This window comes from Peromyscus eremicus, chromosome 3 (assembly GCF_949786415.1).
Source record: "Peromyscus eremicus chromosome 3, PerEre_H2_v1, whole genome shotgun sequence".
In the NCBI taxonomy this organism is placed as follows: domain Eukaryota; kingdom Metazoa; phylum Chordata; class Mammalia; order Rodentia; family Cricetidae; genus Peromyscus; species Peromyscus eremicus.
This window is the reverse complement of record NC_081418.1, coordinates 1,546,918-1,691,096: the sequence shown is the minus strand read 5'-3', so window position 1 is coordinate 1,691,096 and position 144,179 is coordinate 1,546,918. Positions and strand designations below refer to the sequence as shown.

At 39.0% G+C, this 144,179-nt stretch overlaps 1 protein-coding gene across 2 annotated transcripts; it reads right to left on the bottom strand.

Annotated features, from left to right (window-relative positions):
- Positions 1–69,495: 69,495 nt before the first annotated feature.
- Positions 69,496–134,358, bottom strand: Orc5 (origin recognition complex subunit 5). Of its 2 annotated transcripts, XM_059257210.1 has the most exons (14): positions 134,166–134,358; positions 131,177–131,269; positions 128,640–128,840; positions 123,621–123,695; positions 116,565–116,676; positions 112,502–112,632; positions 104,297–104,345; positions 104,125–104,215; positions 101,638–101,690; positions 100,372–100,484; positions 99,021–99,068; positions 94,159–94,269; positions 79,179–79,291; positions 69,496–70,306 (listed from the first exon to the last, which is right to left on the bottom strand). In XM_059257210.1, the coding sequence occupies exons 1-14, from the start codon at positions 134,235–134,237 to the stop codon at positions 70,261–70,263; spliced, it is 1,308 nt and encodes a 435-aa protein (XP_059113193.1). In that variant the 5' UTR covers positions 134,238–134,358; the 3' UTR covers positions 69,496–70,260. The 2 variants fall into 2 exon arrangements, with proteins under 2 accessions (XP_059113193.1, XP_059113194.1); XM_059257211.1 differs by lacking the exon at positions 79,179–79,291.
- Positions 134,359–144,179: the final 9,821 nt, after the last annotated feature.

The window sequence follows — 144,179 nt, the reverse complement described above, 5'->3', positions numbered from 1 at the left end:
CTTCTCTCCAATTTCACAGGCAGTATCTAACAATGAAACTGTATATTTGAGAAAATAAGACTAAACTGGAATCCAAGATAAGAAAACTTAGGCTAGATGTTTGTTTATTGTCTCATTGTATCAATCAACTTTTCTTTTTTAAGTTTTGAGACCAAGTCTCTATGTAGTCCCAGTTGACCTGGAACTTTCTATATAGACCAGGCTAGCCTAGAACCTGGAGATTTGCTGGCTTCTGCCTCTCAAGTGTGCACCCTCACACCTGGTGCAGTGACCTTTTCTCGTTACTGTGATGGTGCACTTGACAGAAGCAGCTCAAGGTTCGGGGGATTTCGGTTCATTAGAGAGGAGAAGGCACAGCTCCAGAAATGACTACATCAAGGGGCTTGTGCAACTGCTTTTCCTTACATCATGGCCATTAGGGAATAGAAAACCAGAGCAGAAGCTGGGCCTGGCTATAGCCCTCAAAAGCCCACCCTCAGGAGTTCACCTCCACCAGCAAGTCCCACAACCTCCCACAACAGTGTGGTCATCTGAGAAGCAGGTATTCAAACACAGACTGTGGGACACTTCAGACCTCAGCCATGCTGATCATGGTTCTCAGCTATAACCTTAAATCATTAAAGGGACTAAATGAACAAAGGGCAAACGTGAGCAGAAAAACAAAAATTTACAAGAATAAAACAGATAGTCTAGGCTGGTAAATCCTCATCATAAAAAGTGGTACTAAATATTCAGTGAAGAACACGAGTGGCCTGGTTGTCATATGTACAGCACCCCACCCTACATAACTGAGACATCACATGTCCATATGCTGCTTTAACAAACTTCGTATGGTCAAAATTAGAGAGCACGTTCTCTGACTACAGTGGGATTAACTAGACGTCAACAGCAGTACTCTGTAGCTACAGTTTTCCTGCCTGGCCCACAGTCAGGACAATTCTCTGTCACCCGCCAGTCCCACAGCTGCTCAAACTCAACCAAGTAAACACAGAGACTTATATTGCTTACAAACTGTATGGCCTAATGGCTTCTTGCTAAATGTTCTTATATCTTAAATTAATCCATTTCTATAAATCTATACCTTGCCACATGGCTCATGGCTTACCGGCATCTTCACATGCTGCTTCTCATGGTGGCAGCTGGCAATGTCTCTCTCAGCCTTCCACTTCCCAGAATTCTCCTCTCTCCTTGTCCCGCCTATACTTCCTGCCTGGCCACTGGCCAATCAGTGTTTTATTTATACAGAACGATATCCACAGCAGTACTCCCTCTCAAATAACTAGAAAATTCCCATCTGTTTGCACATCTCTTTAAAATACTTATAGTCCAGAAGAAATGATAGTGGAAATTAGAAGACACTGAACTGAATAATAATGGAAATATAATGCATAATACATTTTATGTCATGAAAATAAAGTAGTACTTAAAGAGAAATACAAGTAATCCATTGTCTCAAGAAAAACAAAAGCTACTATCACAGATCTTATTGACAGTAAAAAAAAAGATGAAAAAGAAAAAAGATGAGGGTATCCGAACTATGAAAATAGATTTGAAATTTTAGGTAAAATGGAAAACTTCTAGAACATATTTATTACAATTGATATGAAAAGGCACAAATTAATCAACTGATGCTAAATTTATGGAAATAAAAAGGGTTTGTGAGAGTTGAGATAACCTTGGAGAAAGGGATAGGGTTGGAAGAGTCATGGCTGACTATCAAAGCTTGCTCTAAAGTCAACACAATCACACAGGTACTGTTGACACAAGACCTGACCAATAGAGAGAAAGAAAAGAATAGGATACAGCACAGGACCTACCCACACGAAGACATTTGATTTGAGTGAAAGGTGGGTCAGTTGGCTATTCACATGAGAGAAAACTGAAACATTGGACTAATATTTCACTGCTCCCAGATAGGAGTAGTGAGTGTATTAGGCATTGTGGACCCCTGAAGTGAATGCACATTTATTATTTTAGACTATTAATTCAAGCTGACCTGGCATGTATGCCTAATTTAAAACAAATTAGATTTCCTTGTACAAATAATATCTTTGTTTAAAGATTTTAAAGAATTGTTGTTCTTTTAAGAAAATTGCTGAGCCCATTTACATCTAGATTCTGTACTTGGAGCAAAGTTTTTAGATTATGCAAAACTGTGCCATAATTTGCATATGTATACATTTTAAACTCTTATAATAACATAGATAATGTTTATGAAGATTTTTGTTCCAGGCACTGAACTAAATTTTTTATAAAATACAGATCTTGTTATTATCTCCTTTTATAGAATATGATAGCTTACCCAAAATTAGGCAACCAGACAATGTTGCAGCCACAAACCAGCTCAGGATTTTTATTTCAAACTCTATGCTCACAACAATTGCAATGAAAAACCAAATTAGAAACAAGAAAAAATTATTTAAATATTGTAAAATAACAAAATGAAAAAAATCCAAAACTTTCTTTTCTCAATAAGGTTTAAAAAATAAATCAATCTCTCTGTCTTTCTGTCTCTTTCTTTTGGAAAGGAGTAAAAATTTTGCAAGTGGGATTTTTTTTTTCATGATAACCCTCTTCTGTCAGGTAAGCAATGACCTTAAAAGTCAATATTTACTATCATTGATTGAAATCAGAACATACAGCAAGTCCAACTGAGAAAGGAAGTTCTCCTATATCAAAGAACTTTGATGCAGATAAAGAAGAAAATGATTAATCCTGACAGAAGCAGAACTTTGGTCCCATGATTACCCTCTGACAAACAAGCTGAGACTCCAGGAGTCCTGTCCATCCATCCACAGTTCTCCCTGTGCTTACAAAACCTCGTTGGTCTCTGTGGACTGGATGGCTTCTGCTCAGATGTCTCACAGTTCCCCACATTTTCTGTTCACTAAATCCACAAAAGCCAAGCTCCATGTAGTTTTAGCCAGAAAATATTATCTCATCTCCAAAACATGTATTTTGATTAACTTCCCCTAAAAACAGCAGGAGAGTTTATGGATAAATACACCAGATACTATTACAAAAGAGAAGGGATGATTTTTCACTACTTAAGAAATGTACACTACTTTCCTTTTGCCTCTCCTAGAAGCATTTGCTCATTTCCTAAAAGCACTATTAAAGAAATCTGAGCTAATGAACTCTACATGAATAAAAATGATGTCAATTTTCTATAATGAACATTTAGGGTTGATGACCACCAGTTTCATTTATTGGTGGTATGACATGAGCTACTGTAAGATCTGATTTTGTAGAAACAATGAGAAATGATAAACAAGGTCTTCTTCCAAGAGGTATGATATCCATCAACCCATAAACAGATTTAATCTAACCTCATCTTGTAGTGTCTCAGAGGGAAGTGGAAATAGGAATACATATAGTTAGACCCACATGTCCTGGATCTGAGTCCTGACACAAGCACCTATTAGCTGTGCAATCTTGGACCACCTTGAGTTTTACTTTCCTGTCTGCAATGTATGAATAAAAACAATACCTATTCCTCAGAACTGCTGAGAGGATGAGTTTTGCACTTTTTAAAAATCTAGTTATTATTTAATTATTCTCATGGTGATTAGATAGATTAATTATCCCAGATATATGTCACTGTTGTTTAAAACAGGATAAAAAGTATCTTGTAGATAAGAAATCCCAACAGTAACGTTTGCAATATGTCTTAGTTAATTCCATTCAACCTCAAGGCCTTTTACAAGTACTTCCTACGTATAGGATCTATAATTGCCAGAATTTATCAAAAGGACATCTAGTATATTGCCCCAAATTTTCTAACATACTGTAATTGCTGTGTGGTTCTTCCTTGTGTTTACTTTCTCATTTTTCTTTTTAGTTATCACTTAAAGTTTGAGCAAGACAGTGAGTTACTTCAGCATAGACAATTCATACAACAGTTCCTTGAGTCCTTCCTTATAATGACTTTTTCTTTTATTGTTTCAGCTAAGGCTGAAACCTTTCCATGCACACACTTATAGACTAGTAGCCAAAAGCTGTCAAAGGGCAACAATCTCCTAGTGGCTACATTAGAATGTTCACTGGAATGCTGAAGTATGAAGTAGGTCTAAGCTGAGAAGGTAGCCGCAAACCTTCCTGAATGCAGACAGAAAAAATCCAGATAGTGATTTTTTCTTAGGGAAGACAGACTGAATGACTTCTGAGAGTTGACCTTGTTCATTATCAGTCCATTAAACAACGGCAGTTAGGAGGATGTCCTGGGCAAATAATTGTTGTCAGTGCTAACCAAAGATAAATATTTGTTGAGCAACCATGTTTAATTACAGAACCAAGCAATCCTACTCATGCTTTTCTTTGCCTAACCAAGTGTCAGACAAGCTGAAGAAGAGCTCAGAACTGGCTTCATACCTTAATAATTTTTGTAATAAACTCTTTGAGAAGAAGTGACTATCTTTGGAATAGGGCAGGTGAAGAACTATGTTTTCAGGTTGTAAATGAGGATAGGCTGGTAGGACAACTTCTAGTTCTGTTATCTTCCCAGCATTGTCCTCAGCATAGCACTGCCTCCTCTCTTCCTGCTGCAGGACTTGTAGGCTATATCCTGGAAACTCGTGAAGAGCAGAGGTAAAGAGCAGCTGGAAGTGCAGGTGGACTAACATGCACTTGGGCATCTTGCTCCTCTTTAGACTCTTCCATAGCTGAATACTGACAACATCCTGCATCTGTCTCATCCTAGCTTCTTCTGGAGAGAGCGGCTGAACTCCAGAATATAGAAGGGGATGAAGGAGTATCTGAGTTCCTTGATACAAGGGACTCTTCATCATGAGGCATTTCCCCAAAACATGTAGTATAGCTTTCCTCATCTCTAACCTCACTTGGGGAAGCACCAGCCTGAGCCTGACAATCTTTTGCTCTTCTCTCCAAGAAGATCTTATTAACTGAATCTACTAGTCAGGATCCCAGTGGGAATCAGTGCAATATTGAAATGGACAATTTGAGGAAGTGAATTATAAGACTATTTTCAGATTTGTGGCTAGCATGTTACAATATCTAAAATGGGATGAAAGTGGTATCAACATCACAAGGATAAAGCCCTTGCAGAAAGCTGTCTGGATGGTGATGCTGATCTAGAGACAAGGGCACATCTGATAGCACAGGAGGAGGAGCAAGGGACAGGTGCTCCTGATCTCACCCACTTCCTGGTTGACAGTCTCTGCCTAGGGCTTCCTAGTGGCTGAGCCCAGTAGGAAGACTAAGGGCAAAGAAACCTGTGATGGTGCATGTAGAGGTCAGCCTTCAAGCACTGAGCAGGTACAAGAGGTTACAGAGAGCTTCTGGGGGGCATCCAGAAGGCTTCCCAACTATCAAGTCAGAAGATGATCCCAACCATGAATAATGATGATCTTGTGAGCTAAAACACTACAAAATAAAGATAAACAGAGAATATTCATAAAAAATATGATTAGAGAAATATATTAAAACGTTAAATCAACAGACAAGTAAATGAATTTCAAAGTTACAAGAAGGAATATTTGAAATGTGAGGCAGAAAAAGGCTATTCTGAAAACCAAGCCAATAGGACATTTACAAGATAGAATAATAGAACTCAATGGGCCACATAGCAGAATTGAGCATGCCCAAGAACACATTAGTGAGCTTGAAGAACACATCCTGGGACCCTTGTATTGAAAGATTTCCTGTGTCCTACCAGGTCCACAGCTGCTCAGACCCAAGTAAACACACAGAGGCTTATATTAATTAAAACTGCTTGGCCATTAGCTCAGGCTTACTACTGACTAGCTCTTACAATTAAATTCAGCCCATTTCTGCTAATCTATATGTTGCCACATGTTCCATGGCTTTACCTGTGTGTCATTACATGCTGCTCCCTGGATGGTGGACTGGCATCTACTCACTCAGCCTTCTTCTTCCCAGAATTCTCCTTGTCTCCTTATCCTGCCTATACTTCCTGCCTGGCTACTGGCCAACCAGCATTTTATTTATCAACCAATCAGAAGAACATATTTGCAGCATACAGAGCACCATCACCCATCATTTCTCCTTTTCTTTCTATTTAAAAGGAAGGTTTTAACTTCAACATAGTAAAATTACATATAATAGAGCAGTTTTCAAGCAAGAATTACAGTTACAATATCTAGTCTATTTGTATTTTGTAAAATTAAAGAAAATATTTTATCTATCCTATATTTGTGAGTCTAAAGTTTTATATCTACCTTTTCTCTTATCATAACCAAGGAAAACCATAACTATCTAGTCTTCAACTACATCAAAGACCCCAGAAGGATATAACATTATCCAAGTAAACAGGAAGAGCATTGTAAGCAACTTCCAAAAAATCTAGAATGACAGAGACAGCTGGATGCCTGGACAGTCACCTAAAGTTCTTTTGTAATGTTGGGGCATCCATGTTCAGCCCATAGGCCTAGAGTCTCTCAGTCACTTCTCTCTGTGTCCTGTAGAATGTCTGGCAGTTTCTTCTGAGAAGCAGGAACTTGAAGGACCATTTTGCCTTGCAAAGTTCAATGGTCCCTTTCATATGGTTCCTGCATGTTCAGTCAATACAACATTTTGTCAAGCAGTCTGGGCAAGAACAGTTTCTTGCCCAAGTGGCTATTTTTGCCAAGAAGAAGATAAACTCCATATAGAGTGTCTTTGATGCCCATCTTTCTCTTTGAAGTAAGTTGGTGCTGCCAAGAGCAGATGTGTCTCATTGTCCAGAAAGTCTAAGTTTCTAAAACATTTTAAATGCCATATTCTGTAGGTCTTTGAAGTATTTGAAGATTACCTACCTAATTGAATTATATCTATGTATACCTAGAAAACTTAACATGACTATAAATTTGACTATCATAGAAGACTAATTATTAACCTGTATTTCTTAATTATCCCTTACAATTTCAAATGAGTTGCACAAACATAATACCTTAAACAAGAGTAGAAATATACATACATAATAACAAAATTAACTTTAAATTTGTATCAATAAACTAAAATCTATACCATTGTAAAACACTTTAAACAAGTTGCTCTTTAAAAGTAGGTTCAACAATCTGCCGTTTTATCCTATCATATCTATATCCTACATTTCCATATCATATCCCCTTTTCTTCTTTTAGAAAGGTATTGACTATGACCAATAACAATTTGTAACCAACAATCTAAACAAAGACAAACATCCATAATCCATTTTTGGGAATGTGGGCATAGTTTTTTAGGCTACTTCCTGCTGATAAAGAGCACTGGTAGTCTTATGGGGACATAAAGAAAATTTTAGGATTATGGTCAAGTTGTGACTGGAGTAGTCTGTGAGGCTCTATTCTCTGAGACAGTTGCCTTGTAGCTGTTCTGAATGTTGGATTATCTGGAGAGCTCTCAGGGGGTCTTGGCTGGTCAAACCATATTAGCCTGGAAGCAATCCACAGGCTCTCATCTTCTGTGGAAACAAAAGGAGAATCTCTTTTCCAAAGCAACATAGCCATAGGAATAAATTTTGAAATCAAGATCCCTTTAATATATACATATTGATTTAACTCAACAGTTTTTACAATTAAATGTCTCTCTGCAGTTAAAAATCCCAAAGACAATATGATCCAAACTGTGTGATTGCCATCTTTACATGGCTTATTTTTTATATTACTTTTACTTTCTCTTTAAAGACTTTATTTTTAAAAACTTTTCATTTCTTTATATAACTGTCTATATTCCTTTTCCTCTCTCTTCCAAGCCTACGTACATTTTTATATACATTGTAAATTATTTAGGGTTTATCATATCTGAATCTGTCTTACTTTGAATCTATAATCCTTTTCTGGCCAAGAGAGACTTTGGTAAACTGTGTGGCTAGAACCAAGGCAGTAGCCTGGCTGCTGGCTCTGCCCATCTAAGCATTCCAACATGGCAGTGGTAAGTTTACTGCCAGCTTTGGAGGAACCACGCTCTGCCGACTCTGGGAGGCATTGGGTCTATGCTTCCATCCAGCAGGTTGTAGCCCAGAAACCTCTTTTATATCTACCATGCACCATGATGCACGGCTTGCAGAAACCTCTGTGTAATTCGGTGGGAATCCGCCATGCTATAGATCAAGCCAGAACACTAGGAACCCGCCATAGAGTAGCTCAAGCCCGCATGTTGCAGTGTCTCACCGCCCACATGAGACAGGAACCTGTTTTGGCTCCATTTAGAATTGATTATTAAGTATTTTCAGGTTTTAGGTGGAAACTTGAGCCATTGGATGCCAAATGTAGATGAATTTCTACAATGGTCTTATTAAATAAAAAACACGGAGCCAAATATAGGGCTGAAAGCCTTAGATCAGGCAGATAGGGAAAGCCACCAGCCAACCTTACCTCACCAACTCAGCAGCTTCCAAATTTGAGTTACTTCCTGTCTACCCACACCTTTATTGCCTTGCTGTTCTGCCCTCTCATTGGCTATCTTAGCCCAGCTACCTCACTTCCTCTTCCTACACAGTTCTATCACTTTCTGTCTGTCTGTACAGGCCTCCAGGCCTCTATGGTTGGTACTGGGATTAAAGGCATGTGTCACCACAGTTGGCTCTGTTCCCTAGTGTGGCCTTGAACTCACAGAGCCCCTGCCTGCTAAGTGATAGGATTAAGGGCGTGTGCTGCCTGACTTTTGTGTTTACTTAAAACAGCTTGCTGTTTCCTCTGATCTCCAGGCAAGCTTTATTAAAGCACAAATAAAATATCATCACATTTCAGCACAAACAAAATATCACCACAGACCCTCCTTGAAGATTCCACGAAAGGACAAAGGGGCCAAGAGTAAACAGCATCTAGCTGTGAGAGAAAGGTGAGAACCATCTGGTAGGAGCCATAGATTCAGATAAAGATGAAATAGAACAAGAGAAAAGATTAAGACTTTCTAGAACTGAAGACATTCATGGAAAAGATTTATTGTGCTGAATACAACACAAAAGAATAATGCAAAGAAGAAGGAGAAGGAGAAAAAGAAAAAAAGGCAGCGGCAGCACTCTAAATGTAATCTGGTGAAAATTTCAGACATCAAAAGAAAGGAAAATCAGATTTTGTGAAGAGTAAAACTAAAAAGAAGACAGATACACACTTTCTTTAAAGAACTGAAAGGAAACAAGGTTTGACTTTGAATTTGATAACCAAATAATCAATCATTTAAATGTAACAATGTATCAAATGGTCTTGTGCCTGTACCTCTCAGAGACACTGGCAGTCTGTCCTCCAACAGAAAGCCAAACAAATAGAGGGAGATGTGACAAGAACACAGGAAAGTTGACTTTTGTTTAGTTAGACTGGATCATGACAAAGGACAAAATTATGTCACGATTATCCAGGGGTAACATAGTAGTGAGGAAAGGTCATCTGAGGAGTCATCAAGGGGAAGGTATTGATAGTGCATCTTCTTAGTTCTTAGGGAGGAAATGTAATCTATGTCATCTTTAGATATCAATATAAGCATGACTAAGGATTTACTAAATTAGCATTAACTATTGTAAGACCAGAAAAAGACATTCATGATTCACACACAAAGAGAAAATAATAATTTACCCCATAGATGATAGGAAGCCAATTACCAAAAAAAAAGCCACATTAAAAAATTTGGGCATCAGGGCGCCAGTTCTATGTGATCCAGTCACATCACTTCTAGGTATATGCCCCCAAGAGCCTGAGTCAGCTTTCTAAGGACACATTTGTATCCCTGAGGTTAATTTTTCTGTGTGTGTGTGCCTAGATATGCACTTGTTCACTGTACAGAGGACAGATGACAGCCTTGGGTGTCATTGCACAGAGCTATTTTTTGGGGACAAGATCTCTTACTGACCAAGGCTAACTAGCCACTTTGGTTAGAATAGCTGGTGAGCAAGCCCCAGGGACCCTGTTGTTTCTCCCCTTAGAGCTGGAGTTACAAGTATGCACCACTGTCACCAGCATTGTATGCAGGCTGTGGAGGTGGAACTGGAGTCTTCATGCTTGTAAGGCATGCACTTTATCAGCTGTGTTGTAGCTCTCTAGCTATTATACCCAACTGTCTTATAGGCTGTTCACAATAGCCAAATTTTGGAATCAGCCTATCAATAGATGAAGGGATATGGTGGATACACACAATGATGTTCTACTCAACCATAAGGGAGAATGATGTGTCTTTTTGCAGGAAAGTGGGTAGAACTAGAGATGTCATATTCCAAGAAATAAGCCAGACTTAGAAGAAAAAAATCAGATTTTTTCTCTCATATATGGAATCTAGTGGAGGGAAAAGAAGCTAAATTATTTGGGAGGGGTACTTAGAATGTGGAAAGGGAAGGAAGAGAGAAAGAAAAGAGAAAAGGTGATAAGAAAAATAATAGAGTAAATATGAGCAAAGTGCATTACGTGCATACATGGGAATGCCAAAGGTTTTATTTATCTTTACTCTGGATAATTAATATTGGCTTTAATAAAAAGATATAAAATAGGAGAAACTCATTATAGATATTTAGATTAAACTTTAGAGTAAAATCTAGCAAGAAATTTTATAACTGATGTATTTAAAGTGACCTTACATGTATAGTTAAATGAGAAAAAAAAGATCACTTTGATAAGTACAGAAAAAAGCATTTAATAAAATTCACATGTTTTCTGATGTAGAAGTAATATAAAACAAAACACTATTGCAGAATTATCAGCAATAGATTCACAAATATGTAAGAATTTGACACATATTGGAGTTAATGTCACAATTAATAGGAAAAGGTGGAATTGTGGGCCCTTTCTGCTCTGCCATTCTCTGAATGGCCCAAGAAGGCTGCCAATCAAAAAGTCTGTACATAATTTCTAGGTTTATAATAGAAAAAACTCAAGCGAAGAAAGGTGGTATATTTTACATTTTAAAGACTCTATCCAGGTACTTCATACATATTTTTTTTTTGTGTTCCTTGATGACCCAACCTAACTGTATGGGAACGTGGTCTTTATTAGAAGTGGCAATATGTTCATTTAAACTGGAGATAAATACCTAAAAAACAATAGAATGAGTACTTACAGCTAACTCACTAATACTGATTACAGAAAAAGCTATTTCCAAATTGATTAAAGATCTAAAATTAAGCCGGGCGGTGGTGGCGCACACCTTTAATCCCAGCACTCGGGAGGCAGAGCCAGGTGGATCTCTGTGAGTTCGAGGCCAGCCTGGGCTACCAAGTGAGTTCCAGGAAAGGCGCAAAGCTACACGGAGAAACCCTGTCTCGAAAAACCAAAAAAAAAAAAAAAAAAAAAAAAAAAAAAAAAAAATCTAAAAGTAAGAAGTATAACTATAAGACTAATAAAATGATGTGAAGCTAAGAGATGAAATATGGATGAATGTTTGTGGTATATGAGGGACTGAATTTCACAAACAGACCATAAAAAAAGAAAATCCCAAAAGGAAGATGGGTATATTACAGTCAGATACTGACACTGAATTCAGGAGGTGACAGATGAGAGCAGAAACTTATGTTTAGTTTAGGACACTATGTGTTGAGTTTTCTAGGATGGAGTACACCAGACAGGATTTTTCCCTGAGATCTTAATCTAGCAAAGTATCAATATCTAGACTGAAATCAAGACAAATTTTGCCACATTTGTCAATAAAGACATAGAAGAGGTTACCAAGACAGCCACTGCGAGGCTCAGCAAAGCAATGTTCTTGGTCAGAAATAAGGTCTCCCTAAGAAGTCTGTGGGAGCACCTAGTTCACTCACAAAGTCCGGATAAAGTCAGAAGCAAGCGACTAGCCTGATATACAGAAACCCAGCATTTGACTTCTGAGGCAAGGGCTCAGCTTACATGAAACATCAAAACTGAACCATTCCAGACCCTGTAAGCCTCTTCTATGCCTGTCACTTTGTCCCCTATCCCCACACTTTACCTCTTAGTCCTCCATAATGCTGTCTCAGTCACATAAGGGGAAACTTTCTCAACACCCCCAAAAGAAAATCCCAGACACTGAAGCCTGGCAACGAAAGAATACAGGCTGTACTCAGATCCTTGACCCCATTCTGAGTTGTTGTGAAACTAAATGAACTACAGTGTACTCAGTGGCACACAAATTTGAAGTCAGAAACCAGGGTGTAGCTAGAGTTTTCCTGCCTGGCCCACAGTCAGGACAAATCTCTCTCACCTGCCAGTCCCACAACCACTCAGACCCAACACTAAGTAAGCACAGAGACTTATATTGGTTACAAACTGTATGGCCGTGGCAGGCTTCTTGCTAACTGTTCTTACAGCTTAAATTTCCATAAAGCTATACCTTGTCACATGGCTCGTGGCTTACCAGGATCTTCACATGCGGCTTGTCATGGTGGCGGCTGGCAGTGTCTCTCTCACTCAGCCTTCCACTTCCCAGCTTTATTCTCCTCCTTGTCCCGCCTACACTTCCTGCCTAGCCAATGGCCAATCAGTGTTTTATTTAATGACTAATTAGCAACACATTTGACATACAGAACATCCCACAGCACCAGGGCATCTGTAAAAAGATTAATTGTTGGCGCCTCATGTACTACCTGACTATAAACCCAATTAGTCATCCATTGAACAGCTACTTTTGAGAACCTGTAATGTACAGGCCTGGTGCTATACTCTGGGGATTCATAGATGAATCAATCAGGGATTGGCCCTGATATTCAGTCTAGTGGTAGAAATGAACAAGCTCTCCCACCCCCTTTTTCTTCACAGATGCCCAGAAAGAACTTTAAATGGGAGCTTCTTTCTCAGTGTTTAAGTTGTATTTTATTGTAATCTCTTCAGGGAGTCATGTCTTATCAATTATCTCTAACCACAGAGTGTTGCTCCTTTCTTCCACAGTAAATATTACTGTCCCTGTGTGTTTATTGATTTGTTTTGATCAATTTGTAAAGTTTTCAAATGAGAAACTGAAGTGCAAGGCATAGCTGAGCATTACAGAAGTCATCATCAAAATTAAAACTCAAGCTATGTAAGTAATGAAAGCCTTTAGCTATTGTCCATAGTTTACCTATGTATAAAATGTGGTCAATAATCTTTCCTGATATAGAGATTAGACAAGAAAAAGAAAAAAAGAACATCCAGACCAAGAAACTATCTCTATTTTATAATGTACAGATACCATATTATATACACAAAGTCCTAGGGGATCTATATACAGAAATAAAAACAAATCGATTATAGATAACAAGGTCAGTAAGATTTCAGGATCCAAGGTTAGCTTTCAGAAATTAGCTGTATTTCTATCCACCAATGAATACTTTGAAAAACAAGTCAATGAAATAATCCCACTTACATTAGTATCAGATAAAATAAAATACTTGAGCTCTTATAAGCTAGAAAATACTGTTGATGCAACTTAAAGGAAAGACATTTTGTGTTCATGTATCTCAATACTTGATACTACTAAGAAGGCGAATTGAAGATTCAATTATTTACAAATTCAATACAATGCTTACCAAAACATTAGCTGACTCTAAAGACAATATTGAGGACAAAGTTGGAGAAGGTCCACTTCCCATCTCACACCTTCTAAAACCACATCATGAGGGTAAGTTTAGGCACATAGATGAATAGCATAGGGTTGAAAGAATGACAGACATTCAAGGGGAGGAAAGACTCATCCCCACCCAGCCCGTCTCCTTGCTGCCATGCAGACAGCTCCAGTGTAGTCTACCCTCTCAGACTCACCTCCTGGGTTGCTCCCCTCAGCACCAGCTCCAGCAGCATTCTGCTCTTCCTTTCTCCTGGAAAGATGTTCCTTTTTGCTGGTTCATTATTTTTCAATATTCATTAGTTATACATTTTTAAGCTTTGATTTTAATACAATTTTAACTGTTCATTCATAAAAACAGTGACAGGACAACTGGATAATCACATGTAAAATAATGAAGCTGGGTCCTAACAACATACCATACAGAAAAATTCACACTAAATAGAACTTAAATATTTTAGCTAAAACTATAAAGTTCTTAGAAGAAAATAGAGACTCATTGTGACCTTAAATAAAGCAATAGTCTTTTAGATAGGCCACTAAAGGAATAAATCACAAAAGCAAAAACTTGTTGATTGAATATTATCCAAACTAAAAACTCTACTTTGTGTTTCAAAAGATAACTTCAATGAAGTGAAAATAGAAACCAGGTATCATGATATATATCTGCATTTCCCAACACTTGTGGAAGTGTAAAGTGGGAGGGTCATGAGTTCAATGCCAACCCAAGCCACTTAGAAAGACCCTGACTCAAAATAAAAGTGTGTGTGTTAGAACAGGAGAAAGTTTTCACATCATATCTCTAAAAAGAATCTGATATCCAGAATATATGGAGATATACAAACCACCAATAACATGAAAATTCCCAGCTTCATTAGTCATCAAGGAAATACGAGACCCATGCAACATACTACCACATACATTAGGTTGAATCTGAGGGGAAAAGTTGATAGCTACAATAATTGGTGAAGATGTGGAGAAATTTGAACTAGTTGATATGTAAAGTGCTCAATTGTTTCAGAAAACACTTCAGCAGTTTGTCAAAATTAAGCGTAGCTACCATACATCCCAACAATTCCATTCTTAGGTTCATATTTAAAAATTGAAAGCTTAGATCTATAAAAAACATTGCATGTGAATGTTCATAGTAGAATTATTAATACAAGTCAAAACTGAAATCAACTCAAACATCCAACAGCTGCTCCATGAGTAAGCAAAATGCAGTAGATCCAGTCAATGAAGTATTATGTAGCTACTCAAAGTAAAGAAGTCCTGATCTTACTTATTACAATAGAGATGGTCCTTTAAACTGCTAGGCTAAGCTAAGGAAGCTATACACAAAAGGCTGCATATGATTTTTTTCCCTGTGTGTGGAGTATCTGGAATATGTGTATGCATGGAAATGGAAAGCTGTTTTGTAGGGCTCATAGAGGGAAGAACAGCAAGTAACTTCTAAAAGGTTTGTTTAGGGAGTGGTAAGGTGATCTAGAATGAGCAGTTTGATGTTTTCCTAATGTTACGGATACACTAGAATCCATTGAATTACATAACAGGGTGGATTTTCTGACATGTGAAAAGAAAGAAACATCCTTCCTGCTGTGGTAAATACCAACTTTTCACTCCAGTAGCTCTTGAACTTCATCTATTCTTCCTCTCTCATTCTCCACCATCATGGTGGAGTATAAAACTCTACTATTTGGCAGTATTGGTCAATTTTCTCATCCTTGTGACCAAATATAGAACAAGCAGTGAGGAAAGAAGCATGGGAAGACTGATTGGCTCTCTGAAGGGAATCAGTCCATCATGGCAGGTTGGCATGGGAACACACATGGTCAGAGAAGCTTGTTACCGCTGCTCTCAGCAGACAAGAGAGCAGAGACAGAGAATGCAAGTAGGACCAGAGGTAAATATGGTTTGCCCTGCACAGTGTGTAAGACGAATTGCTAAACGATCTTATTAACAAAAAACCCGGAGCCAGATACTGGGCTGAAAACTGAGCAATCAGGGAAGCAGAAAGAAGCCCGCCACATTCTTACCACTAGGAAATCCTCAGCCAAAGAAAGAGCTACTTCCTGCACCTATATTCTTTCTGTGCCCTGCCATCATCTCACTTCCTCTCTCCACCCAGCTACATCACTTCCTCTTTCTGCCCAGCTCTTTCACTTCCTGCCTGTCTGTACAGACCTCCAGACCTCTATGGTAAACTGGGAATTAAAGGTGTGTGCCACCATACCTGGCTCTGTTCCCAGTGTGGCCTTGAACTTACAGAGATCCACATGAATCTCTGACTCCTGAATGCTAGGATTAAAGGTGTGTGCCATCATTGCCTGACTTCTATGTTTAATATAGTGGCTGGCCATTTCCTCTGATCTCCAGATAAGCTTTGTTGGGGTGCACAAATGAAATATCACCACAACAGTGACTCAATTCACCCAGCCAGGACCCACTTGCCAAAGGTTCCACAACTGCCTCAAACAGCCCCCTCAGCCTGAGGCCAAGAATTCAAATACAGGCAACTATGGTGGACTTTTTACAGTGAGAATGTTAACACCACCCTCTCTCTCCTGTTCCTTATGCATTTCTGCAAGTCAGGGTTCTCTTACCAAAGGCTCCAGCCTGGGAACCAATGAAGCAGACAATTCCTCATGGTGACCCCATCTCCAACTAGACAAATAGGCTGGCTTTAGAAAGGGCAGGGCCAACATTCTTGTACAACAGGGTTTCTGAGTCCTGCTTCCTGAGGTCTGGGATAGCAGTTGCATCCAGGTCTTTTTTTTTTTTTTTTTTTTTTTTTTTTTTTTTTTTTTTTTTTTTTTAATTTTTATTTTGCAATACAATTCAGTTCTACATATCAGCCACAGATTCCCTTGTTCTCCCCCCTCCCGCCCCCCCTCACCTTCCCCCCAGCCCGCCCCCCATTCCAATCTCCTCCAGGGCAAAGCCTTCCCCACAGACTGAGATCAACCTGGTGGACTCAGTCCAGGTAGGTCCAGTCCCCTCCTCCCATGCTGAGCCAAGGGACCCTGCATAGGCCCCAGGTTTCAAACAGCCAACTCATGCAATGAGCACAGGACCCGGTCCCACTGCCTGGATGCCTCCCAAACAGATCAGGCCAATCAACTGTCTCACCCACTCAGAGGGCCTGATCCAGTTGGTGACCCCTCAGCCATTGGTTCATATTTCATGTGTTTCCGTTTGTTTGGCTATTTGTCTCTGTGCTTTATCCGACCTTGGTCTCAACAATTCTCTCTCATATAAACCCTCCTCATTCTCGCTAATTGGACTCCCAGAGATCCACCTGGGGCCTAGTCATGGATCTCTGCCTCCAGGTCCATCAGTAGTTGGATGAGGTTTCTAGCACGACAATTAGGGTGTTTGGCCATCCCATCACCAGAGTAGGTCAGTTCGGATTGTCGCTCGACCATTGCCAGCAGTCTGTTGTGGGGGTATCTTTGTGGATTTCTGTGGGCCTCTCTAGCACTTTGTTTCTTCCTATTCTCATGTGGTCTTCATTTACCATGGTCTCCTATTCCTTGTTCTCCCTCTCTGTTTTTGATCCAGCTGGGATCTCCCACTCACCCAAGCTCTCTTTCCCTCGACCCTCGCCCTTCACTACCCCCACTCCTGTCCAGGCTGTTCATGTAGATCTCATTCCATTTCTCTGTCGTTGGGCGATCCCTGTGTCTTTCTTGGGGTCCTGTTTTCCAGGTAGCCTGCCTGGTGATGTGAGTAGCAGTCCAGTCATCCTTGTTCCACATCTAGTATCCTGTTATGAGTGAGTACATACCATGTTTGTCTTTCTGAGTCTGGGATACCTCACTCAGGATGATTTTTTCTAGATCCATCCATTTGTCTGCAAACCTCATGATGTCATTGTTTTTCTCTGCTGAGTAGTATTCCATTGTGTATATGTACCACATTTTGTTTATCCATTCTTCAGTTGAAGGGCATCTAGGTTGTTTCCATGTTCTGGCTATTACAAACAACGCTGATATGAACATAGCTGAACAAGTGCTCTTGTGGTGTGGTTGAGCATTCCTTGGGTATATGCCCAAGAGTGGTATAGCTGGATCTTGGGGGAGATGGATTCCCAATTTTCTAAGAAATCGCCATATTGATTTCCAAAGTGGTTGTACAAGCTTGCATTCCCACCAGCAGTGGAGGAGAGTTCCCCTAGCTCCACATCCTCTCCAGCATAAGGTGTCTTCAGTGTTTTTGATCTTAGCCATTCTGACAGGCGTAAGGTGGTATCTCAGAGTTGTTTTGATTTGCATTTCCCTGATGATTAGGGATGTTGAGCAATTCCTTAAATGTCTTTCAGCCATTTGAGTTTCCTCTGTTGAGAATTCTCTGTTTAGTTCTATAGCCCATTTCTTAATTGGACTGTTGGGCATTTTGATGTCTAATTTCTTGAGTTCCTTATATATTCTGGATATCAGTCCTCTGTCAGATGTGGGATTGGTGAAGATCTTTTCCCATTCTGTAGGCTGTCGCTTTGCTTTGTTGACCGTTTCCTTTGCCCTACAAAAGCTTCTCAGTTTCAAGAGGTCCCACTGATTGATTGTTTCTCTCAGTGTCTGTGCTACTGGTGTTCTATTTAGAAAGTGGTCTCCTATGCCAATGTGTTCAAGACTACTTCCTACTTTCTCTTCTAGCAGGTTCAGAGTAGCTGGATTTATGTTGAGGTCCTTGATCCACTTGGACTTAAGTTTTGTGCACGGTGATAGATATGGATCTATTTGCAGCCTTCTACATGTTGATATCCAGTTTTGCCAGCACCATTTGTTGAAGATGCTTTCTTTTTTCCATTGTGCACTTTTGGCTTCTTTGTCAAAAATTATTTGTTCATAGGTGTGCGGATTAATATCAGGGTCTTCAATTCGATTCCATTGGTCCACATGTCGGTTTTTATGCCAGTACCAAGCTGTTTTTATTACTGTAGCTCTATAGTACAGCTTGAAGTCAGGGATCGTGATGCCTCCAGAGGTTGTTTTATTGTACAGGATTCTTTTGGCTATCCTGGGTTTTTTGTTTTTCCATATGAAGTTGAGTATTATTCTTTCCAGGTCTGTGAAGAATTGTGTTGGTATTTTGATGGGGATTGCATTGAATCTGTAGATTGCTTTTGGTAAGATTGCCATTTTTACTATGTTAGTTCTGCCTATCCATGAGCATGGGAGATCTTTCCATTTTCTGACATCTTCTTCAATTTCTTTTTTCAGGGACTTAAAGTTCTTGTCATATAGGTCCTTCACTTGCTTGGTTAGTATTACCCCAAGGTATTTTATGTCATTTGTGGCTATAGTAAAGGGTGATGTATCTCTGATTTCCTTCTCCGCTTTTTTGTCCATTGTATATAGGAGGGCTACTGATTTTTTGGAGTTGATCTTGTATCCTGCTATGTTGCTGAAGGTGTTTATAAGCTGTATCAGTTCCTTGGTGGAATCTTTGGGGTTGCTCAAGTATACTATCATGTCATCTGCAAATAGGGAAAGCTTGACTTCTTCCTTTCCAATTTGTATCCCCTTAATCTCCTTATGTTGTCTTATTGCTCTGGCTAGAACTTCAAGTACTATATTGAATAAGTATGGGGAGAGCGGACAGCCTTGCCTCGTTCCTGATTTTAGTGGAATTGCTTTGAGTTTCTCTCCATTTAATTTGATGTTGGCTGTTGGCTTGCTGTAAATTGCCTTTATTATGTTTAGGTATGTTCCCTGTATTCCTGATCGCTCCAAGACCTTTATCATGAAGGGGTGTTGGATTTTGTCAAATGCCTTTTCAGCATCTAGTGAGATGATCATGTGGTTTTTTTCTTTGAGTTTGTTTATATGGTGTATCACATTGACAGACTTTCGTATGTTGAACCATCCTTGCATCCCTGGAATGAATCCTACTTGATCATGGTGGATAATTGTTTTGATGTGTTCTTGGAGTCTGTTTGCCAGTATTTTATTGAGTATTTTTGCATCAATGTTCATGAGGGAGATCGGTCTGTAGTTCTCTTTCTTTGTTGTATCCTTGTTTGGTTTGGGAATCAGGGTAATTGTAGCCTCATAGAAGGAGTTTGGTAATGTTCCTTCTGTTTCTATTGTATGGAACAATTTAGAGAGTATTGGTATTAACTCTTCTTTGAAGATCTGGTAGAATTCTGCACTGAAACCATCTGGTCCTGGGCTTTTTTTGGTTGGGAGACTTTTAATGACTGTTTCTATTTCGTTAGGGGTTATTGGACTATTTAAATAGTTTATCTGGTCTTGATTTAATTTAGGTATGTGGTACCTATCCAGAAAATTATCCATTTCTTTTAGGTTTTCCAGTTTTGTGGAATAGAGGTTTTTGAAGTATGACCTGATGATTCTCTGGATTTCCTCAATGTCTGTTGTTATGTCCCCCTTTTCATTTCTGATTTTGTTGATTTGGATGCTCTCTCTCCGTCTTTTGGTTAGTTTGGATAAGGGCTTGTCTATCTTGTTGATTTTCTCAAAGAACCAACTCTTTGTTTCATTAATTTTTTGTATTGTTCTCTTTGTTTCTATTTTATTGATTTCAGCTCTCACTTTGATAATTTCCTGGCATCTATTTTTCCTGGGAGACTTTGCTTCTTCCTGTTCTAGAACTTTCAGGTGTGCTGTTAAGTCACTAGTGTGAGATTTCTCCAGCTTATTTATGTGGGCGTTTAGTGCTATGAATTTCCCTCTTAGTACTGCTTTCATAGTGTCCCATAGGTTTGGATATGTGGTGTCTTCATTTTCGTTGATCTCTAGGAAGTCTTTAATTTCTTTCTTTATTTCTTCCTTAACCCATTGGTGATTCAGGTGGGTATTGTTCAGTTTCCATGAGATTGTAGGTTTTCTGTAGTTTTTGTTGTTGTTGAAATCCAACTTTAGACCATGGTGGTCTGATAGAACACAGGAGGTTATTCTAATTGTTTTGTATCTGTTTAGATTTGCTTTGTGACCAAGTATGTGGTCAATTTTAGAGAAGGTTCCATGGGGTGCTGAGAAGAAGGTATATTCTTTTTTGTTAGGATGGAATGTTCTGTAGATGTCGATTAAGTCCATTTGAGTCATGACATCAATTAAGTCCTTTATTTCTCTGTTAAGTTTCGATTTGGGGGATCTGTCCAGTGGTGAAAGTGGGGTGTTGAGGTCTCCCACTATTAATGTGTGGGGTTTTATATGTGATTTAAGCTTTAATAATGTTTCTTTTACATATGTGGGTGCCCTTGTGTTTGGGGCATAAATGTTCAGAATTGAGACTTCATCTTGGTGGATCTTTCCTGTGATGAGTATGTAATGCCCTTCTTGATCTCTTTTGATTGATTTTAGTTTGAAGTCTATTTTGCTGGATATCAGGATGGCTACACCCGCTTGTTTCTTAAGACCGTTTGATTGGAAAGTCTTTTCCCAGCCTTTTATTTTTAGGTAGTGTCTATCTTTGAATTTGAGATGTGTTTCTTGTATGCAGCAGAAAGATGGGTCCTGCTTTCGTATCCATTCTGTAAGCCTATGTCTTTTTATAGGTGAATTAAGTCCATTGATATTGAGGGATATTAATGTCCAGTGATTGTTCATTCCTGTTATTTTTTGGTGGTGATGTGTGTGTACTTTTCTTCGTTGGGGTCTACTGCTGTGGCTTTATCTATTGCCTGTGTTTTCGAGGTTGTATCTGACTTCCTTAGGTTGGAATTTTCCTTCTAGTGCTTTCTGTAGGGCTGGGTTTGTGGATAAATATTGTTTAAATCTGGCTTTGTCATGGAATGTCTTGTTCACTCCATCTATGACGATTGAAAGTTTTGCTGGGTATATTAGTCTAGGCTGACATCCATGGTCTCTTAATGTCTGCATTACATCTGTCCAGGACCTTCTGGCTTTCAAAGTCTCCATTGAGAAATCGGGTGTTATTCTGATAGGTTTGCCTTTATATGTCACTTGGCCTTTTTCCTTTGCTGCTCTTAATATTCTTTCTTTATTCTGTACGTTTAATTGTTTAATTATTATGTGGCGAGGGGACTTTTTCTGGGGGTCTAGTCTGTTTGGTGTTCTATAGGCTTCCTGTATCTTCATAGGCATTTCCTTCTTTAAGTTGGGAAAGTTTTCTTCTATGATCTTGTTGAATATATTTTCTGTGCCCTTGAGTTGGTATTCTTCTCCTTCTTCTACCCCTATTATTCGTAGGTTTGGTCTTTTCATGGTGTCCCAAATTTCTTGGACATTTTGGTTCATGACTTTGTTGACTTTAGTGTTTTCTTTGACTGATGAATCTATTTCTTCTATTGTATCTTCAACGCTAGAGATCCTCTCTTCCATCTCTTGCATTCTGTTGATTATACTTGCATCTGAAGTTCCCAATCGTTTTCTCAGATTTTCTATTTCCAGCATTCCCTCTGTTTGTGTCTTCTTCATTTTTTCTATTTCCTTTTTCAGGTCTTGGACTGTTTCCTTCATTTGTTTCATTGATTTTTCTTGATTTTCTTTCAGTATTTTATTGTTCTCTTCCAGGACTTTATTGATTTCTTCTAATTTGTTTGCCCTTTCCTCTAGTTGTTTACAGCGTTCTTCACATTTTTTTGTCTTTTCCTCTACACGAGCCTCTAGCTTCTTCATGATGACATTCATAAGGCTATTTTCTTCTGCTTCTTCCAATTTCTGATGTTCAGGTCTAGGTGTTGGAGGAGGGCTAGGGCCTGGTGATGGTGTATTACTATTCATTTTGTTGTATGTGTTTCTGCCTTGACGTCTGCCCATCTCCTTGTGGTTCGTTCCTGGCCTTATCCGCACACTTGGTTCAGAGCTGACAGATTCAGGAAGTCTCTCTCTCTTGTCCAGATGGGAGCTCTCTTGTCCAAATTGGAAGTCCGGGGCAGGATGGAAGCTCTTGTTCAGAAGGGAAGTCCGGGGGAGGATGGGTGCTCTCCTCTCTCTCTCTCTCTCTCTCTCTCTCTCTCTCTCTCTCTCTCTCTCCTCCAGATGGGAAATCCACGGCAAGATGGGAGCTGGGGGCCAGCCTCTAAGTCTCAAGAAGAGGCTTGGGGCTCAGGCGGATGGGCGTGGGGGCAGGGCGTGGAGACTGCAGGGTCTGCCAGGGGTCTTGGAGAAGGAGATCCTTCCCGGTGGGGCTAGAAGGGCACCTGCCCGGGGAGCAGAACCTGGGGCCAAGTTGGGCAGGTCTTCCCCGGAGTGGCTGGTGCCCAGGGATGGGGTAGGGGGCAAGCTAGGGCACTCACCTGTGCTTCAGAAGGGAAGTCCTGGGCAAGATGGGAGCTGGGGGGCCTGGCCTCTAAGTCTCAGGCAGAGGCTTGGGGCTCAGGCAGATGGGCGTGGGGGCAGGGCGTGGAGACTGCAGGGTCTGCCAGGGGTCTTGGAGAGGGGGATCCTTCCCAGTGGGGCTAGAAGGGCACCTGCCCGGGGAGCAGAACCTGGGCCCAAGTTGGGCAGGTCTTCCCCGGAGTGGCTGGTGCCCAGGGATGGGGTCGGGGGCAAGCTAGGGCACTCACCTGTGCTTCAGAAGGGAAGTCCTGGGCAAGATGGGAGCTGGGGGCCGGCCTCTAAGTCTCAGGAAGAGGCTTGGGGCTCAGGCAGATGGGCGTGGGGGCAGGGCGTGGAGACTGCAGGGTCTGCCAGGGGTCTTGGAGAAGGGGATCCTTCCCGGTTGGGGTAGAAGGGCACCTGCCCGGGGTTCAGAACCTGGGCCCAAGTTGGGCAGGTCTTCCCCGGAGTGGCTGGTGCCCAGGGATGGGGTGGGGGCAAGCTAGGGCACTCACCTGTGCTTCAGAAGGGAAGTCCTGGGCAAGATGGGAGCTGGGGGCCGGCCTCTAAGTCTCAGGAAGAGGCTTGGGGCTCAGGCAGATGGGCGTGGGGGCAGGGCGTGGAGACTGCAGGGTCTGCCAGGGGTCTTGGAGAAGGGGATCCTTCCCGGTTGGGGTAGAAGGGCACCTGCCCGGGGTCCAGAACCTGGGCCCAAGTTGGGCAGGTCTTCCCCGGAGTGGCTGGTGCCCAGGGATGGGGTCGGGGGCAAGCTCGCATCCAGGTCTTTTTTAGGAGTTGTACTGTTTGGCCTTTCCTTGGGTTCCAGAAGTCAATGAGTTGCCTGTCTTTTTATCACTGGCAAATACACTAATAAACTTTAACCATGCAAAGTTTACTATCAATAACAAATTAAAAAGAAACCAAGATATGGAACCTAGAGCTAATGTTTGTAGTCCTCACTCCTTGTCAGATGCTTCTCTAAGTGTTTTATGTGACTTAACTCACTTACCTCTCAGGCAATCCTATGAGGTGTGTACCATTCTCATTCATACCTTACAAATGAAGAAACTGTAGCACAGAGTGCAGAGAAGCTTATCCAAGACCGCAGAGTTAGTGTGTAACCTTGAGGAAGTTCACCTTGCTAGTATTAGTGGTGTCGCTTTCTGTAATCATTGCACTAGGCTGCCTTGATACATACAGTAAAGCATGGTATATGTGCAAAGCAGCAGTATTTGAAAGGAATTGACCTGGGAAGTTTCTGTTATTGTGATTAAATTTGTATTCTGAGGTATGGGTTTTCTTTAAAAGGCAATATACCACAGAAACTTTCAAGAACTCTCCATTGCATTCAATACTTTTAACTTATGATTTCAGTTTTTTGCCTTTAAATACTTCCATTTATTGCCTGAGTCCAACTCAACTTGTACACTGGCCCCAGTTATCCTGGATGATTGCATTTCAGCTCTCACAGCCACAGAGTTACATACACTGTCTGTTACATTCTCACAGAAGAAATGTTCATATTTTGATGTGTTTACTATCAGAACAGTCAGTAAACAGTCTACACAGAGTTCACACAAAAGCCATTCAGTTTGGCAGAATATGATCACATCATCTCAAGTGCATATAGAGCCAGGTACTGTAGATGTAAATCAGAGAGATATCTATACTGTCTGGTTCTCTTTGCAAGGTACCTCTAAATTCATGCTAAACCCACAAGCTGCTTGCTTGAGATGATTAGAAAACCTGGACTGGCTGAATCTCAATGCTTATTCAATTTATCCCTGGCTGGAAAGTTTTTAAATGTTTTCTTCCTGGTCCTTCCTTCTAGCCTTCCCTGTGGAAAGATGCATCAACATTTTCTTAAAAGAAAACGTCAAAGAATGGGGGTGAACCTCAGTGGTAGTTAGCTTGCATGGCATGAGGAGACCTTGGCTTCAATCCCCAGCAGCACAAACAAACAGCAAGCAACCTCTCTAAGGGAGAAATATTTTCCTCTAGGCTTTTCAGTCCCTTGTGTTTGATTTCCTATAAAGTGCTAATTATTGGTAGAAACCTGAGAGATGAAGCCGATTCACTGGGGATCTTCATACAGCATCAAAAAGTGAAATTACTTGAAAAAAGAAAACTCAAGTAGTCACCAGTAGGGAAGATGTACTTGTAGCCTGAGATATAGACTGGATGCTTGTAAGGAACGTGCTGTCTTTAGATATAAGATAACTGTGTGTTGTGATGGATGAGGATCCAAGGTAGCCAGAAAATACCTAACCTTCATGAAGCCTCTTTTGCCCCTTAGTTCCACTTCCCTAAATGTTGAATTATAATAAACTTAAAGATAGGAGACATTTTTAATCAAGGTACTTGTATCTTATTGTTAATGAATTTAGATAATATCTTGTTAGCTATGTTTTTAATTTAGATATTATCCTGTGAGCTATGTTTTTAAAATGTGCTTCATTGTCAACCTGCCTGGATTTACAATCACCCAGGAAACTAACTCCAGGTGTGCCTGTGAGGGCTTTTCTAGAGAGGTTTACCTAAGGTGGAAAGACTCAGATTGGATGTGGGTGGTGTCATCCCATAGGCTGTGGTCCCAGACAGAATGGAAAGGGGAAAACTGATGCCTGAACTCATCTCCCTGAGTTCCTGGACAGACACAAGGTATGATCAGCCTCATGCCCCTGCCATGATGGACTCTTAGCTGTAGAAACTCTTCGTCAGGTAAGTTGCTCCTGGTCAACTAGCACTGAGTAATGTAAATGATACAGGATGGAAAGAAGAAAGAGAGTGCAATCTTGGAGAGAAGGTTGTCCAGGACCTGCCTTTGGTATTTCTCTGACTCACCAGTCTCTTCTTGGGCTGTTTGTCACCAGAGGCAAAGACGAATCAGAAGGGCCACTAAAGGAGGCACTGGGGAGACTTGTGTCATAGAAAGAAATGGCTGGTATTTCTAATTGTCAAGAGCAACACTTTTGATCAGTCATGGGAAGTCATAGCTTGGGGCACAGGTCTATTTGAAGCTGGTGGAAGAACCTTGAAATGAAGCAGAAACAGAAGGGCTGGCTGTCCTCATCCTTTAACAGTTCAGATTTGATGATACCTTTAGTCCTAGCACTCTGGAGGCAAAGTCAGGTGGGTCTCTGTGAGCTCATAGCTTCGTAGACCAGACTGACTTTGAACTCACAGAGTTCAGCCTGACTTTGCCACCAGAGTGGTAACATTAAAGGTGTATACTTCCACACCTGGCTTCAAGAGTTTTGCATCTTACATTTAAGTCTGTCATCATTTTGGGGTGGATTTTGTATGATGTGTGAAGTGCTGTTCAACTTTTCATTCTTTTGCATATGAATATCCAGAAATCCTAGTACTAAGTTTTTGAAAAGATTATTCTTTCCTCATTGAATTTTCTTGGCACCCTTGCCAAAATCAGTTGAGCATAGATATTTGGGTTTATTCCTGGAGGCCCAACCCTGTTTCATTGATTTATACATCTATATTCATGCCATTTTGTGCTGGTCTTGATTACTGTGGCTTTGTAGCAAGTTTGAAATTCATAAGTATGTGACCTTCAGGTCTGCTCTTCTTTCTCCGAGATCATTTTGTTATTTATTTCCACATGAATTTTTAAGATCACCTTGCCAACTTCTTTTTTAAAAGATTATGATAAGGACTTTTTGCTATTTTTTTTAGATAAGAGCCCATAAGCTCTTCTACACAGTGGCTTTCAAGAAAGCCACTTCTAACTGTTTTAATTGTTCCAAAGGACTGAATTCAGGCTCTCCATTATCATTTTAAAATAACTTCATTCATTTTGCAGAAAAATGACATTAAACAGATGCAAAACTGAATTTCAAAGTGTTCATGAATAAAGATGTGTGCTGTCAAGTAATCCGTAGCATTCTTCCCAAGAATCAGGGCTGTTTATTCAGCAAATTGAGAAAAAAAATCTTTGCAAGGAATTTTTTCTTTTGAAGAAATCTGATTGCTAATTATTAAATAGAGTACTACATAGTGCACCAACTGAGTTAGTGAGGAACAGAATAAAAGGTGAATTTTCAGTGAATGAAATCCAAAAGGCAGCAACCACACTTCAGTCTGTGGGTACCAGCCCTGATGGCCCTCCAGCCCTCCTTTAGAGAGGCCTGATTGCAGAAGGCTTCAGCTAGGATGCTGTCAAGCAAAGCATTTAAAAATGCCTCCCCTTTATGAGTTTTCATGTCTAATGTTTGCAAGTGACCCCCCACACACACACACACACTGTATTGATTTGTCTTCTCATCTCTTGCCCTGTTTCCTTTCAACACATTCCTAAGTTACCTTGAGAAAATGCAGAGACCTGGTTGATGGGTGCATGGATGAGTTCAGATGGGTTACAATATGTCTACCAACTGTATACTTACACAGACTTAGATGTACAATTTTCTAGTAAAAATTGTTTTAGTATTTCTAAGACATTCATTTCCATCAGACTCAAGACTGAAATAGATCAATTAAGTTTCTGTCTATGAGAAATATCATACATCAAAGGAGGTAACCTGTATTATGTGCACCATAAATGTGACTTTTGTCAGCTACCAAACCCCTTATGAATAATACCTACTTTACCTACTTTATGGATTATCTTAAGAAAATTCTAATACAGCACTGACAACCTTCAATTATTTGGGTCCTTCTGGTGCCATACAACTTCCATCACAGAGAATGTGTCCAGAGAAGGACAGCACTCTGATACAGCTGCATACACATTAGGGTGAAATAAGCTTAAGAAGACATTAAGAAACATTTTCTAAAGCAAATATGTGGTGTCTAAAAGCAACAAGTTTAATACATCCAGATTTACTGTATTTGGGCTTTTTGAAAAGGTAACATGTTAAGTCAAATACACCCTCACATAGATGCATTCTGTCTGAGGTGCAGATTCTAGAAGATTCCAGGGATGAGTTACCTTATTGGTTTCCCAATGCAGAATAATTGGCTTTGAAACCATATACACACAAACAACAAAATAGACTCTCTCTCTCTCTCTCTCTCTCTCTCTATATATATATATATATATATATATATATATATATATACATATAGACACATAACAAATATAATCAAAGATAAAGAGGCTATCAGTTTGAGGGGAGCATGGAAGGAGTTGGAAGGGGGTAACTGGAAGAGGCTGGATAGAAGAAAAGAAGGGTGAAGTGATGGGACTCTAGTTCAACTAATATATAATATATATGTCTATATTTTGCCTTGTGACTTAGTGAGCACACTTGTGTATATGTTTATGTATATAATAACAGAAGATTTATGAAATAATACTTTTACTACCTTCATTGCACTCCAGCTGATATTTTCAATTCTGTCTTTCAGTTGTAAAAATGCTGAGTGGTCTACCCAACTGCCTTCATAACTCTGCGATGGTACCCAAGCTGTAGTTAGGCAAGCACTGTTCACACAGGGGAACTAATGCAAGCCAGGCAATCCAGCTGTCACCTAGTGACCCAGCTTGCACTTAGCTCCACCTTGCGTGAACTCTAAGCTTTGTGGTCTTTTGAATTGTCTTTCCTCTGTGACAGCCTCCAATGCCAGCTGCTTCAGGTAAACAGAAGCACACAAAGATAGAACAGCAACTCTGTAGCATGATGTGGGCTTTCCAAACCAAACCAAACCAAACCAAACCAAACCAAACAAACAAAACCAAAACAAAACAAAAAGCATCTTTAAAATTGGTGATGGTACAATCGGCAATCATAAGAAGGGCAAATATTGAAGAAGCAGTTTTACAAAAATAAAACACATCCCGTTACCGTTTTATAACCCCCCTTTCTCTTGACTTTTTTTCCCCTTGTCCTCCCTAATGTCAGATTTTATGCTCAGTGGGTGTAATACGGTTGCCTTCTTTACCCAAATGTCTGCTTTCTTTCCCAGAGAGTGGCTTTTCTTTTAGACTGATGGCAGCCTTCCATGCTGTCTCTCCCATCTTTCTCTAGCTCTCTGAAGAATGGAGGCTCTTTTATTCAACCCCGGGCAGCAACTCTCTTGACTCCTCACCCACCAATCAATCACGAATTGCCCAAGGATTCCCTGTAAACTCTGGCTCCCCTTCCTTCCCAGCCAGCACATCTTTTCAGCTTTCATCAGACCCAGCTTACACAGCCAAGCTGGGCAGCAAGGGCACATAACTAAGCAAGGTTCTTACAAAAATGTCCGTTTCATTTCACATGGCATAGGATCTGTCGGGCAGTATGTCATCGCATCTTCCTAGCATTAAGATAAAGATTGTATTTAACTGGAGGTTAGGGGAAATTAATTTAGCAACAGGGATTCCCCGCCCTGTTCTGACTGGAGGAAAATTAGCTTTAGCGGTCGTAGCCTTTCATCTTCTGTTCAGCTACATCTATGTAGGTTTTACTAGTGAGCTTGTGTCACTTTGAACCCTCAGTCTTAAGGATCATTGTTAACTATCCCTTCCTTTTCTATAATGCATCTTTCTCCATGTTTCTGTTGCTGTAATTCAGATGACTGAACTAAATATGCATTAAATTTGCAGTCCCAGAGAGTAGAACTCCATCACTAGCTTCCTGTCCAGAACATATTCAGCAACTGCCACAGCCTTTTTGTGAAGCTGTATTTTCATCTCATTCCATCTAAAAAAAAAAATTGGCTAAATACTATGTAAAAACAGGCAGACAAAGCTACTAGAACAGTGGTTCTCAACCTTCCTAATGCTAGGATCCTTTAATAAAGTTCCTCATGTTGTGGTGACCCCCAATCATAAAATTATCTTCATTGCTACTTCATAACTGTCATTTTGCTACATTTATGAATTGTAGTACAAATACCTGTATTTTCAGATGACCTTAGATGACCCCCGTGAAAAGACTGTTTGACCTCCAAAAGGCTAATGACCCCCAAGTTGAGAACTGCTGTACTAGAAGGATATCCCATTTGACACTTTTTTGCTTTATGTCTTTTTTTTCAGGATTTTTATTAATGTCAGTATTCAAAATCCATTGGCAATGCTTTGGTACATAACCATGGAGACACTGTGTGTGTTTGTGTGTGTGTGTTTGCACACGCAGGCACACGCCTGCCTGTTTGTAACAAACATGCTTATTAATGCAGTATTTTAAGAAGCCTTACGAACAGCTGCCTAAAGGGGATTTTAGTGAGATTTATGTTTTCATTTTCTTATTTTACCATTGTGTGTGCTACTATGGGCCTGTGGCGGTCAGAGGGCAATGTTTGCAGAACCAGAACTCTCTTTGGCTTCTCTCTTTTGCCATGTCTGTTGTACTGAGTACTCCAGGCTAGCAGGCACACTGCCTCCTGGTGGTGCTGCTCTTTCCATCTCCCACCTCTCCGTAGAAGGCTGGAATTAGAGATGCATGAACCACATCTTGCTGTTTTGCATGGGGTCTAGGAATCAAACTCAGGTCCCCAGGCTTGTACGGGAAGCACTCCTCCTCTCGGGGCCTTGCCTGTTCACCTTCTCCCCATTCCTTTGTATCTTCCTCTACGTTCTATGTTTCAGATAATCATCATGATGGCAAGCCACATTACATGGATGAGGTGCTGGAACATGGGGACAGAAAGGGTAAGGTGGGTGGAGAAGGGTTTTCAGTGGAAAAGCCACAGCTAGTTATGCCTCGTGCACCGCTCCTTTGTTGTTCTCTTAGGACTGCCACATTTGTGAGCACCCTCACAAGCATTTTCAAAAATATATTTATACTGTCCTGGGCTTCACTGAGAGCTGATAAAAAATTGCCTAGGTTTTCCTTTTTGTTTTTTGCCACATCAATAAGTGAAAAATAATTTATAGTGATTTCCTTAACTTGTGCTGCTTGTATCATTATGAAAAATCCCACTCATATCTAGGATGTAGCTCACAGAAAAGATGTTATTATTATCTGAGTTCCTGCCACCAGGCACTGCAGGAAGGAAGTGTGTGTATCTCTGCAGGGTGAGAACTGACTCCCCATAGACCAGTATTTCAGTGCAACTCTATTAAATTACAGGCCTTGGCCAATCCCAGGAAACTCCCCTCTTCCCAACAAAGCATTTATCACCATCTAGACACCAAATCTATGGCCCACCCTCTCCCGCACCTTCACATTCTGGCTATCCATCTCCTCTACCCTTTGTTTTACTTTGGGAGGGAGGCTTGTTATATATTGTTTGTATCATGCTTTAATCATGGACTATGGATCACTTTACAGCTCCCTGAATGCCTTGGCAAGGTCTCTATATAAATAAAATGATTATTATTAAAGTCAATTAATCAGAGGCACGATTCACTTTTCAGTACCTGACATCTTGAGTATTTATTGACTCACAGAAATCTTTTTGTTCCCTCCCAGTGTACATTTTAAGGAATCAATAACACCAAACACGATACTGTAGATTTCTTTAATTAGATTGTAATTTGTACATGCATACAAATGTGTTGATCTGTTGAGGATAAATGATTGATGAAGAGTGCAATAAAATTGCTATGGAGTAACGATGTTTAGGGAATGCTGGTGAGGCTTGTTGCATAATTTGCCAGCAATTTTAATTCATACTCAGCAAAAGAAAAAAGACAGAAGCAACTCCTTGTGTAACTAGAATCTCCTATCCACCTCAGTTTCTTTTGATGGGTCTGGAGTAGCTAACTGTTTCTTTTTCTTTCTTCCCTTTTTTCTCTTAGTAACTTTTTAATCAAATACACACACACACACACACACACACACACACACACACACAAATAGGACTTAGGAAATCCTTGTGTATTTTCAATGATGAGATGGAACTCGGGGGTCACACATACTAGGCAAGGACTCTTCTATGAAGCTACTTCCCCAGCTCCAAAAGACCACTTAGTTCAAGAAATAGCACTTCCACTCCTGAAAGCCTACCTCCTGCCAGGTCCCTGTTATCACTTCTACTCTCCCAGACTTATTTAACCTTTTGTATATATGCAATCACAGAATATATGTTTCTCTATCTGCGCAGTGATTCATTTTATGATGCTGTTTTTTTTTCTTTATTTACTATCTATGAAGTATAGGCCTTGAGGTAGGAATCATATCAAGGGCAGGGAATACAAAGAGCTATTGGAGATGGTTTCAGCCCTTGGTAGTCTTTCAGTCCAGGGGTAAGGGGAGACAGAAAAGTAAACAAATGGGATCTGGTAAATGTTAGGAGTTCTATAAGGGAAGACAATAGACCTGCAAGGAGATGCGGTTTAACCTCACTGAGGATCAACAAAAAGAGTTCCTAGATGACTATCTAGAAGCCTATTATATATCTTTAAATTATTGAAGTACTAAGGACTTGGAAATAGGAGAGGATTAGTTGAACCAAATTATACTGGAGGGTCTTCTTGAATTGCAGCTGAGAGCTCGCACTCTTTACTCCTTTTCTCTCATCTCCACTCCCCCCCTTTTTGAGACAGGGTTTCTCTGTGTAGCTTTGTGCCTTTCCTGGATCTCGCTCTGTAGACCAGGCTGGCCTCGAACTCACCTGCCTGTGCCTCCCAAGTGCTGGGATTAAAGGCATGCGGCACCACTGCCTGGCTCCACCCCCTTTTTGTTTTTGTTTTTGAGATAGGGTTTCTCTGTGTAGCCCTGGCTGTCCTGGGCTTGTCCAGAGAACTTGCTCTGTAAACCAGGCTGGGCTCGAACTCACAGAGATCTGCCTGCCTCTGCCTCCCTGTTGGAGCATATATAGGTTTCCTAGTGGCTTTATCCAGCAGGTCTGCATAAAGAGGATGATTGGACCACGGGCCTGGGTACCAGGTATTTGGAAGGGTCTATACCTGGCTGTATCTAGCAAGGGGGAGGTGCTTTGCTCCTCCCCTTGGATTGTCATGAAAAGCCCTTTGGAATAAAGTTCAAGGCTGGTGGGGTCAGACCCAGGCCCTCCAAAGCTATCCTGTGTTTTCTGTCTTTCCTCTTGTCATCTAGGTATCTCCTTCTATATAATATTTCTCACTTCTCCCTACTCAAGAGTACCCTGGGTAATAAAAAGTGGTGGCTGGTCTGCCACAGATGGTGCCATAGATCAGGGACACCAGAGAATTGGTAGGGTAGAGAGCCCCATGGGAAGTTAGGGCATGTCTGGTTATGTTGTGTAGGCAGGGGTATTCTACTCTCTTCTCAGGAGTGAAAGGGGCTGAAAGAATGCCCAAGTGCTGCAGCAAATGTTTGTCTCTATCTATGTTTCTCTGTCTCTGTTTCTCTCTCTTTCTAGCAAAGTAAGTCATAAGTTTAGTTTAAGATATTGGGGTAGTATAAGCTTTAGGTAGCCTTAGATGAATTTAGAGTAAGGTAGGTTTTCCCAACCTGGGACACAGAAGGTAGTGTCACTAGCGGACTGTGAGCTTGACAGTGCCTTCAGAAGCTCCAAAAGCCAATAACAACAGACTCCAGAGCCAGCTTAAGGCAGCAGCCAGGTGTCAGACGGCTGAGACTTGTGGAGTATCATGGCTTCTCAAGCTGCAGACACCTGAGGGCCTGAAAGTTTTCTGCTGAAAGGAAGCCGTGGTGAGGAGCAGAGTGGAGACACCAAGAACCAGTGAAAGCAGAGCCAGCTCTAGCAGTGAAGTTCTACATGCTAGAGCCATGGTAGGAGAATGCAGTCAGCCAGCCAGAGATGGCAGGCAGGAGCTTGAAGTGCAGAAAGGACTTTGGACCCCAGCAGGTCAGTCTCCCAGAGCCACAGTCCCTGACAACTGGAGCCTGAGATGATGCGGGAAAAGTGAAGAACTGAGCAGGTGGCTCAGCAGAGGCACCATGTGAGAGGCCAAGAGCCAAGCAGGAAGCTGGAGCACTGGAGCCCAGGGAGCTATGGAGGTGAGAACTGTGCTCCAGGCTGAACAGCCAGACTGGGCTCTGTGGGAACTACTGAGATGCAGCCTGAGCTCTCAGCAAAAAGGTTGCAATTTCTGTTTATTGGCTAAAAGAAAGTCTCTTTTGATAGGACTTTGCACTATCCAGCTCTTGTGGAGCTGCCCTGAGGGAAAGACTACCATAAAATGCTGATTGTAATTGAAATACCTCTGTCCCTAAGAATGAAAGTTGCAGAGACACTTGTTTTAACTAAAATTGTTAATTTCAAAAAGGTTTTGGTTGTGAGAAATATTTTTTCATATTTGGAAGTGGGAGTCTAGTACCAGAATTTATTTATTTATTTTGAACTTTTTGAACTTAAAAAAAATCAGATAAAACTGCAAAAAGGTTTTGGCTATGAGTTTCTTCTTATTTGGAAGGCTGGTACCAGAATTTATTATTTGAATTTTGGGACTTAAGAAATGGTTTGGACAGGAGTGATTTTATTGCAATGGGACAATTTTAAACTTACTTATGCATATAGGCTCTATCAACAGTTTTATGGAACTATTTATGCTAAAAATGGAACTGTTTAAATAGAGAAATTTACTTTTCTACCTAGGCTCAAGATGCAGTTTTGTGTATGCATATATGCTTTATTAACTGTGGTGATTCATGAATTGTTTTGTGTTAAAAATGGAACTGTTCATGTAAAAATGGAACTGCTTATGAAATTGGTTTTGTATTACAAATGAAACTGTTTAAATGGAGAAATTTGGGTTTTTTTTTTCTAACTAGGATAGAGATTTAGCTTAAAAAGTTATAAAAGAAAGGGTTAATATTCCTTAGTCTATTTAATTTAAAGAATATTTTCTTGTTATTTGAGTGGATTAATGTTATGTTTTGTTAGTAAGAAATGTAAATGGTTATACTAAGAGATTACTTTAAAGTGTAAAGAGTTTTATTAAAAAATTGCTTTTGGATGTTTTGCTATAGTTTTTAAAGTGTTAATGGCTATATTGAGAATATTGCTTTTGAATGTAGGTTTGTAGGAATTAAAATTGTGTATAATAATACTTATTTTAGTAATTATATTAGCCTAAATTGAGAAGTTTTGGTTTTCTTCTAAGTAGGCTTGAGATTTAATTTTAAAAATTATATAAAAAATTATATTCCTCAGTCTACTTAATTTAAAAAATATTTTCATGTTACTTGAGTGGATTAATGCTATGTTTGTATAGTTCTATTAAGAAATTGCTTTTAAATGTAGATTCGTAGGAATTGTAATTGTGTATGGTAATATTTATGATAGAGTTGTTATGTTAACTTGTTGATATTGATACACCATGGTTCGGTGAAGTTAAGGGAATATTTTGATGTGGATGCATCAGAAGTTTATCCTGTGTTGTGTTAGTAAGAAATGCAAATGGTTGTATTAAGAGATTGCTTTAGAGTGTAAAGAGTTTTATTACAAAGTTGCTTTTGGATTTTTGCTAAAGTTTTTAAAATGTTAATGATTCTATTAAGAGTTTGCTTTTGGATGTAAGTTTGAGAGAACTGTAATTATATATAGGGTTATTTATGTTAGAATTATGTTAATCTGTTAATGTTAATGATGACGCTAAGGGAGTCTTTAAGTTTGATGCATTTGCATCAGGAGTTTATTGATTTGTTTGATTTAGAAAGAGCTTGATGCAGCTAAGACTGCTGTAGTCATCTTAGACCAATTCCAAAAAGGACATTCCATATGTATCATCTTCTACTCCTTCATTGGGAGGTGTGATAGCTATGGAGACTGCTGTAAGCTCTTAATGGGGAGTTTTTTGTTTTTTCCTTTTTTTTAAATATTAAGAAGGGAACACCTGTCGGAGCCTATCTGAGTTTCCTAGTGGCTTCGCCCAGCAGGTCTGCATAAGGAGGATGATTGGACTACTGGTCTGGGTACCAGATGTTCGGAAGAGTCTACATTTGGCTGTATCTAGCAAGGGGGTGGTCTTTTGCTCCTCCCCTTGGCATTGTGATAAAAAGTCCTTTTGAATAAAGTTCTGGGCCAGTGGATAAGAATCCAGGCCCTCCTGAGGCTATTCTGTGTTTCTGTCTTTCCTCTCATTATCTAGGTATCTCCTTCTATCTAATATTTCTCACTACCCTGGGTCATAAAAGTGGTGGCTGGTCCACCACAATTCCCAAGTGCTGGGATTAAAGGCGTGTGCCACCATCACACGGGTCTTTTCCCTTTTTACTATTTCTACCTCTGGCCTTCTCTAAATCTCATGCTTCTCATGTTTCCTCCTTCTTTCTCCCTTTTGATCTCCCCCCTTCTGAAGTTGGAAACCTCCCTGAAATGTGTTCTGGATCCTTTTCTCAGCACTGATTCTTGCTCTTGAGGAGAAGAGATCCCATGTGTGGCATCCACCCCATCCCTCCCTTGGGTTTCCTTAGGGTTGGAGGGTCCATAACATTCCTAGTAGCTAAGAGCTGAACAGGGATGGACAGGTGTAAAGGACAGATAAAAGAACCCGCAGCTGAGGGTGGAGATGAACAGAGGAGACAGACAAAACCATTCCAATTATTTTTGGTTCTCTACTTTGAGCCATACAGTCAATCAAATTGATTTTGGTTGAGTTAATATTTATTGTGCTCCTGGTACTACTGCCAAACCCTATTCAAATTTGGATGTCAAGGTGGAATAGATGCAATTTTGTTCCATTTTGGCTGCAGAAACTCTGTCCTTCTATCTGAAAAACCAAAAGGTGGTTTGTGATGATTGCCTGTCCACTAACCACACTGTTCTGGTGAATTCTGCCAGGAAGATGCTTTTGTTTTGTCAATAGGAGACCACTTAAAATACCAGCAAGGGACCTGGAACCCCTGTTCCATCATTATGCCAAGAATCCCCAGTTGTATTTCATCTGATTCTGACAGGGCAATGTTTGTATCTTACACATTGGCTGTCCAAATGCGAGATTTGGCTGGAAATTAGATGGCTGAAGTTCAATGCAGACAAGATGAAAGCCATGGGTTGGTAAACTATAGAAACTGAGTGAGATAGTCTGTCATCATCTTTCTTTCCATGTGATTTTGCACAAGGGAAGGCAGGAAACTTAGATTAAGAGGCAGAGTAGCAATCTGATGAGCACCCAAAGATGATGAACACCCAACAGTCTGAGATGCAATCCTGGCTCTATCAGCTAGCCTGGATGACTTAGGCCAGTTGCATAAACCCCAAGGGTGTTCACCAGTCCATCATTTGAGTAGTAATTCAGGTAAGGAGGTATTGCATGAGAAGAGTTTTACCTTCACGGCTTCTTAATGGAATTACATTGAAATCAGAGAAGCCTCTAGTGCAAAATGTAAGAGCTTGCTCATATCAGGACTCCAGTGATGAAAGGCATTTTTGAGTTCAGATTTTGGAAAGGTGTAGTTCAAATAAGAAGCATAGCTTTCTTGTGGACTGCTGCTCAGTAGGTATACTTACTCCACTGGCTCTTCAGGTAGTTTCTGCTTGAGAATGTTTGGCATCAATTGCCAGGGTTCACCCATGAATTATGGGTATTTACTGTTAAATAAGGCAGGCTATGTTTATGTTATTGGGATACATCTAAAGAAATAGCTTCTTGAGCTTCTTGGAAGTGGATTTTCTAATAAAGTCACAATTGAGTATAAATAACAATTAAACCAGAATGGCAGCTCAAATTCAAATCCAACTCTGAGGTAAAAACCAATGGCAAATAATATTTTTTTTTCAAATTTTTTAGTTTTTATATGTATTTTTTTAAAGATGTATTTATTATGTACACAGTATGTATGACTGCAGGCCAGAAGAGGGCACCAGATCTCATTATAGATGGTTGTGAGCCACCATGTGGTTGCTGGGAATTGAACTCAGGACCTCTGGAAGAGCAGCCAGTGCTTTTAACCTCTGAGCCATCTCTCCCCCCAATGGCAAATAATATTATTTAGATATAGACATAGATGTCTAACAGATGGTAAATTAGGGTACCAGAGCTATTTGTTCATTAATGTCCAAGACAATGTATGGAAAGATTATATGCACACATCCTGCATGTAAATGAAAGCATACAATCCTTTTGATATTGTGTTTAAAGGTCATCGTGTATGTGGAGTGGTGAGCTGTTCTGAGATTAGACATAGGCCTCTGCTCCAAAGAAGACCACAATTCATTATTAGAATTCTGACTTCTTCGACATAGTGTTCACACATGACAAAAATATTTCTCTGAGAAAACACATCTCTGAAGTTGTCAGGATAGAAAATATGATTCGAGCTTCTTACAGCAGAGGAAATGACTAACAGTGAAATGTAGCTAGAGTTTTCCTGCCTGGCCCACAGTCAGGACAAATCTCTCTCACCTGCCAGTCCCACAGCTGCTAGACCCGACCAAGTAAACACAGACACTTATATTGGTTACAAACTGTATGGCCATGGCAGGCTTCTTGCTAACTGTTCTTACAGCTTAAATTAATCCATTTCCATTAATCTATACCTTGCCACATGGCCCATGGCTTACCGGCATCTTCACATGCTGTTTGTCATTGTGGCGGCTGGCAGTGTCTCTCTCTCAGCCTTCCACTTCCCACCTTTATTCTCCTCCTTGTCCCGCCTATACTTCCTGCCTGGCCACTGGCCAATCAGTGATTTATTTATTGACCAATCCGCAACACACTTGACATACAGACCATCCCACAGCAGTGAAAGAGTAGCCTACAGAAAGGCTATTTGCCAGCTATTCATCTGACAGGGGGCTATTGTCCAGAATGTACAAAGACCTCAGAAATTTAACCACCAAAAGAATTAAGGGAGTAGAAAGTTTGTAAAACAAGAAACACAAATGGCCAATAAATACATGAAAAAAAAGTTCAACCTCTTTAGACAACATGGAAATACAAATCAAACTGCACTGAGATTCCTCATCAACCCTGTCAGATCTCTATCATAACACAAACAAATTCTCCACTAATGCTAGTGAGAGTCCAGGGAAAGTAGAGTACCACAGGCACAAGGAAAACAGCAGGGGTCTCTGAACTGAAAGTATAACCATCATGTCATTATATACCTGCCCGTGTCAAGACATGAAGGAATCAAAGTCAGCATTCCACACTTGCACATCCTTGATTATGGTGCCACTGTTCATGACAGCCAAGTTATGGAATCAGCCCAGATGTTCATCAGCCAATGATAAATGGATGAAGATAACATGGCATATTTATGGGTTATTATTCAGCTGGGAAGGAAAATATGGCAAAATCATTTTCAGGAATGGATGGAACTAGAGATTATCAATTAAGCAAAATTAGCTAGACTCAAAAACAAGAATCACACGATTGATCTCATGCACATAATCAATCAATCAAATCAAAATCATAAATTAAAAGAGGAATTATCAGGGGGTAAATTTGCTCAAAGTACTTTATATGAAAATGTCATAAAAAAGTGTATAAAAATGTAAAAAAAAGTCATAAAACCCACTGTGTAGAACAATGAATATATACTAGGTGTGCATATAAAAGAAAATGAGACATTAGAATAGCTTCCTTTCCCTTTTCCATGTTATATACAATGGGTCCAGAAGTCCATCCTATGAGGTCCACTACGAAAACACACCTACTTCTCACTACCTGACCATGGTAAACCACACCTTATCACTTCTCACTCAGAACTACCTTCTAATTGGGCTCCCACCATGTTATAAACATGACACTCTGAGGGACCATTTTAGAGAGACCACCACCTCTTTACTATGGTGCCCTATTTTACTTGGAATAGAAGCCAAACTCCTTGCCATGGGAAGTTCTAAGACATCAGGGCTATCTTTCATTTTCTAACTTCATCTCCTCTATCTCTTCTTGGCTGTTCTGCTCTACTACACTGGCCTCATTTCTGGTCCTTGGCATCTCACCTTCCTAGATATGCTGCCCCAGGGCCTTTGCATTGGGCTTTACTCTTAGCTTGGACCAATCTTCCTTCATTAAGCTTCATGATCGTCAAACTTTTATTCAAATCTCACTGTTGCTATGAGGCCTACTGCAGGATCTGATAACATGGCTGTGTCTTGACTACAGCACTCTGGTGCTTCTACTGCTCTGGGTTCTTTAATGTGCTCACCACGTTTATTCTTATTCTTGGTCTCCTCTTAGTAGAATGTAAATGTTGATTTTGCTGCTTTAGTTACTGGTCTCTTTTAATCCCCTGAAACATTTAATACTACAAGTTCACTAAATAAAGGAGTGACATAGCAGGATAGGAAGATAATTTAGAAATAATCTGGCCCCCAGTGTAATGTTTCCAAATGCTTCTGCATGACCTGTACACTTGCAAGCTGCATTTCTAGACTCTTTGTCAGTACACCTAATTTGCATAGTTGCTTAATCTAACAAAGAAGTTACTACAGAATTTGCAGTATTTACTCAGTGCTTCCCCCATCTTCTGTAGTCTGCAGTAAGTCAGGGCATTTACACATTTCAGTGGTAAGTAGTTACTATAGAAATATAAAAACAGACATGATGAATTATGAACCCAATAGTGTGCTGTGTTCAACAGAAATGTAACTGCACTGTGAAACTTCTGTGACAATTGGCAACACTAGTTTTTATTTCCTATTCTGTGTCCTGCATGCCCTGGCCTCACTCTCGATGTCCCTCCCAGTTCTGCCTGCTGCTCCAGTTGCCTGGGTTCTTTGCTACCTTGCTGGTCCTGGCATCTTTCTGGGGAAGGCACCCAGACAGCTCCAGCTGTCCAGAGGCCCACTGAACTTTGCAACGAGGGATAAAGCCTTATTTCCTCAAAGTTTTCTTTCTGCTGTTGCACTGGGAACCAGCAAAGACCGTGCTTTTTAGCTTATATCTTAGCTTTCTTAAAATGCCACGTGCCTAATAAAGTTCATGTGTATAATAACCGGGCACATCTGAAACATAACTCTAAAATTGGATCAATATGTATGAACACAGTAGAAATGTTTCCCTTGCTTCATAGTGCTGAAGTCTAGTGCCTGGGTATAGGATCAACAAGTTCCATATCCATAAAGCAGATGCAGACACCTGACACTTTGTGGGAGGAAGTTAAAATATAACTTGAAAAAGAAAAGCAGTAAACTTGTATTTCTCATTAAAAACACAGTGCATGGGACAGCACTCACTTCGGTGTGCTGCAGTTTTCCTCTTTGCAGCATCCTGCCTGAGCTTCTGTAGTGTCCCAGGCAGTTGTCATTTTATGTCTGAGATTCTCCATGGACATGTATCTATAACACGAAGGCAGTTTAATTAATGCTGTGGCAACCACCTGACAGGAACTAGTGAAGCAGAGGCCTCTGTAGGCTCTGCAGGCTACAAGCAGTAAAGAAACTGTCAAGCTGTTCCTAGAGCCAACTTAGCAAAACCCAAGATCCAAGGAGAAGAGGCAACTCAAACTTGGGTTGTTTAGCATAAGGAAAAGACACTGGCCATGGCAAACTCTGGAATAGTCAGTATAAAGAAAGTAATCTGGCCACAGCAAACATTGCAATACTAACTATAAACAAAGGATACTGGACATGGCAAGCACTGGAATAGTTAATGCATCTGAAAATCATAAAAGGTGTTTTCTTCCCTTTAGAGGAAAGCCAGTCTTAGTATCTACCCATGTTATATGTGTTATCAACATTTTAATTACATTGTTTGAAGATTTCAAGAGTCCTTCCCATCTTAATGGTGGTTTATTTTTATTTTTATTTGTGTGGGGGGGGGTTGCTTGTGTGTGTGTGGAGATCAGAGATTGACACTGGGTTTCTTAATTGTTCTCCACCTTATTTTTCTCGAGACAATGTCTCTCACTGAACCCAGAACTCACCATTCAGCTAAACTAGCTTGGCAGTAAGTCCTGGGGATCCTCCTGTCTCTGCCTCCCACTGGGATTACAGGCACACATTGCCGCAGGAGGCTTTTATGTGGGTGCTTGGAATGAAACTCAGGTCCTTGTGCCAGCATGGCAAGTAGTTTATTTGACCGGGTCATCTCCCCAGAGCACTACACCTGTGTATCTTCACTGGCTCTAATGGTGAGCAAGGCAAAGTCCTTGCTGTGTGGAGAAAGCCAAGGAGAAAAACTGTGAGTCTTCAGACTCAGTGTAGACTGGGTGAGAAAACCTGGGGGGAAATGAAATGTTTGAGGCTAGAGAGTGAAGTGGTCATGACAGAGACTGGGGAAGCGTTCTGATACTTGACCTGTGTGAAAGGAAGGAATGAGTCCCACCAGAAAATCAGTGTTCCAGCCAGGGAACAGTGGACAAATGGGACTGAAACAGGAGCTTGTTTAGCAAAAAGCCAGAGGGGAGAGTCAGAGGCAGCAGGTTGAAGATGTCAGCAGGTGTGAGAGGAAGACACCTCTGCACAGGGCCTCATGGGGACTCCCTGTTCAATGGGATAAGGTCCTTTTACACCACAAATATTTTCTAATGGCCCCTTAATTGTCTTGTAATAAAATGCATAGGTGATGTAACCTTCATCAACAGTTTAAATAAAGTAATATAATGCCCTAATTCCAGGAAAAAATAGAAAAGCTATAATATGCATTTTTTCAGCTGTACCAAAAAATATGATTGATTAGTTGGATGCTTGTACCTCCACATAAGATCATTGTTTGTCAATAAACTGATACCTTATTGGTAATTTAAATGTACACCATCACTATGAATGTCAAGATTTCTGCAATAGTGAGTGGCATTGAATTCTGAACAGAAAAAGTACAAGCATCACATAAGGTTAGAAACAGTTGAATGATTCAGTATGCAGTAAAACCCTCTAGCTATCACTTTACATGTGAAACACTTAGGATTTAGTCTGAAGCTACAATGACTAGGTTTCTAGTGATACAATTACTAAATTTCAGGACTTTCAAAAACCTTGTTGAATACAGGGTGATCCTGCATCATGAGAGACTCCTCCACACACAGATCCCATAAGCCTCAGAAGACAGCCATCTTGTGTGGTTTGATAGGGAGTGGCACAATTAGAAGGCGTGACTTTGCTGGAGTGGGTATGGCATTGTTAGAGGAAGTGTGTCACTGTGGGGGCAAGCTTTGAGGTTTCCTATGCTCAGGATACCACCCAGTATCTCAGTGGACTTCCTGTTGTTTGCAAGATGTAGGACTCTCAGCTATTTCTCCAGTACCACACCTTCCTGTCTGCTGCCATGCTCCCTGCTATGATGATAATGGACTCAACCTCTGAAACTGTAAGGGAGCCTCCTCAATGAAATGTTTTCCTTATAAGAGTTGCGAGGGTCATGGTGCCTTTTCACAGTAAACACTAAGACATACCTCTTCACACAGCCAAAGAGACTATGGCCATGAAAGAAACTGGGCTTTAGGAGTGATGCAGCTCTGAGCAGTCAGATCAACCCATTTTGTTCTGTTTATAATGTGATAATGAGAATGTTTGCATATACTCTGTTCAGTGAAGTTGTGGGGTCTCCCTTTTCCTTGTGGTCTGTTGGCCACCAGGCTATGAGGACAAAGGGAGCAGAGGCAGTGTGAAGGGCTTTGTATGACCTATGAGTAAGATGGAAATAGCCTTCCAGGAGTCTGCTTCAGTGAGATAGCTCAGCTCTATTTCAGAGTAATGGGGACAGTGGCTGGGGCATCACCTAATTTGCATTTGGCAGCACAGCATGGTCCTACCATACAGCTGGAGCACAATACCTATTAACCATATGGACAGCTGAGGGAGCATTTGCAGGAACTATGTCAAAGGTCACACTTAAGATAAGTCAGGCATCCAGTCTCAGGGACAGCTTCCAAATAAGGTCAGGCATCCAGGCCTAGAGAAACTATTCAAATATGGTAGGGAGGGTGTCCTGTTGCAAAGGGAGTCCTCCATATTACACCAAGCTCAGAGAGCTATCTGGACAAGGGGAACTGCAACCTTAAATGCAGGGTACTCCAACATGAAGTAGCCACTAGCCATGGCCCACTAGTTAGCACTTCAAATGTAGCTAGTAAAACCAGGGAGGTAAAGGTTTAATTTAATTTTCATTCCCTTAATTTTAAATAACCATAATAGCTAGGACTACATTGGCCATATGACTCCTGAATCCTTTTCTTGTAGCTGCATCTCATACAGCAATATGAGGGGGCATACAGGACGTGAACCTATTCTCCTTACCCTTTCTGAAGGACACCTTGCCTCCTTCCACACATTGCTCACTATTACTGGTTCTGGGGAGATGGCACAATGATTAAGAGTGTGCACTGGTGTTGTCTTAGTCCAAGTCATTGTTTAGGCAGCCATGTTGGTGAGACTTCATGGGTGTAGTGCTGGCAGCTCTAGTAGACACAGTCTCACAGCAAACTCCCTCTTTCTCTGGCTCTTACAATCTTCTCACCCCTTCTTCTGAAATGATCCCTGAGTGTTAGATGCAGGAGTTACATTGTACATGTATTAATCAAAGGGAAGAAATGGAAAATGATGAAACTATATTATAATCTTGAAAATTATTTAAAAATCAACTAAATAAGTATTCTTGGGGCATGAAAACAACAACAAAAGAATACATACTGCTCTAGAAAAAGACCCAAGTTCAGAACCCACCACCCATGTCAGGTGGCTCATAACTGTCTGTGACTCCAGGTCCAGAGGGACCAAACATATTTGGCCTCCTTGAGTGACTACACTCAGGTGCACATACCTACAAACAGAAACAGACACACAGACACACATATGTGCAAGAGAGAGAAAGAGGGGGAGGAAGAAAAGGAGGGAGAGGGAGGGAGTCTTGAAATCTCTTACCAGTTCTTCAGTCCTAGACTGCATGGCACCATCTCCCCATCTCTCCTCCCCTTAGCTCTCTGTATCATAGCATTATCTGCTGTTTTACAGATACCTGTTACCTGCTTTTTCTGCAGTATGGATTTCAATAAGTTCATAAATTTTAACTCCTGTTCCTAGTTTATATCTGTCTCAACAGGTTTCCACTTGGCTGACAGACACATCCAAGCATCATTTGCTGACAACAACCTGCTCCAAATGACTGTGAGCCCTGAACTTGCTGAAAGCTGATATGGACCAATCCAGCTGATATAAATGCCATCTCTTCAGCTGGTCAATAAACCAGATGCTTCTGTGTTCCCTCCTTGCCTTTGACTAACATTCTGGCTTTCCAGGGCCCTGACAACAATGTCCTAATATCAACAGGAAGTAATTATAGAAGCGAAAACATCACACACACACACACACACACACACACACACACACACACACCCCGCACTGGAATGTTAGATCAAAAGGGAATTTCTTGTCATAGGGAACCTGAGATAAAGTAATAACTGGTTCCTATTCTCATTTTCAAGTTCCTTCAGGATAAGAAACTCTATCAGCCATCACAGGGATTTTGGCCCTTGTGCTTCTGCTAATTACTGTTGGCTCTTATGTCATTGATATCTTAACTAAATGATGATTCCTGTCTGGGTACCACTAAGCTGAGGATGCTAGAATCCCAACATCAGCCTCTGAATTCCACCCATGACACATTTGCAGATGGCAACAACCATATAAGGGGAAGCTCACTTTGCCATTGATAATGGGAAAACTTTTATGTCCTGGTCCAATTAGACTCCAAAATAATCTACTACCCTGGTGATAAAGTCTTTTATCAAAAAAAAAAAAAAAAGAATCTCCAAGATTGGAGATGATATACTACTCAAGGGGGGAATGAAAGGACCAAGTAGATGCCATAACAGGCTGCCCTGTCTTTTCTCAGAAATCAAGCTTCAATTTCAGTTTCCTGAGATTTAAGCAAGCAGTTTCTGGGAGGGCTATGACATAGTCCTTGCAGTAGCTAGCTCCCTTTCTGCACATACTCTGACTGCTCAAGGTTCAGCAAGTTTTTTACTGTCTGGGACCCCTCACCAACTTAAAGCTATGTGCATGGGTCAATGTGAACATGCAAAGCCAACCAGCCTCCATGACAGCTCAAGTACAGAGCCTGGGCCATTGAGTCAGCCCCCACAGTCAGTATGTGCTAGACCAGCCAGCCTCCATGGCAGCACAAGGACAAAGCCTGGAACTTGTTCAGGCCTGCCCAAAAATAATAACTGTCACCCCCAACCAATAAATTCAAAGGTTACATACTCTCATCCAATCATATGATGCAAAGGCTTGTACCACCCTGCTTGCAGTTTTTCTCTTTAAAAACTCCTCACCCTGAGAGCTTAGGGCCATCTTCTTCTACCTGCACAGTCAGAGTGTTGGACAGAAACCAAGCCTGGGCTTGCTTGTTATCAATAAGTGCTCTGTGTTTTGCATTGGGTATCAGCTCTGTGGTGGTCTTGCTAGGGGCTCTTGCAACATGGGCATAACAATACAATAGAGATAATAGATTCATCAGTCAAAGAAAACACTAAAGCCAAAAAAATCATAATACAAAACATCCAGGAAATCTGGGATGCCATGAAAAGGCCAAACCTAAGAATAATAGGGATAGAAGAAGGAGAATACCAACCCAAAGCACAGAAAATATATTCAACAAAATCATAGAAGAAAAGTTTTCCAACCTAAAGAAGGAAATGTCTATGAAGATGCAAGAAGCTTACAGAACACCAAATAGACTAGACCCCCCCAAAAGTCTCCTCACCACATAATAATCAAACCATTAAACATACAGAATAAAGAAAGAATATTAAGAGCAGCAAAGGAAAAGTGCCAAGTGACTTATAAATGAAGGCAGACCCATCAGAATAACACCAGACTTCAAAATGGAGACTCTGAAAGCCAGAAGGTCCTGGACAGACATTGTGCAGACACTAAGAGACCAAGGATGCCAGCCCACACTACTATACCAAGCAAAACTTTCAATCACCAAAGATGGAGTACACAAAATATTCCAAGACAAAACAGACAGATTTAAACAATACCTATCCACAAACCCAGCCCTACAGAAAGCACTAGAAGGAAAAAATCCAACCTAAGGAAGTTAGATGCACCTATGAAAACACAGGCAATAAATAATCCCACAGCAGCAAATCCCAAAGAAGGGAAATACACACTACCACCAAAAATAAATAAATAAACAACAGGAATTAACAATCACTGGTCATTAATATCACTCAATATCAATGGACTCAATTTGCCTATAAAAAGACACAGGCTAACAGAATCAATATGAGAACAGGATCCATCCTCCTGCTACATACAAGAAAAATACCTCAACTTCAAAGATAGACATTATCTCAGAGTAAAAGGTTGGGAAAAGACTTTGCAATCAAATGGACTTAAGAAGCAAACTGGAGTAGCTATCCTAATATCTAACAAAATAGACTTCAAACTAAAATCAATCAAAGGAGCTTTAGAAGGACATTACATATTCATCACAGGAAAAATTCATGAAGATGAAGTATTAATTCTGAACATTTATGCTCCAAATACAAGGGCACCCACATATATAAAAGGAACATTACTAAAGTTTAAATCGCACTTCAAACCCCACATAGTAGTAGTGGGAGACTTCAACACCCCACTCTCACCAATGGACAGGTCTGTGATACAGAAATTTAACAGAAAAATAAGGGAACTAACAGATATTATGACTCAAATGGACTTAATAGACATCTGTAGAACATTTCACCCAAACACAAAAGAATATACATTCTTCTCAGTACCTCATGGAACCTTCTCTAAAACTGACCAAATACTCAGTCACAAAGCAAATCTCAACAGATAGAAAAAAAATGGTATAACCCTCTGTATCTTATCAGATCACCACAGCTTAAAGTTAGAATTCAACAACAACACAAATTATAGAAAGCCTACAAACTCATGAAAACTGAACAATTCTCAACTGAAACACCACTGGGTCAAGGAAGAAATTAAGAAAGAAAGACTTCATAGAATTCAATGAAAATGAATGCACAATATGCCCAAACTTATGGAACACTATGAAAGCAGTACTAAGAGGAAAGTTCATAGCGCTAAATGCCTACATAAGGAAGTTGGTGAAATCTCACACTAGCGACTTAACAGCACACCTAGACAAAAAGAAGCAAATTCACCCAGAAGGAGTAGATGGCAGGAAATGAACTGAGGGCTGAAATCAATAAAATACAAATAAAGAGAACAATATAAAGAATCAATGAAACAAAAGAGTTGATTCTTTGAGAAAATCAGCTAGATAGAAAAACCCTTACACAAACTTAGCAAGAAGCAGTGAGAGAGCATCCAAATTAACAAAATCAGAAATGAAAAGGAAGACATGACAACGGATAACGAGGAAATCCAGAGAATCATCAGGTCAAACTTCAAAAACATGTACTCCACAAAATTGGAAAATCTGAAAGAAATGGACAGTTTTTTGGATAACATAACAAAATTGAAGACCAGATAAACAATTTAAATAAACCTGTAATTACTAAGGAAATAGAAATAGTCATTAAAAGTCCCCCAACCAAAAAAAGCCCAGGACCAGATGGTTTCAGGGCAGAATTCCACCAGAATTTCAAGGAAGAGCTAATACTAATACTCTTCAAATTGTTCCACACAATAGAAACTGAAGGAACATGGCCAAACTCTTTTTATGAGGCCAAAGTTACTCTGATATCTAAACCACAACAAAGAAAGAGAATTGTAGACCAATCTCCCTCATGAACATTGATGCAAAAATACTCAATAAAGTACTGGCAAATCGAATCCAAGAACATAACGAAAAAATATCCACCATGATCAAGTAGGCTTCATCTCAGAGATGCATGGATGGCTAAACATATGAAAATCTGTCAATGTAATACACCATATAAACAAACTGAAAGAAAAAACCACATGATCATCTCATTAGATGCTGAAAAAGCCTTTAACAAAACCCAACACCCCTTCATGTTAAAGGTCTTGGAGAGATCAGGAATATAAGGAACATACCTAAACATAATAAAGACAATTTATAACAAGCCAACAGCCAACATCAAATTAAATGGAGAGAAACTCAAAGCAATTCCACTAAAATCAGGAACAAGACCAGGATGTCCACTCTCTCCATATATATATTCAATATAGTACTGTTCTAATTAGAACAATAAGACAACAAAAGGAGATCAAGGGGATACAAATTGGAAAGGAAGAAGTAAGACTTTCACTATTTGCAGATCATTTACTATATGATAGTAAACATAAGTGACCCAAAAAATTCTACCAGGGAACTCCTACAACTGATAAACACCTTCAGTAATATGGTAGGATACAAGATTAACTGAAAAAAAATCAGTATCCCTCCTGTATACAAATAATAAATAGGCCCAGCAGGCTTCTGGGAATCTGATGCCTGTGGTGTGACACCTTGCAAAGCCTTGGTGCAGTGGGAAGAGGCTTGGACCTGCCTAGGCTCAGTGAGCAGGGCTCTGCTGACTCCCCATGGGAGTCCTCGGTTTGGGGGATGTGAGGATGTGGGGTGGCTTGGGAAAGAGGGCTGGGGGTGGGAGGAAGGAGGGGGGTGTCTGTAGATAGCATGAGGAGTGAGTAGAAAATTTCTTAATAAAGAAAAATAAAATAAAAATTTAAAAAAATGGGCCCAGAAAGAAATCAGAGAAACATCACCCTTTACAATAGCCACAAATAATATAAAATACCTTGGGGTAACTCTAACAAAGCAAGTGAAAGACCTGTATAACAAGAACTTTAAGTCTCTAAAGAAAGAAATTGAAAGAGATATCAGAAAATGGAAAGATCTGCCATACTCATGCATAGGTAGAACCAATATAATAAAAATGGCAATCTTACCAACAAGCAATCTACAGATTCAATGCAATCCTCATCAAAATCCCAACACAATTCTTCACAGACTTGGAAAGAACAATACTCAACTTCATATGGAAAAACAAAAAACCCAGGATAGCTAAAACAATCCTTTACAGTAAAGCAACTTCTGGAGGCATCACTATCCCTGACCTCAAGCTCTACTATAGAGCTATAGTAATAAAAACAGCTAGGAATTGGCATAAAAACCAGCATGTGAATCAATGGAGTTGAATTGAAGATCCTGACATTAATCCACACACCTATGAACACCTGATTTTTGAAAAAGAAGCCAAAACTGTACAATGGAAAAAAGAAAGCATCTTCAACAAATGGTACTGGCATAACTGGATGTCAACATGTAGAAGATTGCAAATAGATCCATATCTGTCACCATGGACAAAACTCAAGTCCAAGTGGATCAAAGACCTCAATATAAAACCAGTTACACTGAACCTGATAGAAGAGAAAGTAGGAAGTAGTCTTGAACACATTGACACAGACCACTTCCTAAATATAAGACCAGTAGCACAGACATTTGTTGCTCTCAGTTTTTGATCCATGGGAGAACTTATCCTATTGGAGGAGGGGTGAGGGGTGGGGGAAAAGGTGGGGGGGTAGGAAGAGGGATGAGAGGGGAATCTGTGGTTGTTATGTAAAAATGAATAAAAATAAAAATAAATAAATAAATGGGACCTCCTGAAACTCAGAAGATTTTGTAAGGCAAAGGACATGGTCAATAAGACAAAACGACAGCCTATAGAATGGGAAAAGATCTTCACCAACCCCACATCTGACAGAGGGCTGATCTCCAAAATACATAAAGAACTCAAGAAAGTAGACATCAAAATACCAAACAATTCAATTTAAAACATTGGCTACAGAGCTAAACAGAGAATTCTCAGCAGAAGAATCTCAAATGGCCAAAAGACATTTAAAGAATTGCTCACCATCCGTAGTCATCAGGAAAACGCAAATCAAAATGACTCTCAGATATCATCTTACACCTGTCAGAATGGCTAAGATAAAAAAAAAAACAAACTGAAGACAGCTTATGTTAGAGAGGATGTGGATCAAGGGGAACACTCTTCCACTGTTGGTGAAAGTGCAAACTCGTACAGCCACTTTGGAAATTAGTATGGCAGTTTCTCAGAAAATCGGGAATCAATCTACCTCAAGACCCAGCTATACCACTCTTGGGAATATACCCAAAGGACGCTCAATCACACCACAAGGACACTTGCTCAACTATTTTCATAGCACATTATTTGTAATAGCCAGAACCTGGAAACAACCTAGATGCCCCTCAACTAAAGAATGGATAAAGAAAATGTGGTACTTATACACAATGGAGTACTACTCAGTAGTAAAAAACAATGACATCATGAAATTTGTAGGCAAATGGATGGAACTAGAAAATATCATCCTGAGTGAGGTAACCCAGACTCAGAAGGACAAACATGGTATGTTCTCACTCATAAGTGGACACTAGATGCAAAGCAAAGGATAACCAGACTACAACCCACAGCTCCAGAGAAGCTAGCTAACAAGGAGGACCCTAAGAGGGACTCATGGATCACCCTGGGAAGGGGAAATAGATTAGATCTCCTGAGTAAACTGGGGGTGAGGGGGGGCAATAGAGGATAGGGGATGGGGGATGAAAACATAAGGGGATGGGATGGCTGAGCTGTAACAGGGACTGAGTGGGAGAGCAATAAAAGATTTATCTTGACAGAGGGAGACATCATGGGGATAGGGAGAAACCTGGTGCTAGGGAAGTTCCCAGGAATCCACAAGGATGACCCCAGCTTAGACTACTAGCAATATTAGAGAGTGTGCCTGAGCTGGCCTATTCTGGTAATTGGATTGGTGAATACCCTAACTATCACCATAGAGCCTTCATCGAGTAACTGATGGAAGCAGATGCAGAGATCCAGAGCCAAGCTCCAGGAGTCCAGTCAAAGAGAGGGAAGAGGGATTCTATGAGCTAGGGGCATCAAGATCATGATCAGAGCTGGGTGGTGGTGGCGCACGCCTTTAATCCCAGCACTCAAGAGTCAGAGCCAGACGGATCTCTGTGAGTTCCAGGCCAGCCTGGTCTACAGAGTGAGATTCAGGACAGGCACCAAAACTACACAAAGAAACCCTGTCTCGAAAAACTTGAAAAAAAAAAAAGAGAGAGAGAGATTATGATGGGGAAATCGACAGAGACACCCAAACCAAGCTAGTGGGAACTCATGAACTTTAGACCAGCAATGTTGCTTGGTCTGTTTGAGGGACCCCTGGCAGTGTGGTCAGGATCCATCCCTGGTGCATGAGCTGGCTTTTTGGAGCCCATTACCTATGGTGGGATGCCTTGCACAGCCTTGATGTGTGTGTGTGTGGGGGGGGGATTGGACCTTCCTCAACTGAATGTACTAGGTTTTGCTGACTCCCCTGTAGATGTAACCAACCGTCTTATTAAATAAGAAACACAGAGCCGATTCAGAGAAGAAAGCCAAGAGGTCAGAACTAAGAGCCTTACCCTTCCTGCTTCAGCTATCCTGCTTCAGCCAAGAGAGCTCTCCGAAAAAAAGGCCTACTTCCTGTGTGTATGTCTTTAAATAGTCTAGATGTTCTGCCTTCTCATTGGTTGTAAACTAAACACGTGACTGCCTTGTCATTGCCTGTATGTACCATCCTCCAGGTCCTTAAAGGCGTGCGCCACCACCGCCACGCACTTGCTATGGCTCTATAACTCTGACCCCCAGGCAACTTTATTTATTAACATACAATTAAAATCACATTTCAGTACAAGTAAAATACCACCACACTCCCCATGCGAGGCCTTACCTTTTAAGAGGAGGGGATGGAGGTAGGTTGGGAGGGAAAATCTGGGAGGGAGCAGGAGGAGGGATGAGAGGGGGATCTGTGGTTGGTAAGTAAAAGGAATAAGAATTTTCTCAGTTAAAAAAATGAATAGGATGATGTAGGAATTAGGAAAAAAAATAGGAAGAGTAGGTGGAACTTAGTATAAATTATATATATGTGGAGTACATGCAGACATGCTGTAACATGCTATCTTACTGTAAGTTGCTGACTATAGGCTTAAAATCCCCTAGCTATAGAGGCTGAAGAGATGGCCTAGAGGTTAAGAGCACTTCCTGCCCCTGCAGAGGACATAGGTTAGGTCCCTAGCACCCATACCATAGCCCACAAACACCTGTAACCCACAAAATACTTACAGTTAGAAAATAAAATTTACCCCTCTATCCTCCACTTAGGGTGGAATGACTGTTCTGTAGTCTTCTTGATCCTCCCTTTATCCTTGTTTCATTCTTAAAATGAAAATACATTCAATTTCTTCTCACCTTATTTCTCAAACCCTCTGTTTTTCTAAATACCTCCTTCACCACTGTATTTATTCTCTAGGGTTGCTAGTCAGTTAAAACAATGAATGGATCTGCATCAGGAGTTGTAGAGGGTGGAGGTCTGATGTTGAACCAGTACAAGCAGCCCCTTCTGAGCATTCTGAGAATATGTCCAGCCCTCCCTTCTTGGTGTGCTGGCTGCCATCTTTATGTTCACACAATACTCATCTTAATTTCTCCTTTTATAAAAACACTGATCATATTGGGCTACACCTCACTCTAATGACTTTAACTACTTTTATCTGAATAGCTCCATTTCCAAATAAAGTCACATTCTGAGGTACTAGGGAATTTGATGTATGACTCGTTGGATGAGACACAGGAGCTGCTAACAGCTGTCTTCTCTTTGGAGTTAAAATTCTTGAATGTGAAATCAATCTTTACTATTTATTCCCTTATCTAGAATTCATCCATCAAATCACTGCAGTCTGCCATTTAACCAACTTAAACTCAGAATTTCTTAAGTTCCTCTAACCTACTTGTTAGGTTTAATATATGCATTTTTGTCTTTATTAATACAGAGAGAGAGAGAGACAGAGAGAGAGAGAGAGAAAGAGAGAGAGAGAGAGAGAGAGAGAGAGAGAGAGAGAGAGAGAGAGAGAGAGAGAGAGAGAGAGGAGAAGAAGAGACAGCAAAGACAGAAACAGACAGGGTGTCCTTATGTAGCTTAGCCTGGTCTCAAACTCAGGATATTTCTGCCTAAGCCTTCTGTGGTAGTTTGAATGTAATTGGCTACCACAAGCTCATAGTGAGTGGCACCATTAGGAGGTGTGGCTTTGTTGGAGTAGATATGGCCTTGTTGAAGGAAATATATCACTGTGGGGGTGGGCTTTGAGGTCTCATATATGCCCAAGTCACACCCAATGCCCCAGACCACTTCCTCTTGCCTGTGAATAAAGATGGAGGAACTCTGAGCTACTTCTCTAGTCTTATGTCTGCCTGCATGATGCCTTGTTTCCTGCCATGATAATGGACTAAACCTCTATACTGTAAGTGAGCCAGTAAACAGTAAAATGTTTTCCTTTATAAGAGTTGCTGTGGTCATGGTATCTCTTAACAATAACAGAAACCCTAAGTAAGACAGATGTTGGTACCAGGAGTGGGGGTATTGCTGTGAAAGTCTTTACCATGCTTTCATTTGGAGGAATTTGAATTTTGGAAGTTTGAGTTAGGAAAGCGGTGGAATGCTTTAAGCACTGCTTAATGGGCCACACCGGTAGGAGCATGGAAGACAGTGGTGCTAATAGTGATTTGAAATGTGGGTGGCTCACTCAAGAGGTTTCAGAGAAGAATTTTAGAATGTTTCCTAGAAATAGTTCTTGTGATATTTTGGTAAAGAATGTGGTTGCTTTTTGCCGTTGTCCAAAAGGGTTCCCTGAGGCTAAAGTGGAGAGGTTTTGATTAATTAATTCTCTTGGCAGAGGAAATCTCAAAACAGCCTAGTATAAAATCTGTTGTGTGGTTACTAGTGTTAATTCTAATGAAGACATATAATGAAAAGGAGCAAACTGAGAAAGGAAAAACATTTGAGGAGAAAAAGAGTACCAGAAAGAGGAATAGAGCTAAGTCCATTCAACAAGATAAACAGATTAAGAAATGGAAAGTATTATAAATAAAGGGAGTGGTGACCTCAGGACAATATTTCACACAGCTAAATTTGTGAAAAGGAATTAAAGAAAAGTTTAGAGCTAGGTGTGGTGGTGCACACCTTTAATTCCTTTATGAAGGAAGAGACTGGCAGATATCTGAGTTTGAGGTCAGCCTGTTCTACAGATCCAGTTTCAGGACACCCAAGCTTAGGCAGTGAAGGAAACCATTAAAAACAGAAAGCTGGTGAAGATATACTTGAACTAGGGGACCATTTTCCAGCCCCAGCAGGAAGTGGAACTTGGCAGCTTTGGCCATGTGGTTCTGCTTTAAAGTTAAGGACAGAAGAAAGAGGCTATGGAATTTGCCCCCATGACTAAAAAAAGCCAGGCATATGTCAGGGGTGTCCCTGAATAGAGGCCTAGAGAGGCCATTGCATGAAGCTGTAAAGTTGAAGCCTGGACTGCATTGGAGAATCCAAGATGTTGGATATGCCAGAGCCATGGGATACTTACCAAGGAAAGCTGCTAATGGGGTAGAACCAGACCAAGAGAAAGAAGTGTGCTGCACTTCTGTTGGCAATCTGAAGAGCATTTTGACATCAGACATTCAGAGTTTGCAATTTGCCCAGCTGGTTTTCTAGTCTTACTTTGGTCCAGTATTTCCTCACTATGCTCCCTTACCTGTGTTATGGAATGGTAACGTAGATCCTTGCCTTTGTAAGTAGGCAGCATGTCATCTGCTTTTTTTTTTTTTTTTTTTTTTTTTTTTTTTTTTTTTATAGGCGATTACAGTTAAGAGATTGCATGAATCTCAGAAGAGATTTTGAACTTTGGACTTTGAAACATTGTTGAGACTGTGATAGACTATGGAGACTTTTGAAGTTAGACTAAATGCATTTTGCATTATGATATTGTTACAAGCTTATGGGGGCCAGGAGTGGAATGTGGTGGTTCGAATGTAATTGGCCCCTATAAGCTCATAGGGAGTGGCACCTCAATTCAATGTTTTCTTTATAAGAGTTGCTGTAGTCCTAGTTTCTCTTCACAGCAATAGACACCCTAACTAAGACACCTTCCAAGTGCTGGGATTACAGGTGTGTACCACCTGTACACATGCCTGACTTTAGAGACAGATCTCTTCATTGGCATCCATGATGCAAACATCTCTGGATATACTTTGGGCTTCTCATCATTTCACTGCTTCCTTCAGTAGAAGACCATTGATGGCCACAACTTCTCTTACAACCCACAAACTGACAATTTCCAAGTCTATCACTGGCTCCAAATTTTGCCAGAAATGCCACCATAAAGATGACACATTGTTGTAAGGGCAAGTCAAACACAGGAAGAACTAAACCTGAACTACCATAAATCATAAATCATGGAGCCCTACGTCATTTGACAATATCGTATTGCTTTCAGGCCCTGTCACCTAATATGACTGATTTTTCTAAACAGTCCCTACTTTCCACCAAAATTGCTTGCCGTAATTTTGTATTTTGTTTAGGCTTCTATGGGTATAATCAAAAAACGCAAGTAAGCATCCTCATTTAAATCTTTCATCACTGAGCTTGATGTACAGTCACCTTACATGAAATGAAATCCTGAAGGAAAAGTATTAAGTGGAATGATTATACATATTCCACTCAAAATTCCATGCTCCTGCCCCACCTACTGAGACAGCCAGTATGCTCCAAAGGGTGATGTGCAAATTCCCCATCCCCCATCATCCAGCACACACTTTGGCATTTCAGTTCCTGGGGTCTCTTTCACCCAATAATAAATATTTAGTAGAAACTGGTTATAAAGACAGTGTCTATAAGTGACACCCCTGAATTCATCAAGGGCATGGCTGAGTGATCCTTAAAGTAAATTCCTCTGTCAGACCTAGAATGACTGTGATGGATACCATTATTTTCTACTGTTCTTTGGTTATTGTTTTTTCACTAGCTATTTTCTACATAATGGATTATTCACTCCTTCATTTATAATTTCACTGCCACTGCTTACATTCAGAAATATCAAGTCACAATGTACTGTTTATCTTGGGAAGCATTTACAAGCCTACTTCATTCAAGTCCTGACCTAAACCTTGGTCTCCAGAGCACATCTCACCATTCAGTATGCTGCTGTTCAGGGTCTTTTTGTGGACTTACAATTTTAAACAGTACACTTTTAGATGTATCACTTTACAAGAGAGGCTCTATTCCATACAGTTTTATCCTAATATATGTATTTAATAGTTCCTAATCATTACATCTGTGAATCTACTGAGATAAGGCTATGACATTCTGGGAATAATTTTTAAGTCTTGCTGTGTTCTTAGTAAGTCCATTATGGTCTCAGCATTATGAACCACAGGTCTTTAAATATGTAATCAGAGGCTTTTCTCTGTCCTGTCCTGCAGCTATTTCCAAATAATTACTAAGAGGCTTATATTACGTATAAATGTTTGGCCATTAGCTCAGCCTTATTACTAGCCAGCTCTTACATTTAAATTAACCCATTTCTGTTAATCTACGCATCGCCACATGGCCCATGGCTTACTGGTTCTCTGACATCTTGTTCCTTCTGTGGCTGGATCGTGTCTGCTTGACTCCACCCTTCTTCATCTCCATCTTCAGTTTGAATGTACTGCCTAACCTTATTCTGCTGGGTTATTGGCCAAAACAGCTTTATTTGTCAACCAGTGAGAGTAACATATATTCACAGCATACAGAAAGATCATCCCACAGCATTTCTCCCTTTCTGTCTAATCAAAAAGTAAGGTTTTAACTTTAACATAGTAAAATTACATATAACAAAACAGTTATCAAGCAGGAATTACAGTTACAATATCTAGTCTATTTGTATTTGGCAAAATTAAAGAAAATACTTTATCAACTATCCTATCTTTGTGAGTCTAAAGTTTCATTTCTAATTTATCTTTTATGATAACTAAGAAAAACTATAATTATAACTATCTAGTCTTCAACTCCAGCAAAAACCCCAGAAGGATATATTACCCAAGTAAACAGGAAGTATATTGCAAGCAACTTCCAAAACTCTAGAAATGACATAAATTTGGCTGCCTGGACAGTCACCCAAAGTTCTTTTGTAACATTGGGGCATCCATCTTCATTCAGCCTATAGGCCTAGAGTATCTGGCAGACTTCTCAGTGAAGTAGGAAATTTGAAGGACTGTCCTGCCTATATTGGCAAAATTCATTAGTCGCTTTCCTCTGTGTCCTGTAGAATGTCTGGCAGTTTCTTCTGTGAAGCAGGAACCTGAAGGACCACCTGCCTTGTTTTGGCAAAGTTCAGAAGTCACTATCCTGTGGGTTCTGCATGTCTAGTTTATACAGGATACTGTCAAGCAGTCCAAGCAAGAGCAGTTTCTTGCCCAAATGGCTAGCCTTGCCACATTGAAAGCAAACTCCATAAGAAGTTTTTTCAATGCCCATCATCCTCTTTGAAGTAATTGGTGCTGCCAGGAGCAGACATGTCTCACTGTCGAGAAAAGTTTAAGTTCTTTTTTGTTTGTTTGTTTGTTTGTTTTTGTTTTTTATTTTATAATTTAATTTAATTTTACATATCAACCGCGGATTCCCTTGTTCTCCCCCCCACCCCCACCCCCGCCTTCTCTCTAGCCCCCCCCCCCATTCCCATCTCCTCCAGGGCAAAGACTCCCCTGGGGATTGAGTTCAACCTGGTAGATTCAGTCCAGGCAGGTCCAGTTTCCTCCTCCCAGGCTGAGCCAAGTGTCCCTGTATAAGCCCCAGGTTCCAAACAGCTAGCTCATGCACTGAGGACAGGTCCCAGGTAATGGTTGAGAGACAGCCCAAACTGACCTACTCTGGTGATAGGATGGCCTAACACCCTAATTGTCATGCTAGAAACCTCATCCAATGACTGAGGGAACCGGATGCAGAGATCCATGGCCAGGCCCCAGGTGGAGCTCCAGGAGTTCAATTGGTGAAAAAGAGGAGGGTTTGTATGAGCGAGAATTGTTGAGACCAAGATTGGAAAAAGAACAGGGACAAATAGTCAAACGAATGGAAACACATGAACTATGAACCAATAGCTGAGGAGCCCCCAACTGGATCACGCCCTCTGGATAAGTGAGACAGTTGATTAGCTTGATCTGTTTGGGAGGCATCGAGGCAGTGGAAAAGTTTAAGTTCTTAAAACATTTTAAATGCCATATTCTGTAGGTCTTTGAAGTGTTTGAAGATTACCTATCTAATTGAAATATATCTTTGTACACCTCAAAAACCTAACTAATATGACTATAAGTTTGACTATTATAGATGACTATTAATCTGTATTTTTAATTATATATATTTTTAAATGAGCTGCATAAATATAATACCTTAAACAAGAATAGAAATATATATACAGCATAACAAAATTGACCTTAAATTTGTATCAATAAACCAAAATCCATACCAATGTAAAATATTTTAAGATTTACAGTTGTTTTTTGGATTAGAGTGGATTCAATAATCTACCTTTTTTTAACATGATAATCTACCCTTTTCCCCCACATCATTTCTATATCATATCTCACTTTCTTCTTTAGAAAGAGATTGACTATGACCATTAACCAATTATAACTAACCCCCTTTAAATGAAAACAAACATTCATAAATAACATCTTGGGAATTTGGGCATAATTCTCTAGACTAATTCCTGTTGATTGGAGGTGCTGGTAATCTTATGGGGACCCTGAGAAAATCTGAAATAATGGCCAAGTCCTGGGAAGACCAGCTATAACCTTCATTGATAGATATCATCTGTCAAAGTTCAGGAGGTCTCCCTTGATCAAACTTGTTCCATCTTAACCTGGAACAAATCCACAGCCTCTTCTTTTCTGTGGAAACAAAATCAAAGCTGCTTCTCCAAAGCAATGCATCTTTTAAATTCCATTTTACAAATATATTTTTTGACTTCTGTTTTAAAGTTAAGGCATTTTTAAAACGTCTAGGCTGGTGTATTTCACCAGTCTCTCTCTCAATCCCATGTCTCTCAGCAGCTGTTGTTTGCTTGTCAGCATCAAAACATTCAAAATCAGCACAACACTATACAAGATCCAGACTCCTTTGTATTTCCCATTCTATGTGATTTATTCATTTTTATTATTTTACTTCCTTTTCTAAAGACTTTATTATATTATTTTTTAAACTATTTCTTTCTTTCTGTAATCTATTTTTCTTAAGCATATGCACATTGTAAAACACACTGGAACCTCTTCAGAGGTTTTTCTGTCTGGACCTCTTTTTATTGTGTATCTTTAACCTTTTCTCTATATGAGCAAAAGCTAAATCCATCATTCAGTGTGTGGCTGATTAGTCTCTCTGTAGCAAGGCCTGTGTGAGACTGTGGAAACCTGACATGCTCCTTAGCTCATGGCAGCTGGTGACTGGTGGCTGGCTCTATATTGCAGGCAGCTGTTAGGAGACGTGGCTCTAACACTGCTGCTGGCACGAGACTGTGAGACTAGACAGACCAGTATAGCTCTGTTTCTGTGTGTTCAGAACCTTTCTTAAATCTTTCTTGGATCTTATGTGGATCCACACCAGATAGTGGGCACTGTATGTAACCAGAGGCTTTTCTCGTCCCATCCCATCCCACAGCCATTTCCAAATAATCACTCAGAGGCTTATATTACTTATAAATGTTTGACCATTAGCTCAGGCTTATTACTAGCTAGCTCTTACATTTAAATTAACCCATTTCTATTATTCTATATTGCCATGTGGCCCATGGCTTACTGGTTCTCTAACATCTTGTTCCTTGGGTGGCTGGATCATGTTTGCTAGACTCCACCCTTCTTTATCTCCATCTTAAGTTTGAATGTACCCCCTAACCTTATTCTGCCTGGCTATTGACCAAAACAGCTTTATTTATCAACCAATGAGAGCAACATATATTCACAGTGTACAGAAAGACCATCCCACAGCAAAAGTAGTATGTTTAATGAATGCAGTTTTTCCCATCTCTGTCAGCATCTGAAAGTCAGTCCTCATGACAACTGATCTCCACAGGGTCCCCGTCTGCTGCTCATACCTTACTGAGACTGACGTTCAGCTGAGATCCACTGCAGGGCTACAAGCTTTAGCTATAGCTGCTTGCCTAATCTACGATCATCTCCAGCAGAAGGAAAAACAAGGCCTGGTGTAAACAGACTGACACCTCCAAAATTCTTTTCTCTTTATTTTACATTTTTAAAAAATTGGAAAGTTTTGTTGTTGTTGTTTGTTTTTACCCTAATTTAGTGGTCCTCACTGTCTCAAGAGGATGGTTCAATACTGTGTCAACCACAGAACTATTGCTACATTTAAGGGTTTTTTTGAAGTCCAATGTAGAATATTTAAATTTAAAATGTATAGTTCGACTGAATTTTCAATGGCACCATTGTACCTACCACCACTTACATATAGATAAATGATATTTGTATCATTCCAGAAAGCTGTCATATCCCATTCCAGTCAATACCACCACCACCAAGAACTGCACCTAGAGGAAGACCACAGATTAAAATGTCCAGTTTCTGGCTTATTTTACTTCTATATAATGTCTAGGAGACTTACTTATATAACAGTCTTGTAAGAAGAGGTGGTTTTTAAATTCATTCTATGAATATTTGATTGCTTTCAGTTTTGAATGTGATGAACTGAGATGCTATAGATTGTTTTTCTTTTTGTGTGTGTTGGAGGAAGTGTATATGTATGCATATGTGTATGTGAGCACACTTGTGTGGGTATGTGTGGAGGCAAGATGTCAGGCATTGTTAAAGCTCTCCAGGTTACCAGTTCAAACTTCTTAACACAACTTGAAGTGCAAGCTCTACTAAGCACATGATCTGGAGAAAGAACAGAAATATATGGGTACATCCAGGAGAAGAAAAGAGTTTGGTAATAAAAATACTCCATGGTAAATCTACTTAGAGGGAAACTTTATATTTAATGGTAAAATTCAATATTTTAATACTTTAGGAATGGGAAAAATGTAAATACTCAGTAGTATCATTTGAACTTTAATTAGCACATTTAATCAGTGAACTCAGTATTTAGAAGTCATCTCACTTGGGCTGGGCATGGTGGGCACTGATATATATCTAAGAATGTGATCCACTCATACCTCCACTGCCATTTTCCCCTTGTCTCTGTTCCATTAGGACTATTTGAAATTATAGCATTATTTTTATTAACTTAATACTTGAAACTTTTATATTTAAAATTCCAATTGTAGTTAAGTCCTATCTTCCCTGGCAAAGAATGACCACAGGTTCCTTTCAAAGAGGGCAGGGGTTTTACCTCTTGGAATTAGTGCACCACACTCCACCTTTCCCAGCAAATAGGTGCTGTTTTCTAATCAGAGGGGCCAGCCATTTATGTACACACTTTCCTTGCATATTTCCATTTAAGTGATGGTAACCTCATCAGTTTATCTCTCCTCTATGCTTCTCTTCTGAACTTCAAATTTGTTTTGATGCTCCATTTAGATTCTGTTAAATTTGTTTGTGCTGCTTCAACAAAATACTTGACTCTGAGTAGTTACAAAGCAGTCTAGTTCTCACCATTTGTGGGGTTGGGAAGTCCAATACAAGGTCCCAGCAGATTTGGTCTTTGGTGAGAGATGCTCTCTACTTCCAGGATTGTGTTATATGCTGCATCCTCCAAAACAAAGTACTTACAATCTCTATACTAGAAATAGCAGAAGGCAAATGAGATAATGCTATGTCCCACAAGGTTCAAGGGATAGAAAGTCAAAATGGAGTGAGGAACTCCTTACTCCTTTTCTATAAGGTCACTAATCTATTCATGAGACCAGAAACTCAACAACTAATCATTTTCTAAAGGAATGATTTAAGTTCTTTTAACAGAACTCTGAATCAAACATGCAGTTAAATGAATGAATTTAACACAATTGTCTGTATTCTACCAAATTCCTACTTCTCATACTGTGCCTCATGAATGCATGCCACTGCTGGAAAACGAACACTGTGTATTCAGGGTGGAAACAGCAAACCTGAGAGCAGCATTGCTATCACAAAAGGAAAGCTTTCTTTGAGCCTTAATTCATCACATTGGTGATGAGTTTCAACACGTGACTTTGGGAGAAATAAACTATAGTTCACCTCTCCTAGCCCATAATTAATCCTCTCCTATCTAAATTGGTCCTCCAGTCTTCCTCATCTCAGACAGGGTCAACTGTCTTTCCAGACAACCAAGCCAAAAACTTGGAGTTACCAGTTACTTTTTCCTTCACAATTAACATCAAATTATTTAACACATTTCATCAAAATTTCTTTCAAATTTTGTTCAGAATCCAACATCTCAACTCAGCTACTGCTGATACTTTTATCTGAGCCACCAATATTTCTCTGGCTTTCCTGTTTCTTTTGGTTCTCTAAAGCTTATTCTCTTTATAGCATGTAGTGATCCTTTTCAAAATATAAGCATGATATCTGACTCCTCTGCTAATGCTCTCCACCTTCAACTCATACAACTGGAACCAAGATAAGAAATGCCCCACAACCTTCTCTTAGCACCATCAATTCCTTCTGACACCCACTGCCCTTAATTCCTGTGTTCTACCTACACTGATCTTGTATCCTGTGTTTGGGAAGCAGGGAGGCTTGGTGACTGTGGTGGGAACCTGCTGCCTCCACCATACTAATTGCAATTTTGAGATCACATACTATTTTATGCATTTCTATTTTCAGCATATTATGCTCTATGTAGTAACCCAGTATGTCTACAAATTCTTCTATACCTCTTTCATCAGCAGTTGGTCTAATTCCTTTCCTACTATGCAAGGACAGGTCTTGTAGGTCTTTGTTACTGCCTAGGCAAACACAGTGCTGAAAGCACTGCATGCTTCCGAAGCCCAGCTTCTGTGCTAGCATGCTGGCTCTCCTTGCTCATCACCCAGCCAGAAGAAAGGTGAGTAAGTATAGGGAGCAACTGTATGATCAAAGATTCTCCAAGGAACTACGATCAACTGAGCTTGTTTTTTTTCTTTTGGGGCCATAAATAAAGCTTACTAGTTTATCAGTACTTCATGAACTGAAGGGAACAAGGAGTAATATACATAGTACAGAATTAGTAGTTCAAAAAGCATAGGTAACAGGCAATTATTGAAGAATATTCATGGCTACCTTCTAGATTGGTTTTCCTTAATCATAGCATGGGTATTACTTGGAGGACTAACACATGTTAATCATGAAATAACTGCATCTATCCTGGTGGTTCCTCCCTATCATAGATCCAAGTACCTGCCTCACATAAGAATCTCAGTTGTAACATGTCCATCACTGAACCCATAATCTTCTCTACTTCATAGGCTTGGTGGTCCCCAGAAGGTCCTGTTTCAGAGGATAGCTCTACCAATACTGACATCAACTGCTGTCCACAGATCTGCTTCCATTGATCACTGCTGTACCCCTTGCATGTAACATACTGTGTGGCATGTAGCTGGTATTTAGTTTTCATGCACACATGCTACATTATAGAAATTGTCATTATATCAGACACCCCAACTTCTTGAAAGTGCAATGAAACTGATTATTTTATCCCAAACCCTAGCAAAATTTTAATGCCTCTAAAGCCCAGGCTCTTCCCACTGTCCCAAAGCTACCGCTATTTACTCAAACAGTTGGAATGCCTTTGAAAAGTCCTGTCATTACTGTGCAACAACATGCAGTTAAATGAATGAATTGATTATAATTTTCTCTGCTCTACCAAATCCCTATTTCTCACACTGTGCCTCATGAATGCATGCCACTGTTGGAAAATGAGCACTAACTGTGTATTCAGTGCAGTTAATGGGAAATTTGAGCAAAATGTTGCTATCTTGATAAGAAAGATTTCCTTGAGCTCTACTAAGCATTTTTGAAAGCAAATTGTGTCAGCAGACTGAAATTACATGCAAAATTATCAACACTATTCACATATGATAGGCAGCACCATGTAAAGAAGAAACTTTAAAAAATGCAGGAGATGAAGCTGAACATCAGCCTCTAATTGCCTCCAATCCAATACCCTGCTCATGGTAAGGTGTGAAATGCAAGCAATTACGTACATGACAGTGAGACTTCAGGTAGCACTGGAGGAAATGTCACAGCTGACTGCACATGCAGCCATTCCTGTATTCTGTCTACTATTTTTAAAACTTACTGGGTGCTTAATGTGATAAAGGATGCACTGTTCCTGGACTTGGTACACTGTTCTTCTCTGCATGCATGAGCAGAGTGGTACACACTAAATAGATTGTTCTACTATGTTAGTTTCTCACACTCTAGAAAATATTAATTACATACATCAGTAGTTGGTTAGTTAATTCAGCCTGTTGGACATTTATGTCCTAGTTTTTCACTTATAACACTTGGGAGCAAACAATGTAAGTCCCAGGTTGCCTGTTCTCTCACTTGATCTCTTAGTTAAACTTTTGACATTCTCATTGGATCCTGAAAAACAAGTAATGAAGTGTACACATGAAGTGGATCACTTCAGTTCCAAAACATACATGATACTACAACCATTTGAGTAACTCCAAATTTTTATGACATAATTTTTTGAGGTACAGTACTCCTTTGTATGAGGACAGCTAACACTTAACTGAATACTTGTTATGTGCCTAGTACTTACTTAGGTCAGGGCTTTTCAACCTTGGTACAACAGACATTTCTTTGTTTTTATTATTGAAAATAGATTTTTTTCAATACAATATATTCTGGTTATGGTTTCCCCTTCCTCAACTCTTCCAGATCCTATCTGATGTACATTTTTTCTTGCTCTCTCATTATTAAACAAAGGTCTCAAAAAAAAGTAAAAGAAAAAATAGATAAAATAAAAACAAATTAATAGAAAAAAAAACCAGAGTCAAAGAAAAACCACAAGAGACATATAGACAGAGGCACATTTGCACACATAGAAATCCCACAAGACACAAAATCAGAAACCATACTACATAAACAAAGACCTGTAAAGGGTAGGGGGTGGGGAGACCAGACAAAGCATTATGAGACAAACAACAACAAAACCCCCTGAAAGAACAAAGAAACAATCCTTCAAAAATACCATTGAGTTTGTTTTGTGTTGGTCATCTAACTGCTGAACTTGGGGCCTACCCTTAAGTGTGGTTTGTACCCAGCGAGACTCCTTTAAAGAAAAATAAGTTTTCCCTTGCAAGTGGCTATCCATTAGGTGAGTTCCTGGGTTAGAGATGGGGCTTGTGTCTGCATCCCCACACAGCACGGGGAGCCAATCTGGTTTAGGCCTGTACAGACCCTATGCATGCTGCCCCGGTGTCTGTAAGTTCCTACGTGCACTGGTCTTGCTGTGTAGAGACCACCTTGTTTTCTTGGTGTCTTCCATCCCCATTAGGTCTTACCATTTTTCCACCTCTTCTTCTACATAGTTCCAAGAGCCCTGAAGGAAGGGATTTGATGGAGACATCCACTTAGGACTGAGTGTTCTGTCTTAGGACTGAGAGACATCCTAAGGTCTCTCACTCTCTGATTTGTCTAGTTGTGGGTCTTTGGATTCATTCTTATCTACTGCAGGTAGAAGCTTCTCTAATAATGGGTGAACAATCCACTAATCTGAGTATAGCAGAATGTCTTTAGAAGTCATTTTATTGCTTGCTCTTTTAGCAGAGCAATAGTATTTGGTTTCCTCCTAGGTCCATGGCCTTTCTAGTCTCATGCTCTTGGCCACACAAGCAATGTCAGGCATGGGTTCCATCTTACGGAATTGACCTTAAAACCAATCAGATAGTAGTGGGTTACTCTCATAAGCTTTGTGCCACTACACCACCAATGTATCTTGCAGGCACATCAACATTGTAGACCGAAGGGTTTGTAGCTGGGTTTGTGTACATTTCTCCTCTGGTAGCATGCAGAATACCTTCAATTACCATGAACACTAGTCAGTAAAGTGATGGTTTCTAGGTAGGCAACAGCTTGACTTCTCTGTTTAATGATTTATGTAAGTTATGTGGTTGATATATTGTGTACCTTAATAAACTTATCTGGGGTAAGAGAACAGAACAGCCACTAGATTAGACATAGAGGCCAGACAGTGGTGGCACACATGCTTTTAATCCTGTCACTTTAATCCAATCTCTGCAAGTTCAAGGCCACACTGGGAACAGAGCCAGGCATGATAGCACACACCTTTAATCCCAGCATTTGAGATCTCATGTCTTTGCTTGGGAAGGACACACACCTTTAATCCCAGAAAATGATGGCAGGAAGCATAAAGGTATATAAGGCATGAGGACCAGGAAGTAGAGGCTTTTAAGCAGTTCAACTAAGACCCTTTCAGGTGAGGACTCAGAGGCTCTTGGGCTGAGGATTTCCTAGGCTTTTAGGCAGTTCAGCTGAGATCCCTTCCAGGTGAGGACTCAAGAGGCTTTCAGTTTGAGGATTTGTGGAAACAGGATCAGCTGAAGAGTTGGCAAGGTGAGGTTGGCTGTGCCTTGTTCTGTTTCTCTGATCTTTCAGCCTTCACCCCAATATCTGGCTTCAGGTTTTTTATTAATAAGACCATTTAAGATGTGTGTTACAGTTGTCTACAGGAATAGAGCCTTATCATCAATTTGTGGAGGGTCTTGGCAATAGCCTAGGTTGTTTAGGGGTTTCCATTGGGTCCCTTTGGTCAACAATTCAATTAGATGTAATCCTTCCTGGTACTGGGGTTTCACTTGGTGGTGAGATACCTAGTTGGGGCTTTGTCTGATTATTTGGTGACTAATTCTGCTATAGAATGTGTATTTTACTATATTTAGCAACATCTCTAGCCTCTCTGCTTCCCTATACATGATCCAACTGGACAAATTAAAATGTATCTAGGAATGCTAAATGCTTCCTGGCAGGCAAATTTGCCCCCACTGGAAAACAACTGCTTTAGCTATATGAAGTTGAAGTTAATCATGTGAACCAACTCAATATTCTCCAATTATTATCAATCAGCTTTCTATTACTGTAACAAAGTACCATTAAAAAGAAAAACTATTATAGCACACAGTTTGAGAGTTTTGGCTCAGAGTTCAAGTCATGTGGCCCAACTGCTTTGGGATTTGTGGCTGAGCAGTATACTAAGGAAGGGAATGTGTGAAGGAAGCTACTCACTCATGACAACTAGGACCCAAGGACAGAGAAGGGGTTAGACTCTCAGGATCACCTTCAAGATCTCACTTTCAGTGACCTAACTTCCGCCCATTATGCTGAAGGTCAAAGGTTCCACTGCCTTGCAATAGAGCTTCAGGCTGGAGACAAGCTTTTAATGATGCTGTGGCACTTATCCCAACCAGGGCAATGAAAAGACAAGAGGTTCAGAGAGGTTAGATAACGTGACTAGGGCCACAAAGCCACAGTGATATAGCTGGTTTGGCCCAAGGCAGTCAGACTTCATAACTCCAGGGCAAGTCTTTACTTCAGCTTTATTATGGAGACTTGATCCTTTTGTGACTTTCAGGCTTAATGTAGTGTATCCTGGTGTGCCATTGCCCTTTCCAGAGCTGTTGAAGAGAACTTTCTCATCTATGAAGGCTGGTCAGAGATTGAAATGACAAGGAAGGAAGGAAGGAAGGAAGGAAGGAAGGAAGGAAGGAAGGAAGGAAGGAAGGAAGGAAGGAGACCTTTAGCTGTGTGGCCTGCTCTTGGTAAATTAAGGAGTGTATAGTTAAAGATTTACCCAAAAAAACCCTAAAAACCCACAGCTTAGTAACTTCCATCATGTACCACTTACAATACTTTTAGACTAGACTGAGGTAGAGTAGGCAGTATAATGTAAGTTGCCTCTTCTCTTTTACGTTGCCTCCTCTCTTAACAGAAGTATCTGGCTTACCAGCTGTTAGTATTCAGAACCACCCCTTAGGGACCTGCCCAGCGTCCTGAGGTCATCACCCCTCCCCCCTTTTCCTTCTTCCTTCCTTCTTCCCTCTTACTGTAAGGTTGTGCACACTTCTGCTTTTCCTCTTTCCCTCTTTTCTCTCTCTCCTTTCCCTCTTTTTCTCTCTCCTTCTCTCTATTCCCTCTCCCCTCCACCTTTAATAATAAAATTTTCCATGTGGAGGCCATGTCTGCACAGTGTGAGTAACTTTCCACCATGCTAGGCTGCCGCCAGCCATGTCTACATGGCGAGCCTCCTTGGCCACCTGCCGCAGGGCATCTTGGCTCAAATCCGCCAAGGTTTCTCGCACAACACTTTACAAACCTAGCTAGTATAATTCTCACTGTTATATTTCTTCCTATAATTGGAGAAATACATCTTCCAAAGAGAAGATTTCATTTGCAGATGACCCTTGTTAAAATGCTAATATGTGTATTAAGCTCTATTAGTCTTCATTTAAATAAAGTGATCACATTACTGATTCACTTAGCAAAGCTATTAGAAAGTAAATTACAAAATAGCAAACTTCTGAAGGCCCAATCAGGGCAGGGACATGTAACTAGGGTATTGTGGAGAAAGCTACTTCTAGGGCTGGAAATATGGCATGAGATGATTCAAGACAAGAAATGTGCTGTATAGGAGACAGGTAACCAGCTGCCATGAGGAGCAATGGTGTCTCCCACCAGAAACTCCGCCCCTGTCTCTTCTTATCCTCAGTTTCTTATCTGCCAACTGTTCCCCTTTCTGGTATCTGTTCCTACCTCACACTTCAACGTGATCATGACAGGTCACTCAGCACCTGTCCCAGGAGGCATTGCTCTGAATGGTTACCTAAGGGCTGTCTATTCTCCACAGATCTCTGCATTTGGAAACCCACATGTGGATCTGTATTGTGCACAGCTCTTCCCTGGTCCTGCCTCCACCTAACACCCTGGAAGCAGGGAAACAACTTCCTGGAAGAGGGTGACAAAGCACACTCACTAGCTGTCTGTGGGTAGTACCTTCGGACTGAAAAGTTTCTATCTTACATCGTAAGGCAAAAAGCAATTTCACTCCTCCTCTCTCTACTCCTTACCTCAAAATAAAAGTGAGAGGGAAACGACTTGCTTTCTTTGAACAAAAAAGTGTCAGAAAATCATTACATAAAAAGGCTTCCTACCTAGGAATGCCAACTGTGAGAATTGTTCTTCAAAAGATGGAATGGAGTAAACTGCCACCAAAACTTAAACTGGATTATAATTAAGCACTTTAAACTTGTCTCATTTTCAAGTATTCAATGGTAACAGAAAGGTACTTTAAAAATATGAACAAGTAAGATAGTCAGAACCAAAGCACACGACTAATGTAAGAGGAAGGATTTTATTGTGGAGCTTTCAAAAGCTAACAATTTAAAGAAAAGGAAAAGGAAAGAAAGGAGAGGGAAAGAAGGAAGGAAGGAAAACAGTATGCTGGTAAAAAGTCAGCTTGGGTGGTTAACTGTGAGAGTGACCAGATAAGTCTTACATAAGCACTGTCAGGTTAGCAAGCAGAGCTAGACATAAAGCTGGTGTGTGTACATTCGAACAAGCTACCTTGTGTTTGAGAAAATTAGGATAAAAAGATAAGCATATACAGCTTAGGTTTTAAAAAATAACGTATTTGCAAGTATGATCTTTTAAAATAGTGGCCTTAGGAAATCTGCTTTGGCAAGAGACTCCAAGGGCTCCTGTGGAGAGGAAGTGAAAAGGCTGGGCATATAAACAAGGGCTGCTGGCACATTCAAAGCGCAGGGGATAGTTCATAGAGCAAAACATAGTCTTAAGTAAATGGGTTTCAGGCAATTTCAGTGTTAAGATAACATCATTAAGAGTAGAACAGATTGTGTGCAAACCCTGCTGTTTATAATTAACACATTGCTTCCAAATACTCCCGGGCCCCTGGTAAATAGTCTTCTGCTCACATCTACCCAGACCAATCAGAGTATTTTCATCAGATTCCATGCTGGGCCAGCACCTGTTTGGACAAATCCAATAGAGCCAAAGAACTCCTTTCCCTGGCCAGCTAAGTAGCTGGATGAACACAGCTTGGCTTAGTCATTGTCACAGTGTCCATATGGCTTTGAAGCTTGTTTTCACAGGAAATCATACAAGTATTTTATTATGTCAAAGTTCACCGTCCTAGAAACAAAAACAGATAGTATGTTAGCACCCTCACCCTCTACTGTTCAGCTTCGTATGACTGCAAAGCATGTAGAAAGTAATTTACAACTGGATGATGCTGTCAGATGCACCAGGATAGGGCTGGCATGAATTTTTTAAATATAACGGAAAACACAATTTTTAAACCATTTTTTGACCAAATAGAAAGCTAATTTTACTTAAAAACAAAGTTAGAGCTCCTCCACATTTGGTATTTGAAGTATATTGTAGAAAGTTTAGATTGTATTTGAAAGCCACTTGCTTCCTGCCTAATAATAAGAATAAAGTAATTAGAGATGCAAAAGTATTTAAATCTTGTTTGCTTCAGAACACTGTTCATCTTCCAAAACACCTGTTTTATCCTCACATAATGCACAGCTCATCTGTCCTCATTTGTAGCTTTGATTATCTTCAGTCTTTTAACAGCAGCTGACCTGTATGCACATTTCAACTAAATCTGTACGATCCAAGAATATGATACAACAAATGACGTCGATGTGTATTTTTATACTCTATAGCAGGCAGAATAAAATAGCAGAGGAAGAGACATATAATTATTTTCCTTTCTCCAAACTCATTCTTCACTATAAATATTCAGACTTGGAGGTTTATTATTTGACTAAATGGTCAAAATAATTAGATATAATGATCTAGCAATAAGTATAAAATTAAAGCCTTAAGTATTCAGTTCTGTAAAAATAATCATCCATGTGAGAACAGCCTTTTATAGTCACTAATTGCACATTCTTATTTATTAAACTATCACCAATTATTCTTTTTTGTCTATCACTTTATAATACACTTTCTAAAAAAGTTTCTACACAAATGACACACCAAATATTTTTTTTTAAATATGGATAGGGAACTATAGATACTGCTTTTGAAAATACATTTAAAAATAGCTCAAATTGTGAGATGCTCTGCTTCTGTGGTACCCAACATTGGATTGAAGACTGTCATTATAACAGTGCCTCCCTGAAAAGCGCCAAAACTTTCTAAGTAGCATAAAGATATCCTGTCACCATCAGCAGTGACGAGAGTGCCAAGAATGCTAACTTAAAGTAAGCTCTCCCTTGCACAGACGTGTGTGACATCACAACACTGCTCTATTTTCATGTCCTTTTACTTTCCTCTCAAATTTACTGGCAATAAAGTCCCAATTAAGATGATCTTAAAACAAAACAAACAAACAAACAAACAAACCCAAGCAAACAAAACCCCTTTTCAGCCAGTAACCTGATTTATCAAGGGTCTTGAGAGAAACCAGATATACGGTAGGCTACAATTCCTCATCCACAAAAAAAGAGATATATTTGTACACCTTTTTGAACACATTCCCTCTGATGGCTTTGAATTTTAAGGTTTGAATTATAAACCAACAGAGTAAAATGGATTTAATACCCCCCCTTTTTTAGGTCTAGGTAAAAACAAAAAGTTCTGAAGAAGTTAAAAACAACTCAATTACAGCATGAGGAGGTTCTCTATATTCCAAAGCCTTACTTAAAAGGATCAATATGAAGACACATCTACATACTAAGAATAAAAATGTACAGAGAGATCACAGAATCACAACTGTGTTACAGTTACCACTGAAAATGTTCATCTAATGGGCTAGAACTAGAAAAATGCATAGACAAATGAAAACAGATTAATTTGTGATAGGACTCTTTTATACGTTTCAGTAATAATTTGTATGGCTATAGCAGTTTATGCAATGACATTTTAATAGAATAAATGGTATGATTTAAACACCCTAAGCAACTTAAAAGCAGTCATTTATAAAAGATTAACTGTATTCCATGTCTCTACTGTCAGTAAGCCAGCACCAAGAAAATCAAATCATACTGTATAATTTCTTTTTCTTAAAGATTTATTTAGGAATGGGTGATGGCTCAGTGGTTAAGAATATGCATTGCTCATGCAGAGGACCCAAGTTAGAGTTCCAGCACCCACACCTGGTGGCTCACAGCCTGTATTTCTGGTTTCAGGGAGATCCAATTAAAAACAACAGATTTATACTTAGTGTTTACAAAGCCCAGAAGAAAGCACTGAATCCCCTGGAATGGAAGTTACAGATAATTGTGAGCTGCTAGCCATGCTGGTGCTGGGAACCAAAGCCAGGTCCTCTGCAAGAGCAGCAAATGCTCTTAACCACTGAGCCATTGCTCCAGTGCCCTTGTCAGAATTTTATACCCCAAAAAACAACTAAGTGACCAGGGAATTGAATGTGTAAGATCACTACTTTATACAGCATTTACTAACCAAGGTGTCCAAATACTTGTATAGTTCCCCCCAGCCCTCAATAAGCAGGTGACCTGCTAACTGACCCCCATATGCATCTTCTGAAGCAAGACAGATTTGGACAGCATAACCAAATACAATAACTGCTTATAGGGCAAACAACCCATTTTAAAGAAAGCTTTGGTCGATGGCAACTGTACACATGTGTTTGCTTTTGGCTTTTCTTGAGTTTAGATACACAATAAACACATATAAATACAGTTTTAAGACTCCAGATAACATTTACTGAGTGCAGGAGGTTCTGTTTCCCATGAAACATAAATTATTTTATAAAGGAAGCAGCTAGAAAAACATAGGAAAATACAATGTGGATGACAATTTCTTGTAATTCTTTTTATATGTATGTACATGTGGAATATATGTATATATGCAGGCTTGCATGTGTACCTGGAGGCTTGAGATTGACACTGTGTCTCCCTTGATCAGTTTCTACTTTACTTACTGAGGCAAAATCACTTGCTGAATCTGGACCTCACCAATTCTAGCTCTGCCCAGACATCCTGTCCCTGCCTCTCATGTGCTGGGATTACAGGCAGCAGCCACATCTGCCCAGCCTTAACCTGGTTCTGGTGGTCAGAACTCTTGTCCTTAATCTTGTATAGAAACATTTTATTCACTGAGCCATCTCCTCAGCCCTTTTAGGGGTAATTCTTAACTCAGAATTGAGAACAGAACTAAACCATGTAACATACTTAAGGATTTAGTTTTATTTGTATCTGTCAATTCTTTTACTCACAGAAAAGACCTTTTTCTCATGCTTTCATACTTTGTGGGTAGTTCTGAGTTTGGGTTCTTTTAGTAATCTGTTTCTTAAAAACACACACTTATTTTACAACCTTGAGACATGTGCAGTGTCTGCCCCCAGGGAGAGCTGCACACCTAACTCTCATCTCACAGTAAGACCACTCCACAGATCCCTCCTCAAAAGCTCCTTGGAGGTAAGCTCTCTTCATTCTCTACTCCACATTCTGATTCCTTTTTGGAAGCACTTTCCAGTGGCTTTTCTAACAAAGCCTTTCCACTGTTCTGGTCCTCTATGTCTTCAATGAATCTCGCTTCTCTCATTCTAGGCATTAACTAAAACACGGCTCTCCCTGAAGGGCACAGTTTTCTCTTCAGTTCTTGCTAATGAAGCTCCGTCTCTCTTCTATATGCCAAACAGTTCAGTCAAGTGAAGTTGGTGTCCTTGTGGAAAAACCCTGCCCTTGAGACCCAGACCATCCCAGTCACCACCCTTCTCTCTACCTTGTTACCATTTCCTAGTCACTGAATAAATTAGCACCTAAGCTTTGCATCCTAAGACCTGTAAATTCACTGCATATTTGTCTTTTCATCTCTAATAAATATACTGAGAAATATCCTACCTCTCAAAACATACCCTCTGAGATGTTATTTGTTCCACTTCAGGTATCTGGGGCACCTAGAGATAATCAGGCTACAAACGCCTTCATTTTATTCTGACCCACAGATACTGAGCATTTATGCGCTAGACATAAAACTCTTGGTTCCAGGCTGCTTTGCCTTCCTTTCTGTCCAGCTCAGACTCCACGGTTCATCACGAGCTCACTTGCTAGCATCTACTGAACTCATCTGGCAAGACCCCAATATTATGTGATTTCAATTATTATTCTTTGCAGCCCTGGTATCTAGCATATGGAATGCTGCTGGAAAAGATCACAGGCCTCACAGACTGATGCCACTGTAAACTCAGGGTCAAGAATTTCAAGCCCTCTCAGCATGTTGCTTTTTCCTGTGAGCACTGGCTTCCATGCACATGGCCGTTGATTCCAACATTACACACTTTTCTCAAGCTGCTACTAGCTCTGCTTTAGTCACAATTTCTGCCTCCTCCTTCATGGAGAAAGCAGAAGAATCAGGTGAGAATTTCCTCAACTTTTTGCTGCCAAACTCAGCACCTGACTCTATGCTGTTCTATTCTGAGGCCAGAGTACAGTGCTGTCCCATCTTGGGCTCTGTCAACTCCCTTCTACATCCCAGGCTTACACAGTGCTGCAAAGATTTTGTGTTTTAAATTATCCTTTTGGTTTTGTATCATTAACTTTCCTCTATTTTCTCCTCAGCATTTAAATATATTCATATCTTCAAAGCACAACTAACTACTTAAACACACACATGCTGCACCTACGTCACACTTGTTTCTGTATCTCGAAAAGCCTAATACTATGTTTGTTTACAGTGGGATCATGAATGCTAAGTTCATGAAAGGACAAAAGCTAAACCTGTGCTTGCTGCATCTACTTTCTTATCAACACGATTTAAATGGACTGGAATGTGACTTCTACCTTATCACACAACTCCAAGTACTGACATTACAAATGAGTGCTCCTCCTGAGATCAGAGGACTCTGATCACTTGCTCCCTTTCCTTAGTCTTATAGACATGTGAGAGTTCCTCATACATGTAACTCTATATAACTACTTTATTCACTTATGATCTACCATGCCCTCTTCCCTACTCTTTCTTTTCTTCAAAAGTAAAATACTTAAAAACTGCACAGTATTTTTCCTAAGAGAATAAATTATTGATCAATCTAATAATTTGTTCTTTGCTATTTTGCTGGCTAGCTGTTATTGTTTTGCTCAATTAGACACAAACTAGCATGATCAGGGGCAAGTCTGTAAATTCAAGGCCAGCCTGATCTAAGACAGAGTTCCAGCACAGCCAGGACTACACAGGAAAACCCTGTCTCAAAAACCAAACAAAACCAGAAAGAAAAGAACTCACCAAACCCAAGCTCAGAACCCCAAACCCATCCTGCCCTACCCACGCTTTCCCCTCCAGTCTCACTGGCTTCCCTCTGGGGTTCAGATCACCCTACTTCACTGGGGGACCTCCTGGATTTTATCCCAATATCACCTTACTTGCTGAACATGGTGGCACATACCTGTAAACACAGATCTTGGGAGATGGAGATAGGAGGATCAGGAATTCAATCAATCCTTGCTAAATGGCAAATTCTAGCCTGAACTACACGAGACACTGTCTCAAAAACCAACTAGGTTTGAGCTCAGTTGTGTGTCACTGCCTTACACTCTTCCCCAGCAGTGCTCTAGCCATGGTGGGACAGGCCTGTGGTCTCAGCACTGGGGAACTAGAGGCAGGAAGGTCAGAAATTCAAAGCCTTCAGCCACATAGTAAGTTTGAGGCTGGTGTAGGAAACATGGGATCATTAGACACAAACTGGTGTAGTCTGGGAGGAGGGAAGCTCAACTGAGAAAACGCCTCCATCAGATTGGTCCATAGACAAGTGTGCAGAGTAATATTCTATTAATGATCCACTGATTGATCTGTCCTGGGTGGTGTAAAGAGCAATAAATGACTCATGGAAAGCAGAGACGACCCCCTGCCACATGGTCTCTGCTTGAGTTCCTGCCTCCAGGTTCCTGCACTGCTTGAGTTCCTGCCTTGCTTTCCCTCAGTGATGGATTGTGCTCAGGACTGTGAGCCAAATAAACCCTTTCTTCCCCAAGTTGCTTTTGGCCATGGTCTTTCTCACAGCAACAGAAAGCAAATTAGGACAGCTGTAGATGCCTGAAAGTAGGACCATCTACCTCCCTCTGATAACTCCTCAAAAGTAGGACCATCTACCTCCCTCTGATAACTCCCCAAAAGTAGGACCATGTACCTCCCTCTGATAACTCCCCGAAGGTAGGACCATCCACCTCTCTCTGATAACTAGGGACTTCTTCCTTTGCCCACACCTCAGTTTTGAATGAGACTATCTTTTTCACTCTTTCTTGCTGTCACCTCTGAAACAAGTCCATATGCTTTCCTCCTACCTAATGTTCTGTTGCGATTGGAATACAGGAGTGTCTGCAATATTGACACAGTACACACTGACATGACAGCACTGTACTAGCCTGGTGACTAGGGCAGCTACAGACATGAAGACATTCTGAGCTTCAATTCCACTGACTGATTTTCAGAAAGATCAAATTTAAGCTGGTAAGCATATTATAAATCAAAATGGCATCTTCTCAATTGCAGAGGAAGTGGTGGGGATAGCTATGATACGACTGAAAGGGCTTAAGAAACAGACATTCACACTGAAATAAAAAGACTATATGATGAACAGAGGTGGAGAAAACTGCACACAAGAACTGGAGAAGCATAAAAACTAGAAAACGCAAGTGTGGCTGAAGTGTGAGTCCACAAGGGTAAGGGCCATATAATATAAGGAAAGTACAGAAGATTTGCTACTAGAACAGTGAAGTTAAATTTTTATAGATCATCCTGATTGTAGTGAAGGCAGTGGGTTATAAGGAGATAGGAATAGAAAGAAAATTAATTAGGAAGCTACTAAAGAATGAGGAAATATCACGAAATGATATAGTCACAGATTTGTGATCTATGAGACTATAGACCTAACAGAACAGTGAGCAGACATGGACAGTATGTATACTGGGTGGTTTTGTGTGTCAAGTTGACACAAGCTAAAGTCATCAGAGGAAGGAGCCTCGGCTGAGGAAATGCCTCCTTGAGATCCAGCTATAAGGCATTTTCTCATTTAGTGACCAATGGGGGAGGGCCCAGCCCACTGTAGGTGATGCCATCCCTGGGCTGGTGGTCCTCGGGTCTATAAGAAGGTGGGCTGAGCAAGCCATGGGAAGCAAACCAGTAAGCAGCTCCCCTCCATGGTCTCTGCATCAGCTTCTGCCTCCAGGATCCTGCCCTGTTTGAGTTCCTGTCCTGACTTCCTTCAGTGGTGAACAGCAATGCTGAAGTGTAAGCCAAGTAAACCCTTTCCTCCCCAACTTGCTTTATGGTCATGGTGTTTTGTTGCAGCAACAGAAATCCTAGTTAACACAGTATGGAAGAAAAAAAATGACAAGATCACTCTCAAATTCCAGAGCTCTGCAGCATGGCCAACTGCAGGACTGACTGCTGAAGCAGGAAACACTGGGAAGAAAGTCAAATCTTTCCTGTTGGTGTGTGGAAACAGGTGAGAATTTCTGAGTTCAGTCTCAAGTTAGACTGTAAATGTCCAATAAATGTCAAAACTGTGAAAAATCAAATGGCCTTTAATAATAAGGGGCATTATTGATGGTTGCTGAAGTTGCAGGTGCAGCTAAAATTGCCTCGGAAGGAAATGTACTATGAGGAAAGGCACCAGGATCAAGCCCCCAGGAACAGCTCCATTGAAAGGTCAGGTGGGGAGAACAGGCTGGCAAATGAACCTCAGCAAAACCAGTGGAAGAACAAAGAGGAATTCTGGCACCATGCAATCATGGTTTCTAAGAGAACAGGGCTTTAAGAATAGAGTGGTCAGTGGTGTCAAGTGCCACTGAGAAACAGTCTGAGAGGAATGAGCTCTAGGGAAATGGAGGAGGAAGAATTACGAGCACAGGTGAAGAACTCCTTAGGTAGGGAGGGTCCCTATCCCTACCATATACACACAGGAAAGGAAATAAAGCCGATGGCTTCAATAATTTTGTGAATAAAACATAAAAAAAGGGAACAGAGACATTGTGATTAAATAAAATCAAGAATCTAGTAGGCAGGAGAGAATGCTATAAACTGCATGCTTTCTTCCTCAACGCCTAAACTGCCGTAGCTGGGAACCTGAAGCAGGGTCATCATTCCTAAGGAGAATAAGGAAGCAGATGTAGATTACCAGTCTTGAAGCTGGGAACAGTGCAGTATGGGAGTGGGAACAAGGAGGTCACTGAAATGATTTTGGAAAATGAAAGTCTTGAAGGATTTGGCTTGGAGAGAAGAAATTGCTGCCACTAGATAGCTGCAGGGGCAGTAGTATATACACAGTCAGGTTTAGTTAAGGAAGAGAACTGGGAGACAGTTGTACCTCACAGGATGGAAAGAGAAACAGGTCAAGTCAGCACAAAAAAGCATAAAACGTTACCCACGAGTAGAAGCGAGCAGATGTGGGAAGGGGGTGTGTTTACAGTCTAAAGTGTCATGTTTCAACACATATGAGCTTTCATAACCAGTCATCTCCTTTGTTTATTTGGTTTTTTGAGACAGCGTTTCTGTGTAGTTTTGGTGGCTGTCCTGGATCTCGCTCTGTAGACCAGGCTGGCCTTAAACTCACAGAGATCTGCCAGGCTCTGCCGCCCAAGTGCTGGGATTAAAGGCATGCGTCACCACCACCCTGTCCTCCAATCATCTCTCTTCTTTTTTTTTTTGGTTTTTCGAGACAGGGTTTCTCTGTGTAGCTTTGCGCCTTTTCCTGGAACTCACTTGGTAGCCCAGGCTGGCCTCGAACTCCCAGAGATCCGCCTGGCTCTGCCTCCCGAGTGCTGGGATTAAAGGCGTGCGCCACCACCGCCCGCCTCCAATCATCTCTTAAATCCCACCTTCCAAAAGTATTTCAATAATTTTATTTCTGGCATCTAACTTTATATCCTTGGTAAATCTGACTAGAGGATGTTACAATGGAACTTATTTATTCTTGGCACTTAAATGATCTCTTCTTGTTTAAATGACTTTTTATTATTTAGAAAGGATATTCTTATTTAGCACATCATCTGCATAGGGTGACATTTTGCATTAATAGATAATCTAAACTTACCGTGCAATAGCTCTGATGAAATCTAGTGAAACTGTGCATTTGTACTTTGGTCCATCAAGCTGATCGTCATGACCAACTAGAGTTAACAGCTGTAGAGTCACTAGGGAGGTAATCTAAAATTGAAAGGATATTTTTATGAGAAAATTTAATGAGATTAAATGATACCTTTATTTATTTACAGTGCTACTAATAAAGATATAAATGAATCCACAAATAATACAAGTATTTTAAGCTTTGTACACTCAAATTTGTATGTATGTTTAACATCCTAGTTAACAATGAAGGGTACTCATTAAAGATCCCTAGTGTGGTAACAGATGATTCAAAATATTTATAGCATTTTCTCATGTAAACATCATTTACATGTATGCAGATTCAGGGGTATGTGTGTGCATGCGAGTGCAGTTGAGTGTGCATGCATATAGAGGCCAAAAATAAAGTCAAGTGTTTTCTGTTTTGTTTTTCTTGAGACAGGGTCTCTCCTTTTAGAACCCAAGGCTCATCTGTTTGGCTAGTTTGGTAGGCTAGTGAGCTCCAGGGATCTGCTTGTCTGTCTCCTAGGCTCTGAGATCATAAATGTGTGCCATCAAGCTCTGCTTTTCATGTAGGTGATGATGATCAAATCCAGGTCTTCATACTAGCAAGCACTTTTCTAGAGACAGCTCTACATGGCAGACATTTCTACACAAGGAAGCTCCTCTGACTGCTCCAGCATACATGCCTAGGCATGCATAAGACAGAGATGAGACTGTTTTCCTATCCAGCTCTTGAGTGACAAATCTGACACCCAAGAAAGAGACACACAAGAGAGTCATTCCTATCATTACACTCCTAGAAGCAGAAACTGATTTATACAGCCTCTAGTTCCAGCAAGAAAAAGCAACAGAGGAAAGTCTATAGGCTATAAATTAACATCTTAGAGGGATTTAATCTTTGTTGGAGAAAAGCTCCCTAAACAAAAACAAGCCGTACACTCCTCAAACAATGTAATCTATTTTTAGCACTATCTAGTTTACAGAAGGCTTGTCATTCAATTGAGTTTTGAATTACCCTGAACATATTTCAGAATCAAATACTTTATTAGGCTTACAGAGTTTGGTAAATGATAACCACAGCAGAAGAAATTTCCAGTTCCAACAAGATGACAGATTCAGATACACTGCTTCTCCCTGTTGAGTACAACTAGAAACCTGGATATAGCATAAGGGTCAACCAAGGAGGCTGGGAAAGGGGAAAGGACAGTGGACAATGCAGAGACACCAGGTCTGGAGGAGCAATACAATGGGGAAAAGTTGGAAATTCTTTGCAACAGTAAAAAGGAAGCCAGGTCTTGCACAGCTGGTGTGCAAGCCAGGAACGCAAGATTCATGGCTTTATTCTCCCTATGGATAGAAGATGGTGCTGTGAAAATGAACTTAATGATAAGCCTGTGTCTGGCAAAACTATCATTTGCAAATGAAATGGAAACAGACACTCTTAAACAAGAGAAAATTAGAGAATATGCCACTGGCAGAACCTACCTTTAAAGAAAAGCCAAGGGAAATTCTTTAAACAAAAGTCTAAAAGGAGCATTGAGCATCAAAAAGAAAAAATAACAACAGAGAGCAGATAGGTAGAAAAAAGCAACAGCTCCTTATGAGTCTAACAGTTGATTAAAAATTATATAGTTGGAATTTTTTGGGGGTTGCCAACCAGCTCCCAAATATTGACATGGAGACTTATTATTAATTATAAATGCTTGATCTTAGCTTAGGCTTGTCCCACTAGCTCTTTTAACTTAATTTAACCTGTTTCTATTCATCTATATTTTGCCTCAGGGCTTTTTTCTTTTTTTTAATCTTTCTTTCATTCTGTATGTCCTGCTTTCCTGCTTCCTCTATGTCTGGCTCACTGGCTCCTTAGCTTTTCCCTCTCTCCCTTCCCCTGACCTCTCTCTCGCTCTCTCTCTCCCTCCTAGATTCCTCCTCCTCCTTATTCTCTCTGCCTGGAAGTTCTACCTATACTTCCTGCTTAGCTATTGGCTGTTTAGCTTTTTATTAGACCAATCCAGTGTCTTAGGCAGGCAAGGTAAACAAATGCAACACATCTTTACACAGTTAAGCAAATATTCCATTCCACAACAAAACTGTAACAGCATCATATATTCAAGGCATTGCTACTTAATAAGTGTAAATGTAAAGACCTAAGTAGAAGAGCAAGTGAATAGCTTCATATAAAACCATGCACACCAAATTTCAGAGTAGCTTCAGTTATAAGAGCCAAAACAACAACCTCCACCAACCACCTCCAAACTAAAACACTTAAATAACTTCTATGTCCAATGGGCTCATGGTACAATCACATCACAGAAAATTAAGCAATAAAAACAAAGGGGCTAAGGAGACTGCTCAGTGAGTAAAGTGCTTGCTTTTAACAAGCATAAGGAACCTGACACCTAGTTAGGATTCCCCAGCATCTACATAAAAAGCTGGCAAGGCAATGTGCACCTGCAATCCCATCTCTGGGGAATGTGAAGAAAGGTGGATTCCAAGAGTTGATGGCTAGCGCGTCTAGTCAACTGGTGAGAGAGCTTGCCTCAGAATATAAGGTAGAATGACAGAGGAAGATACCTAACATTGACTTCTGGCATACACACCTGCACACAGGCACAAACAAACTACTGATATATGAAAGGTAAATCTCAGCTCCCACACACTGGGGAAGGAAAGGAAGATTTAAGGGTACAGCTATCAATGGAAAATAGGGTAGGCAGATCCTTATGATGATGAAAATGGTTGGTACCATCATTGTGGTGATAAATAGGCAAACCTACAGAGGAAAAAATTTCCTTAACCAAAGATGCAGAGATGTACATAAAGATGAACAGATGTAGAGGTTGGAGGGGTAGTGTCCCCAGGGTTTGATCCTTAGTACCAAAACAAAACAAACCTTTTAAAAAGCAACACCTCTGGCCCCTAAACAACAGTAACAAGCATAGACAACCCCAAACACATAGAAAATGATTACATGAAGAGTGGGGAAACTGGAATAAGATCAGCAGACTGCATCAATCCCAACTTCTTGACCACGATACTTTTGGCTGGACATTTTGCAAAATGTCTCTGCCAGGGGACACTAGTGAAGGGCACATGGGAAGACAGGTCTGGATCACCTTTTACAACTGTAGGCGAATGTATAATTACCCAGGGCTTGTAGTCAAAAGTTGAATAAAGCAAATATAAACACAGATAAGGTGTTCAGAAACTCTACAAACCTTTATCTTTATTTCAAAATGTTTATCTATGAAGCTACAAAAATCTTTTAAAATTAAAACATATTGGGCCCATATTTATCAGGATTCTTCAAACATTCTGATACAATATGGCCTTAAGTGGGGAAGCCAGAGAAGGCAATTGTTTCAATAGTGATGAACCACTGGAGTAAGTTTTTAAACATTATAGAAAGATTATCTCCTTAAAGGAATACCATTAGTTATGGTTTTGAAGCCTAGCCTCAAGGAGGTCTTGCAGTTAACAGTTCCATGCTGTGAGCCCATATTGGTTTTCACAAATTTGTCAGAGACCGGAGCAGGCAAAACATTATTTCTTTATACTGTAGGGGGATTATAGTGTAATCCTACCCTGAGTGGTTCCCGCAACCCCCCCCCCCCCCATCAATTCTTAACTTTTATTTCTATTCTTCAAAATGACAAAAGTTTTATTTTTGTTTAGGAGCTATACAAACCACTTCCTTCTAAGCATATAAAAAGAAAATTTTTCTATGGTAAAAATAATTGCAAAAGAAAGTTCTGAGGGCTGGAGAGATGGCTTGGAGGTTCAAGGCACTTGCTGCTCTAACAGAGGATCTGGGGTTCAATTCCAAACACCACACTGGGTGATGCACAACCCATAACTCCAGTTATAGGGGCCACACTCTGTTCTGGTCTCTGTATGCACAGTAGCATGTATATACATAAAATAAACAAGTCTTTAAGAAGAAAATCTGAGCTAGCTCATAGGATATGGAAACCTTAGAAAGCACACCATAAAAGGTGATAGGCATTTTCAGTCCCCAATCAGCTACTCAAGGCCAACTATTAAGTTTCACAATTATGTAATGTGAAAGTCCATATATGCCATCTTCTAGGCTTACTAGAAACATTTTAGAGTTCTTACAACAAAATTTCAAGTTAAGCATTTCATGTCCAGACTACTTTACATATTAACAGTGTTTAGCCAAAATAATGTCTGACTTTAGGTGATGACTACTGAAAAATGGTTTGCTAAGTTGTCTACTATTGTTTAAAGAAAGTCCCATGTAAGCCTGTTTTATCTTTTCTTCTCTTTCACTCTTCCTAAAGTAAATGTAGATGTAAAAGGGTATTCACTCATTCCTCAGGACCGAATCAAGGGCATGCATAGCGACACAGGAAAAGAGCTAAGAGAACTACCTACTACTATTAGTAACCATAGGACATATGTGGCATGGACAATGGAATGTGTCACCTATCTAGGCTCTCTGCAGCCCCTGTGCTAGGTGCCTAAATTTCTTTAGGCCTCACAATTTCTGCTAATTAAGTACTAAAAACAGCTCTTTTTCCAGATTCAGAAACAGCCAGCCAGGTTAGTAAGCTGCTGATGCTACTGAGCGAAGAGCAGAAGAGTACTGAGTTGGAATGTTACTGGTTCTAATGTTTGGTGTCTTACCCATCAATCCCTACCTTGTTCCTTTGAGACAGGATCCCTCACTGAACCTGGAGTTAGGTTGGTGGCTGGCAGACCCCCAATGATCCTCCTGTCTCAAGCCCAACAGTGTTGGGGCTATATGCACTTGGATGACCACATCCATTCTTTTGCATGGGCACTGACATCTGAACTTAGGGTTTCTGGCTAGCACAACACATGCTCTTACCCCTGAACCATCACTCCAGACCTAAATGTCTTACTTTATCTCCTAAGTGCTTAACTGTGTTGTCATCGATGGTCTTCTTCAAAATAAAAGTTCTGTCTTTTCCCCTTCGGTTCAGGGATATATAAAAATTTCCATAAGTTAGAAGCATCTTGCTAACAAAATGAATAATATTCACCTGGCTACTTTGGAATTTGAGCACTGTTTTTACTCTATTTTACCTTAAAGTAATCTGATTAAAAACTGAAGTATTCTGTTATTTGCTGTGTCATGGATGGAACTAAAGGATATTAGTTCGACAGCCAAGCATAAAAAAACAAATACTGCAAGTTCCTTATCATATATAAAAGCTAGAAATTTGATTTTGCAAAAGTAGAATGCAGAATAAAAGTCACATTTATGCTAGGAAAGAAGGCCAGAGAAGTCAGATAGCAAGTACCAAGATCTAGCTAGATAGGAGGAATGGCTTCATCATCATATGACACAACAATTTCATCAGGTACTGTATAACGAACTAGAGATGAGTACAAAGGTTCCTAACACAAACAAATGGTCAGCATGAAAGGAAACAGATGCTTACTGCCTAGATTATACACTGTACATACTAAATTACCACATTATATCTCATAAATGTGCAGAATTATGTCAATCAAAAGTCTTTAATATTAAAAAACTTAAGTGTATAATCCTTTTCCTTTAACTAGCTCCTATGATAAAATATATTCACAAAGAAAATTTAAAAATGAAAATCTCTCTCTCTACAATGTTTTGATTCATGTCTTAAATGGAGCCATGCACATTATTTGCTTAGTTCATCTCCACTGTGTTGTTATTGTGTGCCTTGTTCTCACTCCTGAGGGAGATGAGCTGATTATTTCGATCTTAACAATAGGAGTTCATGTAGCACAGTAAGGATTTTTTTCTTAATCTGAGAGGCAGTCACTAACAAGCTTCAGCTGGAAATGCTTAATGTAAAAACAGTGTGAACCTGTTCCTGGGCTAACAAACTGTTCTTCCTGCCAACAAAAGGAAATCAATTTACAACTGTAATTAATTTTTAACAGGCTCATTATTTTTATACTTTTATATGATAGTATATAGATCAAGTGATTTATGAAATACCTCACATTTTAACTGTTCTGGAAAAATTGTATGATTTAAAACACATTAAATTATTTAAATAAACTTAACATTAAGTGTCCCCGAGTGAGTTCCACACAACTCAGAAAACACTATAATTGGTTTGGTATCAGAGGTTGTAGTGGTTTGTGGCATAAATCAGCTGTTTGGCTTAGACTTTTGCGCAAACGCACACACGCACGCACGCACGCGCACACACACACACACACACACACACACACACACACAGGAAGCACTAGGAAGAGATGGGCAAATACTATCAGAGCTGTTCGGTTTGAAACATTCACTGCTGGTTTTGTTTGTTTTACCTCCAAAAGAAGAAGCATACTCGGGTAACCAAAAAAATGGTGTGTATTTTTACACGAAGGAACTAAAAGAAATGACTTTGTCTCTGGAAATGGTTGGAAACCTTTAGTGGCTGGGAGGATCCTAAGCACAGATAAGGAGAACGGAAAGTCATTCATTTAGGGACATTATGTATGAAAAAGTCTACACATTCAGGAAAGCTGGAGAAAAATACACAGTAAATGGCAGCAATCAGATCAGTGTTCTGTTAATGATATAGTGAACACAAGTATCTGATCCTAGAGAAGGGATCGAACTAATAGCAAATGGGGTAAAGTGTGGACTTACTGGGCAGACCATGAAGCATAAACAGTGACAGAACACGATGTGCCAAGACAAGAAAAGTTAGTATGACATCAGGAACAGCAGTGGGATGGAGGAGAAACAAAGTGGCAAATATTGGGTTAGACCTAGCAGAGCCTTACAAGAAAGGGTATGCAATGGAGAGCTGGTTCTTCAGATAATATAACTCATTAAAAAGTGTAAGAAAAAAAAGGAAAAAGAAAAGAAAACAAAAAGATCAAACTCAGTTGTAAGGTTTGTGCTGGTGCCTTTATAGAAAGAGCCTCGAGCCAAGGAGCCCAGACAGGAGCTGGTGGAGGACTAAGTTCTGACGAAGCCCATGATGCAGGACAACTGTAATAGTGCTAAAGGGAATAAAGCAGACTTAGTATTTAGGGGGAAGCATATTGGATATGGTCAATTAAGCAGGATAAAGGAAAAACTCAGAAGCTACTTCACCATTTGCTGAAGTAAAATCTAGAAACACTGTTATTAATTTTTTTTCCTACCTGTGTGTCACATTAACACACACAGACACACTCAGCAGATGGTGAATCAATAGATTACCAGTTTTACTTTATTTTGTTAATGTGCAAATTTGTTTATTTTTATGACCAGTTTTAAGATTTAAGGCAGAAAAGTTTTAGGGAATGATCTGATTTATCATACCAGTGTAAGATTTATTTGGAATATGCAGATCAATTCAAATTCAGTCATTAATTTGGATGGAGAAGTTGAGATACAGGGATATAAGAAGATAAGGGATATAAATACATAGTCCATATACCGTCAACATTTAAACAGCATCTGACACCAGGGAAATACATAAGACAGTTGTAGAGAAGCTCTCTTCTTTATTCTCAACAATCACGAGTTTGTTCACCTACCATTCTAAGAATTCAACTCACTACCAACATGCCAACCTGTCTGAAGGTGAAGGAGCAATTAAGTTCTCCAAGTGACTTGGGCCCAAGAACCCTAATTTTCTGTCAAGGGAAAAGACAGTTTTCCTGCAGTAGCATGTGTATGAATGGGCAACAGCAGGCTGTGAATGTGCATGTGTCTATGGATGGTCTATGGATGCCTAAAGTGGCCAATCTCCTCCAAAGAAGGAATTCCAATGAGCTGCATACTAAGTTGTCATGGGAAACTCCCTTAAGCAGCACCAGTTCTTCTATCATATATTTACAAGTGCTTTAAAATGTAGCACACACACATTTCCATAGTGGAGATTATCCCCAGTAATTTTCTCCCTAACCCGTACTTACTCAAACTCCCTTTTCTCTTTAAAACAATCTAGTTCTAATGTATAGATCTGCCTATATATATAGTCACTATAGCAATAGTGTGGAATTTCTTAAATATGCATTTGCAAGAAAATATCCATACAAACGTCATGGTTTCAGCCCAAAATGCACCATGTTAAATAAAGTGTATCTGTGTTGAATACATTCCTCAACTAAATATAAATAATGGATAAACATTTGGCATATTTATCAGAAGCAATACTATGTTCTGAAAAAAAAAACTGGTTATAAAATATTGCCTACAAGAAATAAGACACCAATGTTTTATACAAAAGTAGAGAGCATAATTTATGCAGTTTTTTTTATCCCTTAGCATTTTACATGTCACCATGAAGCAATGGTTCTATTTTTCTAGGAATCAGTAAAAACACCTCGAGTTAGACTGCCACATCCACAAAGGTAAAGTACTTATGCTGAAGAGATTTAAAAGAAGAGCAGGAAAAAAAAAATACTGTTCTTTTACAAATGAGGACAAGAAAAACATTTTATCCTGCACCAGTAGCATAATGGTAACGAACAGTACTAACATTCCTAATGCCAAGAGTGCAGCTAGTGGAAATCATTGGTCCACTTCACCATTTCCAATCATAAAGCATCCCCAAACTGTTTTGTTTTTTTTTTAACCTTCTGAGACCAGCACCTACTGCAGTGGTGGGATTGGTAATGCATCCACACCAGGGTAAGCACTAAGTTTCAGAACCTCATCTGCTGCACCAGGGGAGGTGTGCATCATGGTGGTGCTCTCAGCTGCTAAAGAAGAGCCAGCCTCTCTCCAACAGCATCCCTGTTGACCTACGCATCAGCAAAGTGGACATTGAGAAAGCCTCTCCATTACCCTGTATGGAGTGGAATGCCACACAAATCTGTTGTGACTCAGGAGAAAGAGAAAAAAGATACTGTAAGATTAGGAAATGTTAGCATTTAGTTATTTTCTGTGATTTACATAAATTCACTTGAATAGCACCGAGCACTTCAGTGAGGAATGCTGAGACATGGAATCCTGCCACAAGCCAGGTGAAACAGAGAAATAACAAAGAGAAAGCATTACAGCAGTCTAGTACCAACAGAATCTAGTACCAACTGTCTCCACTAGACACATAAAAGGCTGTGGAAGCGACAGACACATTCATTTCCTCTTTATTTTCTTCACCCAATACAGTGCTTGAAGTGTAGCTGACACAAATATCTATTAGATGAAATTTTAAACAAAGAAAAATTCAATTACAAGCAAGGAAAAGTATTGACTTTGAAATCTAATTCAATTAAACTTCATATGCTTTAGGACAGAAAAAAATAGTAAACAACTCCCACCTTTATAAAACGGAGATGAAGCAAACACAACGCATGCCCATCTGTATTTGAAGGAAAATGTCAAAACTCTGGTTTTAGTAAAATAACATGCTAGCGCCTCTGAGCAGCAGAGAACCCATCCTTGCAGTTACGACAGCGAGGGATGGAGCACCTGCTCAACACTCTGGTGATAAAAAGTCAACCTCCATTCTACTTTCTGAGCCCCTATTTAGCTAATAAAACACATCAGATGAGCAGAAATCTTAAGGTTATTTAAACACGATTACTGAACATTTGGGAGAAAAGATTAAGCTTTTAATAAAAAAGCAAATAAATGTAAATATATCCCAACACAAAGGATAATGTCAATTAAATACAGAGAAGGTAGAAATATCTATTTTAAAAAATAAAATTCATATAGTAACTCATGCTCTAAAATGTTTTCATTTTAAATATTTTTATTAAATTCTGTACAACTCATTATGTATAATCATACAGAAATTGTACATTACTGAAAATATAACTTGTCAGCATGGTGTATGAAACTGTTTTATAATAATTAGGTGTTTCCTTACCTTTCAACAGCTCCTTTCTATTAATTCCTAGCAAATCTTTATAACATAATAATAAAATAACTGTCATGTTAAATAATTACATGGAAAAGTGATAAATTGTTTTAAATTTATTTTTCAAAAATTATGTAAACATGTACAATTCAATGTCTCTACTTCTTACAAATTTTTTTCCTTTTCACAATCACTTTACAACTTTGTAGCAATGATTCTAGAAATAAACTAGCATGTCATCCTTTGGGGAACCTGGCCTAACATTTTTTTTTTTTTTTTTTTTTTGGTTTTTCGAGACAGGGTTTCTCTGTAGTTTTGCACCTTTCCTGGAACTCACTTTGTAGACCAGGCTGGCCTCGAACTCACAGAGATCCACCTGCCTCTGCCTCCCGAGTGCTGGGATTAAAGGCGTGCGCCACCACTGCCTGGCATTTTAAAATAAGTGAGGTATGTGGCAAATGTAAAGAACTGTACTTGTACTCCTGCTTTAAAAAACAAAGTAGTCAAAATTTTCCAAACAAGTTCATCATTTTTCTTCAAATAAAGGAAAAGGAAAAAAAAAAACACATAAAAATCATAATGTGGTTTTAATATGCTTCTGGGAAAAAGATAACTATATTTTATCTTTTAAGATGGTTTTCCAAAGTACCATCTCACTGAACTAAAAATTGTGAGGATAATGACTATGAACTTTACGCACACATGCAACCAAGAGAAGGAGACCAGAACAAGCTCCAGGGAAAGTCTGTCAGCCACAGCATTCACCAAGGAAAGCCACACTTAATGAAAACTTTAAAACAGACCCACGATAATGATTAAAAGGTATATAAGGATAAAAATTAGGTATGACTGATATCTAAGAGTCTGAAATATTTAAAATGTTCTTAAGCTGAACATTCACACATTTTAAGATGTTGAATGTGCTGCTACTGTCTATTCATCTAGACACCAAAGCATCAGTGAGTGAACTCACAATACCCATGACAATGATTAGTATTACCATCATGAATTATCCTCAGACTTCAAAAACTTAAGTCTTCCTTAATATGTTATTTTTATAGTTTCAATATAAAAGTGATCTAAATGAAATAAAATAACAAGTTTTTCTTTGTGATAATTTTAAATGTATATACCATAAATGATCAGTTGTTATATGAACATTTTTTAAATATAAAGTGTTAAATCAAGCTACAAAATAGCATCTTACTATAAAATAAATCTTTAAGATAATAAATAGAAAAGTAATATATTATCATCTCACATAGACAAACAACCTAATTTCTTACCAATCATACTTGCTTTTCATGAAAGGGCATTCACATGCATGAATACACATAGCACATACTTAATTCCTTCAAGTCATTCTGCCTTCACTCAAACAAACCAAATGTGAAAAATTTTAAAATCCCTTCTTTTTAAGTATCAGAGACAAAGTTAAAGTTGGTTTCTACTGCACCTTGAAGCGACAATGCAACAACACTGCCATCTAGTGTTCGTAAACAAAAGAACTTCAGTACAAACGGTCTTAGAACACTACTGTGTTTAATTGTACATTGGTGGGCAAGTGTACATTTGACAGATGGATAAAAGGAGAAAGAAAAACAGAACAGGGCACTGAGAGTCACTGCCAACCAAATGAAAGGGGAATGTGAGACAATCTCCTTTGGGATGTGATTCCCACCCGCCAGATTTTATTCTTCAATATAGCACATTTTTTCTTTTCTTGGATAATCTATTGACCAAGAAAAAGCAAAGATCAAATCCTTAAGTTTAGGTATATCTATCCTCATGTTTTCTTCCACCTTTTATATCTTAATAGTTGGAATGACCAAGTTACTAAAAGATTTTATAAACAAACATTCATTTATATGCTTTAAATATTTGAAACATTGTAAACACCAAGTGTTAATGAGAAGAAATAACAAAAAGGTCAACAACTTTCACTGCCAAGAACAGTGAAACAATTTCACTTCTTACCAGATAAAGACACACCTTGGGCGAAGCTGTTTCTAACTACATTAGTACCAGTAATGTACACACAAAGATAGGTGTGTACTTGTTCAGCATAGTCAAAACTCAGAACACTTAGTAAACCTCTACATCAGAAACCTCTGTTTGTAACTGTTTTATTTTTCCTTAGTGAGTCAAATTTTGAAGAGTCTATTTCTAAACAAGTAAGATGCCCTAGGAACTAAAGGCACAGTCCACGAGCACTGTGTGGGAGGTAGGTGGGGGTGACACTCGGAACAGCAACACCAGCACTAGTGTTACAATGATGGCCACAGGGACCACTACTATTATGAGACAGCCACATCCACTGACAACCAAGCTCCTACAGGTGACATTGTTTAGCTTTTGCTTAGTTCCAGAACTTTGTCCTACTTTCCTTTCTCTCTACGTCTTTAAACTGCATCCATTCCTAATGTTTTTCTTTTGCAAATGAAACTGATTTCCTTTTTGCACAATGATTATTAAGTAAATTAGAAATACTAAACAACAACAACGAAACAACTTGGCTCATTCTTTCCAGGCAAGCTCCATTCTGCACCTTAGCTGCCACGTCTTTCTTACAGCCTGCCCAATGAAGAAGTAATCATTTTCATTTTCTTCTTAAAGCCTCTTAAAAGCAGTATTAAGTATTCGTTTACAACCTTTTAATACTATTTTTATGTAACAATCCCCTCCCCCACACACACACCCCCGGAACAAATAAGCTGCAAACTCCCAAAAGGAAATTTCTAAAAAAATCACCCTTAATTATCCTTGTTTGCTTCTCAAAAGGGTAATTTGGGGGCATCTAAGAATTATAATCACATACACTGTCAAGTTGTTTCTTTTCTGTTTGGAAGTCATCTTTCTCTAACTTCTTTTCAATACAAGCTGAATCTGTTTAAAGATAGTAGCTCCTGATGTCCAGTTACCATCGCAGTAGAAACAAACAGAAACCATGTGGCTGTACGCAGAAAGTCACTAGCAGTAATGGAAACTGGACCCGTGGTGACACTCGGATCTCAGATGGAAAGGGGGACAAAACAGCAAGGTCTTGTCTCCACAGAAGAATCAAGCAGCAAGGTATAACACAGTCTTGTGCTTGACTAGATGATGATCAGAATTTCAGACACGGCAAGTTTTAAAATTATAGGGAAAAATCTCTTTTAACATAGATGAAAACTGAATTAAGATTTTTTTAATTATTAGCACCTGATTATTTATAGAGCATAACTGACTAGAATACCTTTCAACTGCACACTCAATGTACATACTAATATTCTATAAATGCTGACTTTCTAACAATGATATAGATCCAATTTCAAGATTGCTGAGATTACTATCTATTTTTGGTACCTTAAGTCTTATTTAATGAATTAAAAGCTACCATCACATTATATCTGTGATGTAATGACATCTGATTCTGAGATCAGATGTCTGACATCCATTCTGAGATCAAATTTATAGTGATGTAATTATGATGTAAATTTAATTATTTACATATTACCAACTACAAAAGAAACTTCTCACTATATATCTGGCATGACTGTATTCTGAGATGCCAGTTACATCATTTTGCCTTTAATATTCATAATACATGCCGAGTCTTTCTGAATCATTTAAGAAATCTAAGCCCAGGATTTAGCTCAGTGGTAGAGCGCACGCCTAGCAAGTGCAAAGCCCTGGATTTGGTCCTCAGCTCTGGGAAAAAAAAAAGAGCCTTTATTTTCAGGCAGCGGTGGCGGCGCACACCTTTAATCCTAGCACTTGGGAGGCAGAGCCAGGCAGATCTCTGAGTTCGAAGCCAGCCTGGTCTACAGAGCGGGATCCAGGACAGGCTCCAAAACTACACAGAGAAATCCTGTCTCGAAAAACCAAAAAAAAAAAAAACAAAAAACAAAAAAAACCCCACAACCCGGGTGGTGGCGGCACACGCCTTTAATTCCAGCACTCGAGAGGCAGAGGCAGGTGGATCTCTGTGAGTTCAAGGCCAGCCTGGTCTACACAGTGAGATCCAGGAAAGGCACAAAGCTACACAGAGAAATCCTGTCTCGAAAAACCAGAAAAAAGAAAGAAAGGAAAAGAAATCTAATATGGCTATAGTTATGCAATTTTCTTTAAATGTCAACGGAAGAAAAAGACACCATAACTAGTTAAAATAAAAATTCCAAAACCGAAATCCTCATTTTCTACTTCTGGGTTTATGCTGCCACCTAGTGAAATACTAAAAATTTAGTTATTCTGGAAAACAAACCAAATAACAGAAAGGGCCCATCAGCCTGAAAAGTATATATATGAGAAATAAAGACATTATACATCACTTTCATACACACTTAAAAAGTTTTCATTAAATCATGCTTATATATTACAAGTCATCAATTTAATCATCAAGACACTTGTTTAACAGCAATGATGTTTAAAATTCCTTTACCAAAAAAAGAAAAAGAACAAGAAACATTAAATTGCCTTTGTCATTAGTTATACTTGTAAATTCTGTGATGACCTCGCAGAGTTTGTGTTTGGAATTTTCAATACAGCTAGCTGCCCCTCAGCATCCTCAGGAGGCTTGGTTGAAGGTGCCCAGAGATGTCAAAGTTGAGAATGCACAAGCCCCATGTACAAAACAGTATATACTTACAATGAACCTCATCTTCAGTAAATCATCTCCCTATTACTTATAAAACATAACTTAATGTAAGTGCAACAGAAGCAGATATTACACTACTTTTTTTTTTTTTTTTTTTTTTTTGGTTTTTAGAGACAGAGTTTCTCTGTGTAGTTTTGGTGCCTGATCTGGATCCCACTCTGTAGAGCAGGCTGGCCTTGAACTCACAGAGATCCGCCTGGCTCTGCCTCCTGAGTGCTGGGATTAAAGGTGTGCACCACCACTGCCCAGCTACACTACATTTTGTATTGAATAATAACAAGAAAAGTCCTGCACATGCTCAGTACAGAAGCAAGTCATTGTTTTCTTTTTCTGATTATAACTGGTTGAATCAATAAATTCCAAACCATGCCATACAAGGGGCCAACTGTACTTACCAAGAACGGTATTCATTGTCCAGTTAAAATATTAGCATTTACTGAGCAAACACCTCTACCCAGATTTCCACCAACCATACTACCTGAAGAACTGACTAGAAATGGTCAGAAAGATCCTATGATGAGGCCTACCTGGGAAAAGATATTTGCTGTTGGAGCCACTCTGCTGTCCACAATACTATACAATATTGCTAATAATCTGTCCAATGGAAATGGTTTTGGTCCAAGGAGGTGATTGCTTGTCTGTAAAGAGAACATGAAACTTTTTCTTATACCATTACATATGATTTCTACACTATAAATACCCAGTAGTAATATATTTATATTTTTTCTCTCAAACACACTAACAAATTTAACCTCCAGTCCTTAAAACATTGCCTGATCTCATGATTACCTTTTGCCATGTTTATTAGCATCCGTTATACACAATAGTGGGTTTCATTATGACATTTTAATACACAGATAATGCATGTTGATCATTTTCACACCCACCCACTACACTCTGTTGTCACCCTCCCAGGCCTGCAGATCCTCTTCTTCCTATCTAGCCTTCCTTTACATCTGTTAATTGTGTTTACCCAGTGAGTTTCATTGTTACTACTTACAGGAGCATAGGCAAGGGGTTACTGGGCATAGGCACCTTACCAGTGGCTACACCACTGAAGAAATGTCTCTCCCTCCTCCAGCAACTATCAATTGTCTATAAATCCCCAGGGCAGGGGAGCCAAGACCCCCACCAACTCCATGTTGAAGGGCCCTATCTTGTGCAGATAATGCCATTATCTTTTATAAATTACTAAAAAAATTTCTCTGTACCAATAAACATGAAAGAACTCAGCCATTTGCAGTCTTGAGCACTGCTATCCTGCTGCTGATTTTGCCAAATGATTTTTCAAGAAAATGTATAGCCAAAACTAAGATTTTTCTTTGTGTGTGTTGTGGTGTGTGTGTGTGTGTGTGTGTGTGTGTGCCTGAATGTGTGCATGTGCACCAGAGAGAGGCATGCAGGTGTCTGCAGAGGTTCATGAGGCATTGGATTCCCTAAACTGGGGTTACAGACAGTCTTGAGTACCATCTGGGTTCTGAGAGATGAACCCAAGTGGTCTGCATGAGCACCAAGTGCTCCTAACTGCTGAGCTATCTCTCCAGGCCCCCAAACCAGGCTCTTAATTTCTGGACTTAATTCCCACCATTTCTCTTCAGACCAATTCCTTGAAAATACACTGCTCAACATTTAGCTAACACAGTTTCAAAAATGTTAAATACAGTTTAACAAAGTTCGACATAGTTTTAAAAAGATTGATGATTCAAAGTACCATCTTAATTTAGGAAAGTAATGAAACTCTCTACTTAGTGAATAAGCTGCCAGTCTAAAATAATTTAAAATTTATAAAAACTTTAAAGACTATGAATATCATATTCATATGGTATAATCACATGTCAGTAGGAAATCACAATACTTGAAATTCCATTCTATTAGCAGATAATTTTAAAAGCAGGTTAAGAATTTAAGGACTTCCTCTTAACAGTGGAAAGTAAATAGAGAAGTACATGCATGGGAGTATATTTAATATTTAAAAGAAGAATGGCTGTAAGCAAAAAAAAAAAAAACCAAAAAAAAAAAAACAACCTGATCAAAGCACAAAGCACAGCACTCACTTCAGCTATTTACAGCTAAGTGATAGATACAGTTAGAGATTACTTTCCTGTTCTTAAATCTTGTGTGATTCTTCTACCAAATACTTGAAACATTTAGAAATGAACAGAGGTTTAATACAATAAATATCAACGTAGTCACTACCTAGTTTTATCAAATCCAGATGTTATACACTATATGCAGAGAAACAAACATTGTGTTACTAGTGAGTTACGACCCACTGAACCCTTTCTTCTCATTGTCCCTTTCTGTCCCTGGAACACATTCCAGTCTAAAACGTGATGCTCTTATTCTCATGCTGGTTTTCACAATGCCAGTGCTTACATATCTACTAGCAGTATACAGACTGTATGACTTTAAATTCCATATCAATTATATTATTTTGGATGCAGCTTTTTACCATATTGCCTTTTCCCTTTAATTGTTTTCTGAGATTTATCCAAATTTTAAATGCAGCCCAAATGTATTTTTTATCTTTTCAATTTTTATGCCAATATCACTATCACATACATCTACTTAAGAAAGCTATCACTTCTACAGATATGGTGCAAATGACAATCTTGTACATCTTTCCTTGTACAAGGAGAAAAAAAAGACACTGCTGGAAGCTTGTCAACAGTGTTTTTGTTTGGTTTTCTTCTTCTTCTTGGGCATATAGGAAGACACAGCCATTTTTACAGAATGATAGAGGCCATTTAACTGAGCCCTGGAAAATAAGACTTCCAAGAAAGGACTTTTTGAACCACGGGGTCTGTTTCTCCTTGCTCTCATTGTTGTTAACTTCAGAGGCTGCTGTGTTTACCTGACATCACAATGGATGTAAGAAGCTATCCAACTCATATTCAGTTATAGTCAAGCAAAATTCTGTTGTCGAAGCCACTCAAAAGTTTGGAGATTTGTTTTTTTGTTTTGTTCGTTTTTTTCTTCGGTGCAGTCTAGCCTTGGCCTTGACCAATATACAAATCTGATTAGATATTGTCACCTACAGAGCAGTCAGGCTGTTTCATACTGATTTATAGTGTCACTTTCACTTAGAATCAAAACTTGTCAGTTTTGTCAATTCAAGAGTGTAAATGTCTCACTGTTGTTATAATTTGCACCTTATTAGTGAAGACAGGAATTATACCATGTTTGTTATTATTCAAGTTTCTTTTTGTATCATTCATTTGTTTTGTCATTTTGTAAAAATATCCACACATTCTAATCACTTGCCTATGGGTTCAGGAGAGCAGGAAGCACAATTGAAGGCTTTGGTGTAGGCCTAGAACTGGATCCTGGTTCAAACTATAAAAGGTGAGGAAATAACTGAATCTCCTTAAAACTGAAAAGAAGATGGAGCTGAAAAAATTACCCTTGGAATAAAGTATGCAGAGACCAAAGGAAATGAAGAATGCAAACGATTTTGAAAAGGACAATAATGTCAAATATATCTACTCAATGTCTCAAGAAGACATATTAGATAAAGGGAGAAGTGGCAAAATATGACAAGTTAATGTTCAGAGGCAAAACTAACTTAAGATAAAAAGAAATTTAACCCGAGATACACTTATAGCACAACTGTAACAATAACAAAGGAAGCAAACTGATGAGCAGTAGAAAATAGAGACATCAAAAAAAAAAAAAAAGGGAACAGAGCTTTTCATAGCAGTAAAAGTGAAAGGCAAAAGATAGTAAAGTTTTGCTTCTTAAAGTCCTGAAAACACACCAGTAATTGAGAAGTGTACACAAAGATCTGCTTTGAAGATTGAGTGAGAAACAACTCACAGCATTAACAGTGTGGACTTCAGTTCCAAGTTCTCCACCTCTAGCCTAGAGTCGGCAGCAATCTGGGTACACCACATAGCTGGAGCTGTCTACCTTCTAAACTCTGTAGGCACTGATTTTAACCTGGACTCACTAACCTACTGTTAAAAAGTACTTGGTGAGTATAATAACTGAGCTTTTCTAGATTCTTCAGATAAAATTAGCACGGTTTTGACTGTGGTTCTAATATCCTTCCATCTGCTTATTGGCCTGAATATCCATCTATTCTGCGAAATCTCATAAACGTCCGCAATTGTGATCCCTTTCACACTGGAGAGACAGGGTCTCACTCTGCAGCCCTGGCTGACCTGGACTCTCTATGTAGACCAGGATGGCCTTGAACTAAAAAGGATCTCCTGCCTCTGCCTCCTGAATTTGAGTGCTGGGATTAAATACATCAAAAGGTATATAAACCATAAATATTTTTGGTTGTGAGCCTAGCCTTTAACGGTTGAGCCATCTCTCCAGCCCAAACCATAAATTCACTTAAAAACCATTCTTTGTTGAATTCTTGCCATTTATTAGAGACAAGCTAATTTGTATAACTACGAAGTATACTTGTTTACGTAAATAACTAAATCTTTCCATGCAAGATGTAGAGCAGCTTCAGTGTTCTACCAAGTTGATCAATATTCTGATTTTATGCACATTAGTGCTGAGAACATCACTTTGCAAACACACATCAGACAAAATGGCAGAAGTATGCTTAAGGTATTTTCAGAAATTGCTTGAAATTCTGTCCCAAACCCAATCTAAACTTCATTTAACACAAACAAAAAGGTCAAATAGTAATTCTGAAAAATCAAGTGTTCAAAATGAAACAATCCAAAGATAAACTAAATTGATAATTATATGCCGAGAAATAATGGTAGAGAAATATTAAAGATTTGTCATTTCCTGTAATTGAGCTATTATATTTTTTAAGAGCAGGAAACTTTATATGTGTAGTAAAAACACTGCAATTCACAACAAACAATTGTCTCAAATCTGAACATAAGTGCTTTGCATAGCATGATGGCATGACCCCTCAGATCATTGCATGTTTGATTTTAAATTAATTTTTGACTGTTGCATGTTTAGAAATCTTTTACTATTGATAGATGAGGTCAAGACCCATAGTTTAAAGAGATTTTACAAGCACTTCCAAGTTTCAAATTGTAGAACTCTCTTTCCTGCTTAAGTGTTTATGGGTTTCCCATTTTTATTTCATCAATGGAATTTTTGTAGGTATTTAAGAGGGGAAAAGAAAAAGGTAACTGAGTTTATCCACTGTGTTTAACTAAATAATACAGGGAGAACTTTTCATTAAGTAAGTTATTAAAAACTCCATCAACTCAGTCTTATCTCTAGCACCGACTTCTTTCAGTTTGCTTTTGAACTACTTAACAAAATACAGTTGCATTAAATGGTAACATTATCAACAGAAAAAGTTCTCATATGCAAATATGATTACACATTCATCCATTTCCTTAATTATCCTAAATTCATAAGTTTCTCTAAATTCAAAAGTTAAGGGAATTTAAAATATAAATACCTTCTCATGTTTCTTTAGAAAGTTGGTTTTCTTGATTTTCCCATGATGCTACAATTAAGGAAAATAATTTTTCAGATTAAGAAGCTTCAACTAGAAAAGGCAATTTGTTGAAAAGATAGCATACATAATGCTAATTATATATATTTATATATATATATATGATTTTCAGAAATTTTATTTTACTTATTATGCTATTACTTATTATTTTACTTCTGATATGTTTTAGGGTGGGCTTAGACTGTATGTAGGATTACTTCTGCACATAAACAAAGGTTATAAAACACAATAGACATTATGATAATTCTCAAAAGAATTTGTTACATTGATCTTAGTACTACATATTCACTGCTATAAAAACAGAACTTCCAAAGATAAACAAAAGTATGTTCATCACTTAAAGGAGGATGGTAATTCATATACTACACACTGGCTGAAAACATTTGAGCACTTAAGACTCAATAGTCGGGATGGGGGTTGAACTTGTCCCCCCCAAGACTAGTAACAGATGACGAAACAGAACAACAACAAAGCCTAATTACTAAGTATTTTCCGTCCAGAGAATTAAGCAGGGTTACGTGAGGGCTAGAGTTCAGATGCCCAGAACTTACATAAATGACAGATGGGTGTGGCAGCCTACCTCTAATTCTAGCCTTGGAAAGAGACAGGGATGCCCAGAGGAAGCCAGCTAGCCAAACTAACTAGATTGGTGAGCTTAGGCTTGATGAAGAGACCCAAGACGATTTCTAACATCAAACTCTACATGCACATGCCCACATATGCATGCTCACCTTGCCCACACATGTGCATACAAACATGAAGATACTCATACACACATGAAAATGGAAAATAAAAAGAATGTTGTGAGGGAGTGGAAAGGTTTTAGACTAACAGTTTATTCCCGATTTCCTGTCTTCTGTAAAGCACTGCTTTCCCCCAAATTTCAGACTGTGTATAGAGCTGTTAACGAATAGGTCCTGTGTACTCAGCGATCTCTTAGTCTAACCTGTGTCCCTCAGAAGTTTATAGAGAAACTTCAAAGCAGTCATTCCTTGGTATCCACAGAGGACTGAAGAGCATTCAGATCAAACCAAATACCAATACCAAAATATTCAAGTTCCTCATGAAAAAATAAGTATGCTAGTTGTATAATATACTCTGCTCTTTGAATCATCTTTAGATTACCTAATATAATTTAAATGCTCTAAAAATAGTTTATATATTATATTATTTATGGAATAATGATCAGAAAAAATGTCTTTACATGTTTAGTATATATGCAATATTTTTGAACCTCGTAAAGACCAACTGTACTGCTGAGATTTTAATAAAAAAAGAAATATGTTACTATTACCTTAAGGAAGAACCTCCTGTCTGTTCTCGCTGGGTTATAAGAGGCAAGGTATGCAGCAATAAGAATAAACTTAGAGTAATATGGTAGTTCCACATGAGTGTATGCCGAGAGACCTACAGAACAAAACATCCATGACATTATTTATCAGGCTACCAAGAGGTGTTAAGTATACTCTCCAACTTACCTTCTGACGGCCATAACTGCGCTCTGCTACTGCTGACCTAGCACTGTACTGCTGAACATTATTAATGGCAGACTTTGCTCTATTTGATCAGCTCTTCCCAATTTAAAGTGTAAGCCCTATTATTTCTTCCCTTTAAGATTATTTTCTCCATTAAATTCTCCCTGAAGGCCTTATATGACTATAATATAGGAAACTTTCCTTACACTCCAAGACCCCATGCATGTACTATTATGTCATATGTTAAAAGCTACTTAGATCAATAATAACCCTACGGACAGACACTTTCCACTGAAGAAGCCATATCTAGTATACTGTTTTTTCTATACCTACAATTCTATGCACATAAGAAAGTGTGTCACACACTGGGAGAACTTACATGCGTATTACTTAAAAATCTTCATAGTAATTTAAAGCTAGCTAGTCCTCTCATTTTTTAAATGAATAGACAGCCCAGTTTGAAGACCCACAGGAGGAACACTAATAAATTATAGCAGCTGTAACTCTAGTCTTTCATCCTTCTCTCCTACAATACACTACTAGAAACCACTTGTAAATCAGCTGAAGCGCTCAGAAACCAAGAGGCAAAACAATCTCAATATTATCATATCATACCCTTTCCTAAATAGAAATTTTTAAACTTTTGAAAAGAAAAAATAATATTTTAGACATTTTTAAAAGTAAAATCTGTTCAGTTTGATAAAAATGCAAAATAATACCTTCTTTAAAGAAAACAAAAGCACTTTAAAAGTATATCCACCAAAGAGTATCCCTAAACTGAGCTAATATAAAGTTGGATTTTTATTTCATAAAATTCATGAACTATTACATATTCTAAGTAAAAGTTGTATCATATAATTGGATTATTTAGGTGAAAACGCTAAAAGAAATATTGATTTTTCACATGGCAGAATCCAATCATGATAGAATCTAAGAAAACAAAAAAATGGTATTCAGTTGAAGGAAAATCATTGATGAAAATATCTAGCTTGAAAAATAAACTCTCTACAAACGCCAACATTAACCCCCATGTGTGTCACAGTTTAAACAGTGCCCCTGGTCATGCTCAGTACTTTCTTTGATACCTTTTAGCTGTCCTGGGTCTGTGTCATCTTTCTGTAACTTTTCCCACTGGGAACTAAAATAAAATAGAAGAGCAAAAATAGATTGAAAATATAAGAAATCAATATCCTGTAATAAAAAGAGCCCTACAGAACATATCATTTTCATTTATTAAGTCAGAAAATAGAAGAATAATATATACACACAGAACACATGTTTGTACCTGTACAAAATCATTTGATATATATTAACAGTGTAACAAAATACACAATGTTAATTTTTTAATTATCTTTTTTACTCTGATCACAATAAATAAATACCATCAGCCACTCAGTAAAGCTCCCAACAGTTCCAATCACTGTATTGGATACAACTGTACATTAATTCTAATCTGTGGAATAAGCAACTGAAGTGTGTATGATCAGATCGGAATACTGAGACCCAAAGATTAAGTCCTTCAAGAGCACACAGTCAGACTAATGAATCCATATTTTTCAAGGAAGAAATGGAAGAAAAACCCAAAACTGTACAGGAAGCTAGCAACAGGCTAGAAGGATAAAGAAAGGTGCTTCAGTATACTGTTTTGGGTAACAGTTTTAGCTTTTTATGTACTTGTCTCTCATCTCTTACTGATAGGGCAATATGTTCTCTCCCCTCTCCCCACTTCTCTTGCTTCTTTTTTTTTTTTTAGGGGGGTGGAGGTGGGGCTCACCAGGTAGCCTTGATTGGCCTGGAATTTACTATATAGACCAGGCTGTCCTCAAACTCACAGAAATCTGTCTGCCTCTGCCACCTTAGTATTGAAATTCAAAGCATGTCCCACCATTCAAAAGCCTGGTCCTCTTGCTATTTTTTTGAAGCTATGTCTCCAGCTTATCAAGCAAGCAATATATACTGGAATACTGTTCTAAACTTGTACTTACCTTTATCTTCACTTAGAGATAAAATTAAATTCAATGTTTACTATCAATCTTTTGGCTAGTTTCCCTGGTCATCTCTCTGTCATGTTAAGACTGTCACTAGCAGAATGCACAGAAATGCCTTATTAATAGTGTTTTCTGTTTAATTATACTTAACCTGTTTTCTACAGCTTTCATACTTGATTGACAGGTTGAAAAGATACTTATTTGGCTTCACTTCTCTTTGGCTTTCTTGAAAATGATGATCAATTTTCAGGTTTAATTAACTTTCTTATGTAAGTGACTTTGTGCTTGAAAGCCTAGAGATGCTTTCCTTTTACTTTTAGTCTAAACAGTTTACAAGTCTCAATAGTAGACTTAATAAGGCTTCTTTCAAAACTGTTAACAAGTAATTGTGTTGCCTTATGTGTGCGTGTGTTGGGGGGGGAGTCTTAGCAGATGTGGCCCAGTCAGAAACTGTCTCTTATTCAAGCAGTCCCACTGAGATCAACAAGGAGATGAGGTCAGAGAGAAGAGACAGTGCTTGACTGCTGACTTAACGACAGAGTAACGAGCCACAATCTGATGAATACAGCAACTGCTAGAAGCTGTAGAATGCATCCCTATGGACAAGGCTCAGATCTTTAAGACAATGCATTGTTTTAAATCTCTGTCTCTGTGGTGATTTATTAGAATGCAGAGTCTCAGAATGGACCATCTGGATCACCTGGGACTATGAACATTTCTGGTGCATGAAAGCAGGCCTTCCATTATTTCCAACATGTTTTCTTTACTTTAGTGTTGAACTTTTTTTACAACCCATTGTTTCCTACCTCCATGAGGTCCAATTATACATGCTGAATTTTCTCTACCATGTGAAGAAGGAAAACCTGTATATTTTAGTGTAACTAAAGAACAGCTTAGATATGAAGTTTAAATAGTTTAGAAATTTGATGTATTCTAGAGTTTATATTTTGGATTAGGGAGTTTAATTAGCAAATTCTATACAAATATTCAAAACCAAAACCAAACCAAAAAGAACTGATGTCTGTAACATACTTTGGATATGAGAGGGCCAGGCAAATATCATGACAGCCTGCCCTAATAACTCATTTCAGAACTAGGCCTCAGTCCCTGCTTTTTGGAACTGAGCAAGCAGTTTCTAAGGAGGAGCCTCGAACAAAGGACAATCAGTCTCCAACACTCCCAACAGCAAGGACAAGCCACAGTCAACAAGCTCAAGATGATAACCAAATAAGGACAAAGCCTGAGACTTGTCTAGGCCTGCCCAAAATGGGAAACTATAGCCCTGACCAAACCCTAACTAACCCTAGCCAATTAGAAGCTACTAACATGATTGCCACTTGCATAATCCAATCATATCTAAGATGAACTAGCTTCCTCAGACATTCCCCTTAGCTAGGTTTAAAACAAGCCCTCACTTTCCTCTTGGGGTCTTTGCCATCTTGCCTTTGTGTAGGATGGCAGGCCCCAGCATACTGGAATAATAAATGCTCTTGTTGATTGCATATGTGGATGGTGGTCTTTTGTGGGACTTCTCCAGGACCCTACCAGGCTAAGTGATATCTAACATGTTAAACACATAATTACCTTGATATCTCCCTGAGATAAACAGTCTGCATTGCTTTCTTCAGGTGAGGTTCAATATTTCTCCACAGTTTCCGAGTATCACGTTCACCTGCTACTCCCAGGAGAAAATTTCAATAATTCAAATCTTGTATAATTTTTCTCCAATGAAATATTAATGATTACAGCTAGTTACCTTCTCCTTTAACTACAGGTTCACAGTATTTGGGAAAATTAAGCACTGCCTATGAATTTAAAAAGAAGACAAAAAAGCAGGAATATATAGTTAGGAATTTTTCACATAAAATTTTTATTACAAATTAAACAATTTTATTTAAAATCGATTCTTAAGAGTAATTCTAGCTTATTACTACAATAAAACAACAAAAATATCAATAATGGTAGTATAACAGCATACACATTACAGCCTAAATCCTACCTAATACATTAAGCTCATATAACATAATAAGGCATAATTTGTACTCTTAGCTATAATGATATTTAATAAAAACATCAAGGCCAGACAATTAACTGCTGTTTTCCAGCATGTGAATACCATCATAAATTAAGCATCACCTAATTAAGGATTATTTAAAGTGTTTGCACTGGTTGTTACACATACGAGTTCTTGGCACTATCCCAGGCATACTAAACCAATTGAAGGATAAGACTCAAAATCTACTACATGTTTTAAAAGCTCTCCAGGAATTCTATGCATTAAGAAATGTGAGAAGAATTAACGAATCACAACTACTTAATATTTTTCCATACTAGAATCCTACTGAAATGCAGCTTTAGTGAATTGGTAAAGTATGTGCATTTATTAACATTAATCTGATCTCAAGTATTTCATGATGAAAAGATTTAATAATGGAGCCTGGAGAAGAGACAGGCATAATGATAGTATAAATTCAAACTCAGAGGACAACAGTAAGTACTGCAAGTGACTGCAGAGAGAAAGGAATAAAAGAGCTACTCGCCAACTTCTTGCATTAATTTAGATTTTCAGACCTAAGTACTGAAAAGTAATACTAAGGTATCATGGTAACAAAGCAAGTTAATAGCGCAGCCAAATTCTGCACTGCTCTTCAACATCATGTCCAATTCTCCGACATTCAGTTCTCAAATATCAGCAAATTTCTACTATTTTGTGTTAGAATTTTGTCTTAGTCAATTTTCTATTAATGTGACAAAGCACCACAATCAAAGCAACTGAAAGCAATTAACTTGGGGCAAATCTTTACAGAGGGTTAGTCCATGACCATCATGGTAGGAAGCATGGTGGCAGGCATGGCACTAGTAGCTGAGAGCTTACATTGTTATCTGCAAGAAGGAAGTAGAGAGAGCGAGCTGGGAATGATGTAGGTTTTTTTAGAACTTCAAAGTCTGCTCCCAGTGACAAACCTCTTCCAACAAGACCATACCTCCTAATCCTTTCCAAATAGTTCCAACAACTGGGGACTAAATTTTCAAATATATGAGCCTATGAGGGCCGTTCTAATTCAAACCACCACAGATTCACTATAGTATAATAAAAATTCAAACTCACTAGTACCTTAAGCAGGTTTGCTAGGTTCCAAGAAAAACAAAATTATAAGGCTGCTAATAAAAACTACAAAACTGCTCCAAAACCAAGCAAAAAAATCATTTTAGATTGGTTTTGATATTATAAATTTTCACCATAATTGCATATCTCCTATGTCCCCATTCCAGTTATCAAGTTTAAGATATTCTTACTAGTTTCATCAATAAATAGGAAAAGTGAAGGACACAGGTGTAACTTTGTTAAGAACTGACAACATGCTCAGTGAACATTCACATTCACAATAGTAAGAGAAGCACAGCATCAGACAACTATCACAGCTCCCTGTTGACTCAATGACTGTTGAAAAGCATACTTCTACTCTGCCATCCTCAGGCTAAAGGACACAGAAGCAAAGTATACTCTGCCTACAAGCACAAAGGATTCTGTTTACCTAGATTTTAATTGTGAGTCTGTGAGGTGATCTGAGAATTTATTTCTAAATAAAAAAAAAAAAAAAAAAAAAAACAAAAAAACAAAAAAACAAAATAGTTCCCATAGTTCCAAAGGAGGGCCTTGCATTACTTTAGGTGATCAAACAATCGATTATAAATACTGACAAGGCTGCAAAGGTAGGGCTGGCAAGTTCTTTTCCAACTCTTCCTCAGCGAGATTTCCAGCACGATTTCATTGTGACAGGCAAGATCATTTGGTGGAAGTTAGCCTGACACATGAAAACTGTAGTAAGAATTCTAAGGTGACCCCCAAACTGTCCTTTAGCGCGTCCAAATCTCCCAGGTCAGTCAAATACTAATCTGGGTATTGCTGTGCAGAGATTTTGCAGATGAAATTAAGATCCCAAAGATTACGCTACTGCAGACTTACAATAAGGAAGACTGTCAGGTGAATCAGAGCTAATCACAGAGGTCAGTGATTACAGGGGAACTCAAGCACGTCACTGACTGGTAGATGGAGATGACCAATGTACCTTCTCTAGGAGACCTGAGGGAGCCATTTACCATCCAGTCACCAAGGCCATGAAACTTCATTCTTATAATCCAAAGGAACAGATAAATGCACTTAGAAGCAGATGTTTCCCTAGAACCTCAATCCATTCCACACAAAATTTTGATTTCAGCTTTATCAAACAATGAACAGAGAACCTAGCAACACAGTGGCTGGTTTGTGACCTACAGAATAGTGAGCTAATAAATGTGTGTTATTTGAGATACTAAAAACGGCAATTTTATATGTAGCAATAGAAAACCAACATACATACTGAAGTATAAAAATAAAAACACTCAAGAACCAAGTAGACATAATTCTGAATTGTTTTGCATGTTTAGAATCTCTGTAGTTATTTCTTAAATGCTGAAGGAACAAAAATCAGAAATAAGAACACTTGAATTAACTTGAATTAAATTAATAGAAATTTCTAACAAGCAATAAGTTCTTTCTGTGTTCCACGACTTCCCATTCTAAATGCTTAATGTGTATTAACTCATTCAGTCCTTCAAATTATCCAATGTGATAGGCTTAAGTATTGTGCCCACTTTACAGATGATAAAAACTCTGCTTTCAAATGAATCAAATATTAGGACAGATGCACCCCCCCTTCCATGACAACCAACCTATCTTAAAATAGAAATTCAAAGACAGCTAGAAATGAGAAAATAAGCTTAAAGTAACCAAATGTAAAGATATTTCCCCCAACCAAATACATATTAACTACGAAGGAAAAGATAGCATCCTAATCAATGGTAAAAGGAACATGACTGACCATCAGTACATGACAAAAACAGAACTGACTCCGTGCTACCTGACAGAATGCAAGGAAAATAACAGGACATTTCTGTGATATGCCTATTGAATGTACAGTCTGTACCTAATCAGGACAAATGCAAACTGAGGACTCTACAAATTAACTGGATTGTAATATTTAAAGATCTCCAAATCATGAGAATTAAAAACAAGAGTTGTTTTCAGATGAAAGTAAATTCAAGACTTAACATTATATGCAACGTGTAATTCTGAATTGGATTATTTTGTTCTGGAACATATTCATTCAGACAACTAACATATATAGAAAGGGGTCTGAAGACTAGTTTGTAGTGAAAAAAATTAATTTTTTTTGTGTGTGTTAATGTGTGTATACACACGAGCGTGCATACATCTATAGAGCAGAGGACAACCCCGGGTATCATTCTTCAGGCGCTATCCGCACTTCTTTAGGAGACATGGAACTGGTCAAACAGGCTACAATGGCTGAGCAGAGGGCCCCAGGGATCTGCCTGTCTCTGTCTACCCAGCTCTGGGATTATAAGCATTTGTCATCAATTACAGCTTTTTTGGGGGGCGAGGTGGGGAGGCTTGGGATCAAATTCAGGTCTTCACGATTATAAGTCAAACACTTTACCAACTAAGCCATCTTGCCAGCTCTCCCCTACCCACAAATCAATTCTCTAATTTGACTGTGGTATTATAGTTAGGTGGCAGTATGTCTCTGTTGGGACACACACACTAAAGTATTCAGATATAGCAAGGTATCAGGTAAACACTCTCAAGGGGTGAGTTCTTTTTCTAAGCTTACAATTTTTCTATAAATTAAAACCTGCTTTCAAATTTGTAAAATAAACTTTAAAATGACTGAAAACTTTCATTATCTTGTAAAATAATTACAGCAAATATTAACATCATCAAATATAGTAGTAAACTACATTTTACTAACAGCTGGTCATCTCTCCATTTTACCAATTATTATTTTGGTACTGAGGTGGCTGTGGCTTGTTCTGCTTCTCTGATCTTCCAGCATTCACCCCAATAACGGGCCTTAGGTTTGTTTTTATTAATAAGACTCTTTAAGATTAAAATGCTACATCTGGCGCCAACGTTCGTGGTACAAATTCATGAAAAAGCTGTTTGCCTGTGGCCTTGTGAGCCCCACCTAGCTCAGGCCCGAGCTACACTCGGCCGGTTGTGGTGGCACACTGGCTGGATTTGCTGAAGGAGGCAGAGGCAGGAGGATTCCGAGTTTGAGGCTGGCCTAGGAGGCTTCCTAAGGAGAAGCTTCGGCCGGGGCCTAACCACAAACGCTTGTGGTGGGGACCATGGAGGCAGCGGCTGCTGCTCCACATTGCTGGCTCCTTCTCATTGTGTTGGTGACTGTGGTGATGCTGCTACCTGGGACAAAGGGTTTACTGCTGCTTGTTCAGAGAAGAATTGCCAAGACCATCATGTTACAAGAAAGCATCAACAAAGGTCAGTTTGGAAAAGTTTGGCAAGACAAATGGTGGGGAGAAATTGCTGTGAAGATTTTCTCTTCTAGGGAAGAACATTCATGGTTTCCAGAGACAGACAGACATCAGACTGTGATTGATCCAAACCACAGAGGAGGCACGTGCACGCATGCGCGCACGCACGCATGCACGCGCACACACACACACACACACACACGCACACGCACACGCACACGCACACGCACACACACACACAATTCTGCAGGGAACCATGACCACGCCTCACAGCAACTTTGAAATCTTCAAAAGGATGATGGGACCCCACAACCATGATTCCATAACGACTATGGTAAAGCCATTAAGCTGAATAACACCACGGAAAGATCGACTTTAGACTGTAAACTACTCAGGACAATTTGAGATGGCTAGCTGAGATGATCCAGCTTGACAGACTTGAAACAAGCCCTGCACTTTCTCATTATGCAGCGACTGGACAAATGATACAGGACTTGACAATTAATCCAAAAATTTTCTTTTCAGGATTCCCTAAAGATGTCTTTGCCCCTAGAAAGCAGGAAGTACTTTTAAGAAAACTATGCCCATATTCCCAAGAGATGGGGTGGGTATTTTTTGGTCATTTAATGAGTTATGGATATTGTCATTGTTTACAATGGTTGGTTACAAGTTGTTAATTGTTAATGGTCAGGAAAAAAGCTGAACATGGAGATTAGATTCAGAGGTTTTGTTTAAAAAAAAAAGGAAAAAGAAAGAAGAGAATATAGATATGAGGTAGATCACTGACTCTACTCAGAGAAAAAAGATAAAGAAATAATAGGATAAATGGATAGATCACTGAATCTACTCTAAAAAGAAAAAGAGGAAGATATAAAAATGACAAAAGATAGATTATTGAATCTATTATGAAAAAGAAGAGAGAATATGGATATAAGATAAACAATTGAAACTACTTTTTAAAAGGAACTATTTGTTTTACATAGGCTAAGTAATGAAAATTTTTTTGTCTGAGTTTAACAATGTTACTGGACTGGACATTGTTAATATATATAATGGAGTTTTTTGTCTGAATCTGTCAAATGTTAATGGACTTGACATCGTTAATGTAATTCTTGACTGTATATATTATATATACTTATTGGATATGGTTTTTCTTGTATTAGTTATAAGCTTTTTTAAATTTTAGACAAAAAAGGGGAAATGTGGTATTGTGTTCCCCAAAATAGTGTGCAGAACAGCCACTAGATATAGAGGCCAGAAAATGGTGGCACATACACCTTTAATCCTATCACTTGGGAGGCAGAGATCCATCTGGATCTCTGTGAGTTTAAAGCCACACTAGAAACAGCCAGGCATGGTGACTCACACCTTTAATCCCACAAAGTGAGCCTTAAATCCCAGGAAGTGATGGCAGAAAGCAGAAAGGTATATAAGGCGTGAGGACCGGAAACTAGAAGCTTTTGGCTTGGTTAAGCTTTTAGGCTTTTGAGCAGCAGTTCAGCTGAGATTCATTCTGGATGAGGACTCAGAGGCTTCCAGTCTGAGGAAACAGGATCAGCTGAGGAATTGGCAAAGTGAAGTGACTGTGGCTTGTTCTGCTTCTCTGATCTTCCAGCATTCACCCCAATAACTGGCCTTGGATTTGTTTTTATTAATGACTCTTTAAGATTCATGCTACATTGTACCCTCTTAATCACTAGGCCACTAGCTCTTCTCACTCCCCAAAGGGATAAAGAAAATAAGACAGCCTAAGCAGACACTAGTATGGCATTTTAAAAGACTATCTACTTCTAGCTAAACAATTCAGTCACCTCTGAGTGATTTCTAATCATTTGAATTCTGATGTTGCTATTTTAGAGGGAAAAGGTTTGAAATATAAGAAATTTAAATGCACGACCTGTTTAAAAAATATGCAAAACTAAGGTTAAGCAAATTGGCTATTCTGTGTTTGGCATCTAGATGAGTATAAAATAACCCCTTTAGCTGGCTTTTCTAACAATTACAATTACTATTTTTGGACTACCAAATGCATTATCAGAGAAAGCAAATCTAAATGAATATTCAAAATATCACTTTATTTTTTCCTGTCTTTGCTGCCTACGTAGGTAGCCTCTAAAACATACTTACACAAATACAAATTCCTAAAGCAGATTTAAAAGCATACACAGAAAAAAATGCTTGAAAAGGATCTTATATAGGTTACTATGACATTTTCAAGAAATAAACCATTTATAAACTTTGAAACAATTAACAGTACACATCTGATGGAAAATAAATGCTTTGACTCCTTTATGTTCTAGATATATAGGAAAAAAATAAGAACACTTTTGTTTTGTGCTATATTTTCTTCAATGCATAAGGACTTTTCACATTTGTTAACATTACCAGTGGTATAAAGATTTAAAGCATACTTCAAGTTGATGAATATGATGTTCAGAAAAGTTGTATTGTTATTAAAAATTAACCTCCAGGAAAGCACAAAGAAATTTAAAAACTACCATATTGAAGCATATATTTTCATCCTTTACTTTCTTTTCCTGAAGGTATTTTCCTTGATTTTTTTCCCTCTTGCACAGAGTCCCAGGGGCTAAGGAGTGGCAAACCACAGGTTATTTCCTAGGGAAGCAGAGGAGGAAGGTCTGTCTCCACCCTCAGTGTTGGGGTTACAAATGCATATGGTGCCACACACTCTACCCCCTCAGTCATCTCCCTTGGCCCCTTAACTGAAGGTGTCTAAAAGGAAACAAGACATTCTTGCCTTCGAAGTTTCACAACTCCAAAAGTAAGTAATGGGAAAAAGCTAAGCACGATCATTTCCCAAACTTCTAGCAAAACACAAACAACTATTCTAGTCTTTTTTCAAAGTTCAAGCCTTTTATACAAAGTCACTAACTCAAGATAACTAGGCAATGAAGATCTGTAATTAAAGCTTCTTGCCATACTCAAATGGAAAGCTCCTAGGCCAATCACTACAGAATAAAACCTGGAGAAAGGTGTTACAAACATTAGCAGTGAGATGCTAAATCGCTTGTTATTACATATCCCTGCTATTTTTCATTTTTATTTGAATGAATTTTTAGTTTCTGCAACTGCAACTAGAGATTGATTCAGTAATTAAAAGTACTTGTTTTTTTGAATGTTAACACCTACATAAGGAGCTGGAGTGGGTGCCACACATACCTGTAACCCAGTAATGGGAAGGGTGGAGAAATGAGGATAACTGGGGCTTCCTCACACCAGCCCAGCAGAAAAACATAAGTTCTAGGTTCCGTGAGAGACCCTTCCTCCAGAGAGTAAGTGACAGCAGGACACTAACAGCTTCTTCAAGCCTCTGTGTGCACAACCCCTCACACATGTGCACCAACATAACACACACACACACACACACACACACACACACACACAACAATGAAAACATGTAACTGACAATGAATGCAAATTTTCCCATCAGGTTTAGTATGCACTATCCCACAGATACCAATCCTTGTAAGGTATATTAGCCTCAAAAAGCCTTATCCAAATTTCTGAATATTTTCTTAGCTTCTGGCTTGTCTCAAAATTTTCTGAATGTGAAAATATTAAAGGACATACACATACATGTGCGCGCACACACAAAATGCTCACTCACCAGATGTCTGAGCTCTTTCAGATCTCGACAGACAGTGTAGAAAACTCCAAGGAGAATATTAATGTAGGCAGCATAAAAATCAGCTGAATATTCTGGAGGATGATCATGGGACAGGATCTTTTGAAGGTTCCCTGTTCACAGGACACAAACTCAAATGACCAGCACATAAACATAATCATTATGTTCCAGAATTTCATAAATGTTTTTTAAAAAACCAAATATTTAGGTCCAACTCTATGATAGAATAATATATATTTCTTTTTCTTCATGGCACAAAACTTCTTAAATGATAGGTTAAGACCCTCACAAGCATACCTGAGCTACACTAATGAGGTGATCTGACTGGAGCCTCTAGACAGCTTACAGGTAAGAACTAGCGGTTAGTGTTCCTATTTCTTTCTTTCTTTCTTTTGTGGTTTTTTTTTTTTTTTTTTTTTTGGTTTTTCGAGACAGGGCTTCTCTGTGTAGCTTTGGAGCCTGTCGCCCAGGCTGGCCTCGAACTCACAGAGATCCGCCTGCCTCTGCCTCGCGAATGCTGGGATTAAAGGCGTGCGCCACCACCGCCCAGCACGTTCCTATTTCTTGACCTTCAGGGAGAAGAGAAAGGCTGAAGGCCAAGTTCATCCCCAAGGGACAACGATTTGGTCAACTATACCAATGTAAAAAAAGCTCCATGAACTTCAGATACAGCACAGACTGGTAAATGAATCCACATGCTGGAAACACACCTCAACTTTGCAAGGAAAGAAGTTTCTAGGCTTGGGACCTCCCTGAACCTCGGATAAAATATATCTCTTCATCCAACTGTTCATCTCTCTCCTTCTTCTTCTTCTTCTTCCCTTTTAATCTTTTACAATGATCTGACAGCAGTAAATACAGTAGTAAGAAAAAGTGCGGTGCTTTCTTGGCTCTGTGAGCCCTGCAGGCAAACTGTTAAACCAGAAGACAGGAACATGGGTACCCCAACTTACAGTCAGTTTTCAGAAGTCAGTTCTGCACTGGGAGCTGGCATCTGCAGGAGAAGCAGCTCTGTGTGACAGACACTTAACCTGTAAGGTTTCTATACCAATTTCTGGAAGAAAGTTTCAATGAAATTGGCAAACAATTGTCAAAATGGACAAAGCAATTAAATAATTGGTTATTGGATGGAGAAAAAACAAAATAAAACAAAACCCTCAGCATTTGTTATCAGAAGTGTTTTTAGAAGAAATAATCCAGAAAGAGTAAAATAAGTCAAGTTAAAAAAAACACAAATGGCCGGGCAGAGGTGGCACACGCCTTTAATCCCAGCACTTGGGAGGCAGAGCCAGGTGGATCTCTGTGAGATCGAGGCCAGTCTGGTCTACAGAGCGAGATCCAGGACAGGAACCAAAACTACACAGAGAAACCCTGTCTCGAAAAAAAAAAAAAGCAAACCCCCAAATGTTCTAAAAAGAATCACTAAATGACAACAACAAATATAAAACAATGACACTCAAAGAGAGAAGCTCGAGACTCTTACTACTGGAAAATAAAAGCAAAGATGAGAAGTAATGCGGGCTTTAGTTTATGTTTTTGCCTATTAAGAATTATCAACTAGAAAAACTCCCAACAATCTAGGAAATGCTCTTCATTAGTTTAAATAACATTCATTAAATGTGCTTTTTATAATAATCACCACCTAGTCTCGACCTGTCCTTTCTCATTACTCCTTTTGTGAGACATCTTGTAAAGATAACAAAGATGTTTCTTTCATAGCTCAAACTCTTCCTATATTACATATTTAAGGTCTTAACTTCATTTCTCAACATGCTGAAACTAACAGAAAGTAGTTAGCTGGGCATGGTGGTGCACACTTTTAACCCCAGCACTTGGGATGCAGAAGTAGGCAGATACCAGAGTTCAAGGCCAGGCAGGTCTACAAAGTGAGTTCCAAAATTGCCAGAGCTAAACAAATAAATAGATAAATAGTGAGAAATGTATATTTATTATTCAAATTTCCTAGCCATTCTACATGAAGCAGTAACCCACTCCTCACTGTAGTGTCGTCTGACTTCACACTGCAGTCGTTAGGAGTTCTAAGTGGGGACAAAGCATATGAAGAAATACTGGCTAAAAAGTTTGCTTAGATTAGGGGTTCTCAACATGTGGGTCATGACCCTTTGGATTTGAACAATCCTTTCAAGGGAGTCATTTAAAACCATCAGAAAACACAGATATTTACATTATGACTCATAACACTAGCAAAATTATAGTTATGAAGTAGCAAGAAGAATAGTTTTATGGTTGGGGATCACCACAACATGAGAAATAATTAAAGGGTCGCAGCATTAGGAAAGTTGAGAACCACTGGCTTATATGAAACTATACATCTATAGATCTAGAATAACAAAAACATATTAGAATATACAATAAAAGCTATTTTCTTTCTCATTTCTATTTCATTAAAACTGAAAGAATATTACAGGTATGTAAAAATAGTACCAAGGGACTTAAGGAAAACTCAGGTGGAACACACAGTTTGTGCAGTAGGAAATTGGGAGTCACTGACTTTTTCTAATTGTGATCAGAGCAGGACTTAACCTATGCTGACAACTAAACCAAATCTAACCAAGCACATCATAATCTCTTCAGAGGAAAAACAAAACAAACAAGCCACTGCTAAAGGACAGTAACCTTTGGCATGTGATAAAGACTTTCAATTGGACCTCTGGCTACAACTGGAAAGGAGGTGTCCTTGAAACCAAAACCAAATCTCTAAATATGGCATGTCTTATCAAGCTAACATGACAGGGCACCGTTAGCCACTAATCCCTTTGCTACACATAGTTTGTTTTAACAATTAATGCTTCAGTTTTGAATAGAAAATTTATGATTATAGTGCTTATGCTATTCTTAAAAAGGCCCTAAAACTTAATAAACAGATGTAACATGGCTCCATTTATCATACAGTTAACAGGTCTATTTTCCTACACGACAAAATTAGAAAGATTGCTATATTTAATTTTTTCCTGAAATTCCATCAATGCTGCTTTAAATCTTAAAAAAAACAACCAGATCCTACAATTATATTATACTTTTACTTTCATGATGTAGAAAAACCAATACAATTTCATAATTTTCTTAACTTTGAAATGACTTTTCAATATTTGAAACTAAAACGGCACAAAAAAGTCAGTTTAGCTGTGACACAGATCCAAAGCAATTGTTTACTGAAATCCTTTAGCCTTTCTTTCCTATTCTTTCCTTATTTTGTGATTTGTATGGATAAGAAGCTATTAAAAATAAAGGTTTTTTTTTTAATCTATTTTGCGTTCCTTTAAATAAAAAACAGTTAATTAGCTAAAGCAGGAGGTGTTATTTGGCTTCTGTTCTTGTGAAAACAGGCAGAAATGTGCTGCTCTTGGCAGTGAATGTTTATAGCTCACTAGCTGAGAGGGACAGTGTCGGTAAGGCCAGGATCATGGGACGCTACTTCTCACAGCTTCTACAGCACCTTATGTTTCACAGTTATAATTTCTCAATCAGCGGTACCTTTTTTAGTCTTAGCTCAAAATTCATTAATCTACAAGGCTATTAAACAATACAAAAGTACTATGTTCTTTCAAAGAGAAAAATTATTAGAACCTATAAAATTTAAGATTAAATATAAACTCCAAGAAAATAAACAAAAGAACTAGCAGTTGGCACAGTAAGTTATAGCAATGACAAATAAAATTTGTAGACTCAAGATACTTGGTACTTAATCAATGCAATGTATATGATAAAGAGTCTAACGTGTTACCAATCTAGTACCATACTTACTGTGTGGACATTATAATCACAGTATACATACACATTAATGAATTAAAGCTGATGAAAGTATACCATTAGCAAACACATGAGACCTGCTCATTTAGTGACTATGAGAGCAGTCCCTTCACCGTTTCAAAATAAAATTTCTGTAAATGCTAAATATAAGCATTTTGAGACTGGCAACAAACCTAAACAGTTAAAGATACCAAAGTATTTCAGTCTAAACATGGTATAGTCTAACATTTTGAACAAAGGACAAGGATTATTTGTTCAAACAATTAAAACTTACCTATGCTATAATCAGGGAAATATAAGACAAATGGTTCAAAGCATCCAGTATTTGGACGGAACTTTTCCCAAATAATCTCACTGAGAAAAATAACAGTCACATTTCTGTCAGTCTGCAAAGGAAAGGGAAGAAAAGCAATTTAGCATTTAAGAATCTGAGGGCAGTAATTCCCTTTGGATTTATCTTCAACTAAATTCAGCAAAGCTTAACATATGCAACAAATTATTTCCATATTAATAAAACATATTTAAAAAACCTAATCAGAGAGCTCAACTATTTGCAAATTTTCATACATAATTACTTTGAATTTCCATAAAACTGTAGGCTAATCAACGTTTCAGTTATTCATGAACACTAGGGCAGTCACAAGAACTTATTTTGTAGATACTAAGAAACACACCTGCTTGGAAAAATTAAGAGGAAATCCTTCTGTGAGAATTTTTAAAAATCTTGATAGGCTTTTACTCAATCAACAACAACAAAAAAACATTTCTCATCATTAAAATAGTTACAGCAACTCAGAGAAAAGGAAATATGGAGTTGGATAAAAGTAGATCTGCCATATTGTATAACTTCATATTATTAAGAAATATTAAAGTTTTCTGTTTGTTTTTAAATTGTTGAGAAACACTAATGGCCACTATATATTAAAAATACAAATAATTATGACTAGTAATATCCCCCTAAATCATCAATACAAAGTAAAAGAGGTATCTTTTGAAATATATTTTAAAAATTACACTTAGTATACCAAAAATAATAATAAAAGCTGAATGTGTCCATTATTCTTTAACAGACTGATCACAAACCTGTACACGCCAGCTGGAATTCATTTGCACACTGCTTAATTTTCCACATAGGTTTTCATTTGCCTGTATTCTTTTTGGCTAACAATGCAGATGTGGTATCTCTTCTGGTCTATAAGCATCCTTAGGACCCAATTTCATATATCAATTGTACTACATTTTGGGGATAATTTACTATTTGATTCCTAGCAAGTGTGCTTCTTGCATGCTGTTTTGCATTACTTAAAAAAGTAATTCCTTTGATTAACAAAAATAGTTGAACTTAATGAATGAATAATTCCACAGAAAAACTGATCATCTTTATGAAAGAAAGGAAGATGTTGGGGGCACAGAGGTCCTTGTACTCACAGAGAAGTACTAAAAGAACCAGGAATGTTAATCACACAGGAGTACCTCAAAGGAGGAGACAAAAATCAAATACCTGCATTCCATCCAGAAAGCTGAGAGTGGATTTTGTTAAGGACCTGGTGATCCTTTTGCTACCTGTGGAGGCAGACCTCACCACATTCCCCAGAATGATTATCCCAGACTCTTCCTCCCCAGACCATTACCCATCCTTAGTGGAGATGTCACACGTACTTTATGGCCTGCTGACCTCTATGCTATCAGTCAGAGAACACACTAGATTCTACTTTGTAAAAGTTTCTATGTTGTCACACTGTTGTGGAATATTTGTTTACACTGTGTGAAGATGTGTCACTGTGATTGGTTTAATAAAGAGCTAAATGGCCAATAGCTTGTCAGGAGAGATAGGCAGGATTTCTGAGGAGAGAAAGGAGAGGATGAATCTAGATGTGCAGATTATGCCAGAGAGATACCAGTGAGACTCTGAAGAGGTCCGACACATGGTACAGAACAGAGGTAAGCGAGCCACATGGCAGAACGCAGATTAACAGAAACAGGATAATTTGATTTATAAGAGCTAGTTGGGGACAAGCCTAAGCTGAAGGCCAAACTTTCACAATTAAAAATAAGTCTCCATGTCATTATTTGGGGACTGGCAATCCAAAGATAGCCTGACAAGAAAGCTTGCTACATCACACCTTAAGCTTTATTGTGCACCAGGGATTAGACTGCTTGTTGCCTGGAAACCTTCCCAAATTGCACTGTGTTTTAAATATGCTGATACTGAACCGCCTGACCTGAGACTCCCTGAAGTCTGATCCAGGTTGAAGAAGTCAATCCGCAGGGGGTTTTCATTCTTATCTCTTCCCAATGCTTCCCTGCCTGGATACCTGCAGGGACCCCCTCAGGAAAAGACTTTATTTCTCACAAACACAAAGCCAAGGCTCCACCACTGAGCTATACACCAGCTCCAAAGAAGACTTTAATGCTTTTATCTTAGAAATTCATTGATTTTTAAAATAATAATTCTTAGTTTACTTAGGCTTAAAAGTATGCCTTATCCACATTCCAGATTATAAAGCTCATGAGAAATCATCAGATTTATTTTTACTTATTTAGTGTGTTCACATGTGTAGGCCCCACTTGAGCACCAGCATGAGTGTGGAGGCCAAAGGACAACTTGTGAGAATTGAGTCTCTTTGATCACACAGGTTCCAGTTAATGAATATGGGTCACCAGGCTTGGTGGCAAGTACTGTTAATACTGAACCATCTTGCCAGTTCAAAAAAGCATTTTATAAAATCAGCTAAACATATATTGAGAAGTTGAAAAAAAAAAAACAAAAAAAAAACAAAAAAAAAAAACCAAGATCAATGATTTGAAATTGGTAATATTTTCAACTGTTCATCTTAAAATACTTCCAGTATACAATGTTTTATCATAATTTAAATTTCATTTGACTTAGACACTTAATGTAAAAAACAGGAAATGTTATTAAGTTCCTCTGAAATGAAATACAATTCAAAATAAAGCATCCTTTCAGAAATGTTAAACTAATAGCTCCCTTTCCTAGTAGAGATTACAGTAAACCTTAAATTTTCTCCAAATAGTTTCTATAAGACTAAAACAAAAGTGAAATCCTAATTTCTGTCAACATCACCTCAAAACCATTACTAGGTATACTGAGAAAAACATGAAGGGTAAGAACAGGCAACAAGTGTGGGAAACAACAGGGAAACCATAAAACAACCCACAAACACCAACAAAAACAAAACAAACAGAAAGGGGGACTGAAAACAAACAACACCTTTAACAGTGGTAAACACCGAGTTAACCACAGACCCCAATACCTACCTACTACACTGCTACCTCTAGCCCTCCACCACCAAGTCTTACTAAATGTGAGCCATGAGTCCACCTTTGGGACACAATGACTTCAGTGGCACTTGGGAAGTCTCTTCAACTTTTAGCACTGTAATTGCTTGAATCAGAAATATCCCCAATAGGCTCCTGTATGTGAACAATTGGTCTCCACCTGTTTTGCAGTTGGGAAGGCTATAACCTTTAGGGGGCAGCACCTTACTGAAAGAAGGAAAGATGTCACTGGGGCAAACTTTAAGGACCTACGTCCTGTTTCTTTTCCTCTCCTGGCGCCCACAGTAGGACATGGACCCACATAAAACCTAAAAAAGCTTTAAAAAAGGTTCTAAACGGAGCCATACTGGGCTTCCTAGTCTCCCATGATGGCTGCGGTGCCCTCAAAATGGAGCTGGCAGCCAACCACCATGAGCTAAGCCACGCTCACGGGGACCACAAAACAGAGAGGCTTCTCCCAGCCCCTGCCTGCCAACTTAAGCCATCAGCTTGCGCACATGGTGGATTTAGGGTTTGCTCATACAAAAAAAAGAGGGGGTTAAAGAAACACAATAAAGTCAGTTCAGACCAAAAAACAAAACACTCTAATTGGGTTACACTGTGTTTAGGAATATACATAGACTTTTGAGGAAAAAGGAGAATGTATAAACAATCATAAAAAAGAAATATATAGTTTTAAAATAATAAAGTGAAATCTGGAAAGTGGGAGGAGAGGAGAGAGGGGGATTTGTGGTTGGTATGTAAAATAAACAAAAAATTTCTTAATAAAGAAAAAAAAAGCAGGGGATGATAAAAAAATAAAGTAAAATCCTTAAAAAAATACTAAAATAATATAAAAATGGGCCACATAAGTCAAAAAGTATGCTAATTTAGGGGAGAGGTTATGATTTTTGTTTCTGCAGGAATTGAGAAACTATGGTTTCATTCTGGATTAAGAAAAATCAGGTTTTATTGAGGAAGACCTCCTGAAAAACTGATTGCAGATATAGAAATAAACTTAAAAGAACTACAAGACATGTGATGTATATTTTACCTCCTCAAACACAAAAACAAAAAAATCATCTTTGACTGACATGTATACAATGCAGTCTACTTTTATACTGATATAAATATGTATGTTGACTTTAAAAGTTTATGTATTTTTAGAACAAAGAGACCAGATATCAATAAAAACAAATGGCCCAGGTGATCCAGCATCTCAAAATGCCTCTGTTACAGTCTCCTCAGAATTTTGTATCCAGAACAGCTTTAAGGCTGCTGGCTGAGATGGACCAATCGCACAAAATACCTGTCAGAACTTGACTATAATTTAAAATTTTCTCAGGGTCCCCATAAGATTACCAACAGGCCCAATCAGCAGGAAGTAGTCTAGAGAAGTACATCCACATTCTCAAAAAATAGATTATGGATGTTTGTCTTTGTTTAGGGGGTTGATTATAAATTTTTAATGGTCATAGTTAATCTCTTTCTAAAGAAGAAAAGGTGATAGGATATAGAAATGATTGGGAAAATGGTAGATTATTATAATGGAGGAAAAAGGGTAGATTATTGAATCTATTTTAATCCAAAACACAACCATTAATCTCAAAATATTTTACATTGGTATGAATTTATTTACTGTCACATTTTTGTATTTCTACTCTTATTTAAGGTATTGTGTCTATACTGCTCAATTAAAAATATAATGTATAATTAAAAAATATAGATTAAGTCATCTATAATAGTCAAACTTATAGTCATATTAGTTAGGTTTTCTAGGTATACAAAGATATATTTCAATTACATAGGTAATCTTTAAACACTTCAAAGACCTACAGAATATGGCATTTAAAATGTTTTAAGAACTTAGACTTTGCTCGGCAGTGAGACATATTTGCTCCTGGCAGCACCAATTACTTTAAGAGGATGATGGGCATTGAAGAAACTCCTTATGGAGTTTGTTTTCCATGTGGCAAGGTTAGCTAGCCATTTGGGCAAGAAACTGCTCTTGCCTGGACTGCTAGACAGTATGCTGTATAAACTGGACATTTGGGACCCACAGGAAAGTGACTGCTAAACTTTGCCAAAACAAGGTGGGATGGTCCTTCAGATTCCTGCTTCACAGAAGAAACTGTCAGATATTCTGCAGGACACAGAGGAAAGCGACTGATGAACTTTGCCAATATAGGCAGGTCAGTCTTTCAAATTTCCTACTTCACTAAAAAGTCTGCCATATACTCTAGGCCTACAGGCTGAAGATAGATGCCCCAACATTACAAAAGAACTTTGAGTGACTGTCCATGCAGCCAGATGTCTCTGTCATTTCTAGAGTTTTGGAAGTTGCTTATAATGCACTTCCTGTTTACTTAGGTAATATTATATCCTTCTGAGGTATTGGATAGAATTGAAGACTAGATAGTTATAATTATAGTTTTCCTTAGTTATGATAGAAAGTAAATTAGGTATGAAACTTTAGACTCATCAAGACAAGGTAGATAATTGAATGCTTTCTCTAATTCTGTCAAATACAAATAGACTAAATATTGTAACTGTAATTCTTGCTTAATAACTGTTTTGTTATATGTAAGTTTACTATGTTAAAGTTAAAACCTTCCTTTTTGATTAGACAGAAAGGAGAAATGCTGTGGGATGCCTTTCTGTATGCTGTCCATATGCGTTGCTTTCATTGGTTAATAATAAAGCTGTTTGGCCAATGGTGAGGCAGAATAAGGTTAGGCGGTACAATCAAACTGAAGACAGAGATGAAGAAGGGCGAAGTCGAGGCAGATGCCAGCCAGCTGCTGAGTAAGCAAGATGTGTAGAAAACGACAAGCCATGAACCAAGTAGCAAAGCATAGATAAGAAATGAGTTAATTTAAATATAAGAGCTAGCTAATAATAAGCCTGAGCCATCGGCCAATCATTTATAATTAATATAAGCCTCTGAATGGTGATTTGGGAAGCAGCTGCTGGGTATCTGGAAGTTGTTGGCGGGACAGAGAAAGCCTCCATTTATACTCTCTCCCTCTTTCCTATATAGGTATGAAATGTAATTAGTGGCTTCCTAGTTGCTAGCCTAGCCTCATACTCCTGCTGCTATGCCTTCCCCAAAAGGGGCAGTATCCATTCTGGAATTGCAAGGCAAAATAAACTCTTTCTCCCCAAGGTTACTGTTCTATCATAGCAGCAGAACAGTAATTAATGTGAGCAGTTTCTCATATTTGGATACTGCATTTAACTTTCAAAGGGTAAGATTCTACCTTGGCTCTCAGTACAATGTTACTTAATACTTTCATACAAACGAACATACAGTTAGAAAGTATAATCTATTTATGTTCAAACCACTGATAAAATAAGAAAACCATATAAATCAACCACAAAAATCAACAAAATTTAAATTATTCTTAACTGAAGAGGACAAACGGTACTGTTCTGCATAGCCAGCTCTTTGCTCTTAGTAAGTAAAACCCTAATGGGGATATGTATAACTACCCTGAACTGAGCATTCCTGCATGGACACTGGTGAGGACTGAATTCTCTCATCAATTTTCTTTCTTCAAATTATTCAAATTGTTGTGCTTTTCCCCTAAGAGAATTACTCTCTTATCTGATAATATGCATATTAAATCTCTCCTATGTTTTGCATTAGGCCATGACAATTACAGTTGTTTTAAAACAGTGCAATGAGATCATAATAGTAGAGTGAGGAGTTGCATGCTGACACTGAGTGGCTAGCAGACAGCAATCCAGATGATCATAATAACTACATCATTACTTTTGTAGATTGAAATGACAGTTAAGAATTACTGTAGAATTCAATGTCTAGCCCTCTACCATTAATGACTAAACACACTTGAAATTCTTTAATAGATAGCAAATTACTTTATAATTAAAACTAAAATAATTTAGTAAGTCTATCAAATCATAAATTAATATTACTATGGGAAAAGACAACTTCAATCATGACAGAGAAATATGACAATACAACGTATTGGGTAGGGAACATATCTTCTGATCTACTGAGGGAAAAGCACTCTCATATATTACTTACCAACTCTTGTAACCTAAGAAACCCAGGCAAAAGATTTGCTTCCATATCTCTTAGGTATTCGGCTTTATCTAGAACCTTTAAAAAGAGATGTCTACATGAAAATCAATTCATAATGTATTTTATAAAGCATGACACACTGTAAGATTTTTAAACTTTCCATGCTATAAAGAAAAAAATGTAACTTTTAAAGCAAATTTAAATTTACTTTCAAAAGGCTATTTACATTTGTAAAGATATTTCAAACAGATCAAGCTAAAAAATAGATTACTAATAATATATTTTAATCCAAATATCCAAAGAGAAAACATGTCACTGTTACATTTAAAAGGCTGCTTTCTAATTGTAGTTCCTCAAAAACATGGCGTGAAGTACTCTGCCTCCATTTTCCCCGCTTAAAAATGACAAGTCTTTATTACCCAAGAAAGACAGAAGTATACACTAAAATTCATCACACACAACTTTTCTTCATTGAACTTTACAACAACTACACATACAATGTTTAAACTGCTGGATAACTCAAAGATTGAGTTTTGCTCAGTGTTATAATGCTTTTGTTATAATGTTTTCTAAAACATATAGTCATTAGATATATACAGTAAACATTTATGGATAACATCACATAATATAGAACAGCAGAATGGTGATGAGTTTGGTCACATAAATAACTATTAAAACTGACTAACGAGGTCATATGGGTACTCTTTTAAAAAATATAACCAGCCACATTATCATACATTTAAAAAGTTACCATTATTTCTTAATATCATCAAAGAACCAATACTCAAATTTCTTCATACTTGTCCCAATAATGTCTCATTAGTAGCATGGATGATTCAGGATTCATGAATGTATGAGTTCATATAGGACAAAAGGAAAAATACTTGATTCCCCCAATTACCAATTTCTTATTCTGAGGTTTTGCCTGTTTTTTTTTTTTTTTTTTTTTTTTTGTAATATTACTAGAGACCTAATGGCTTAATAGACTTAAAATTTATTTTCTCATAGTTCTTGGAAGCCAAAAACTTAAAGACAGTTTCACTGAGCCAAAATTAAGGTATCAGCAGCACTATGATAACTCCAGTGGCTCCTGGAGAGAATCTAATTCCTGCCTTTTCCAGCAGCTGGTAGCCTAGTCCAGATGGCCGTGGTATTGGAGTAATGTGGCTTGTTACCCACATCATTCCAGCTTTACAGGCAAATACCCTCAAACTTACGGTTGACTTCCTGCAGCTTCTGCAGTCTGGTCTTGCCCATCGTGTAGTGCACTTATGTATCCATCCTTCTGCTTCTCTTATCTATTGACATTCAGGATTAGAGTCTGTTTCCACCCAGATAATCTGGGTGAATCCACCCACCCTAAGATCCTTCACGTAATTTCACGTGTGAAGAGCCTTTTTCCAAATAAAGTAGTGTTTCCGGGGCTCAGGGTCAGGGCTTGGTGTCTTCTTGGGGCTATTACTCGCTTACTGCAGTGCAGGAGTAAATTACACTTTCAAGGAAAGCCAGAAATTTAGTTTTGTGATTTTTCACTATTTATCTAATATGTTTCCACTCATTTAACTCATTAAAATTTTAACGTTAATTCTTTTAGAACTTCACACATGTACACATAGTTTTAACCATGGGCATCCCCACTCTTCTCAAACTCCTCCTGGAACGCCATCCTATCACGTCCTGCTCCCAACTCCACGTCTTCTGGTCTTTTTTCTTTTAAATAATCCACTGGATGAGGTTAGTACTGCCCGTGTGTTCACGAGTGTGAGGTCAGTCACCACTGGGTGAGGTTAGTGCTGCCTGTGTGTTCACGAGTGTGAAGGCCCTCATGAGCTCCTCCCTCAAACATGGAACGCTGACTGGCTCGATCTTGTGCGGACAACCCCAGCTACTGTGAGTTCATGGTTGTATCCAGAAGACACTTGTGTCACTGGTTTTCCCAATCTCTGGCTCTTATACTGTTCTCTGAGGCTTGCATGGAGGTATTGATACAGATATCCTGTTTATGGCTGAGCCCTCCATAGTCACTCATTCTCTGTACTTCTGACCAACTCTAAGTCTCTATATTCATAAACATCCACTGGGGAAAAGAAGATTCTCTAATGAGCTCTTAGCTGTACCTGTCTGTGGGTGGAAAGGTAAGTATTTAGAAGGCAGTTTGATATTATGTCCAGTTAGCAAAGAACAACACTAGGTTCTTCCTTTCAGCCTATGACTTCTCCAGCCACAGGCTCTGACCAAGCTTACAGCACAGTTCCCTCCTGAGGAATAGGCCTGACGTCTGATCAGAAAGTGACTGGATATCCCAAAGCATTGAAGATACTATTGCACCAATGGCCATACCTTGCCAGGCTACTTGTTACTGCTGCTCAGAGTTCACAACTAGGTAAGACTGTTAGTGACCTTTCTCCCCCAACAGCCTGCAGAGCACCTAATAGTATGAAAGCTAGGCAGAGGGGAAAGCTTCCAGGTTAGTACCAGCTTGATTTAACTCATTTTAAAATAGTCAAATTGTCTTATACTTGGGCAGTATGATCCTCTTCAAATTGGCTCCCATGTTTTTCATAACCCTAGTAGTCACTGATAGTTTCCTAACTTGAAAATATGACAAGATGCTCTGTGCATTATCTAGTGCATTACCTATGGAGAACTAAAGTCCTTTTCTCTAAAAAGGAATTCATTTTAATATCATAAACATTTACACTTTAATAATAAATCTTCTTGTAATTTATATAATCATTAAATTAGGAGTAAAATTAAGATGCAGAATATAGTTTCTCTGAATAATCCAGACATTTTATATCCATCTTACTAACAAAGAGCTTCTAACAATGTATGAGAATAATTATATTTAAAATATTTAATTCTTAGTTAGTTTAGACAAACTAAAGCTACAACTTATAGCAATAAAATTAGTTGTTCAACTATACTCTCATGAGATTTCTCATCAATCTCCATTTAAATAACTCTCTAACCTAGAATACTAACTCAAAAAAACTGATCCACTTTAATGAAAAAACACAAAGCAGAAACAACAAATTAAGAGTCTATTCTTTTAATCTGATAATGATTAACTGCTATAATTAATGATTTCATTATTCCAATTAATGATCCTTCTTCAAAAGCTATTATTAGATAACTATGATTCAAAAGGAAAAACTGAGATGTAAATATTTTCTTAATGATTTATAGTAGAGTATTCTAGTGGATTCTCAATTTGTAAGCCACAATAAGCAGAAAAATTTTAACCAACAGAAAAATTCTTAGCCAACTCTCTACAGTATTTTTTAAGTAGTAAAGCTACTTTTTTTGTGGGAGCCCATTTTCAGGTTCCTAGTGGCTTTATCCAGCAGGTCTGCATAGAGAGGATGATTAGACCATGGGCCAGAGTTCAAGTGTCTGAGATGGTCTGCACTTGGCTGTGCAGACTGAGGGGAGATCCTCTGCTCCACCCCTTGGCGTTTCTATAAATGCCTTAGGGCAGAGACAGTCAGGAACCGTTGGAATAGGTTCCAGGCCCTCTCGAGGCTATCCTGTATTTCTATCTGTTTATCTCCATACTCTAAATCCTTCTATCTAATATTTCCTGCTACTCTCACTCAAGAAAACTCTGGGGAACTGTGGAGTTGGTGGGTAGCTGCCCCGCACTTTTTTAATAGTACAGATTTATAGTTATAGACCAGTCTAAACTTGTTCTAAACACCTGTATACTTTTCTCCCCAATGTTTAGCCAATAACAAATGCTTCTTGGGTACTTACCACGGTGTATGGATACGAAAAATGAGTATTCTCCCATCCTTACGCCAGCTCTCTCTCCTTCCTAATCTAATTAGTCCTGCAAATTCTATATTTGTTAAAGGCAGCCATATATTCTAGGACCAATCCTCCTCATCTTCTATCAATTACATCTTTTAATCATCCTTCTCTGAGACAACTTCTCTATATTTAGATATTTCAACTTCTACAGAGATGGCCCTCTATGGATATGCAAGACATTTAGTTCTTACATTATGAGACTATTTTCATAATACTAAAATGCCATTTGCCTTTTTCATCATGTTGAAAACATTTGAACTGTTGGTATATAAGCAACAGCGAATTAAAGTAGGGTCGCCTTAGCATACATCAAAGAAATGGTAGTAATTATTAGCAGTCACTGCATTCTTCACTATGCATTTGCGTTAAAAACTTAAAAATTGACTTGGGAATGGAAGGATGGCTCAGACGTTACGAGCACTTGCTGCTCTTCCAGATGACCTGAGCTGGATTCCCAGCACCCATATAGAAGCTTGCAACCATCGATAACTGCTGTTCCAGGGAATCCAAAAGTTTCTTCTAACCTCTGCAGGTTCCAGGTATGCATGTGGTACATGGATGTACATGCAGACAAAATACTCATACACATAAAATAAAATAAATAAATTTTAAAATAAAAAAGACTTCCACTTCTTACAAGACAGAAAAATGTGTTTTGTCCTAATCTCCTGCTAAGTCAAACTAAGAACACTGAATATGAAATCTCTGAAACTTATAGAGAAAAAGCAAACAGCTTTCTCATCATCTTGTTTGTGTTTCTGTCTTACATATTTCAGACAGAGGAAAACCAGTGGGTGCAGACCAAAAGGGCCAACGAGAAACCAAAATCAGCCTGTCCTCCCTTCAGTTGCTTCTTGTTAGGACTTGATCCCAACAATGAGAAAATTAACTAGTAATCTACTCATTCTTTTTGGTCTGTCTTAAATCTTATTGCCTCATAAAGGTGTACCAGATCACTTACGTCAGTATTTTGCATGCCACGGCTACCACTGCATGTGGTATTCTGCATGTGGTCATATGTGAATATCTGTTATAACTCTTCTGTTAAGTAAAGCCCCCTTTTGACAGCAGTTCTAACACATTTTTGTATCACAAAAGCACCTTCCACAGAGCACTATACAAAATAAGACTCAAAATAAATATATGGAAGTGGATCTATTGCAGTCATTTTTCAAATTAAAGATGATATAATCACGTTAAATTACTTACAATATATACAGTCTGATCCTTGAGATTTTCATTACTGGTCACTTGCTTAAACAATCGAACAAAGTCATTAAATGTTTCACAGGTTATTTCTGTAGGACATCCTGCCACTGAAGAATTAAGATGACTCAACTTGTTTAGAATTTGTTCCAAAAGTAGCCTCAAAGTAAAGCATTCAACACAGTTCATGAAGACATGTGGGAGCTGAAAACAAAAACCAAAACAGGATAAACAAAAACACATAAAGTTTCTGTTGGACAGTCTCTAATTACCTCTGTGAACCTACACCCACCCTGCTGCACTCCCATCCCCACTGTGCCCCACCCAGGAACCTGGCCAATATAAATTACATCATCAGGACCTGGTAGGAGAAGTCAATAGGAAGAAGCAGTTAGGGACGGAAGCAGAGTTGCTGAGAGAAGTTCAGTATTTCTTCCCTTGCAGTGTCTACATTCTGCTACAAAAGGCCAGAGCTCCAGCTAGGTACCCCTTTTTGTAAGGCTACTGGTCTTGCTGGGTTCTGGTGACAGTGATTCTCTAAGTTTCCTTGAAGCCTCAGGGGTGATAAGGGTCATGGTGATTACTGTCCCTGCTTGATTCCCTTAAAACTTCCTCAACCTCTGCAAATTGTCCCTTCCTTAAACTCACTTCCGGGATTTGAGTTTGTCATCTCTTTTCTTCTAAGACTCAAAGTAAATTTGTATTTTCCTCTAAGTATTATTATAAAGAAACCAAATTCTTTTGAATGTTAAAATTCCTAGTGGGAATTTTACTTACTAGAGAATTTGTTTACTAGGGGGTTACATTTACTTACTAGAGAGGGGCCATCAGTATTTCCTTATGTAGAGCGCTCATAATGTCTACTAAGAATAAGTATCTTGCTTACTTTTGTGCTATTCTTGACTCAAATAACAACATTTTTTTTCTAAGCACATATTTGGTTATCTATAACAGAAGCAGTAATAGTCATATCTAACACTGATTAAGTCATTGCAAAAATAATAAAATGTTAAAAACATAACACATTCCTTAAATATAAAACTTCCTTACTGAATTTTCATGCTTTTATTCAACATCTATTTTCTGGATACTTCATATACAAGCTTTCAAATATAAATTGGTGACCAAAGACCTCATATATTTACATTCTGAAGTCAGATATGAAATTCAGACATCTTTGTGTTTAAAATGCCAGTTGATCTTTGGGATCAAAGACTAATATCTACAACTTAAAATGTGCCAAGCACTGTGCTTGTGGGGATGATATATGTGTATGTGTGTGTGTGTGTGTGTGTGTGTGTGTGTGTGTGTATGTATATGTATATGTATTTTTTTAGAAAATCACAGCCAGAAAAAAAAACAAAAAAATTACAGCTGAGAAGATTAAATATTGTGATACAATAAAACTAAAAAGGGTTGAAGCCACAACATAGGGGTACATTTTAACATAGCATTGGAACTCAGGAAGCACTTACCAGAGAAGTAGAAAAAAACATGGCTAAATCTGCATTTGTCAACCAACAGGATATTATAAGGAGAGCAAGTTGAGTAGAGGAAAGTCATTCCAAGAAGCAGGAGCAACACAGGCCAAAATTTGAAAGAGAGCAGGAACTATATGCAATTCAGTGGGACATCTTAAACATGCATCCCTGGAGCTACGGTAAGATGAGTTAGCAAACCAAAGCTTGTGGCCTGCACATCTGTTTCTCTGTACTCAGTTGCTGAAGATCATAGCCATGTCCATTCAAATAGCTATTGCTTACTGCTGGCTTAGGACATAAACAGATGTGTGGTAATATTCATAAATAGCATCTAAATTTTAATACTTGCTAATAATACTATACTGGAATGCATTTTTCATGTGTTAACATTTACTTATCATAATTCCACAGGTTGTTACTACTTGCCCCATTTACAGACAAGAAAGGCACTATGCAGAAATACTAGGAAAAACCAACAATAAGTGAAACTGAGATAAAAATGGACATGAGTAAATACAGATGAAGTCCTGTCTTCACGATGGAATGTATTTATTGGATTGGCTTAAGGATAAGAAGAGTTTTTTGTTTCTGTTTCTTAAGCAAATTCAGCAAACTGTACTAATGGATAAGATCATTCAGATAGGACATATGAAAAGAGCAGGATGAAAGTATGTGCAGTTTTACATGTGTGAAAAATCAGAATTATCAGAATCAATATTATAAATAAAAAGTGAAAAAGAAACATTTTATAATGTTAAAAAATAAATTTTAGTATTTCTAAAAGAAGCTATTACTTGCGTGGCCAACTACTGGGCAACAAAAGAGAAAAATTTAGCTCAATTTAAAACTTTCTAACATCAGAGTTTAAGTTATTTAATAACTGATAGCTTTTGAAGTTTATACACACTCAAAGTATTTCAACAAGATCTGGGCAGAAATGCTTTATGTAGCTGATGATACTCTAGAGAAAGGAAAATTGGAATAAGTCATCTAGATTGATTCCCTCTCTACAATGTAGGAATAAAGGTCCATTAATATCAGGTTCAGGGTTACCCTTACCTCTAAAGTTTTCAACAAGGTTTGTGTTACATAGGTCTTCCCACTGGCAGTATGCCCATAAATAAAGATGGACGGAAAGCTGAAATGATGTCTCTAGGAAAGAAAAGACTAGTTTTTATCTGTATGAAACCAGAAATGAACATTTATCAACTTGTAAGAAAGTTTTATTGGTACAGTATAATACTAAATCCAAGTTATTTCAGTGGTGCATACAGGTAAATTCTTAATATTCTGAACTTAAATTCAACTCAAAGTACTTTCTTTTATGAAATTATCTTGTAAAATTATATGTGGCCATTATTGGCTATATATTATATAACTGTACTTTTATTATTACATGGGTTTCCACATACAAACTCTTGTATTCTCAACTTTCTAAGAGATTTAAGGGAATTTTCAAGGGTAATTTTGTCTATACTACATTTTTAATCATTTTCAAAAAGAATTTAATGTTCTTATAGGCTACAATTTCATTATACATTTTATTGTTTGAAACTAAAACAACAGAACACAATAGACATTTTTGAGGTCTTACTCCTCGAAATCTTAAATACTTCTGAATTATGCATAATCATTTACCTTGGCATAAGTGTATATATTTCATCAAATCAAACATTGATGAAATCTACATAGCAATATTGGATACAGGATTATAGTTCAGTGGTACATCAATTGCTTAGAATGTGCAAGGTCCTAGCTGATCCCTAGCACCATGAAAAGTTAAATCAAAATGCATATACACAGAAGGTTCTGTAATACACTAAGTCAGAAACAAACTGTCAAAGGTATTATTGGCCTATCCTATAACATCAATATGCTTTATTTATTTGATGAACATCAATATTTATGAGATAGCCATTAAATGCTAAAAACCATAAGATACTGAACAGTACAGACACCAGTCAAAGACAGGTTAGACTCTGAAGAGTTAAAATCTACTGGGGAGACATAAATTTTAAAAATTATTTCAGATATCACTTCACAAGCAAAAAGGAAGCTTATGACCACCTTCAACAGTTTTTTTCAAAGCTTGATGAAATCTGCTTTTCTGGAATCCTACCACACTTGTCTACATCTACGATTTGGTGCCTAATACATTGTTCCCTGCCCTAGCAAGGCTTCTATCACTGTGATAAATATCATTACCAAAAGCAACTTGAGGAGGAGAGAGTTTATTTCAGCTTACATTTATAGTTCATCATGAAAGGAAGTCAGGATAGGAACTCAAGGCAGAAACCTGGGAGGAGGAACTGATATACAGGCCATGGAGGAAGGCTGCTTATTGGCTTGCTCCTCCTAGCTTGCTCAGTTTGATTTCTTTACCACTCAGACCACCTTCCCCAGAGGGCTGGTTCCTCCCACATCAATCATTAACCAAGAAAATGCCCTACAAACTTGCCCACAGACAATCTGTTGCAGGCATTTCCTCCATTGAGGTTCTCTCTTCCCAGATAACAACAGTAATCAGCACATCCCCCCTCTATAACGACTTTTATATTGTTACCTAGAATTAAAATGAACTCTTACACTGTTACTTTTCATCTTCACAAACCTCCCCAACATCTGTAGCAAGCCAGAATCTGGCACAGTGCCTTCCACAGAGAAAGTGCTTAGAAAATACACACTTGCTAAACAATCTTCTAAGAAACATGAGCTAGTTTTAGTTTTGTTTTTGGTAGTTTGTTTTGTTTTTGTGTTTTGGGTAGTTATTTGCTATAGTGGCTCTTTGTATTTTCCACATGCAAACTTCCTTGAAGAAAAACACTATTTTTGTTAAACATAATTTGAAGCAAGAGCAAGAGTGAAAACCTTTTCTGTAATCTACTACTAAATCAGCACTACCCACCATTATTTGCTAAAAGGTACTTCTTTTTCTGAGTACTTTTGGTTGGAGTAATCTGAGTTTATCAAGTCCAGTGAAGGAATACATAGAGCATAATCAAGTATGTATTTCAATAATATGGGTAACTCTAATTGAAAGCACTGTAACTAGAAAAGTAGATACTGTTGGCCTATATCTTAACTAACGAGACCCTTTTTGATGGAGGGAGTACTTTTCCACTAATATTTCACAGGTCACCTTAGACTCACATCCAACACTCAGCTGGTTGAAAGTACATTTTTTAAAGCAACCTAAATGATTACTTGTATTTACTCACATTCCAGATAAGATCCAAGTGCAATTAATTCTAATGAATGAGTACAATGCAAAAGGCATATAAGAAAATGAACAGTATTCCTGCCTATCAAGGGGAATCTCTAGCTGCGTTCCTTTCAGAGGACCTCTCCCCTATAAAGAATCTCATCTGCTAGTCAGGGAGAGAAATCCAAATGAGACCTCTCCTGGTTTTTTTGTTTTTTTTGGTTTTTTGTTTTTTTTTTTTTTTTTTTTGGTTTTTCGAGACAGGGTTTCTCTGTGTAGCTTTGCGCCTTTCCTGGAACTCACTTGGTAGCCCAGGCTGGCCTCGAACTCACAGAGATCCTCCTGGCTCTGCCTCCCGAGTGCTGGGATTAAAGGCGTGCGCCACCACCGCCCGGCCTCTCCTGGTTTTTAAAGGCTAAAACAGAGAGCTATCCTAAGTGGTCTTGACGCCAACCACCTCTCTGTATTGATTTAATCATACCTCACTGCAATAGGTGAATCTGTATTTAATAAACACTCTGCAAACAGACTTTTTACATAAACCTAGTTCTTACATAAACCTTGCAGACGCTATTCAGGGCTCACATAATCTCCAATGCATGGCCCAGTAAAAGGACTACCTCCTAAGTAATGTCCCATAGAGCAGGACAACCCTTCCTCTGCAGTCTCCTCTGAAATGGACTGAGGAGTTTCTTTGCGTAAGTGTGGGACAGACCTACAGCACCTCCATCTTAACATAATCTTAACGTAAGATGATAGTCTACCGCCTCGCCATTCACACACTGCTCCCCCAACAGACCAAGGACGCGTTGGCCTCTGGAATTTGGGGCAGTCTGACCACAATACCTCTCCAAACAGGGACTGCAAGGTGGACACTTGGGCCTCTCGACAAAGCACCATGCTCTCCATGTGAGACATTTTGGCGGGCACCACCCGAGACTGCAGGTTGGCCGCCAGTCGGCGCGGAGTCTACCTCTCGGCGTTTCGCGCTACTCGACCAGTAACTTTCCTCCCGGAAGCGCAGGCGCTAGGCTGTGGGCGGGGCGGCGCGATCCAGTGACGTCAGGAGCCCGCGCAGCGAGGGCGCCGCTCTAGCCTCCAGGCGCCAGTTCTCAGTGGTCCGCGTCCTGTGAGCGGCTGTTCTTAGCGCTCGCTTTCCTCCCTACGCCGGCCAGGACAGGGTGAAGGGCCGGCGGCGAGCCGGGGCGGCGAGCCGGGGCGGCGAGCCGGGGCGGCGAGCCGGGGCGGCGAGCCGGGGCGGCGAGCCGGGGCGGCGAGCCGGGGCGGCGAGCCGGGGCGGCGAGCCGGGGCGGCGAGCCGGGGCGGCGAGCCGGGGCGGCGAGCCGGGGCGGCGAGCCGGGGCGGCGAGCCGGGGCGGCGAGCCGGGGCGGCGAGCCGGGGCGGCGAGCCGGGGCGGCGAGCCGGGGCGGCGAGCCGGGGCGGCGAGCCGGGGCGGCGAGCCGGGGCGGCTCACGACCCTCCTTCGGTGGCTTCAGTTTCCGCCGGCAGGAACAAGTATTCTTATAAAACGAGGCTTCCCCCTGGCAAGAAGGTGGGAACTGGGTGACACTTAGCGCTAAAGGGAACTAACTCAGTGGGATTTAATAAATTTAGAGTAATTTTTGTTTGTTTTTGCAAGCTTGGAACATTGGAGGTATTAGAGTGTCGGTGAGGACAATAGGAGTAAAAATTACACTATCTTCGGCATACGTCTTCCTTCGTGTGTATGTAAGTCACCTAGAAGCAAGATGTTAGAAAAACCTTGAAAAATCAAAAGAGAGAATATAGAAAAAGGAAAATTTGTGTTAAAAGACAGGGCTTTAGGGTCCTGAAAAAAATTGGTCTGGGGACATTTACTTAACTATTTCTGAACGTTGTGACGTTGGGACAACCTTTGAACTGTTCATTTAAGCTTTCCAATATACAAATTAAGGACAATGTTGGATTATTTCTAAGAATAAAAGATAATGTACATAGTGTCTGCTACACATAGATTTTATAGCCAGTGCAGAAAGACAAAGAAAACAAATGCACCCAGATTAGAAAGAGGACCATTATGTATTACTGAGCCTGTGGAGGAAATCTAATTGCTTCTCCAAAAGAGACACTAGCCTAGCTCTAATAAGTTAGCTTGCAAGACTTCCAGGTGCAAGATAACTGTCTCCACACAATGGCAACAAACAAGTATGAAGTACTTAGGAATAAAATGAACCAAATATATGTGAGGCCTGCATACTTAAAACTATAAAAAAATTACTAAAAGATTAAAGAAGACATTTTTAAAAATAACTGTACTGCGTTGTGAGAATTGTTTGTTAAAATTAATCTGGTTTTCCCAAACTGATAACGTAGAAACAATTTTTAAAAAGTGGGTTTTTTGTTATTGTTGCTGTGGTGGTTTGAATGAAAGCGGCCCCCACAGGCTCACAGGGAGTGGCTCTATTAGGAGGTGTGGCCTTGCTGGAGGAAGTGGGCCACTGGGGGTGGGCTTTGAGGTTTCAGATGCTCAAGCCAGGCCCAGTTTCTCTTTCTTCCTACTGCTTGCCTATCTGAATATAGAACTCTAGGTTCCTTCTTCAGCACCATGTCTACCTGCATGCCACCATGCTTCCTGCCATGATGATAACGGACTAAATCTCTGAAACTGTAAGCCAGCACCAATTAAGTGTTTTCCTTTATAAGAGTTGCCATGGTCATGGTGTCTCTTCACAGCAGTAGAAACCCTATTTATTTTTGGTAAAAATTGATTCAACAGCTACTTCATGAAGAAAAGATATGCTGATCACAAGCACATTAAAAGATATTCAGGAACTGGGAATATGCCTTTAATTGTTAACCCTGCAGGTTTGAAGACCAGGCTTTGGATCTTAGATGTTCCTATAAAATGCTTAATATAGATGGCTCTTGCTTCTCCCAGTTCTGAGGGAATGGGGGATCAGAAACAGGAGGATACCTGAGGTCAGCTGGCCAGTCTAGCTGAATCATGTTCTCCAGATTCAGTGAGAGACCCTGTCTGAAAAAAGTAAGGTAGTGATCCATTGAGGAGGACACCCAATGTGAAGACTTAGCCTGCAGTCACACACACACACAGTCCATTTCAGAGCGGCAGGTAGACTCCTTTGTATCCACATGGTTAGAGATAAATGTCATAGGTATTTTCCCATGGGCTGCCCTGAGACACTTAGTGCTATAGTCTGGAGAAATGTCACATGAGGAGGAGATGCTGTGACTGTGAGGTCTCACTTTGCAGAAGTGCCGGGATCTAAACTTGATGTTACACAGGCATGGCAGGTGCTTTGCTGACAACCAGCTCTGCCCCTCTCCTGCTATTTATACCCTTTTAAAAGCAGTTTGACCTTTTCCATAGAGTTGATAACATGTTTAGTTGATCACTGTGCACGTTTATTGTTTGAAGAATACTAAGAGTTCAGTCTTCACTTACATATTTTGTACTTTTATTGTAGTAACTTTTAAAAATAATTTATAAAACATTGCTACCATTTTTTTTCCCCTCTAAATCAGTGCTATCAGTAGTGAAAAACTTTCTGTAATCTGGGCAGTTAAAATACCTAGCTCATGGGTCCCATTTGCCTCTTTAAATGTTGGTAATCATACTGATAGCCCAAAATTTTACCTTTTTAAAGTATAATTAAATTGTACATGACTTTTGTCATGTCATGTCATATTGAACAGCACAGATTTTTGGTAGTTAAATATCTTGGAATGGATACAGTAAAAACATTAAATGCATTTATATTAGCCTTTATGTAACTATTTCTGCAACTAGTTTCTTGTGCAAATCTGAGTTTCATCTCCTTTAATACAGGTGTATTGGTAACACATTCCCTCAGCTTTTGTTTGAGAAGAAACTCATGTTCACGTTCTTTTCTAGCAGGTGTTTTAGCTGAGTTTAGAATTTTGAGAAGAGGACTTTGGTTTCCCCAGCATTTAAAGTTACCATTTCATTGACTTCTGGTTTGAATGGTTTTGGACAGAAAGTCATATTATTTTTTTCCATTTAATGTATATGCTTAATTAATTTCCCACTTAGAGTATATTTTTTCTTAAGCCACCTTCAAAATATTCTTTTTATGTGGTTTTCAACATTTTGGATGTGATGAGCATAACTTTTATTTTAATTCTGTTTTCCTGTTAGTATTTCTCAGAGGTTATGGGATCTTTAATTTGATTTTTCAATGTTTTAAAAGAAATTCTTAGTCATTCTCTCTGCAATAGTTCTATTTTCTTTCTCTTCCCTTCTGAAATTTCAGTTACACATGATTCTATTGAATATAATTTATATATTCCATTTTGGTGCTTTAATTTCATCAACTATACTCACTAGTTTAGGACTTTTCAAGCTTGGTAATTTCTGTTGGTCTGTAGTCAAGTTTTTACTAACTATGTTTTTCCCTCAGTTTTCTTAAATTTACTGGTGAAACTATCAAAGGCATTCACTATCTGCTATTGTGTGTGTGCATGCTAATTTTCTTGCTGTGACCACACACCTGGCACTAAGTACCTTTAAGACATGTTTGTTTTGGCTCCTGATTGTGGGTGAATTCCAAAATGGTGGAAAGGCATGGCAGCAGAAGCAGCTCTCAGCTCTGGAGGCAGGAGCATGAGGCTGTTTGCTTATATCTGAATGGATCAGGAAGCGGGGCTTGCAGAGTTATACACCACAGGGCCAGCCCCTACAGTGATCCACTTCCTCCAGGTAGAGTCATATGCCACAGGGCCAGCCTCTGGGTAGCCTCTGCTTCCCAAGCAGTGTCATCTTCAGGAGATCAACTCAAAACACATGAGCCTTTGGGGGACATCCTATATCCAAACTACAATATGGGTGAAATATTTTTAGCATTTTTGTTTCATCTTTGGAGATAGTTTCTATCTCCCTAAAAATTTGCCATCTGATATTCATCTTTGTATCATTTATGCAAATTCTTTAGCTTATTAATCATAGGGTTTTGTTTTTTGTTTTTTGGTGTGTTTTTTCTTTTCTTTTTTTGAGACAGAGTTTTACTATGTAGTCCTGACTGGCTTGGAACTGGCTATGTAAACCAGAATAGCTTCAAATTCAGACATTAACCTGCCTCTGCCTCCTGAGTGCTGGAATTAAAGGTGTGAGCTACTCTGTCTCTTAATCAGAGTTACTTAAATCCGCATCTGATGCCTCATACACCTCATTCGTCTCAGCAATCCTGTTGCTTGCCTGTCTTTTACAGTGGCTTGTTTTTTATTGTTTACTGAAGTTGTATGTCTTATGCAGGTAGGCTGGTACGTACTTGGAACCCCAGCACTCAGGAAGCTGAGGCCGGAAGATTGTCAGTTCAAAGCCAGCCTGAGTTAGCAAGACCACATCCTGTCAAACAAACAAAAACGTAATAAAAACAGAAAAAAAATGTGGCTGTTTTATACATTTTTATTGAACAATATCCATCATATTCAGAGCAGTAGAGACTGGGGTAAATAGTATTTATGCATAAAGATTATTAATGTGAGAAATTCACATATAATCAGGATTGAGTTAGACTACTTTAATCTTCCAAATTGCTCTAGTGTTCTTTAGGCTGACAGTGAGGAATGAATGACTAGTGACAAGGTTTGTTGCCTTTCTGCCAAAGGTTCATGGCTTTGCTCCCTATAGGACAGGGGTTCAAGCGAGGCCTTCTTTATTTTTCTATTCCAGCACTTTCAAATGTTTGTTTTAATGTGTGTGTGTGTGTGTGTGTGTGTGTGTGTGTGTGCACACACTCATGCTTATGTGTAGGGGATGTGTATGTGTGTGCATGTGTTTGATTACATGTGTGTGTGCAGATGCATGCATGCTCCTGTTGAGGCCAGAGGACAATTTCAGATGTTGTCTTCAGGAATTCCATCTACTTCCTTTGGGGCAGTGTCTCTTCTTGGCCTGCTTTGGCCTGGAGCTCAACAATTACTCTAGACTGGCTAGCTATTGAGTCCCTGTTGTCCACTCCCCAGCATGAGGATAACAGCAAGTGACCACACATGTCCTGTTGTTGTTGTTAGATTTGTTTATTTTATTATTTATGTGTGAGTGTTTCATCTGCATGTATGTATGTGTATGCTATGAGCATGCCTGTACCCTTGGAAGTCAGGAGAGGTATGGGATCTCCTGGAACCAGAGTTGCAGATGATTGCAAGGCAAAAACTTTCCCAACTGAACTATCGCCCAGAAGGTGACATTCTTTTTCTTCCATACCTGCTGTGATGGAGGTTTTCTTCTCCTCCACCCTTTGCTTGATCTTTCTTGTGAGTGTCCAGTGGACGTCACAGGGATATGCTGCTGGCTGTGTGTGGCTGAGTGCTTTCACTTATCTGTACTGCATGTATTGGTCCCACCACCCTGTTCTGACACAAGTAAGAGAGTGCTCCAGCACCACTCTCTTCCTGTGCCTCTGTTTATTTCCAAATTTTAAACCACTTGGTTTCTCTGATCTCAGCTCTCTGATGGGCTAAACATTTACCCAGTTTTTGTTGTTAGGGTGGGGGTGATGGTCTTTTCAGGTTTTCACATTCTATACAGTAGAACTTGATAGCTATTTTTAAAATATAGGTTCATATGTCTCCTGTCTCATGCCACCACCAACTCCATGCATCCTTGTACTCTTGGTTGGAATTTTGAAATAACTTTGATTATTGATTCCTGAAAAAGTTTAAGAACTTATTAAACCTTTTCATTCATAACCCTTTTATGCTCATAAATTGTTATGCCCTCTCTGTATATAGATACATAGAATAGATGCATAAATAAAATATTTAGTGATATTGTAAAGAAATGTATTTAAAACAATTCTTTGTTATTCATATAATTTTATCACTTTTTAAAGACAAAAGTAATTCTATACACTGATGTGATGGATTTGCCTCTTAGTTTTTATGTGTACAATTAAGTTTTGGCAGAATATTTAATAATTGTAGCACCCAAAGCATCTTTAACATTTTCCAGAGTTGAAAAATAATCAAGATTTTGTTCTTACAGGTTATTGATAATGAGAATGCCACTTTACATAAATATGTAGTTCAAAATGGCAAAAGAGTGTTTACGGACATTTCAGAAATTGTTGGAAATTCTGTTCTTGTCCCAAGCAGAAATGCATTTTTTTTTGTTTTGTTTTGTTTTGTTTTGTTTTTTTGTTTTTCGAGACAGGGTTTCTCTGTGTAGCTTTGCGCCTTTCCTAGAACTCACTTGGTAGCCTAGGCTGGCCTCAAACTCACAGAGATCCGCCTGCCTCTGCCTCCCGAGTGCTGGGATTAAAGGCATGCGCCACCACCGCCCGGCCAGAAATGCATTTTAAAAAATTTTTATAAAAATGGAATTATCAGCTTAAATGGAAAATTTAAAAATCAAGTATTCTATGATCCAAAGTTATATTAATTTGAAATTTTCATGTAGCAGGAAATTTTGATTGTTTGTTTTAGGTTATGAAACAATTATGTTTCAGTAAGAGCAGAAAAGTTTGTACACACACTAAAAATACTGCAATACATAAAATAAAATGTGTCAAATCTGAGTGGAGGCAATATTGTTGATATTTCATAGTGTGGTGACATGCTCAGTACAGATGATCCCATTGTGTGTTCAGAACCAAGCCTGTAGTGAGTTGACCTATACAGTGTATGAGTGCTGACAGAAATACCTCAGATTCATTGCATGTTTGATTTTTGAATTAAGTTTTAGTCATTTCACTTTCAGAAAACTTACAGTTGGCAATTGTTTATGTGATCCCCTGTGGGGTCATGACCTACAGTTTAAGAAGCTGTACTCTATAGGAAACCAAACCTAAGAAATCCATATTTCTTTTCAGTCCAAGTTCCTGTTCTAGTTGAAGCTCCAACTCAACTCCCCTCTTCCATCTCTCTCCCCAAACCCTGCCCTGTCTCAAGCCTGCCAAACACTGCTCCTTCCCCAGAGATGCTCAAGACTACTCCCACAGGTATTTAAACTGTACCCCAGAAAACAGACATGTGGTTTTTCAGTCTCTCTTCTCTCTCTTCTCTCTGGGGGGCCAGAAAAATCATCTGGGAGCCCTTTACCCATTAAGTGGGGGCTTTTTCTAATTCAGTCTGATTTGGATTACTTTGTAGGCAGAGAGGTTTATTGGGGTGCAGAACTTTTCAGTTCCAACACCATGAAACTTCTCCAACTTTCTCAAAAATAATAAAAAAAAAAATCTCTGAAGCCTATAACTTGATTGTTTATGTTCACAATCACATCTAAAATTTGGACCTTGTATTCTCCTTGTGTTTTGGGTCTCCAACTAGATTAAAACATTCTAATTTGTTTATAAATTCCCGCACTCATTACTATAGCATTTCCTGTGGAACTAACAATGGTTGGGCCAGGAAGGCAATATCGCCAAGAGAGACATTGAAACTGTTCTTATTGTTAGAATTCCAAGCCACTCCCTCGGCTACATGACCACACACGTGCTGTCCAGTAGCCAGGCAAGAAGCTTAATCATCCAAGGGCCTTAAATCCTATGTAATTTGTGCGCTGCATGATCACGTGATCTATGCGCATGCATGGCATAGCTATAAAGTGCATATGCACATGTGGGGGGGGGGTTACCTATCAAAGCGGGTTCCAACTATTCCTTCCCTCTCTTCCTGCAGGGTCATTCCATAGGCCTATGCACACCCTTTCTATTTCTTTCCCTTAACAAACTCTTATACTGGGTTTTGCTGTGCCTCGTGGCTTCTCTCACATGGTAAACAGTGCTGCTTAATAAATAACATTGTACTGCTTAATAAATAGCATTAGTGACTTGAGTCAGATCCTCCTTTCTGGTATTGGGCTGTTCCAACTGCCCAACTCTGGCTCCAACCTTTACACCTCCTATCTCTTGTTCTCAGACTGCTAAGGAACCCAACTCCAGCCATGCCAACCTGGCAACTATTCTCCCTTTGCGAGAGGTAGCCAGGGTGGATGGACTGGTTAAGGTTCATGTCCCTTTCTCCCTCGTTGGACTTTCTCAGATAGAAAAAAAAACCTGAGCTCTTATACCTCTAATTCTGCTTCCTTTATTAAATAATTCCAATATATTACCCAATCTTATAGTCTCACCTTTCATAATGTATATATGATATTTGCTAATAACCTACCTCCTGAGGAGTACAGATGAGTTTGGGATCAGGCTAGGACACATGTAGACAAGATTCATTAAACTAATACTGCACATAAACCCGGGGCAGAGGCGGTTCCCAATTAGGACCCACATTGGGATTACAATACCCTGGGTTGCTCTCTAGCTAGGGATCAGTTTACAACCTGCCTCCTGCCAGGTCTTCAAAAGGCTGCCCTCAAGCCAGTAAACTATGAAAAGCTAAAAAATGTAATTCAAGATAAAGAAGAAAATCCATCTCATTTTTTTGGAGTAGCTTACAAAGGCTCTCTTACAATATACTAGCCTAGCTCCTGAGAGCCCAGAGGGCAGACAGCTCCTTATGACCCACTTTGTCTTGCAGAGCTTCCCCGACATTGGGGCTAAACTTAAGCGTCTGGAGAGAGGGCCTCTGACCCCACAGGCAGAAGTCTTAGTGGTGGCATTTAAGGTGTATATTGACAAAATTATTAAGGCCATTCCACATAGTTAAAAGGAGATTTATTTAATGACATAACTGACAAATTAAGGGATAGATAGGTCGCGGGGTCTGGGGAAGGTGTATCGCAGTTCAGCGGTGTTCTCTGGAGCTCTGCTTGGTCCACCTCCACCATTCAGGGTCCTGGAACAGAGAGAGCACTGGCCCATCCCGATCTAGGGTCTCCAGGCGCCTCCCTTGGCCCCGCCTTGTAGGCGTGACAGTTGCTGAAGCCTCAATGGGGGTTAGAACTTCCAGATCAAAGCTGGAATGGCTACCCACTACAGGTGTACCATGGGAGAGATGAGAAAGCCCGTAAACAGAACTGCCAGATGCTGGCACATGCTATCCGACTGGCTGCCCAAAGGCCTTCAGGTCCCTGTTTTAAATGTGGTAGAGAAGGTCACTGGGCTTGTGCCTGCCCTGCCCCACATGGGCCACCATCTGGGCCTTGTCCAAAGTGCCACCAAGAGGGACACTGGTCAGCTGGCTGCCTCTGTGCACCTCATGGCATGGGGACATCAAACAAAAACCACCCTTCAGCTGATCTCCTAGGCTTAGCGATGGACAATTAAAGGTGCCCTGTTCCCGGCCCAACCACAGTCATCTCTCATAGGGGAACTGAGGGTAGCTATTACAGTCCTGGGGCAATCCATTTCCTTCCTTTTGGACACCAGAGCCACTTACTTAGTCCTGAGGGAGTTTTGGGGTCCCACCTCTCCTCGTCTCCCTATTGTTGGGGTAGGGGGACAGCCTTACCTACCTCACCAGACCCCACCACTTTATTGTATTTTCAGGAGTTTCCCTCTCACCCACACATTTTTAGTTGTGCCATCCTGCCCTGTGCCCCTAATGGGAAGAGATTTTCTAGCTAAGGTAGGAGCTTTTCTTTCATTTGCTCCCCCCACTTGTCTCACTCTGCTCGTCAGAAGCACCCCTCCTTCTCTTAGCCACCAAGTCTGCTAGCTCTAACATTTTATTTCCCTTGCCACCCTCTCAGTTGGACCCCAAAGTCTGGGACATCCAGAACCCTTCTATTGCTAGGCACCATCCCCCTATTACTCTCCAGTTACAGGACCCTACCAGGTACATTACCCAAGCTCAGTACCCTCTCTGACTCCAGAGCCTTAGAGGACTTAAGCCTATTATTTCTGACCTTCTCAGAAAAAGCTGCTCCACCCAACCTCTTCATCTTTTAACATCCCCATACTTGCAGTTAAAAGGTCTAATAGAACCTACCACCTGGTTCAAGACCTC

What these genes read in the sequence shown, in the direction of transcription:
- Orc5 (XM_059257210.1), bottom strand. Translation starts at nt 134,237, where the DNA reads ATGTCTCACATGGAGAGCATGGTGCTTTGTCGAGAGGCCCAAGTGTCC. An exon ending in ACCTGTAGTTAAAGGAGAAG is followed by an intron (nt 104,216 to 104,296) that starts GTAACTAGCTGT and finishes TCCTGGGAGTAG; the next exon opens with CAGGTGAACGTGATACTCGG. An exon ending in TTCATCAGAGCTATTGCACG is followed by an intron (nt 70,307 to 79,178) that starts GTAAGTTTAGAT and finishes TTTTGTTTCTAG; the next exon opens with GACGGTGAACTTTGACATAA.